Source organism: Thunnus thynnus, chromosome 5 (assembly GCF_963924715.1).
Source record: "Thunnus thynnus chromosome 5, fThuThy2.1, whole genome shotgun sequence".
Taxonomy (NCBI): Eukaryota; Metazoa; Chordata; class Actinopteri; order Scombriformes; family Scombridae; genus Thunnus; species Thunnus thynnus.
This window is the reverse complement of record NC_089521.1, coordinates 22,332,710-22,476,888: the sequence shown is the minus strand read 5'-3', so window position 1 is coordinate 22,476,888 and position 144,179 is coordinate 22,332,710. Positions and strand designations below refer to the sequence as shown.

At 40.4% G+C, this 144,179-nt stretch overlaps 4 protein-coding genes and 1 long non-coding RNA gene across 8 annotated transcripts; 2 read left to right on the top strand and 3 right to left on the bottom strand.

Moving 5' to 3' along the window:
* The first annotated feature begins 12,268 nt into the window (after nt 1-12,268).
* Nucleotides 12,269-17,965, top strand: LOC137183248 (G-protein coupled receptor 22-like). Its single transcript, XM_067590163.1, has 3 exons — nt 12,269-12,722; nt 13,819-14,988; nt 15,983-17,965. Exon 3 carries the CDS (start codon nt 15,987-15,989, stop codon nt 17,301-17,303), a length of 1,317 nt encoding a protein of 438 aa, XP_067446264.1. The 5' UTR covers nt 12,269-12,722; nt 13,819-14,988; nt 15,983-15,986; the 3' UTR covers nt 17,304-17,965.
* LOC137183249 (uncharacterized) lies at nt 17,047-25,683 on the bottom strand. The gene is made up of 5 exons (XR_010928433.1): nt 25,318-25,683; nt 20,051-20,103; nt 19,166-19,260; nt 17,814-17,862; nt 17,047-17,135 (listed from the first exon to the last, which is right to left on the bottom strand). It is a non-coding gene; the product is annotated as an uncharacterized lncRNA (long non-coding RNA).
* A 2,570-nt stretch (nt 25,684-28,253) lies between these two features.
* bcap29 (B cell receptor associated protein 29) lies at nt 28,254-31,459 on the top strand. 2 transcript variants are annotated; one of them, XM_067590161.1, is made up of 9 exons: nt 28,254-28,320; nt 28,518-28,667; nt 29,149-29,255; nt 29,450-29,550; nt 29,661-29,808; nt 29,963-30,098; nt 30,402-30,498; nt 30,649-30,749; nt 30,883-31,459. In XM_067590161.1, exons 3-9 carry the CDS (start codon nt 29,164-29,166, stop codon nt 30,916-30,918), a joined length of 711 nt encoding a protein of 236 aa, XP_067446262.1. In that variant the 5' UTR covers nt 28,254-28,320; nt 28,518-28,667; nt 29,149-29,163; the 3' UTR covers nt 30,919-31,459. The 2 variants fall into 2 exon arrangements, with proteins under 2 accessions (XP_067446262.1, XP_067446261.1); XM_067590160.1 differs by lacking the exon at nt 28,254-28,320 and having other exon boundaries at nt 28,385-28,667.
* Nucleotides 31,460-32,254: 795 nt separating this feature from the next.
* LOC137183244 (solute carrier organic anion transporter family member 1C1-like) lies at nt 32,255-54,704 on the bottom strand. Of its 2 annotated transcripts, XM_067590158.1 has the most exons (15): nt 54,483-54,704; nt 49,678-49,851; nt 45,026-45,167; nt 43,725-43,857; nt 43,369-43,490; nt 42,500-42,646; nt 42,035-42,133; nt 41,319-41,567; nt 39,614-39,778; nt 38,786-38,981; nt 38,352-38,517; nt 34,555-34,739; nt 34,168-34,232; nt 33,711-33,828; nt 32,255-32,772 (listed from the first exon to the last, which is right to left on the bottom strand). In XM_067590158.1, the coding sequence occupies exons 2-15, from the start codon at nt 49,771-49,773 to the stop codon at nt 32,547-32,549; spliced, it is 2,109 nt and encodes a 702-aa protein (XP_067446259.1). In that variant the 5' UTR covers nt 49,774-49,851; nt 54,483-54,704; the 3' UTR covers nt 32,255-32,546. The 2 variants fall into 2 exon arrangements, with proteins under 2 accessions (XP_067446259.1, XP_067446260.1); XM_067590159.1 differs by lacking the exons at nt 49,678-49,851; nt 54,483-54,704 and having other exon boundaries at nt 43,369-43,513; nt 45,026-45,113.
* A 5,859-nt stretch (nt 54,705-60,563) lies between these two features.
* LOC137183243 (cGMP-inhibited 3',5'-cyclic phosphodiesterase 3A-like) lies at nt 60,564-139,724 on the bottom strand. Of its 2 annotated transcripts, none has more exons than XM_067590156.1 (14): nt 138,030-139,724; nt 101,629-101,679; nt 91,982-92,242; nt 89,349-89,506; nt 80,944-81,017; nt 80,158-80,309; nt 79,862-79,999; nt 79,424-79,535; nt 77,818-77,931; nt 76,996-77,195; nt 76,261-76,464; nt 74,902-75,063; nt 66,205-66,463; nt 60,564-65,418 (listed from the first exon to the last, which is right to left on the bottom strand). In XM_067590156.1, the coding sequence occupies exons 1-14, from the start codon at nt 138,954-138,956 to the stop codon at nt 65,105-65,107; spliced, it is 3,126 nt and encodes a 1,041-aa protein (XP_067446257.1). In that variant the 5' UTR covers nt 138,957-139,724; the 3' UTR covers nt 60,564-65,104. The 2 variants fall into 2 exon arrangements, with proteins under 2 accessions (XP_067446257.1, XP_067446258.1); XM_067590157.1 differs by having other exon boundaries at nt 80,158-80,306.
* Between the last annotated feature and the right edge of the window lie 4,455 nt (nt 139,725-144,179).

Below are 144,179 nucleotides of genomic sequence, written 5' to 3'. Positions count from 1 at the left end.
GCTGCCTACACTTAGTGTTTTCTCGTAAATGGAAAATGTGCACCACCTGCTACAGTAGAGCAAGCCAGCAGCCTCTAAGCCAGGCCCAGACACACATCTCCTGGTCTTCTGAGTGTGTAGGCGGACAAACTCCTATGTACTTGGTAACAGCCGGAATGTCTCCCTACATGTGTGTGTGAACTTCAGTGCCTCCTTCTCCAGGCAGCTTCCTCACTATGTATGTCTCAATCGTCTTTTGACAGAGAGGGGAATATATCAGCATCACTTCATCAGAGGTGGAGCGAGAGACCGACAGAGAGGGGGATAGAAAAAATTGGAGATCCAAAACGAGGGCAGAGGAAAGGTATAATGAAGAGATAGTAAAAGAACATCAATGTCACAACGTGGTATCCTTAAACAATTTGAAAACGTTAAAATGAACATCATTATGCAACTGCTACTGTGCTACTGTGGGATTTGGTTGCATAAAAAGTCAAAGGCAGAGGAGGAAAAAGCACAGTTGTTATGTGCTATCTGCTATAAAGACCAGATCTAAAGAAAGAGTGGGAGAGAGTTTTCCACCCTCTTAAAAATGACACCTTGTTGTAATGCAGACAGATGGCCTGATATCATTCATCCTGACCGCATTTTTTTTTCCTGTATTTTCTTCCAAATGCACACCCCACCAACTCTGAGCCTCCATATTACACTGGACTGACAGGGCCCTGTTGCTTGCCATCTGCTTGCAATATTTGGCACCAGAGCATGTATTTCCTGTTTAAGAGCTCTCCTGTTGGGGACACCATTGATTACTCATTCTGACACTCATGTCATACAGACAGCTTATATCTTCATCGCTCTAATCAGTTCAACGTCGTATTCACATCTCTCTCGGTTATATATTCTCAACTCTGGAGTAAATCAGTCTTGACATTTTAAATTGCAAAGAAAAACAATGTTGTTGCTCATTCCTTTCATATGGGAATTCCCCAAAAACTGTTTTATTTCATGCAGAAGTGATTCTCAAGTCTCTGGGTAGTGCAAAAAGAGCATTTGAATCAAGACTGAGAAGTTGTTGGATGTTTGTTTGCTAATGCTTCCCTGTGAATTTCCTACAGAGCCCAGCAGAAATCCAATCTCTACCGATCATCCAGGCAGCAAAAAGAAATTACAGTCAATTTGTCAAGTGGAACCAAAATCTAATCTGTTTGTTTAATGATACGAGGCTCCTTTATACAGGGCCCACTAAACAGCCTGTTTGTAAGTCCCTGTGCCTTCACGGCTTACCACATTCAACATTTAAATACCCCCAAGAACATATCCATCAGTTTCAGTGCTGTCATTAACGCAGTCTTAGTCTATCATAGTTATAGCTTCAGTATATATTATGCCAGGAAAATTGCAGATTATTGAATCAAAGGTGTCCAATATGATTTAGCACTAAGGGTGGGCGATATGACAATATACACTGTGTGATAAATACACATCATAGATTTTTATAGAGTGGTAACAATCCCTTTAATGTTTGGGGTGTTTTTGGCCATTTGGTGGGATTGCAAATGAACACATTAATGTAATGAAATAAAAAATATACAAAAATTACATATATAGCACCATTAGAAGTTTTTATCCATACTGTCGACCCCTAGTTCACATTGTCCCCCTCACAGTTCAATTTCCCAATCACTCTGCTTGGATTTCTGCCTAGATAAAGTTCGATCAATTCACATTCTGCAGAGATGAGTAAGAGCCTGAGAGCATCAGCATCCTCCATGCTGATAGAGAGACTAATTCACAGTGGAGGCAAACATTACTTAATGGAAAATGATCACTAAATAACTAAACGCCACAGTGAGATCTGAATGATACTCTTGGTTTTTCCTACTTCAGAACGAACTAGTGCATGATTTCTTGTGATGTGAGAAGTGTTTGATCACAGGATAAAACTAATCACTAACCCCAGGATGTGCATGTTACAGTGCTGCGTATGAGTCAGCCACTATGTCATCAGCAAGGATGCATTGATTATGTAGAAATAGTTTGGCAATCTACTTCAACATGACTCATACTGATACACACTGATAGCATTGGCGCAACCCACTTCCGTTGAACATACATCTACACATGCTTATAGTCACGCAGATCCCAGCGGTATTACAGTATGTGCCTTTACAGTGAGAAGTGCTGACGGTGGTGACCAGCCCTGTGCTACCTTGACCCTGTGCCAGGCAATCAAGGGAAACAGCCTGGTACGCCCACAGGCAGGGCCGACACCCTACTGCTACCACCCACACAGACTGTCACACTCCTGAGCAACAGTCATCACACTGACGCAAGGGAGACTGGACCAAACTGCACCTGGTGTGTCTGATGCTCTAAAAAAGGCTAAATAATCTACACTAATTTAAGGGCATAAATGGTAAAATAGATTATCTGTCATTCCACACGTCAGGGTTATGTACAATATAGATATAATAGAGAGCTCAATTCACTGCTACTATAGTATACTGAATGAGAAGTTCAGTGCCGCATTTAACTCGTAATGACATATTATTGATCTATTACATTTAACTCAAACTGGAGAAGAAAGATGAAAAGATACTGTCTTCACATTTTATGCCACACATCCACACTCCTCCTGTCATCTAAAATTGGATTAGAAGTGCGGCCGACATCAAGGCTTTGTATTTATATGACTGAAAATTATCAACATCAGCTTCATTCAGTGCACGCTTTGAACAGGAGATGCGCATCCACACTTCCACCACACCTCCAATTGCATGAGTGTTGAGGTTGATAAGTCCTGTGTTGTGTAGATCGGGATGTGTATGCTGACCTGGGTGGAAGGAGGAGCAGAGATGCTATGAAGATCCCCAGCTGACGTGACAGACACAGAGACAAAAGGTGCTGATCTTTGTGCCACAGTAGCTGGAGGCAGGCCTTAATGAAGAGGTAGCAGCTGAGGAAGATAGGCTCATCCCGGCTGTCAAAGCCAAGGCAGCGGCCCATTAGTGGTGGACCGCCGACAGGAGAGGCCTTGCTGACAAGGTGTGACTAGGGACAGGCGCAACACGACAGCTAGCACTGCCTAATTATCGTTAGGTGCTACCGAGGAAAGTGAGAAGGAAGGGGAAAAAGGCGAAGGCATAAGACAGGAGGCGGAAAAAAATGGTCAATTTGAGGGAGGGAAAAACAGCAAAAGGCTTGTGTCATGGCATCTGTGTCTACAAGGTGTAATACTGGAATCCTCCCCTGCAGACATTACATTTCATTTAAAATAGGACAGTTGTCAAGAGCCAAATAAATTGCTGTACAGGGAAGCTGCTCTCATGTGAAAATAAGTGAGCTAGAATCCCCTAGTTGGCTTTTCTCATTTTTGTGAAACAGCAGAGTCTCTTTACAAAGTGTAGATAATACTGTATGTCTTAGTAGGGATAGGATAACATGGATCTCTGTAGTAATTCAAATGTATAATGTATACTCATTTTTGTGTGTTTGTGTATGGGCATGTATGTGAATACATGCGTACGTGTACAAGGAAGAGTAACTCTGTTTATTAGTGGGCCTCCTGTTGGTGTTCACAGGCCCATTAATTTGAGGTTAATCCATCCACCCCCCCAAAGACTACAATTCAAAGGATAGAAGAGAAGAAGAGAGAAAAAAAAACAAGCATTGTTTTGCCTCAGCAACCACAAGGACACAGTGTTCTGACCACAAATCCTTCTTTACATTAGTGTGAGGACTGTTCAGCACATGTGCAGTACATAATGTACTTAATGCACATGCTGTTAGCATCTTCTCCCTCCACTGCAAACTACACACACACACACACACGCATGTTATGTCACTGTCAATGTAGACTAACAGGACCTTTAAGTCACTGCCACATAGCAGCCAACATGTGCTTTCAGAAACAAACACATTACAGAATAAAAACAATACCCAATACCAGAGTAACATATTACAGTCTTTTTCTTAAGTGTGTAGAAAAAAGCATGCTTCAAAGTTAACTCTATTTCCATCTTACTAATAGTGAAGTAACTTAACATGGACAAATTACTTTAAGGAAATGCCAACCAAGGCTCCTTAATGGCATACTACTCTGTGACAATAGCATAAAATGGCAGTAAATGTCATTGTGCTCCATTAAGACGTCTTTTGTCTGTGCCGCTGTGGCCTTCAAAGCCTAATGGTCTTTGTAGTCTTTGGCAGGTCATTTCTTTCGAGAAGGGAATTCCCTCTGTATTAGGTCCCCAGAGGCCACTGGAAACAGGGATAAGGCATTGTATTAGTAGACAGTCACTCCGGAAAGCCAAGGGGGACGACAGGATTAGACTACAGACAGCATGGCAGTCTCAGCTCTTAATTACTAACACAAACTCACCAAGACAGACACAAACACATGTGCACATGGACAGATATACAGCCTCAGGGGCAGAAATGTCCTTTGCACAAAGCATGCATAAAAAAATAATCAATTTTCCTGATACAGAATCAGCTGACCCAGTTACCCTCAAGTTAGTCAATGTAAACAAACTGCTAACTAAAATCCTTAAACTAGCTGCTGAAGGAGAGCGGCTGTTTCTGAAAACGGCACATTTTCCAGTAACAAGAACTCCCAGGGGTAGCAGCATGACCAGATGAAATGAGATGACAAACACTGAGTACTGTGATGGCCGAGTGCCTATTGGGAGGAGCGTAAATGTGTGCATCTGTGTGTGGTTGTCCTCTACGTGCTTTCCCCCAAGATTAAGCCTTCCACTGCACTCGCACCTCCCCGTGGGTGAGTGTGGGGTCCCCAGTGTGTCCCTTGCGTTCCCACGCCTTGGCCGTCGCTCTTTGACATAGCTAATGTAAACAGATGTTTTGCCGTGACAGGAAGTAGCCGACTTCTGAGGGGCTGATGGAAAAGAGGCTGTTCGTCTTCGTGACAGAGAACACTGAGGAGGTCACAGTACAGCAGGAAACAGCAAAGAATCTGTCCCAGGCGAGGGTGTGTGTGTGTGTGGGGGGTTGTTGTTGGGGGGATTGAGGAGACTGCAGGAACAATCCCTAAACCCCATGGTCAGGGTTAAACAGCTGACTCCACCTAGTTCTGCTTTATGGCTCTAACCTTACAAACCCGCAATACCACCAGGACTGTAAATCACTGGCAGAATACAGAGGTTATGTCTTAATTTAAGCAAATGTAAAGATGAGTGATTGAGTAAGAGAGAAGGAGATAACCAGAAAGAAAAAAAAGAGATTACACAATTTTGGCACCTACTAGAATCAACAATTGTGTAATAGCTGTAGGAGTATAACGATGAATGACAGGAAGGATATTAAAGCAAATTGCAAGATATATGTAAAGTGCATTTTATGGGTGTAAATTCAATCAGTCAATAATGCCATTAAAATAAACCCATTAACATTAAAAATATACAGTACTTTTATTTCCAAAGTGCCTGTTTTTATGTTTGAGGTAGATGTATGTCCATCTTTGCTGTTGCATCAACTTGTATTCTTCTGACAAACTGAATGCAAACCTCATTTGGGAATTGTTTTGCACCGTCTATGTTTTTAATTTTTGTTGGCAGGTGAGATTTGTCCATCTTCTACCTGAATGCGTGCTACATGCTGCGCACTGTGATTACGCAAGTTACTAGGACATGAAATGCAACATTTGGTCCAAATCACAAGTGGTCTGTTTATTTGGCCATTGCATGCAGAAAAGTTGCAGTAATTTATCAAAATTGTAAACTCTTGCAAATATTGTGGAGATGTTTTGATTTTGAGTTAATTATTGTGATTGCAATTTCCTGGAGGGACTGACTTAGGGGTGGGATTCAGACCAGGAATTTGACTCCATCCCAGGCCACCCTGTTGATGCAAACCAGCAGACTGCTAATTTTGTAGGATAACCCTATTTGTTGATGTAACATGTATCTTACTAGTTATACATTTAGCCACTATGTTCATCTGGGGGGGAAGTTATCAAGATTACAAAATACAAAACTTTGGGATTCAAATCTCACTCTAAGTTGAAGTCAAAACTTGGCAGCCCTGTTATATTCAAGCATCAAGCATATCAAAAGTATCAAAAAACACACACACATTCACTGAAATTGAACATAAGCTACAACAATGTAAGTAAGTATAATACAAAAGTCCAAAAAGTTTAAGATTACAATGTTCACTCACTGGTGTCCATAAAGCAACAGCACAAAAATAAACACATCTATACACTGAGTCAATGAAACTGCACATCAGCTACATAACTGCAAGTACAATACAAAAGTCCAAAAAACATGCCTCTGTACAAAAGCTTTGACTCACAGCAAATTTTCTTTCACCCTTAAGGGCTGTTGTGTCACACTGTTGTTAGCTACTTAGCTAGCCATGCTGGTCGCGTGTGTGTGTTTGTCAGCCAGTGCTTTTGACTGACCTGAGGGGTATTCCATCAAGCATAGATAAAGGAAAACCTTGGCTTATTTCGATAAGCCTCGCTAATTTAAGTGAGAGTTCTGTTCCATCACCACCCAGCTCAGTAACCATGGCAACTTATACAGCAGAACTAGCCTGCTCCGTGGTGGGCTAAATGTCAAGCTGAGATTAGTTGCGTGTCAAAGAATGTCCCACGGGCGGAAAAAGACTCCCAAAAGACGGTTCCGTCAAGTGTCTTTTCCTGCTTGCATCACTCTTGTCATTTCCATGTTCGGAAACATAGGATGGGAGAACTGTGAGGGACTTTTACAAAAGTACCTATTTCAGTTAATCCCCATTTTATTCATGTTCACCTTTGTTTTGGAGTGAACCCCTTTCATTTAAAAGCTTAGCATTTATAATGTAAGTATATAAAGAAATAAAAGTGTGCCAACATTGTTTTATTTATTTATTCATTCACTAACTCATTTTGTCCAAGCTTTGAAGACAAAAAGAAAATTAAATAAAGTTCAAATCATGAACTTCTGCTGCGTTTAAATTTATACAGTGGTAACCGCTTATAGTGATCATAGTTACAGTGATCAGCTACTTATATGGATCAAAATCTTTGGAACAGAATCATTCCTATACAACATTTATGCTGTTTAAATAATCTGCTGCGCACACCCACTGGAACAGCTGTGCTATATTTTGAAACAGTCAATAAAATTCAGTAAATAGTAAAGCTGTCCATTTCATTACTTTATATTCAGATAGTCTAATACATATTCAAATGTCAGTTAGATGGTATTCTGCATGAGAAATAAGGATAAAAAAATCAGTTATAACAATCATCTGTTTATAGTGATATTTGAGCCGGACAGACGTCATCACTATAAGTGGTTTCCACTGTACTTATATCCTTCTCCAGTTTCTTCATCTCTAACTGCAACCTCTTAATTTTTAACTTTCAATGACACTTGTAAATCAAAGGGACATCCTGTGAAAGAGAAAATGTGTAGCTGATTATGTAGTTGGTAATGGTAAATTGGTTCTCTTAAGTTTCCTACAGCATGATTTTAAACATGCATCTGATATTATCTAGCCTACTGATAATACAGCCACAGTCAGTGATCTGAATGTTCATTTATTAACAAATAAAGATAAAACCATAAATAAGGACATGCGCTGCTCTTCACTTTCCTGATCAGATTGATCCTGCCTATTCAGGGAATTGAACCATCAACTTTCTGGTTATAAACTCACTCTTCCAACCTTTAGGCCATCACTGGCCACCTATATAGGCTCATATAATTTTAATCTGTCAGAAATTTTGTGCCAAGCCATCTCCCTCGCCTTGTTAATTGTGGCAGTATTGCAGTTTTTGGTGAAGACTCCTTTATATTCTTCATATAGTTTCATCAGCAGGTTTGTTCCGCTGCTGAGAGGAATACCACTCTAGTTTTCCCTTCTTTTTCCAACACAGTATCTTCTTTTCGATAACCGACTGTTCTGGGCTGCTTATGTCCTCCTTGCATGCACACACTGCAAGCTGATTCAAGCCTGACTAGAGTTAACGCTGACTAGACACGGCTAAGCTGTGTTAATTAATGTTAATGATGTTAATTCCAGCCAGGCTTTTTCAAGTAAGCGCAGCTTTCTTTAGCTGTATTAATGGAACACCCCTCTGGTCCCTTACTGACAAACATGTCACTTATTTTGCAGCATTTAGCTGCATCTGCAGCGAGGGCCTTTCTCCTTTTTATTCTCTCCCTCTCTCCCTCTGCTCCACCTTTCCTTTTCTTCTGACCGTCCATTTCACTGGGCAACTTGTCTAAAATGTTATTGGTAGAGAAGCAGGTAGACTGTTGCTACGTGCATCACAGAAAGACATGATGATGTCATTTTTGGTCCATGCACCTTCACACCGGGTACACCGCATCAAGACAGTTGCACCTGATGTGTAGATGAGAGGTCTGTCAACTCATTCCTGCTTGCTATATTATCGCTGGTCACGTTGACTGTTCACGGCAAGCCAAACAACCCTCAGGGAAATGTCCTGCTGCTTCCAACAGGGTGTCCGCATGTGAACTGACTAACAATATTATAAAATATATTTTAAAACGAGTGCCAGAATGTAATTTTTCCTGTTGAAAATCACACCTTTAACTTTTTACAAATTCATTACAGGCTGCTGACGACCACAGGCACACACATCAGTCCCTATAAGAATACTATGGCAACTATAGAGACCTGGAAGTCTACATGTTGGATGCCAACCAATCATATCTGTAGCTTACCATCTTTCTTCTTGCATTATTTACATAGGTGATCTAAAAGGACCAATAGCATCATTCCTCTATCGCGTCACTACATTTAAAGTTGTGTGCAAAAGAGCACTCTGTGCTCCTCCACAATTTGTCGGGACATAGTGGTTTGCAAGCCATTGCCAAGCCTGATGTGTATTTTCTTTCTTATATTTCTGACTCCCTACATTTTGCTGTGTCACCTTCTCAGGATTTTTATCACATGATGAGAAGAAAAAATGTAAAAATAATTACACAATTTACTACAGAATACTTTCTCCACACAAACATAAGCACCTTAATTTAAAAATGATTATGGTAAATAATAATTTACCATTTGAGGGCTGTGCAGTAATTTGAGGGCTGTTACCTATTGTGTAACCAAATTAACTTGGTGTTTTAACAGTAGGTGTAAAAAACATATGGTACCCAAAAACCCTTACACAAGTGCAGTAAATGTCATGCACAAATGAAACCACTTCAGCACTAATGGACCTGTACGGGGATGGAAGAGGATACATTAACATTTCCTCTAGGACTGAGATTGCATTTTATCTTTAGCTGCTGCTCGTCAATCTCTAGAGTGTTTAATGTAGGAGGTGGTGAGGATGGTCTTCCTTTTTCTTCTCTCCTTCTTACTTGATCCAGGCACTTTCATCACTTACCAACTGAACATGAATCCAAAAGGGACACTGGGAGTGAGGCCAGAGCCGACTGCCCTGTGGTCAAACCCCAGACAAAAACACCTTACTCGGGCTCCTCCTCATCCTTAATCCTTCACATAAGTAGTAACATTCACAGCGGTGTTCCATGGATAGTTTAAGAAGAGTGTAAATTACCAAATACTGGAAGAAGAAAAATAGATTTCCAACAAAACAGGAGCAGCTCAGGTGATGTCAGTTGTCTTTCCCATTTCCATATTTCGGGCTCAACGGGCCTGCGAAAGGGCAATTTAAAAAGATCAGATGACAGCATACTATGACAACATTTGAAACCAGCCACTCCATTAGCGCTGGGCTAGCTCTGTTCTGGAGCAATCTGGAGCAAATCACAGTGGCACCAAATGGAAGTGCATGATGCCTGCTGCAGGGAGGAGATAAAAGTCTGTGTGCTGCGTCCTCTGGGCCTGCCGGCTTCCATCCCACTATTGCATGATTGCCTGCTGATGTTTGGCATGCAAAGCATGGACTTGAAATGAGACGGCCTCTGACGGCACATCTGCATCTCCTTTATCTGATGAGCCCAGACCAGAGAGGGTCCCTCTTCACAGATGCACCACACACACTGTGCCAAGGAGGGTGTAAACACGCAGTATGTGTGGTATAAGCATGAGAAATGCACACACTTGCGTATCGACAGGCACATACATGCATACAGCATATCTGTGGATGTCTGCAGACATTCAGAGTGAGAGGGGAGAAAAACTGTAGTGAATATCAGACAGAGGAGACTGGGGACAGAGAGAAAAAGCTGGATAAAATATTAATTGGAATGAAATATTAACGTCATTCTTCTATTGAACTCTGAAGTTTTGTGAATGCAGTGTTTTTGCAGCAGCATGTTCACCACTCTTAGGAGGATTCTTAAGAGCCATGAGAAGGCTGTCAAGAGATCGGTCCTGTCTTTTTACACACAATGTCTTCAGGATGTTAGTTATGAAACGTGTAGTGCTTTGTGTTGCATGCAGTGACAGAGAATCTGTTTTGCACTGATGTGCTGTGTAATTTTAGTCTGACAGCCAGAGGCTTGTACATGGATCTCGTGTAAGAAAGCAGGTACTTGACATGGGGTGCATTTACCATAATGCACAATCATGTCCACATGCAAACCTACTGACAGATATGCACACAAACTCACTGACTGTACATACGCATGTACAAAAGTTCTGCACAAACCACACACCAACAACCACAGACAGCCATCCTTTCTGCCCATCTGTCAAACTTCACATCTTTCTTCCAAACACACGCACACACGCACACACACACACACACACACACACACACACAAAATCCCTTTCAACACAGATGCCAAGTTCCACATCTTGTAACGTGAAGATCTAGTGAGAATTAGACTTGATGACAAGCTTAAAGATGTGACACTGTTTGCTCATCTTAATCTTGCAATAAGCAGTGGTCTATGATCAGGGGTATCCGATGCCCTCGATAATACCAGATTGCACTTGAGTTCTTCCTCTTGACCTCCAATTTGTTTTACATTAAAGGGTTGTCTTTGGTATTGAGAAAGAGATGTCATCAAGAAACTCCGACATGCATGGTCCAAATGAAACATTACGTGGGTCATGTGACGTGGAGAAATCACAGTCACCATTTAAAGGTGCAATGATCAATTAGCCTAATTATAAATTAATTTAGTCAAAATGTCAGAAAACAGTGAAACATGTCTGTCAGCCCTTTGATGTCTTGCCATTGCATGTTTTGTCCAACAAACAGACCAAAGACATTTAATTTACAACAATATAAAACTGAGAAATGCAGCAAATTCTAACATTTGAGAAGCTGGAACTAGTGCGTGTTTGGCATTTTTACTTGATAAATGAATTTAATGAATAACTTTATTACCTTGATTACCAAATTTGTTGCTTAATTTTCTGTTGGCTGATTGATCAACTGTTTTGTCATTACACCCTTCTAAACCTCTGATCTCTATTCCGAAGAGCAGCAAGTCAAATTTAAATGTCTTGAAAACAAACTGAAACATCTGCCTGACAGAGTGCAATTATTGAACTGTCACCATCAGAATAACAACACCTGATGTATTTTCTGTGGATTTTAATCATTAGTTTATTAGCTAGCCATGCCAGAGCAACAGATGCCCCCCTCTTCTTTACTGGAGGCTGTCAGGTACCAGGATGCCCTCTGGCAATAATTGCACCTGACAAATGAGCCTTGACAAAAGAATCGAGGGTGGTCAACCTCTTACTGATCTGAGAGAGCAACTTAATTGAAACTATCAATCTGATCCAGTATCCTCTATCTCTTCTTCTCTGACTTTCATTCTTTCCTGCATAATCCATTTCTCCCACTCACAGCTGCAAGAATTTATCTTCTGTCAGTCTCGCTGCCTCTCATGCTCACTTGCACACGCATATTAAGACCTATGCATGTACACAAAATCAATACAAAAAATATTGCTTCTCTCTACAGGCTTTCCATCCTCATCGTTTCCCCTACGGTGCATAAACACATTACTTGTTCATTACATTGTGACAAAGCTAATTAATACATCATGCCAGCATTTTTTATTTTGCCTTCAACACTCTGCCTATCCGACTCTGCAGCATGTTCTGTGTTTAGTGCAGTGGCATCTAGAGTCCCTGTGCAAAAGCGTAGTAGAAGCTTTTTTCCAAATCACTACAGCCCCACACGGGATGTCACAGTTACTGGCAGAGAAGAGAGGATAGAGTCAGAACAATAGGAAATACCTCCCCTAGCTGGAGAGGAAAGGGTTAAGCCTATTACAGAAGACCAATCAGGAATGGGGGAGCACTGCAAACCTCCGCAGTAAGAGAGGAGGGAGGGTTGTGGGGAGTGGGGGGGTGATGAGGGAGTGAGAAAGAGAGAGAAGAGAGGAGAGCAGAGCGGGAGATAGAGAGATACCAAGAGTGTGATGGTTTGCACTCCTATCCAGACAGTTAGGCAGGGAGGGAGCGCAACAGAGAGTTGATGAGATGAGGAGTATTCACACACCAGTCCATATGGATGGATGAGAGGAAAAAAAAGGGGACAAAGGGAGGAAAAGAAGAATCCCACCAACATCCCTGTCAGGACTAATCTCTATGGACATGTTTTTTTTTTCTCTGCGGGACTCAGGAAGGGAAAGAACATCTGTCAGTTGTGTGACCCGTGTATGTTCATCAATATTCATTCCTAATTCTTGGATTACTGCTGGAAGGAGCAGATGATAAACCAGCAGTTGGTATCAGTCGACCTAGATTGTTGCAGAGCTGGAAGCAGAGGGGACAGCGTGGTGTATGGACCAGCTCCGGAGCGTCTGTGTTTACCCTGCATGGTGAGCTTTGCTGTGTTTTGATGGGGCACTCTACTTATTGGTTTGATTTACAGCACTCAGCTGAGCGGCACGTATGTGAAAGCGAAGAAAACTGAACGACAATCATCCCCATTAAACAAAAAAACAAATGCACGGGATTAGAAACCATTATCAATGTCATTTCCTGAGTAACTTCAGTTTATGTTGAAAGACTTTTATTTAGAAAAATACTGCTGTGATTTAAGTGAAACCTACTTGTAATTGATTTAAATACTGTATGCTCAGCCTTAAACTTGTAATTCCAAGTAGATGTTGCTGTAAACATAATACACTTGAACAGCCTCCTTGTGCAGCGATTAAATTAAACAATTATATTATATTCAGAACAGTGAGGCTTTGCCAAACGAGAAATTTGATATGCAAAGTGCACTTATATTCCTACAGAATTTAGTATGCAAGCTCAATCTCTTTTTCATGGAACACAAGCATGGTACTTATTGCTCATATGTGCTGACATTGTGGCTAAAGTATGGCATCCCTCTCTGAAACAACCTTGAAGAATGACCGACATGTTCCTCTGAAGAGATTACATGGATCACGTATACTGACACACGAGGAGGCATCCCTGTCTTTATGACAAGTTCCCCGAGGATCACACTGCGCTAAAGCTCTAAGCAAGTCTGCCCTATCATGAAAATTGTATGACCATTTCATCACCACTGTGGCTGTACAACAGACATAGAATAATTTACAACAGGCATATCCCCGTAATAATTTACACTATACGCAACAAGAATAGCAAAATATAACTACAGTTAATCTTCAATCTGAAAATGGGTGGCTGAGATGTAAAATACCAGTTGCTTTCATGCAGCCCTTTAATAGTGCTACTGTTATGTTAATGCAATAGCAAAGATGTGAAGTGCATCAGGCGATGCACAGGAACATGATAAGACATCAGAGGCTTGTTGCTATGCTAATGAGACTTTCCTTGTCGCCTCTCTACTTAGGAAATGTTTATTTTCACTAACGCATCCCCCACACTTCCCTCTCCTACTCCTCCTACTCTCTCTCCCTATCTCTATTGCCCATTACCCTTTCCTTTCTCTCTCTTCAGGTCACCATGTAAGAAAGATGTGGGATTGAAGAACAGACGGATGATGTAGTATACAGGTCCCGCCGCCTTAAGTCTGATTCTTGTGCAGCATCTTTGTGTAAATCTACATGGCAGGCTCTCTGTCTGATGAACTCACTGCCACTTCCTCATGAGGATGACCTTCTACTGAAATCGCTGTATCAACCCCCCTCCCATGCATGTAAAAATACTGCTGATCACAAATGTCATGGTGATCACACGTTATGGTGATTGGACATACATGCACTGTAATAATCTGCTCGACTCACGCAATCTCCAGTGATTGAGGGTTCAAAATGTCGAGGGGCAAACTGGAGACCTGTGCTCGATTTACAAGTCAATGGCGGCTGGAGCCAGGCATTCAGAGACTGATGAGAAAGGTGGACAGTGAAGGCCTGTTCCATTAGTGCTCCCAGGGGAGGCATGGGCCTGGATGCTGCCCGGACGCACTGACCTCTCCTGGACAGATTCTGGACATTACTATGGTGTGCACTGGGGAATCTATGGCTGACTGACAAACTCTGTCACTTGGAATACAAGCTAATGGATGTAACATTTTTTTTAGATTTACAGATCTAACTACTATCTTCTCACTGGGGACAAAAAAGCAAAAAGCAAGGATTTGGATCATACTATGAGCAGTGCATTCCAGCCTTGTGCAAAGGAAAGAGTCTGTGTTTCTTTTGTTTTCTTGGTTGGCGGTGTCCCTCTTGCCTGGGAATATCATGAGATTATAAACAGGAGGTGGCTCCGACATCTTATCCCTGTTCCACTCATCAGTCAATGCTCCCACCATAACCAAAGTAAACGGACCAGTCTGAAAAAAAGTCTGTAAAGGACATTAGACTATATTCTCTCACCTCCACTGGATGCAGTTGGCTGATTCCCTAGCTTTCTTGCCACCGAGGTCAGGAAGAAAGAGCTGGCAGCCCATAGACAGTCTTTGGTGAGACGGACAGGTGCATTTCTGGCTGTCAGCCTGTCCGGGAGGGACTAGCAGTGAAAGGAAAAGCCTCACAGGGGTGGCTCTGCTGAAGCGGAAACACTTTTCCACTGGCTATGTTTGGATGTGATGCTCGTCTCTGTGGATCTAACATGGACTCTATGGCCTGATTACACAGCCCCGGTACTCAGATAGTGCTGGAGGGAAGGGTAAATATGACTGGAAACCATTTGTTTTTCTCCTTGTCATCTAGAGCCTCATTCAGATTGGATTTATTTCTCTAGGGGAGGTTGAATGATTTTAATATTGCATGTGCTAATCAGTTATTTTAATTCAGTCTGGAGTGCATGTGTATTTAAATCCCCCCCCAATCCAATATTAATTACAGTCCCACCTAATGTCATACCTACTGTTTTTTGGTGCACTCGTTGGATTTTCAATTATTTAGTTCTTAGTTGTTTTTTAAAGTGCATCTGTGAGAATTGGAAGCCCACTGGGGATGAGATAAACATTTCTTTTTCCTGCAGAACTGTATTCTTGTCAATTATGAACCACCTTCTGCAACTTGGCAATGACTAAAATGAAGAAATAAGTTTTGTTACAGTGGACCATAACGAAAAATTTATTACCTGCCTCCCCCCTGGAATACTAATTGTGTCCGAATGGGGCTAAAATCTGCTTTCTTCATAATGACCTTCATGACCTCTGGTCCATATTCATTATGCATAAATGCTAATACATTAAAACTGTGTCAGCTTGAGTGCATTGTTCAGTAAAGGCTCAAAAAGTACATGAAGCAACAGCTAAGCCACTGCAAAGCCAAAACAAACCAAGAATTTAATTTGTTCAAAAGTGCTTATTTTATGTGATGTGCCTCCACTGTGGATGCAACAGTCTGATCAAGGATGGTTACAACAATAGTACAAGCTGATAGGGGCAAGACAGTTACTAGTTAGTCATGCCAAGTACGTAGTGAAACAATCTAATCTGCAGGGCATGGCAGGAAAAGTACCAGCTCCATTAAAGTGTTGGCTCTCAGCATTTCTCATTCAAATCCAAAATGCTTCCTTATCATTTGATATCTTGCAGCAGTCCATCTGACAAGATATTCTCATGTGTGTGTTAATTACATCATTTTAAAGATGCACAAACACAGACCTCTTTTCTTTCCTTTTCATAAATCTCTCTTCTCTCTACATGCAGGATAATGCATATCCTTCCCTGCCTGAAAGAAGAAGCCACCATGAGCAACGTCACGGTCACCGACAACACAGAACCCATCACCCGCACCATGAGTCCTGCAACACCCAGTCCGTATCCCTATCCCATTAGTTTCCAGGTCTCCTTAACTGGCTTTCTCATGCTGGAAATCCTCCTGGGCCTGAGCTCCAACCTCACCGTGCTTGCCCTCTACTGTATGAAGTCAAACCTCATTAGCTCTGTCAGTAACATTGTCACTATGAACCTCCATGTGTTGGATGTGCTGGTCTGTGTGTGCTGTATCCCGCTCACCATTGTGGTGGTACTGCTCTCTCTGGAGGGAGACACTGCCCTCGTCTGCTGCTTTCATGAGGCCTGTGTCTCCTTTGCTAGTGTTGCCACAGCTGCTAATGTGCTCGCCATCACCCTTGATCGCTATGACATCTCAGTCAAACCAGCCAACCGGGTTCTGACCATGGGCCGTGCCCTTGCCCTGCTGGCTGCCATTTGGGTGCTGTCCTTTGTTAGTTTTCTGGTTCCCTTTATTGAGGTGGGCTTCTTTGCCCAGGGCCATGCTGAGCTCAACCAGACAGTAGTGGAGAACGTGGTCCACACTAACCAGTACTACACAGAACTTGGCCTCTATTACCACTTGCTGGCTCAGATTCCCATTTTCTTCTTTACTGCTGTTGTCATGCTCATTACCTACTCGAAGATCCTGCAGGCACTCAATATTCGTATAGGCACACGTTTCCACGCCTCACAGAAGAAGAAGGCCCGCAGAAAAAAGCGTCCATCCATGACAGCCATGACAACGCAGCAAGAGGCCACAGATGGATCCCAGAGCAGCGGCAGCCGAAACCCCACACTGGGCATGCGTACCTCTGTCTCTGTCATCATTGCCTTGCGCAGAGCTGTGAAGCGCCATCGCGAGAGGCGAGAGCGCCAAAAAAGGGTTTTCAGGATGTCTCTCCTGATTGTGTCTACCTTCCTGCTGTGCTGGACGCCCATCACAGTACTCAACACAGTCATCCTCAGTGTGGGCCCAAGTGACCTGATGGTCAAGTTGAGACTGGGCTTTCTGGTCATGGCATATGGGACCACTATCTTTCACCCTCTGCTCTATGCCTTTACTAGGCAGAAGTTCCAGAAAGTCCTGAAAAGCAAGATGAAGAAGAGAGTGGTGTCGATCATTGAGGCAGATCCTACTCCTAATAATGCCATTATCCACAACTCCTGGATCGACCCAAAGAGGAACAAAAAGGTGACATTTGAGGACAAAGACGCCAGACAGAAATGTCTGTCCTCTGAGGATGTGGAGTGATGGAACTCATATCTTTTGGATATAAAGGCAATAAAAGCAGCTAAAACTGACATCAGGTCATGATGAAAAAGGGAAAATGTTAATCCAAAGCAGTTATGTAAATCATATGTGCAATAGAATGTACAAAAACAAGAGGTGGATAATTTATTACTATTTATTGAGAACAAAAGTAGGTTTCATAGATATACCATATACTGTACTGTAGATATTGCATGGCTTTTTGTAATGGTAGCAACATACAGTACATTGTGTACATAATGAATACATGTACAGTATAGGGGAAACAAGGTATATATATATAAATATATAGAAATGAGAAATAGGAATTGTTATGTAAATGTATATTTATAATAAATTTTGTGTTCACTCACCTAACGCAGCAAAAGGTTTCCTATTCCCCCTCCCCCAAGTAAAGTGTTTGTGATTCTGTAACAGCTGTGAGATTACTCCCATTCATCACCATGCCACTTGCTCTGACACCAGACCCTGCATTCCCCAGTGACCACTGACCTTATTGCCTGGAAGCCCTCTGAGGGGAGGCCCGCAGACTGAAATGAGACTGTAGGTATGAGGATGCAACAAAGACAGGTCAAACGTGGAGAGGTAGGAAAGGAAAGGAAGTAGTAAAGTAGTGTAATGTGCTATGTTGCTATAGCTCAGAAGCTATGGAGGTGCTGTTAACAATCACTGCTTTTAGGGTAAAAGAGGAACATTCACATTTCTCATACACAACAGAACACCGTGGTCCTCATCATCTCGTTTGACATGAACCAGATGTAATCAAAACCAAGTCTGTTTCGCTTAACAGTCACTTGAGCCAAATGGAAAATCTACAGTTGCCTTATTTTGGTGTGATGAATTGAGCATGACTTCATGTTAGGATAGGGACTGTGACAGGGAGAGCACATATTGAGCAGAGTAAAAAAAAGCAAAACAAATATTGCTTTAATTCAAAAAGAATAGAATCCTCAGATGATATGTTTTCTGCTGGAAGTTATTTAATGAAACTAAAGGAAAATGTTGAAAATGTTTGTATTATCAAATTGTCTGTTTTTAATAACACTAGTCAAACAATTCTCTCCAAATAAGCAAATCCATAACTGCAATAAAGAACTACTGCAAAGGTCTTAAAGCCTAATAAAAGATTCTATTAAAAATACACAATAACAGATAATGAAGTTCTTCTTCCCCGCCAGTGTGTGTCCTCCTTTGTTTATCAAGGAATAAGACAGTGAAATTGTATTTCCCATGTGGCTGCTGGTGGTAGATTATAATGCAGCCAGCCTTGTATTTTTGGCTTAACATGTCCATGAACGAAGTTTGCCCTAAATAAGTAGGAATAATTTATTCATACAGCTGCAGAAGATTTTCAGTAGTAAGGATCCACGAGAAAAAACTGTCAGTTTGTTACATTCAGTATGCACGCTAATAGCCAATCTAGATTCAGAGTTACAATAGCTATTAGCATATAAAACCATGCTCAGCTAGCCTTGCGGTTCACTTCATTACAATCCCTGGTCAAGGATTACATTCTCTCTGATGTGGATATATACAGTGCACTCACATGCGTGCATGAAATTACACACACAGACTAATGCATGCTGTACTCCACAGCATTTATCTCAGTAATGAGCTTATTATGCCTTTACTGTCTCAGGTACAGTAGAAAATTGAAGAGCCTTTTAGATCCTGAGAGCACAGGGCTGTTGGCTACCAGAACGATTACACAACCTCGATCAGATGCTTCTCTGGCTGTGAGTGTGTGGTTTGTAGTGCAACAGAGGGGGCTGATATGGGAATATTGATGCAGGCAAGGTTCTTTATGACCCTGCTGTAAACAGGCAGTGTGGATGTCATGGTACCTTGAGGGCACGTCTGTGATTGAGAGTGGAGATGGGATCACAGCCAGTGACAGATTAGCCAACAGGGACGGGAAAATGACCTATGAGATGAAACACTGAGCCAGAGGACAAATTTAACACATTAATGAAAGAATCCAAATTTTAGAAGGCAAACTTCAAAAGGTGGGGTATCAATATCTGAATATAGACTTATTTTTGTTAGCACTATAACACAACTACCTGCTCATATTCCATTCCTGGTGAATACATACTATAAATTAGATCTCTGCTCAAATGTTAGGTACTAATCTAAACTTCATCAGTGCTGCTGAAGAAATCATTTAAATTGATTACCTTCTAAAATTACCTCTCAATGACCAATACTATTTACACCAACCAGACTTTGAGGTCACAATTTGTTTTCCATTCTGAGGTCCAGCCCCACTGGCTAAGCCAAAAAGGCTTTTTAAGCACAAGCAATAGAACATGATGCTCTGACTGAATTGCCATTTTGTTAACGTTTTGTTTGAAAGGGGGTATTTCAGTCTCACTTATCACTGAAACCTGAAGCCTCTCACCCCCTTTTACTTGATCCTTCATTGTGGCAAAGAGTAAAAATAAGAATTTCACACCACAGACCTTCAAGTCCTGTTATCAGAAATCAGCAGACAAAAACATAATAAGTTCATGAGTGTCAGTAGTAGGGGACCCGAAACAATGAGTAAATATTGATACATCGACATGTCATCAGAGCAGAACTGTACTGTGACAGAAATAAAGAGGGAATGCTTTGACATGAAGTTAGATGGTAAAAAACATCTTTCCATAGCAAATCGTTCCATGACTAATATGAGAGGCGGTCGTGTGACAGACAGTGATATTAGAGGAGAGAATATTATAGCCTACAGTAGGTGATGTTGCACTGTCAGCTCCAACAGAAGATGATCACGGACACAGACCTGTAGAGAGACACGGAGGCAGCTATCAGAGAGAGAGAGAAGTTTCCTAGCAACTGTAAAAATGTAGAAGTTGCTGCGCCAAAATATGCCAATAAAAATCATAAAATCTAAAGACACTATGATGATTATATGGTGAACAGAATATTAATTTTGCATTAATTTTGTTTTAGTTATATATTTCATTTCAGTTGATTTTGGTATCATATTTAAACTCCCAATTCATTCAGATTAAGATGTTATAATTGTAAATCAAACAAGTGTTTCTCCCCTTGTGAAGAAGGGTGTTGGGGAAGCTGTTCATGATCCCAGAAAATTGATGAATGCCACAAATTGTCTCCACAAATCTGTTCGTATGAGTGGTTCTTGTATGAGGCCCATTTCAATCGTTCCTTATATATCACCTTATACTGTATTTCCACAAGAACCTGAGGGCCAATTTATAAAATAAACTTTTTGGAAATCCTCTGGGGGGGTGTGCTTTCAATGCATGGCGTTGCTCCGGCTTAATAGCTGTTATTTCAGTCAGTTTCATTTATAGCCTCGAAAGCTGCACCGATTTGTATCCATGCTTGTTTCTATATTTGCTTGGATTCTGGCTCTGGCACAATTAGGTGACGTTCTTAACCTTGGTCCCACCTATAAAAAGGTGCTGACTGGCTCAGTAGTTTCTCCAACTGGAGGAAAAGCCTTTCACGACAGCAAATCCAGAACTATGAAAAACTCAGCAATATTTTAAAAGTGGGCAGAGATTCAGAGGCCTGAGCCAGGCCACAACTAACACTGATTCAAGATCAGAGTGGATGCACTTTTATTTATAATAGCATAGTCCTGTCAAATAGGTACAAAATGTGCTCTTGTAAGCTCTTGAAATACTTACACCGCCTAAATCTGTACCAAAATATCTTTCGAAAGCAGAGCTTAAGGGTACATTGTTAAATATTCTGGTGGACATTAGGCGATTATATGTGACCTCAATTTTGTCTCTGTGTCATCTTTATGATGAAATATAATTCAACTTGAAAGCTGCATTACGTAATTTTGACCACCCAAGGCGGAAAAACAGCAATAGAGTCATTCATTACAGGGACTTAAATGTTTCAATATATCAAAAAGCAACGCTTAATGGAACTTAAAACCAACATGACATAAATATGCTCTGTTTAGCATGTAACTGGTAACTTACACCAAAGTTATACAATTTAGACAGTTAGTTTCATGTGTCTTCCTTTTTCTTCTTTATATAACACCAAAAATGTCAGCAAGTGGGAAGATTGTATGGCTACACTGGGCTTATAGTTTAAAATAATAAAAAAACCTTCTGTAAAATGCAGGTCTCCTTCAAGTAAATCAGCAATGTACTGATGGGCAAGCAATGTTTTGAGAAAAGCGTATTGACTGTACTGTATGTAGTTCCACGTTCTGGGACCACTTTCATTGATATTGACATTAACAAACTGCTGCCATGGCTACAAATCTCAAGGTCAGCATTGTTGGTTAGCATATTGGATAAGTTAGCAGACCAGCACTACACCTCTAACCTGAGTTGACCTGCAGAGAAGAAAATAGGTCAATACACCGCCATAGTCAATAGCAGAGGTTCAACGATGCTTCACTGTGAACATTATTAGAATCACTTGACCCTGGTGTGTCCTTATCCTTCTCGCCAATATTCCACATCACGGCAGCTACTTGCTGCGGTCCATGTCACAAGCATTATGTCTTTCCCTTTCTCGCTCAATGGCTGCCTCTCTTAAGCAGCCATCCCCAATTCAGATGCCATCTCTTCAGGGCTCCTCTCTATCCAGCCTCAGACACAGAATAAAAGCCTGGGAAATCACATTACTCTGTCCGTATGGAGCCTCTATTGCATTAGGTCAGCGAACGCTCAACTGTAATTCTGCTATCGTAGAGAAGAAGAAAGTGAATTGAGCACACCAGCCAGTACAGCTTGACAAATTGTTGCTTGTGGTCATTTTCCAAATGTTACTCTCACCAAGCCACATTTGGAGAGATGGAAGGACACTTTATAGAGTTGGAAGATATATGACTCTGATATACAACCCATAATCTTTGTACAAGAAAATCTATGGCTGAGATAGAAAGCAGGAATAAAAGGCAGACAGATACAATGGAGTGTGACCTCTACCTGCTATGACCTTAATGGCATCATTGTGCGGTCTTGGAGGAAATAACACACCAGTCTGCCTTTAAAATCAATGCTGTGTAGATTACAGTTCTCTGTCATTATCAGCCAAGGACAGATGTTTAATGACACATCAAGTGCTCTCCTTTATCATCCACTCTACATCAGAGTAGGGCTGAACAATTTTGAATTATTTTGACTGATTTGTGAAATTAGAGGGAATGATCATTTTTACATCATTATTCTCATTTTCAGTGAAAAATATATTAAAACGATTATGGTGTGATTTTTGCAGGGATCTGTACCAAACAAAGATGTTTTCTTAAGTCTGTAGAATACAATGTGTAGGCTAGGACATCTCTGCAGCATGACAATATTTAATTTAAAATGGTATTTTGACAAACGTTTCTCCTTTAACGAATATTGCACCACCTGCGGTTTGAAAATTGCAGTAGGCCATATTGCAATTTCAATAAATTTTTAATTAATTGTTCAGCTTATATCAAAGTACAAATTAATCCTTGAATCAGCAACTTTACATCCATGCTAATGTACGCAAGTAGCACAGTGTGGTATTATAATTTTAAAAAGAGCATTATCATGGTTTTTATATGAGAAGTAGGCCATACGACAAGCTTACATTGCTTATGTTATCGAGCATGGTCATAAAACGTTTTAGAATTTTACATTTGATGTAAATTGGCATTATACCATGAATCATAATTATCCTTCAGGAAACGTGGCTCAGACAAAGGGAGCAAGTAGTATATTCTTATCTCACTAAACCAAAAAATGTGAAGGACAAAAAGAAGTCAGAAGTGTTGTGCCTACATGGCTGCAAGCCCAGTACCTGCGTATGTGCACCTGCCAGTCAGTGTGTGTTTCGTGTGTGCATATTCCTGCACGTGCAGCTATGCTCATACAGTATATTCACGCTGCCATGTGTCAGTCCAATTGTTTTATCAGGCAGTGACAGAGTGTCAACCACTGTGTGTGAGCGGGGAGACAGCAGAGAGAAGATTGCTGCCCTCCAGCTCTTCTCACAGTGATGACTACTGTCTGGTGAAGCTGCCACTCTTCTCTCCATGTGGAGAGATATGAATGAGACCACCATATCAGAGCTCACTAACACAGCCTGGCAGCTTGAGTCTGACACTGCTGAGTAGTATTGTGCAATAACAACAAAACAGACTATTACATTTTAAATAGAGTCAATTGTCCTCCGAAGCCGTTTTTACATATGAACTTTCCGGAGTTGCCCTTTCACACATGTAGCATGCAGCAGGAGATCTCTCACTTACTGGAAATACTCCGTTTGGTTTAGGCGAGAGGTGCAGGAGGCAGGACTTGACGCAAAAAGTACACTGTGGTTGTAAATCAGAGTTTTTAAGTTTTTCACCAGAAATAAAACTGCTTTTATTTTATGGGAAATCACAGGAAGTCCTCTCTCCCATTAGTGATAGCTTCACAACAGAGCATTCAGGCCTAGCTTAGCTGGCCTGCTGTATTTAAAATATAATGTGTAAACACGTGTAAAATAGCAGCTGTGGATGAGAGGGGAGTAAGTTTATGTTCTGCTTGTTCAACAGCTGTTTGATATATTACTCATACCGTCTCTGTTACTGCCGGATTTTGTTACACTTATGGCAGAGAGCAGTTATAGCCCACTCACTCATAGTGAATTATCTGAAGAGTCCACTGCTGTTTTCACACATGGGCTTAATCTGACATTTTACAGACTTGTACTAAGGAGCTGGCAGGGTAAAGTCCATTTAATGTCCGGTCCGACTGATTCGGACATTTGCGTTCACACATACAGCTCCTCAGGGTAATGTCCAGAAAATTTCAGGGTTGCAGTGCATGTGTGAAAGGGGCTCAAGTGTCCTCATGTCACAGCAGAGTTATTTCGAGTGCCCAGGCTTCTGGAAGTAAACTTCCTAATCATTTCCTCCATTAGGTACCTGGCAGTTGGAGGGCTTACAAGGCTTCGATGGACATAAAACAGACAAAATCTGTTTTCTTTTTTTGACAAAAAGTCAAAAAGGTACATACTGTAGAAATGTAGGGAGAGAACTTAATTACAACAACCAAGGTGAATTTCTGTATGAAACAACCAACCACCTGGCATAAAATTGTTATCCTTTTGGTCCAAGAATAGCAGGTGTCATACTGTGTAAAGACTGTAAAGCCCTTTGAGGCAAATATGTAATTTGTGAGTTTTGTCTTTATAAATAAAACTGACTTGACTTGTGTGCAGTCGTGCACTGCTTGATGTTGAGATTAAGTTCAGGATTACACTTGATATAAATACCTGATAAAACATCCCAGTTTAAATCAGTTTCTGGGTCAATTTTGGAGAAATCCAGTCATTACTGTGTGGCAACATGTTTTGTTTTAAACTGCAAAAACTAAGCATTTTGAATGGCAGTGGTTTTTCTGGAAGCATTTACCAGTCGGAAATTTCATAAAGATGACAAAGTTACTTATGGTCAATACCAAGGAAAGGCAAAGAGAGCAACAACATTTGACCTAATGTTACTGAGTGAATGTTAATTTACATGCACATACACACTGAACAGATATCTTGAAATATAGGCTATTTCTCTAAAAAAAAAATTACATTATTGCAGTGTTAAACAGTCCTCACTTATTTGTATTTATATTTAACTGCAATGTCTACATTCTTCTGTTTTTTGAAGTTATCTTTACTTATCTGTTACTATCTATTTTTGTTTTTATTTCACACTTGCTTTGGCAATGTAAACGTACAGTATGTTTCCCATGCCAATAAAGCCCCTTTGAATAGAATAGAATAAATTTAGAAGACAGAGCAATGTTTTTATTAAAATAAAATCAAAATAACCACGCAGTCAGTTTAAATTATGTATCGCTAGTTAGGAAGTTAGGGTAGCTAGCTGCGTCGATCTTTTAGCCGTTAAACTAACTGTCTTAGCACCTCTCTCACAATTCAGCAAATACTTAATGCCAAAAGATGAACTTTGCGTTTAACACATTCAGATAGCAAGCCTACAAACATTATAGCAGGCCAAACAGCTAGCTACAACACTGACCTGTGAGGATGTGTCCTTAGGGCCCCGTTAGTAGACAGTATTGGTGTTTAATCCCACTTTCTGTTGCTAGGTGACAGTGACATCACAAGTGATAGAGTTCGTCTCTTTAGATCCGGATGTTTTTGAAGTCCATCATCCAGAGTATGGACGGAAGTCACTTTCACCAACCCAGCGCCGCGGTTACGTTTGAATCCATCTTCACACACCTGTGCGGCTGGTAGGCGCCAATATCACCCAACTACAGAGCCACAGCGCCAGCGGCAGTTCTGACCTGCGCTTCTAGACATGGCGCCACCAATAGGCAAGGAGAGGAATTGCAGCAGTAGCAGTTTTACACCTGTATTTGTGCTGCTGACATACAGATGCTGCCTTTTTAATGTTTTTTATAAGTGAGAAAATATATTAAAAAACAGTATTGTGTAATTGCAATTACTTTTGATTTGCTTATGTTAAAGGTGGGTGATTTTTAAATAACTTAGCCAACCGCTTCCCTGCCCTGAAGGTTTAGGGCCTTGGAAGAGAGCTAGAAAATGGGAATGTGGGAATACTCACAAAGCCCCCAACTGAGTGCTACTGACTTGGAGTTAGTCTCAGTGAACAAGACAAGAGGGTCACTTCAATGTGACTGTTTATAGGCCAATCAGGTAATCTCATTGAGATCAAGATCTCTTTTGCAAGAGAGACCTGAGTACAGCAGAGAGAAAGAAAACAATCAATCCACACAGAAAGGTTTACTGATATAACGTCTCATGGAATAGATACGTTTCTATTTTATCAGATGTAACAATCTACACTATAGTGTGGCTCATGTCTCACTTTTAATGTGGATTCCTTTGTAACTATGGACGAGGGAAGCCTGCAGGTTAAAGACGGATGTCAGGAGCTTGACTCTAGTTTGCCCAGCTATATGTAACATGCCACAAGACAAAGTCCTTTTGGCATGTTGAGTTACCTCAAAAAGTTCTGGAAAAGCATCAACTTAGTCGGGGGGGGAGAGGAGGAGTTTTGCTCAGGTATTTTTCAATAGGCTGACTGCCTTGTGCAAGGACAGAGGAGTTGAAGTAATCAGTGAACTGGTGGTCGCCAGGCTGTCGTAGCTAACAAACCTCTTCAATGCTGAATTTATGTCAAGGACGATGCTTACGTACTGACAGCGGTGGTAGTCTTGACCTCCAGCATCCAATGAGGCAATCTGAAGCTCAGTGAAAATTAAATGGAATGAAGGTCAGTACATCCACATGATAAGCACTTCATATCTCACTTATGGTCCAATTTTGACATCCAAGGCCTCACCTACCTGCTCATGTTGCCCCATACGAAGCCCACTCTTGCAACCATTAGTTATCCACATGGGGAGACGCATATGGAGTAAATGGAGCTGATGGTGGAGCTAAACCATGCAGGGCCCACATGGACATGATGAGTGTGTTTCTCACAAATAAGGGTGAGATGGATCATGAAATCTCCGGTGCACTAACTGCATGCTGGTGTTGGTGTGGTACACTGGGCCATTATAGTGAAAAGGCACCTGACCCTGAAGGCAAAGCTCTCAATTTACAGTTCAATTTATATTCCAACTGTCAGCTGGTCATGAGTTTGGGCAGTTACTAAAAGTATGATATCATGGATACAAGCAGCTATTATAAGTTTCCATTGCAGGGTATCTGTGCTACCCCTCAGGGACATGATGAGGGGCTCAGATATACACCCCATGTTACACCCTTAACAATCAAGACAGCCTATATATCCTGACTAGCCTGAAAACACCTATCCCCAGGAGCAGCAGGACCAGGAACAACAAATTATCTGAGATCATCTTGTTGGCCTTCTGCTACCATGACTTGAACATGGATAAGAGAGTGAAATGGTTTATATATACAGCAGTTGGTATACGCTAATAATACATATAATTATCAAGTGGCCAGCATCAGATGTCTGTTATTACATTTTAAAAGTTTGTCCATGGCCAAACATCACTGGATCAACAAAAATAAGGAAAAATTGTATCAAAATAATCTTATAATACATATAAGATAGCATTTATGAAGTCTGCATGCATGATGACCTCCTGTCATCCTGACAAGGATGTATATTGACAGACAATAAATAAAATGAATAGAGCTGTCAGGTTACAACACTCCACCAAGCCCACTATCATCGTAACCTGACCATCTGCTTATTGCAGGCATTTTACTATAATGACTCTCTAGTCTCCTGAGCAGCGACCTCTGAGATGGTGCAGAGAGGAGAGCAATCAAAGCACATTCAGTTCTGCCGAAGTCATTTGCCCGCTCTCAAAAAGCTATCACAGGGTGCAGCTGTAAACATTTTGCTCCTCAACACTCCTGAGACATGCAGTCAAAGAGGATAGCAGTTATCAGTCTCTTTCACAGAGGAAGCTTGTGTGAATACACTTTGCAAGCTGAATATAGCAGAGAGGGCAAAATATACAGAACAGTCCTGGGAGCTGAATTCGGTCTAAAAACTCCATTACTCAAAAGGGAGAGCGTGCTGAAGGCTACGCTCAAGAACTCCCTCAGTCTTTTTTGTTGAAGTGCAGTAACCATGCAATTTATGTGTTTATGAACAAGCCAATAGCTGTTTGTGTTCGTTTTTAAGAAGCACACAAAGACACAAAGAGAGCAATCCTTTCAAGTCTTCTTGCAATGAATGAGCTTTTGGAAAGAGCCTACATCTGCTCTTTCAGTGACAACTATTGATATTCAGCTGGTGTGTAAACTGAACCCATTACCCACTATTGATTGCCTTTATATCTCCCCAGCATATGAGGTATACATGGACTCTTGAATTTACCAAATTAAATACAGAACACCTACTTCCCATGTGCAAACACTATATTGTATTATGAGATAATATCGCCCTCTAGTGGACTTTTGCTTTGCTAGATTTTGTGTATGAAATGGAAATTAGATATACTGAAATTACGTCAGCTTGTCTATTTGAGACGGTCGGTGATAAATAACAAATACTGCATTTTATAATGTAAGTAAAAAAGCTGAGTGTCCCTCCTCTTATTGCTATTTTTGCACCACGGCATGAAACATGAGTGGGGAGGCACACGCACACACACGCACACACACATACATAGTGCACACTTGTGAAAAAGTAGCTTTGACATAGAGACCAAAGGAAGAACATGAAGAATGTAAAACTTTGAAAGAAAGATTTTTTTTCATCAGCTTGAAGGCCATAAAGGGACTGACCGGTGAGACCAGCAGAGTTTTATTTAGGACTGCTCACCAGCAGCTGTCGTGAATGTGTGTGCACGTGAGCTCGAGCACGTTTGCCTGGACTCTTCTGGACTTCTTCTGATCGCACAACATTGTCTGGTAAGTGAACAACTCCATATATTGCTTGGCATAGATCGACTTTTCAATAAAAATAGAACACCAGCCGATGATACTATGCTGAGGAGCGTCTATAGGTAGAAACCTATAAATAGAACAAGGCTATGAATGTCTGCTGCAGATTGCTTGCTGCATGGAGGCCTACAGAATTTGCTTTTGAGTATGTGTGCACAAAAGGTTAATGTAGTATGTATAAAAGAAGCATCAATGTATAGCAATATATACTGTATACAACAGGCAAAGATTCAATCAAAATATGAGTGATTTTGTATTTTCATTGTATTCCACTGCCACTATGATGGGAACTTTTTTTAATAATATGATGTAATTATCTTTATTTTATAAAGAAATATGTTCATTCATGGAAGCATGTGTCACAGAGTAGAACAGTCTGTAATATTTCAGTTTGTGCTTATTAGTCACACTATAAATAGAGATAATTTTAACCTGTTAATCTCCACAGGAAATCACTGTCAGAATGACTCTCCAGTGGACAGCTGTGGCTTTCTTCCTCTATGCAGAGATATTTGTCAACGTCATCTTGTGTATACCTTTCATATCAGCACAGAGGTAGTAGTGCAATTTAACAAACGAACCCAAAACACATAGACAGGCCCTGTGCATAGTCATTGAAATTTCAAGTGTTATTAAAGAAGAGGATTGAAAGATGTTCACACAAATCACCAGCAGTATTATCATCTTTTTCTAAGTAGATCTTTTGTTATTATGACTCAGGCTCTTTTTTTTTTTTACCTTCTTTGTAGATGGCGTTTGGTGTTCAACTGGAGAATATGGAACTGGTTATCTCCATACTGGAACAAATGCTTCTTTACTATGATCATGGTCCTTATTGTTCTTTTCCTCGGTAAGCAATCTGCTGTGAGCAATAATCAGTCTGCTGTAAATGAGACATTTCATAATACTATGTAGACTGTCAGTCATCAGTGATGTTTCTGTCAACCTGCCTACTCTCAGATGCTGTCCGTGAGGTGCAGAAGTACTCAGGTCCTGAGCCCATGCAAGATGCCAAGGTGAACCCAAATCTGTTCGACCACCTCCACATGAAGCTGTTCAGAGCTCAGAGGAACCTCTACATCTCTGGGTTCTCTATCTTCCTCTGGCTGTCAGTGTCAAGTAGAAACGTAGACAGTCAACACATCTTATTCACTTAGGCTATCTTTGTTTTATCATTTACTCTGTGACGTCACTTTGCCTGACCTAACTTTAAGCAGTTTCTTCCTGTTCTTGTCTTTTCCTGTGCTATGAACACATCACAGTATCATGCGTCGAGTTGTCACACTGCTAAACCAAGTTGCTACCACCATGGAGAACAGTGCAGGTCTTCAGGCACAGATGGACAGCGCTGTCAAAGCAGCCAAGCAGCATAAGGAGGACAACCTGATACTAAAACAAGTGAGAAGTAGAGATTTAATCTTAGCCCGATAACAGCTAAAAGTTTATTCTCCCCAACATATACTACATACTGTAACTTTCTGTATTGTATACCAAAAGCATGACATACTGTAACTTTAGTATTTTTAAAGTGTTTGCTGCTCATGTCCATATTTTAAAGTATATAGGATTTGATAAATACTGTATTTGGCACAGAGCATTGCTTCTGTGTATTGTATATATTGTATTTTGTATGTGCTTTGTTGTCTGCTATTAAAATAAACGATTTGAACTCCGCAATTAAAGAAAATCCTTTGTTCTCAGGCTCTCCTAGATGATGAAAAATCCATGTCAACAAAAAACCAGCAACTGAAGCTGGAGGTTGAGAAGCTGGCAGGTCAACTGAAGGCTGCAGAGGAGGGTGAGTAATCATCACTGCCTTTGTACAGGGTGCTCTACAGTTTCTGAAGACTTGCATGCAAATGTTAGCTGTGATACTATGAAAGATGATTGATTATGAATGAAAAAGATGAAGCAATTTATAGATGCAGTATTGTTTGTGTGTGTGTAGCTGTGCACAAGTCTCACGCTGAAGTAGAAGCCATGAAGAGGCAGGCCAAGGGGCTTGCACAGGAGTATGACAGACTACTGAGCGAACACCATCAACTCCAGGTAACACAGAAACACACAAGCACACACAGATGCAGTGTATGTGTGTATAAAAACACAGTCATAAATACTATCTGTTCACTGACCATACTAATACTGGAGTGATTATATTTTTAATCCTTTACTTGCTCCACAGAATCTTCAGAGTGTTGAAGACAAAAAGGATCAGTAACCAACAGGAATATAATTTCAACAGGGTGTGTGCTGTATGCAATTGGCCACCAGAGGCCATATTTGTCTCTTACAACTGTCATTTTCCTCTGAAGTTTGGACTGAGGTGTGTTTTTTTTAATTGATAGGAGTAAACCAACGGTAGGCAACAGGTTTTCAAATAATAAAACATCTTTCTAAACTCTGTATCATGAACATAATATATGTCTTTCTGCATGTTACTCACATAAAAAAATGTTTTCTCATTTTGTCTCAGGGGCTCATGCTTATTGCTACATTTTGCTAACATTTAATAATGATTTATATTTGACAAGTACTAAGGCATCTTATCTTTCTTTAGATTACACACTTTTTATCCAGACAAAAGCAGTTTTATTAATTTTAAAGTCCAATGCTACTTGATAATTTTATTATCTCATAGATGATGTCAATCGTAAAGAAAAGAAATATTCTCACATTGTTTTTTCTTTCTTTTCTGACTGGCATGTATGATATTTATGATAAAGGAATGAGAACGAAAAATAAACAAACAAAACCCTGGATATTGTGTCCTTTCATTGATGTGCTGAGCTAATTGAAAAGGCTGTCACCACATTGACACAACATAGGATTACAAACTATAATATGCTTCATAATAAAGTCACACTGGTGGCTAGATATACTGGATTATATACTGTACAATCAGGTAGACGTGGTAGGGTTTGTAAGGGCCACTTTGTCAATGATAAAATATAATGTATATATATTAAACATTGTTGTATTATTCATACAGCTAACATTTCTGCCTAACAGATATACATGTATATATATATATATATATATATATATATATATATATATATATATATATCTGTGCAGCTTTGATTTTTTATTATAAGGTGATATGGCACATAAATTACTATAGAAGTGTATTATGACTAATAAGCCAATGCTGCAAAACTCAAAATGTATGAAATTCATAGCTAAGATTGAGAGATGAGAGAGAAGTTTAATGATGAAGATATCTTACTGTAGAAATGCTTTGCTACATCTGGACAGTAAGTGATAGTTTCCGCTCTGTATGACATCAGTATAATCTTTCAGAGGGCCCCTGTTCCTATGTTGCCTGTAGCTTTGATCTGACAGTTGGTTTATCTGTTCACACGTTGAAAGACTTATTTTGCCTCATACTCAGTAGTGTAGCCACATTCACAGATCCTACACCAAGTGCAGTGTGAAACCTTCTACAGACCTGTTCTATATATGTATATGTTCTAAATTGAAGGCTTAAATGATGGTGTTTAACCATCTTATTCAGACGACTCTAAAAAAATCTAAATCTGAACATTGATTTTTATCAAGTTTAATCAAAAAAACAAAGACCAACATAGAAAATACCGCACAATTACATTCTTTTTCTACAAAAGTCTTCCATTCATGAAAAACACAAACACATAATTCTATACATTCCAGAAATAGCATGTTTTGTTTAGAAAATGACTCTTATTTCAGATATTGTACGTCTACACAAATCCTGTACAAATATATACTCTGTGTGCTATGAAAAGTGTCCACAGTGTGTGTTCCTCTTAACATCTGAAGTGCTCCACAGAGCCAGAAGAGTCAGTAGTGGAGAGGTTGTGCTGAGGCTCACAAGCGAGTCTCTCTGTTAGGATTGCAGTCCAACGCCAGTATAAACTGCTCACAGTGTATAGAGCTGTTCTCCTCTTTCCTCAGTGACTCCAGATCTGCACTCCCATTGGTCAGGGCAGCTTTCTCCTCCCTCTTAATATGTCTTTTGAGTAGAGGAAAGCCCAAAATACACAAAAAGAAAGAGACTGTCCTCAGGCCCAGTGTCAGGCCCAGGTACACTATCCTGCAAAAAAACAGAAGCAAGCAAAAGTTTTGGGGTAAAAAAAACAAATTGCACAACACACACTTGTTGCTCCACAACTAACTCCACACCATTGGCTCTCAGACGACTCAGACCTCAATATAAAGAAAGAACAAGCTGATTCCCCGCACACTTTCAGCCTCCAGACCAAGAACATTTTGTAGTAGTAGTAAAGTCAGTGCTAAACATTTTCTTGCCCTAAGAACAGGCCAAGGGTTCTGCAAGATTTCTTTCCATTTTATACTTTTTTTTCTGTACATTTTCAATACAATTCACCACATCAAAAAAACTAGGTGACATTTACATTTGCCATATTTTTATAATTTTTTTTCAAACATATCAAAACTATTCTAAGACTGGTGACAACACCTCACAGTAATGCAACATACTTTCAGGAACACAAGTTTTCAAGGTGCACAACAGCCAGAAATACCAACTGTCAGAGGAAGTGATGGAAAATACCTATTATTTGCTGCAACTGACGGTTTAGTCTAACCTTCAGGTCCTTTCATGAGCTGTGTCCTTAAGTGGCGGTCTCTGAATTAGGTTGTAGCTAATACAGCCTTTGCAATGGCATCACCCTTGTGCCAGACTTATTATGTTCTGCCCCAGTAGTTGTGAGTATCTAAGGATAGCAAAGTTGTTTCTCCATTTTTCATCCATTTAACAATTTTGTACAGCCTCAGAGTTCCACTAGTGTGGTTACAGACTTTTGGTCTTACAAACTGAACTCTAGGGTTTAAAAGTTGTTTAATACTAATGAAAATTGCATAGAGTTTCAGAATATAACTCAAAGACCACAACGGAAATAAGCCTTGTTCTTTATTGTGTTTTCCTCAACATTTGTAAATACATGTGACCTGAGATCCTCCCTCTCATTGTGCCAAATAAAAAAACTAAACCTCTATAGATGAAATTACCTGTAAGCTGAGGTGTTATATATTCTGCATGCTCCTCTTCCTCCACACATCTTGTATCCCCATTTGAGGCATGTTGTGTCAATTATAGCTCCAAAGTATATAGGGGCTGGTATCCCAGCTGTTGTACAATGTAAAAAAACAATAGCATAACAATAAATACAGGGTTGCTTCAAGATGAGACATCCATCATTTGAAAAAAGTGGAATTTACATTTGACAAATGACAAAGTATTAAAAAAAAATTATTATAATTATAATGATGTTTACATTTTTAGAAACACTTAATGATGAGCTTCAAGTCACAGTTTGTTTCCATTATGACACAACCACATGCACATCATTCAGGTAACTCTGCTCACTTCAACATATAGTATGCTGAATGTCAGGTCTTAGGAGATATCTGTCTGCATTCAAACTAACAAGACAGTAATGTACAGAATACTAAAGATGGTTCTCACCCAGAGTGCGAGTGGCCAACGTGTGGATTCCAAGAGCAAGGGATTTCAGCTCAGGCTTAATGCACCTGTAGAAACAAGACTGAAGTGTTAAAGCGAGACAGATATTTGCTACATTTGTACTGGAAGACATAACCAACTCTACAAATGGGCATTCCATTGATACAGTACTCTAAAGTACTTAAGTTAAAGATTGAATGCATACTTCTAATTTCTGGTGTTTTAAGTTATTTATGAAACATCTTCACTGATAATATTGTATACTTTGTAAGGAATCATTTTTATGATACTAACATGAATCATGACAAGATTATGTGACACTTCAACAATATGCTGCATGTGAAATGAGTCTAGTGATTTCAGTCTCTTTCAAGGGGGTTGTTGACGGACCTGATGAGCAGCACAAAGCCAGGTGTACCCCCAAGGGAGATGATGAAGGAACTGAGGACAGATAGAGCCAGGAAATATGGAAAGATTTTGTCACAGCTGTCCCTGCGTGGACACTGGCCCAGCGTGGCTGTTAGATTGCCTGGCTGGGCATCAGCCATCGCTACACACCTGCAATTGTCAAACACCTGACAAGAGAGGAATCAGAGGGGTTAGGCTTAAAGAGAGAAAACAATGAGTTTATCAAGATCAAGGTGTAATGCATGTACCAAAGTGTTCATCAAGGTGTAAGATTATGATCAAGATGCTGGCACAGATAGCTGCCTTGGTGTTGCACTTGCTTGTATTTCTTCTGTGTTTGTTTATTGTGCGGTCTCCCTTTCATATAAAATTCACTGGGAGAGAACTGTTGTATATTCAACATTTCACTCCACAAACATTTTCATCAGGCTTTACACACCCAAAAACTTTTCTCAGAGATTTTGGCCGGAGGAGCAGCAGCTCTCTGTGGAGCTTAGAGGACATGCAGGTGAGGGAAGCGCACTGGAGCGCTGGTTAAGCTGCGACAACGGGGGTTCCGAACACCACTCCCGTCATTACATCTGGTGAATGTCCACTCTCTGTTCAATAAAATGGATGAACTGTTTCTCATAAACAGAACGAAGAGGGATTTTTCAGGATCTGCTGCCCTGTGTTTCACTGAAACCTGGCTTAGTGAGTCCATCCCTGACAGCAGTCTACATTGGCTGGGCTTCCAAATCCACCAAGCAGACCGTGTAATGGAGTTAATGGGGAAAACGAGGGGAGGGGGAATCTGCTTCTACATAAATGAAGGTTGGTGTACAGATGTCACAGTGTCAAGGAAAATATGCACTCCTCACCTTGAGACTATTTTCATCAACTGCAAACCGTTTTATTCACTGTGGGAGTTTTCCTCCTTTATTCCGGTTGGTGTTTATATCCCACCTCAGGCCAGTGTTAGTGAGGCCTTACAACATCTGGCTGACCAGATAACCAGCATGAAGCGAAAACATCCAGACTCCCTTCTCATTATCCTTGGGGATTTTAAGTGAGCAAACCTCAGCCATGAACTGCCAAAATACAGACAGAATATTAAGTGTCCCACCAGGGATATAAAACACACTGGACCACTGCTACACAGTATTAAAAGATGCATATCGCTCTGTTCCCCATGCAGCTTTGGGACTCTCTGATCACTGTCTGGTTCATCTTCTCCAAACCTACAGGCAGAAACTAAAAATTCAAAGCCTGTGGTTAAAACTGTGAAGAGACAGACCAACAAGTCAAAACTGGAACTACAGGCCTGCTTTGACTGCACTGATTGGAGTGTTTTTGAGGCTGCATCTACAGACCTGGACGAACTTACTGACATTGTGACATCTTACATCAGCTTTTTTGAGGACATGCGTGTTCCCACCAAAACTTGGTGCCCTGATTCACAGCAAAACTAACTTTGTCAGGCCAAGGAGGAGGCCTATAGGAGTGGGGACAGAAACCTGTACAACCAGACCAGAAACACACTGACAAAAGAGAACAGAGTAGCAAAGAGGAGCTACACTGAAAAGCTGAAAAACAGGTTTTCAGCTAACGATACTGCGTCAGTGTGGAGAGGCCTGCAGGACATCACCAACTACAGGAAACCCTCTCCCCACACTGCAGAGAACCTTCAATTAGCTGACAACCTGAGTGTGTTTTACTGCAGGTTCAATTAGGAGCGTGTCTATGTTCCCTCAGATCTGGACTTCCGCCGATGAGGTAATGTTTCCTCCCCTGTCTGTTTGTTTGCTTTGTTTGTTTGTTTGTTTGTCTGTCTGACTGACCCTTACTCTAACCCTTACCCTAACCCTAACCTTTACCCTTCAGGGGACCCCAACAGTGCATTATGTGCATTATTGAAGGGCTGGCTCTGATGCTGAGGGAACATGGGGCCTAATTAGGATGGGGGAAAAACATTCATTAGGGAACAAGGGCTGAGGGCTGACCCTATTTGATCAAACCACTTTCACATTCCTCACCCGCTCCAACTCAGACATCACAAAACCAACTGCACCCCCTGCTATCATCTCCCCCATCCCCCATGACTCCCCACCAGCACAGACGGTCTGTGAAGAGGATGTATATCAGCTCTCTCAGAGACAGAAGATCAGGAAGGCACCAGGCCCAGACAGCGTGTCACCTTCTTGTCTAAAAGTCTGCACTGACCAGCTGGCTCCCATCTTCACATGGTCCCCAAGAAACCCTCCATCACTGGACTGAATGACTACAGGCCTGTCGCCCTGACATCTGTGGTCATGAAGTCCTTCGAGAGACTGGTGTTGGTGTCACAGGCCCCCTGCTGGACTCTCTGCAGTTTGCCTACTGGGCAAACAGGTCAGTGGATGATGTAGTCAACATGGGATTGCACTACATCCTGCAACACCTTGACTCCCCAGGGATGAACACAAGGGTCCTGTTCATGGACTTCAGCTCGGCATTCAACACCATCATCCCATAAGTCCTCCTCACCAAACTCACCCAGCTCACTTTGCCCACCTCCACCTGTCAGTGGATCACAAACTTCCTGATAGACAGGAAGCAGCAGGTGAGGCTGGGAGAAATCACAGCTGAACACACTCAAAACTGTGGCGATGACAGTGGACTTCAAGAGAAGTCTCCCATCACCCCCCCCCCCCCCCCCTCACCATACTCAACAGCACTGTGTCAGCTGTGGAGTCCTTCAGTTTCGTGGGATCTACAACCTCCCAGGGCCTGAAGTGGGAGTCCAACATCAACATAGTCATCAAAAAGCCCCAGCAGAGGGTGTACTTCCTGCGCCAGCCCAGGAAATACAACTGCACTTCCATCACTGGGACAGGACAGGAACAGACCACAACGGACAGTCAGGTCTGCAGAAGAGATTATCACTGCTGACCTGCCCCCCATCCAGGATCTGTACACCTCCAGAGTTAGGAAATGGGCAGAGAAAATCACAGCACACCCCTTACACCCTGGACATAACCTGTTCTAACTTCTCCCCTCTGGTAGGCGCTACAGGTGACTCTACACCAAAACCACCGGACACACAAACAGTTTCTTCCTCCCAACAGTCACACTTATGAACAGTTAACTCACTGTGGCACTGTGCAAGAACCCTGGACACTATAATATCCACTGTACCTACAAATTATATACATATTTATTTTAGTCCAAAATACAAAATGTGCATTTCACTCACTACTGTATATCAGAACAGGTTGAATATACTGTACATAACCACCTACTATGCAGTAAGTATATAAAGTAACATCATTTTATTTACCATTTCATATATATTTTATCACTCCTTGCACTCTTTACTTCTTTGCACTATTTGTATCCTGTTTACAGTTCACAGAAACAGTTTCACCTGTGATATATTTGTGTATATTTCTGAAGATTGTTGTGTTGTTATTCTGTGTAAGTACAATGAAAGCAACTAAACCGCAGATTCGCAAATTCCTTGTATGTGTAGACATACTTGGCCAATAAAGATGATTCTGATTCTGATTCTGATCAATGATAGATGAGATGCAGCATGGCAGGAAACACTTGTACTATAGGTAAATAATCATGCAAATAAAACCGAGATGTTATGTGCTACTCGGGAGGCATCAGCTAAAACTACTGCATGATTGTAGCAAATTATGACTAAATATTTTGCTCTGTTTATATGGAATAAGATCAGCCAACATTCCTTGTATTTATACTGTGTTCCTGTATATTATTGATCAATGTCATGAGGGCAGTGGTGCATGTCTGACCGTTTTTCTGCCAGAGCCAGTGGAGGAGGTGCATCCAGCCAAGCATGGGGACACGTAGGTGATCCCGTTCTCTCCACATACTGGATCCCACTCCCTCCTTGAGCACAGGCAACCTGAATTACAGTCGGAGAAGAGAGACCGCTCCTGGTAAGATAAGCCTTCCACCCTGCATGTGACAACATGAAGAAAATGCATATATTATTGACAGCTCATATGAAAGATTAATCAAATAAGAAGCCACAACCATTGCTGTGCATGGAATATGAAAATAGTGACACAGAAACACAACACAACACAACATAAAGAGAACCCAAGGAAGTGTGCTAGCTGTAATGATTAAGTGCAAAATTATCATTTATCCAAGCCTAGCCTATTGGTCTAAACGTTACATATTAAACTAGGATGTGAGGGAAATGTACACAGGCGTCACATACCCAGTATATGAAACTGTGATGCCTGCCACCTTGGAGTTCTCACAGCTCATCGCTAAGAAAAAGAGTGACAGGAAGTAGCCCAGCAGAGAGGTCCCAAAGGCAAATTTAGCTGCTCCCATGACGCCTAGCTTGTACTTCTTCATGACAACCCCTCCAGAGAACATCCCAAGGGCCACAGCCGGGATGTTGATCATTCCTAGCCAAACCGCAGAATACAACAGATTCTTACAGGGATGGAGGATCAGGGAATGACTTGAACGAGCAACATCTTTCCCCAAAAGGGATCAAAGTCAGAACACTCATTCATATCAAAGTAGTTTCATTTATTTTTTATGTAAAGTGAACTGAAGTCATGTCGTGAAAGATGAAAATGACTTTTGATGGTTGAGGGGATATGGAGTGCATTTTTCATCATCCAACACCACATTCACTTGTTCGGTTGTGTGGATGAAAAGAACTGTCATTATATTGTCTTCACTTCCATCAGATTGACTTAATAGTAGGTCTCATTAATCTTTGTACATTTTAAATCAATGCCTAACTGTTATTTCACAATGTCCAACGATTATGGTAAACCTGGTTGTCATCCTGAAGCTGCTGCATTTACTTAAGAGGAATGTGGGAGTTGGAGCATTAAAAATTCATCAAAAGCTAGCTCATGAAACACTTATGATGACCATCCAGCTCACATCACTTTGCATCCTTAAATATTTTCCTTTCAGTGAGGCAACACAGGTTTTGAACAAGCTTGTAACTCATCTACAAAGATTAAGTGACCAGACAAAAATCTCCCAAAGCAAACATGAATTATGAAAAAAGTCTGCTTACCCATGAGAAAATTGGCTTTTGATGCTGACTGACCATAGTGTTGCTCAATGTATTTGGGCTTGTAGGTGACCATGCCAATGAGAGAGTTGAACTGAATGATGGTCACACACAAGTAGATAATGTACACAGGATTCCCAAGGAGACTCTTCAATGTGGGCACAAATTCTGTGTGGGGGAAGTACATTATGAATAACACTTAAAAAACAGACTATGCCTTTTTCAACACAGATGGGACCGTATTCACAGAGTATATCATCTTACCACTAGGAGTCCCTCTAACTGTCACTAAAGGTTCCTAACTAACAGTTTATTCTTAAAACCAATTCACAAAGCTGCTGCGAGTAACTTTTAGTAAGGAAATGAGAGACAGTCAGTGGTGTGGCGTGAACTTTCCACTAGGGGAGGCTAGCCCTAGGTAGCTTTGTGTATTTTGGCTGTGAGCATGTGCTGTACAATGTTGTACAATGTACAATGTACATCATGTTTCTTCAATGAACTTACTCACTATCTCCACAGTGATTGGTTGACAGGTGACTGCGTCAGAGAATGTTAGGGAAAAAATTCATCAACACTCAGGGATAGATTAGATAGATAGAATAGGATGGAAAGACAGATATACAGTATAGATAGATTTCATAAATGAAAAAGGGTAAAATATTTACTTCTACTGTAGATTGTATCTGACAAACACTATCTACATGCTGATGCTGTGATGTGTTTTTTCCAGTTGACTGGAAAGATAACTGCATATAGTGCCTGTTTTACCAGGTAATCCAGCAATGGCCATGAAATTATCTTTATTCACTGATTTTTTGTAGTTGATGATAATGTAATGTGCACGTCAAATGTCAAACAAAGTGGGTCCTGAAGAGCATACTCTTGGTTTGATGAATAATTCTAACAGTCGACTGTTATATTATAAGTTCATCAGTGCCAAACTGAATTTTCTGGTGGAGAATTGTGTAAATGGTTATTTCTGGTGGTGTTGTTTTTTAATACTTTGGTTAACTGATTGATTCCTTTAACCACCATTAAAATGTACTTAAGAAATTTCATTATCTGTGATTTTTTCCAAAATCCTGAAGTAAGTGGGCACATTACCTTTTGAGGAGGTCTTAGTGACTTAGGAGTCCCCTGGTCTACCTCTAACTTCTCTCAGACTTAGGTGCTACTTTTAGCGCTATAAGGCATTATGAACTGGTTTTAGACCAAAAGTATAGGAGTCCTAAAGTTAGGACTGATACACCTCTTATTTTTAGGAAGGGTTAGGGTTAGGATTAGGGCTCTCTCTCCTCAGTTAGGATCTACTTTTAAGTAAATACGGCCCCTGAGCATTTTTAATGTTTTTCATAAACTTTTCATAATTTACAGATTATTGTATGTAATGTAATATGGCACAACCTTTCAATAATTGTGTTGCTTGCAGAAAAGGTTCTACATGGATCTGAAGACAATTTATAATCATTAGAAGAAATAAAATTTTGAAAAATTCAGCTTGCAGTTCTAGCAGAAATGTGGGCCAATAAATACATCTAGTTATTTACTGGCCCACTCAACTGCAGTTATTTATCTGGTGATGGCAGTAAAAGAGAAATGTATTACATTACTAAAGATTCCACTGACTACATACGATGCCAACACTCAATATTTATTGCAAGCATTAACATTTTCCCAAAATTACAACTTGATGTGCCTGTAATCATACCTTTGGCCATCTGATGTAAATTAGCCGGCTCCTCAGGTCTGAACTTATGCTCCATGGTCGGGGAATCCTTGATAAATCTGGTCTGCTCTGGAGTGCAGCTGGTATCGTGTTTATCCACTGGCATGGGCAGTGATTTGGGCAGGAACCAGAAAGGAACAGCAGACATCAGGGTGATGGCACCAGCGATGAGGTAGCCCAGCCACCATGCTCCCACCCAGCGGGCATCAGCAGGGGTAATAGTCACAGTCTCTGTGAAGTGATAAGGACCCTATCAGCACAGTCTGTGGATTCATTTAGTTATAGAGCACATTCATTTCAAAGGCAAGGAAAAATTATTTATATAACAATTCATATACCGAGGCAGTTTAAAACTGCATTACATACACTTAAACTTCAGGGCTGTGGTAAATGTTCAAAGGAAACATTTCATAACTTAAGGAAACGTCTCCCAACTTATATTGTTGAACAGAGAGGTTTACAAAACCTTCAAAGCATTTGCTTCCCAGTTAGATTATACTGTATCACCTCTTGGCACGTGTGTTGTGTCTTGTGCAGCTTTAACACTGTCATGTACAACATGTTTCCAAATTTAACTCCTCACAGAGGAATGTGAGTGAATTTGAATGAATGATAAATCTACAGAAACAACCAAACAAGATCAGCATAGTTTATCAGTCAGCTATAGTCATAGATGACAGTTTCCTGAGCTCACTCACCCATGTCCACATAACCAATGTCAACATAGATCTTAGCACACAGCGATCCCAGCAGGTACCCAAAGACAGGACCAATAATTGATATGGTTTGGACACAACCTGTAATATACAACAAAGAAAGACTTTTTTATTATGTACTTATATGTACTTAACAAATTACACAGGTGATCCTAGAAGTAGTGCCATGCCAACAAGAGAATGGTGAATTATTACTCTATTATGTGCAATCACCATCCTTATATGTGTTATTTATAATATTTCACAGTGTATAGTGTACAATATATCATATAATATATTAGGCACAACAGATATTATCTCAATAATAGCACTGTGGTCTCAAAAAACATAAAATACATTATTTCCTGGTTGCCTGAATATGTAATATTTTCATTCAGACATGAATAATTATTAATTGGATGTAAAATTAAGCAACCCACAAACATAGACAGAAATCGGATGTATTACCGATATAGAGGGCGGCGTTTTCAGACTGTGCATAATCATCAATATAGGAGATTCCCAAAGGTTGTACAGGAGTCTCTCCAATCCCACGCAGAACATTTCCCAGAAACACATAGATCCACATAGAAACACTAGACTCTCGCTCACAGCCTACAGTCAAAAATGAAATAAGAAAAATGAGCTGAGAATTTATAATTACAAGACTGACAAAACATCAGATCTACTTTGGCCGATGATGAACTAAATCCTTCCCTCACTGGAATGTCGTATGCCGATGAATGCAATAAATTCTTAGCTTTGATTTGAACCATCATGAGACAGTTGGTTTTGGTGTAACACATCCGGTCAACTATAGCCAACCTGTCCTCACAAGAAAAACGATAGTATTCAGCCCTATAGTTACGTTTACATCATCTAGTGGTCATAGTAATTATGACCTGGGGAAGTGACGCAACTCAGATGACATCAATGAAAGGTGACTTGATAATATGATTTTGCCTTATTAGGAAGTTTTTGTGCCTAGACCTAACCAGACCTTAACCACAGCGTTGTCACACCATAAAACATAATTATTTTTTAACAGTGATTTGTAACGATTTTGGAAAGTGGCATATTACAGTCCTATGGGTCATTCTGGGGTGCATTACTATGGCTGCAAGATGGCGTAGGTCTTTTTATGCTGTCTGAATTTTAGACCTATACTGTTGTTTAATTATGAGGATGTGTTGCAGGTACAGCAGTAAAGTTACTGAGAATGTCTAAATTTGCTGAAACGTCCTCTGTCACATGTGGGTCACAAGATGGAACAAACAATTCAGAGGAGCAGTTTTCTTAATAGATCAGAGTAAGGATTCTTCTACTCCTGGTCTTACCTCTAGAGGGTAGTATAGAGGGTCTGTCACCTGCCCTGGAGGACTCAGGTGAGCTTACTGGACATGGAGAGAGGTTATTGGTTGAATTCACTGAAGATCTAACTGATGTTTCGATCTTATAGCTGCGTACAAAATACCAATGTGACTGTTAAACAAGGGAAGGGAGAAAGCATCAGGTATCGTTAGATACTCACAATGTGAAGCACAAATAACATACATCAAAGACTAAAATTACAAAGTGCAAGAAATACTGTCATTACATTATGTCGACAATGCTTGAAGACTTAGATCAAAGAAACACATGGGTGGATTTTGTGAAATACGACACGTGCATACAGACATGACATTTTGCCTACCGGCCAATGATGAAATGAGGCATGGCGATCAAGAAGGTCCCGAAAGACATCAAGATACATCCAATTGCTATGATCTTGGGTCGGTGAAGCTTGGCACCAAAATAACTCACAAAGGCAATCACCAACAAGTTTCCTACAGGGTTAAGATGATCAGAAGAGGAGATGGAGATGACTTGAAGGCATTAAATATGAGACTTATGTAGAGAAAATCACAATTATAGTATTCTATACAGTTTTTATACATCATCTAAATCAATCTTTTCTGATCAAAATCAGTCATCTAAGAATATATGCTGACATGTATAATCTCTTACAAACCCTGATTCTGATCTGTCTTTGAATGGGAATACACCATGGAAGCAATCGTGAAGTGTGCTGTATTGTACTGAACAGGCTGACAAGCAGTAGAATCATTTTCCTGAAGAGGTATTCATATAGAGGAGACTAGACTTTACATTCAGATAGCTGTACCTGCTGTACATTAAGCAAGGATATACTGGAAAACAGGTCAGCACTTTTTTATAAAATATATTTGTTCCCTTATCATGAGACTGGTCTGTTGGTCTGCTGCATGGCATTGCTTTGGTTCCTTAATTTGAAAATTACACTGACTACAGACTAAGATGGGCTGTGCAGTTTGTTGTAAATTTTTTTATTGTCATTTTATATTTAATCTTTAGGATTTTAAATACTATAAAACACTTTTTTATTTCTAATTTTACTGTAAATCATTCAATTGGTTTTGAAAGCTGTTTGATAAATAAGGCTCTTATCATTTTTAATGTTATTTTAACATTTGTTTTTGCATCTGCATGTCATATAGAGCATCTCATTCACTGCTTACTGGGTTTTCACAGAGAGGGTGGGGCTGTGGTGTCTCTTAACTCCACTGTATATCAATTACAGCATCACCAGTCTTATCAGAGAGCTGTGTAGGTCGTGATCAAAGTCAGTGTGAGTATTCACATTTATTTTTAGTTATATAAGTGCAATATTACATATATTTCATTCAGTGTCCCCAGTCTGTTTTGTAACTATACAAATCATTACAAAATCTCTCTACTCCAAGCCTTCATATGTAGCTTCAAAGGATTTTTCGCTCATTATGAGTCAATTAGGTATGCGACCAGTGACTATTCTGAGCTCAAAGGGGATGTATATAGGCTATAGTGTCAAGCCTGCTGACATGCTGAGGACATATTCTTGGCTTACTTGCATTAGCATCTAAATGCTTCAAAACATGTGCATGAATAGCCAGTAAATAAAGAGACACATGGACAAAAGGGAACCGGGAAACTCACCTATTTCAAAGCTCCCATCTATGATGCCGATCAGATAACTGGGGATGTCAAATCGCCTTTCTAGTTGTGTAATTGTGCTCTTCATGTAGCTGCCAGATAAAGCTTTGGCAAAGTAGGCAAAGGACAAGGCAGCGAGGAACATCTACAGATATACAGAGAGAAAAGACAGAACACTGCATCAAACAAGGTGGCTCCGCAGTGCTTCTCTATTTGTATTTTAAAAGCATATATATATACGCCTGTATTAATATTATTACCATCATTAGTAGTAATACATTTCAGATGCTGTAGTTCAAACATCTCACTATTTGACTTCATTTTTACAACTCAAACTCAACTACAACTCAGTGAACAAAGCAGCCACACTTGGAAGGAAACATGAAAAGTCATAAAATCAAACTCAAGAGGTTTGACTGTAAAGCAAAAAAAAAAAAAAAAAAAAAAAAGCTCAAACAAAACAATAAAGTACACTCATTTATCTGGGCACTAGCTTGTCATTTAGTGCATGTATTTCTCTGAGTGAGTGTATGTATACTGTGCAGATACACTTGTATAAAAGCTAAGCTTGCAATGTGCTGTTAAAGCTTTGGCCAGAGGTTGTATTGAGCTCCCTTCTCCTTTTGCTCAGCCACCTGTGGACACTGACAGTCTGTAACAAAGGAAGGATTAGAGAAGCCAATCCCACTAGGACATAGGCACATCCACTGCACTATGAGCTGACAGACCGACCGACATGCAGTATAATTGGAAACAGGTGAGAGGTAACCATAGCCTGCACTCTTAGGAATGAAAATAGCCTGAGCTCAGAAGAGACACGCGCCATCTATCACCACACAAATGCATATATTCTCATGTTTCAGTATTCAGCTTAAATCTTTCTGATGTCATTTGAAAGCAAGTAAACTAAATTCACATATGATTGGTTTTGACACAATGATATTATTATGATGAATTGTAAAAGGAGGTTGTGCTTCAACAATGGGATTCTCAGTGGAGTGCTAAACCCAAAATCCAGTGAGCATGTTCCAAAAAATATGAAAAGGTAGCACATCCTGATTTCCAAGTCAATTCATCACATTGCATATTTGTGACGTGATGTGAGCCAAATAAACAAGTGAAATGTTAGTATTTTATCCTCCTTGACATGGAAATTTAAGATATTATTATCATATTTGAAAGATACATCCTTAGTAGTGCTCCAAAAAGTGTTCCAAAAAGAAAAAAACAACTCAGGACAATTCACAGCTGAGTTTCCAAACATCCAACAGTGAGTGAGTAAGAACACAATATACAAAATTATTTTCCATATCATAATAAATGATAAACATTATCATTACTATCATTACTCAATCACATAATGTATTTACAATATATATAGCATAGTATGTATATTGCAGTTCTATGGAATTTACTCAATAAAAAATGATCACAGTTTTTGTTTTGGTTTAGAGGACCAAAGAATCAGTACAATACTTGAAAGTGAACAAACTCAAGTGCAAATTCATCAATATTTCTAAAACTGAATATTAAAACCTGAAAATCAATCCTTATATTTATAGATAGACATGATAATGAAAAAGTGCAACACTCTTATCATGGCCAAAAATGGAAAATTTACTTGAAGTGCAAAAGCTTGATGTTTTGGTCTTACAGCCTTCATCAGATATACTAACAATGTTTTTTTTTTTTTGCATTGGTAATATGCACGCTTCTTAGCACTACAGTAATATTACATCTTTACTTTAAAATACACAGCTATTGAAAAAAAAAACATTTCTATTAGTCATTCAGTATTCTCTGGTGATGGAAACAGGGTGAAATAATCAGCTGCAGTAAATAGTTGGTCATGGTGTCATCCGCATAACATTGAAAACTGGCGTTATCTGTTTAGATCACGGCTCCAAGTGTAGGAATAAATTAAAACGTAAATGGTTAAGCATTAAGCCTTGAGACACACTGCATATAATATCTGCTCTATACTGGTGACCCAAAGAAACAGAGAAATCTCTATTCAGAAGTCAGTCCTGAACAACATGAATACTGAAAGCATTGTGCTCATGTCTGATAGAACCAATATGAAGTTGAACAATTCTTGTGTATAAATTAATTACATGTTAAGGTATCAGTGTAGGGCTAAGCTCTCTGTACTGTGTGCCCAACTCAGTGGCAAGTGTAAAGACAATGCCTGACATGTGCATACAGCCTAACAAACCAGGTGAGACATTTCATCCAACAACTGCCAAATTTAATAAGCAATTTTTCTCTCTCTCTCTCTCTCTTTGTGCACCTGTGGTCTCAATTAACACAGGGACGCAGAGTGAGAGATGAGAACAAAGATACAAGCCACGGTGGAGAAAGACTTTGCTACAACCTCTGTCAATCATTGTAAATAAAAGAGAAATCTGTGAGGAACTATGGCAACCACCTGGGTGGTCTGCAGCTGATTAATACATCTCTCAGTGTAAGCACAGACTTCAGTCTCATGTCAAGTGCATAATTACCATTCGTACAGCAGAATATAACTGGATATAATTCTTCAGCAGGAATGCTGAGGCACGATGAGGTTCTCATATGTGTGCCTTAATAATGTTCACTTGGGAATCTTGCAACTTTATTCCAACATCATAGTGTCTACAAATGCCATCATTCAGAGAAACCTTAACCACTTTTTGAACCTTGGAATGAGGAATGTTATTAAACCATTTTAAAATCTTTCCTTGAAACTGACTTTTACCATTGTTTTGTAGCTGTCCATAATCCATCCATCCAGATTTATTGTGTTACCATCGCTAATCTTTCTTTTTTTTAATCTGGCTGCATCTAATTTGTCCTGTGAGGTACTTTGTAACTTTGCCTTCTAAAAAACAAGTTTTGAAAAGTGTTGTATAACTAAAAAACTCCCCAAAAAGGTCTTGTTTTGCAGGCCAGGGGGTGTCCTTAGTTTCATTTTAGCTTTCATGATATGGTTTTGCAACCATTGTAAATAGCGTTTAGGAACTAATAAATACATTAAGGTTTTAACTTATGCTGTAATGGTTTACAGGGTGGCAAATAATCACAAAAGTCTTGTTGTGAGAGAAGTGTCATTCTCTTTTTTCTATAGTAATAACCAAATGTTGTACACTGCCAATAATTCAGATTGTCAAAATACCAAGAAACTTTCCACTTTTTTAAAAACTGGGTGTAATGGTCCATGTGGTTTATGCACTGGAAAAAGAACCAGAAATGTGAGACGCATTTAAACTAGAATCTAAAATAGTATGTATACTTTGTGGTAACAACTATTTGACAGCTACTTGTATTTCACAATATTTGCATGTGTGCCACAATACAGCACATGTACAATATGTGGAACAATCCTAATCTGCACTAAACAAAAATGCAGAGTGCTGCTGTGGATATTATCAACACGTGTGCTAAAGGCAGACAAAAACCCTTTCTCTACATAGGCTGAATGAATGTGATGAATGTTGTATCAAAAGCACCATGCTGAGACCTTCATTGTAGGATTACCACACACAGAAGGAAAACACATGGACAAAAAGGCAGCATGACTGGAATTCCTTATTATTGTTGCTTGCAGCTGCACAAGTATTTCACTAAGCAGCTTTTTAATTATTGTCCAATGTGCTTCTTAATCCAATAAAGAGGTACAGACCCTCCTTTCTGACCTCTTTTACAGCGACTTAATACCCAGTCCAAAGGGCACAAAGAGCTGCTGCACCCAACACCTTGCATGGTCATCAACTCGGCCTTCCAGTAACATGCAGCACGCTCAACACCAACTTTAAGTGGGTGTTGAAACATTCATGGATTTACATCCACATGCACACGTTAAAGTGATTTTATTCGGCTAGTCGTCCATAAAAATAAATGCCTTCTAAATGACCTGGCTGAAGAAATCATAGTGCAGCAGAGTTGACTTGAGCTAGAGCTTTTACATATTCTCCACACACATGAAACACACTTACAAGAGGGTGCATTCAGCAACACATACACTCAGTGCCTCTCTTTCTTACACACGTGATCCCAGTTGTAGGACAGTTATTTGTGTGTCTCCTCTAGGCCAGTCAGATGACTTTGAAAATGAAAGACATGTGGACCCTCTGTCCTTGCAGGCTGAAACACTTCATGCATGTTCTTATGACTGGTGGATAACACTGTCCCTCCTGGGCTGTGCAGTTGTACAGTATTATGACTTTTTTCCCCTCTCTGCAACTTTCAACACTGGATCTTTGTACGGTCAAACAATGTCCTGCAAGTCTGGAGGAACACGTGTAGATAAAGATATTTCCAAGTCTGAAATACTGTATGTAACACTACTCTGAATTTTTGGTACTGAGGGTGATACTGTTCTGAAAGTTGTGGATTTCAGCTTTAAAAGTTGCATGGAATTTAATGTTAGCAGGAAAAATATGAAAACAAAAGTGTCAATGTCCACATTTTTAACTGTGATATTAGCAAAGACATTTACAGTATGCAAAAGCTTTGACTAAATCTGTGCACATAAAAGTTAAACCCAAATTCTTTATTGAAATAAGCCAGTCCACACATGCATCTAAGCACACTAAACGTTGAAGAAGAAACTGTTACACATGTTTCTATCGGGTTTGCCTAAAGTTCAAATAAAGGTCTTGTTGGGGTCACAGTACCTTCAGATTGGGGTGGCAGGAGTTCTTCACTGTTGAGGAGGGAGGGTTGTTGTCAGGAGTCCAGCTGCCTGTGGCTGTGTTGTCCATTTTCTTCATGGGAGCCTCCTACTGTACTTTGCCTGGGCTGTGTCTGTGTCTCTTCAGATGATTTGTTATGGTTGTCTTCACTAACGCCTGTTTGAAAGAATTGAGATTTAGAGATAAAAAGCGATCTGTCAAGCCCATTTTGCTACAACAAATTAGATTTTGTATTGTTATAGGTTTAGTATAACTAAAATAAGGCTGATGACAGAATTTAAAGGAGTACTTTCATGCAATAAGTTGGTTGGATGATAACATTGATATCACATCAGCTCTCCGTATTCACAGTAGATACTGTATGTTTAAGATGTGTATAGTCTAGTTCCACCAAGGTGCCTTCCATCAACTCCAAAGAGTTCCCATTCACATATTGTATCTATGTAGCAGTTAGCTTGAGAAGTGAAGCTATTTTTTGACCAACAACAGCACACAGCATTTCAAAAGTCTTGTTGTTATAAGGAAGTTATGGTTTTACACAATGCCATAACTCTGGACAACACCCAGGTGATTCTTGGCTGTGCTGATGACTAGCATAACTAATGGCATGCAATACAATGGTGTACAAAGGCTTCCTCTCCCCTCATTTGGCAAAAGTTAAAGTTAACTGTCTCCCTTTGCTTTCAGTGTTTGGCAAAACACTTCCTGAACTGTGTAAATTACATTTAACCGAGCTTCACATTAAACTCCTGGTAATACAATTTCCCAAAAATGAATATTCCCTTTAAGTAATATTGATCTGTGCTAATTATTTGAACCACAGCTAGCTTAATCTTCGGAAGGAGACTGGAGAATCTGGTCTTGTTCAGATTCTAGTTGTGGAGCATTAAAAACCTTGGACCAAAGGCTTTGTGACTTTCAAGCTCTGTCTGCAACTCTCTAAATCTGGGATGTTTCAAAAGGCCAAAGAGGATTCTGCACATATGTAGCATGTGAAGCACTAGTGCAATAATAAATACCTATAAAGTACAGTAACAATAAGAGATTTACAGTATGTATGCATATGTGTGTGTGTGTGTGTGTGTGTGTGTGTGTGTGTGTGTGTGTGTGTGTGTGTGTGTTATTGTTGTTCTTAACTGCTTTCTTTGTTTTGTTAACTGTGAGCATGACAATAAAAAATCCTTGAATTACCATAAATAAGTTTCCCTACACAAAAAAACTCTGTAACCCCGATAAGCAGTGGGTGAAGACAATGAATGAAAAACTGAATTAAACAGTCATGATTGACTCACACATCACAAATCTTATCTAATGCAAACAAAGTAAATGGCTGCATTTATATAGCGCTTTATCCAAAATGCTTAACACTTTGCCTCTCCTTCACCCATTCACACACACACACACACACACAGATGCTTATACATACCTCTATCTCATCTTGTATTGACTACTGTAATACACTTTTCTCCTCGCTTAGTATGTCTGCCCTTGATCGTCTGCATGCAATTCAGAATGCTGCCACAACACTACTCACTAGGTCAAGTAGACGGTCTCACATTACCCCTATACTTATATCTCTTCACTGGCTCCCTGTTGCGTATAGGATCCAGTTTAAAATTCTTACTCTTACTTACAGAGCACTGCAAGGTCAGGCTCCTGCATATGTGGCTGATAAACTTCACCCTCCCTCACCAGCTTGCTCTCTTAGGTCAAATAAGCTAAATTTACTGTCTGTCCCACACGCCTGACTTAAGACCCGTGGTGATTGAGCTTTTGAGGCTGTAGAACCTAAACTGTGTAATGCTCTGCCCACACTCGTACGGTCTGCTGATTTTGTGGATTCTTTTAAAAGGCAGCTAAAGACACATCTGTTTAGACAGGCATTTGGGTAATCTGTATGCACCAGGTCTACATTTTCTGTATTTATTGTGTATTTTTATTATGTATTGTGTTTTTTAGTTTTGTACTTTTTAAACATGTAGCTCGGGTAGTCACTTCAACTTCTACGTTTTCTTTCTTGTATGTTGTATAATGCTCTTGTAAAGCACTTTGTGACTTATGTCTGCGAAAAGCGCTTTACTTACTTAGACTGACACACTGATGGCAGTAAGCTACCATGCATGGTGCTGGCCTAACGATCAGGAGCCATTTGGGGTTCAGTGTCTTGCCCAAGGACGGGAGGAGCCTCTTATTTAACCTTACACCCTGTAATTAGTGGTCGACACAAGCTACCTCCTGAGCCAAAGTGATAGTAGTTTTCAAGAGGGACCAAGAAATAGAATGTAAACATAATTTAACGCAAGGTCAAGCAGAACTGCAAAACATCCCCTTTTCTTAAACATTGGTGACATGATTGCAGATGACAATCCCATGATGTGAAAAATGTGCAGTCAGAAAGACAAAATGTATCACGGTTTGAAGAAGCTCCTAGAAGATTAGAGCTTATAGAAAAACTAAACCAAGTTACCAACTACTCCTACTGTCTGCCTGGACTATTCTGGAAATAGAAGAAATACTAGTTTAAATGCACATGCAGTACTTCTGATCATCTGTCATCACCACCAACACCCTGCCGTGGCCACGTGGACCTTTCTCTTTAATTTAGGTCTGGACAAAAACACAAAAGTCCTGTAGGCATCATTTTCTTTCTGAAGAGAGGTATAATTTTATAAAATGTTCTTGTGAACATGATGCTAAGTGCTTTTTAGAAAAGGCAAAGGTTAACTTTGAGAGGTATCATAGTGTATCACAGTGATGAGTGACAGAAAAATGTGTAAAGAAAAACAAATCTAAGTCAGAATTCAATTATGGATACAGTTGCATGATTAGGCTGTAAATTACTGGGTTTCGGGAGAAATCTGTAAACAGCCAGGTTTGTGTTCTGTTGAACAGTGCTTCTTTTGCAGTTACAATGTTTATGCAATGATATTCTCTCCAATTGAGATTTTTAAAAAACTATTTTGCAGAGGGGATCTGAGAAATAATGTGACAGCAAACAGGTTCCAAGAAAAACGTAAACACACTCCAAAATGTAGTGATATGTAAAATACTAATCTTGATTACAACTGTAAGTCATCTCAGGAGAAAATCAGGAAGGCAACGAGTGTCAGCAAGAGCATGTGAGCAAGAGGAAAACACTTCTTTTAATAACCAATAAGTAACTGATATTTGCATTAAGTCTGTTTAGTGTTGGTGACCTATTAATGGTGACATGATGAGAAACAGATAGAGATAGACACAGAGAGCATAGCAGAGCTGTGACACTGTTTAAAATCCAGATTGCTTAATCAGTGACATGACAACTCCCTATGGATCCTTCCTCCCTGCACCAAACCACACTATTGCTTTGAACTCTGCAAGGAAATAAATGTAGCTGTAGCTGACGACATACATACAAAGGATTTCATGCTCTAACCTTTACAAATATTTACAGTTTTTTGGCACAGCAAGACTGTCAAATATACTGACCTACATTTCTGTTATAAGCAAGGGGGAAGTGCTTATTTTCTGTAGTACTGACCTACCAATCAACTCTTAGCCTACCACCTACTGAGGCTGCACGTGGATGGAGGAGGCCATTCATCCCATCTAACCACCATGTAATGATAAGGTGATGACAACAATGGCTTTCCTTTCGTAAAAAAAATCTTTTAAACTGCGTCTCACATGCAAAGACTGTGAGCAAAGTATTTCACGCACAGCAGTCAAAATATTTCATCTGCTTTTTCATTCGAAGCTTGTGTCTGACTGACTGAGGGTTTTGCTCCAAGAGAGGCGGTTAATGGGCCACATTCCCTTATGCACAATTACACTGCCTTCTCTCCAGAATCACTGTGGGATTCAGACAAGACTGCCCATTCATGTCCATACAGCAGGGAGGGAGGAGTTGTCTTAAGGTGAGTGAATCTGTGAGTTATCTGCAAAAATTTTAAGTTATAACTCTTTTGTGAGTCCAAATCCCACTTCATCTCCTCAAATATCCCCTGTTGCATCTGCGTGATTTTAGGCATGGTGTTAAATCTAAATATAATGCATACCTCAATATATATTACTGAAATGCATCTGTCGTTTCTACTAAAACCTGCTGTCTTTTCATATTATAATACATTCATGAGCACGGTTTTAATGACACAGACAGTTTCAGAGTATATTAATAAAATAAAAATGAGTTATTAGCATCTGAAGGCAGTGACCGGCCGCCTCATCAGGATTCTTGACAGTAATTCACAAGTGTTTGACTGTTGTAAAGCTGAATGACCTTTGCACTTATAATCACAGTGGTGCAAATCAGAAAAAAACTGTGAGGGGGTCAAAGACTTTGAAACCCACTGACTGATTTTAAACGAACTGATACTGAACAAACAATACACCAAGAAACAGGAAGTAAACTTGTGCTAAGTTCAAAGAGAATTTTAAGCAATATTCAGTGGACTAGGAATAAAGGTATAGCAACAATCATGTGATCTCTGATGAATTATTGGTGAGACCACATGCACTCAGGTTAATTAATCAATGCATATTGAGTAAAGAGATAAGCTTTCACTGGATTCTGCAAATCCCCTGCTGTTTCCACTGACAGCTGTGTGTGCACTGCACCGTTTAAGTGTTTGCTGATGCAGAGTTGATGCTTCACTGGCACTGGGATATTTTTGGTCTATCACTTTGATTCTGCAATTATCTGAAGTCATATCACTGCCACACGCCCCTGGATATACATAAAATGTCAAGAAATCAATATCCGCATGATTTTTTGTAAGTCTTCTCCAAAACAGAACATGATGACTTACCCAACTCGGAGGTTCAACCTGTTCCCTTAGCGACGGCTCCTCTTACTTCTTCTTCCTTATTTACAAAATAAAAAAAAGAAAAGACGCAAGGAACACTATACCGTTTTGCAGAGCGGCTTCAGTCGCTTAACATGACCCTGTTTCCATCAAGTCACCTCACCATACTGTACACGCTCGTCGGCGGCGGTGAACAGGAGGATGAAACTGTTTTCAGTGGAAACGACAGGGTGGATACTGAGCACTGTGTTCACTGTGAAGCACACGTGATGCGCTAAAGAGAGCTGCGAAAACTCCTTGCCATACCATATTACCACCCTTCTCCCTGCGCTTTAATACGCTGGAGAAAGCGGTGAAATGTGCCAACACCTGCAGTGTGTCGGCAAAATTACACAAAGCCATGATTCAGATTTCCACAGTTATTAACTAAATTGCCAGAAGTACAATAAACCAGCTTTCCCCATCATTTTTGCTTTAACAACACAATGATCAATTATATGATGATATAATGATGATATTCTCCTCTGCTTCCTTCATGTAGAGTTTGCAGCAAAATATGCCAATCATAAGCATATCATACAGATACCTCACATGTAGATGAGGAAACGTGTTTACTGAAGATATTATCATTACTGGGAATATGTGGACCACCTGATGTTTGTGCCCTCACTGTTACAGCCAAAGAGGATTTTAAATGATTCACTCACTCTGAAACTGAATTGAATAGATACACTTAATATAAACATTTTGCATTGTTAACCATGATCAGGTCAGTAATTGTAAATAATGCAGATAAAATGCAGCATTTTCTTCCTCATCCATGGCTCCTCTATGATAGCGAGTCCCATGTTTTACATACACAACTATAATGCCCTAATTTTCAAAGTAATAACAGGATGACTGGAACTGACATAATATGTCCACCTTTATTTGCTTTTTTGCCAAATCCTGACAAAATTTTGGTGGAAAACAGTGGAATTTGAAATGTGTTGGCACTCCTAACCGTTAGTGCCACGTATGACTGAACCAATATATTCCAACTGTAGTCAAGTTCATTAAAATTGATCATGAAGGCACCAAAAAGGCAACCATTAATTGTGAGGATTTACTCAGGTTTCAAAATGGAAGTCAGTTCACTGCCTGCAAACGAATTAAACGATTTACTGAACTTGTCTCGACCCAAATGAAACAGTCCGTTACAGGACAAAGTGTGAGTTCAACTTCAGACTGTTAAGAAGGAATTGTTGTAATGGTTTCCTCAACTAACCCCAAAGTGGCAGTTTTCATAAAGATGAAAGAAAGAAAAAAAACAAGGGAGTGTTTAAGCACCTTCATTGCTTGGCCCGCTAATAAAAATGCATCTTAAGATAAGGTCATAATTCCCCTGTTGAGCCTACTGACACACCAGGTGGTCAGACCTCATTTCTCAAGTTTCTCTGTTGCCATGGGGATAACTGGTCTATATACAGCAGATCCACTTGTTATGAACATGTCCTCTCTCTATGGCTCAAGGAGTAGGTTAACATAACCTATTAAGCACCCAAATGGACATGCGGAATTGGATAAGGTGCTAAAATGCTCTATGTTCACTTTTGTTTCTGATTTTTTTTTTCTTCGATGTTTTGTGCTTAACAACATTTTTTATAATGGTATACAGAAGACGAATTATTACAAGCAGAGTTAAGTAGTTGCTATATGACACTTAAAAGCCCCCATAGCCTAGCTGACATACTGAATCTTGCAGGTCACAAGCTAAATAAATGGTGACATAATGTTGTTGAGTTCTTGATAGGCCGGAGGGTCAAGCAGCAGCTCACTGGTAGTCGATATCCAGCCCCTCTTTTGAGCTTTTTTGCCCAACTCAACCAGACAATTCATATTCTCACAGGGGTTTCTTTCACTGGTCTATTAAAAAAGCTGAAACATGATGCTAGGGGTTGCTATCTATATTTTAAGATAAATGAGAATATGTTTCTGTGCTTTAAGAAAATTCAATTATACATCATTTTAACAGATTCAATAAACATAAATTCATATCATCTCAGTCTAAACTCATGAGAGCTGGAACCACTGAAGTACTGTCAAAACTGTATAGGTGAAATTTGAATTCTTACACAGTGATTAAAGGTGGCCATATATATATATATATATATATATATACACATATATATACACACACACACACACACACATATATATATATGTATATATATGTATATATGTGTGTGTGTGTGTATATATATATATATATATATATATATATATACACACACACATACACACACACACACACACACACACACACACACACACACACACACACATATATATATATATATATAGACATATTCGCAGGAACATATTCTCATTTATCTTAAAATATAGATAGCAACCCCCAGCATCATGTTTCAGCTTTTTTAATAGACCAGTGAAAGAAACCCCTGTGAGAATATGAATTGTCTGGCTGAGATGGGCAAAAAAGCTCAAAAGAGGGGCTGGATATCGACTACCAGTGAGCTGCTGCTTGACCCTCCGGCCTATCAAGAACTCAACAACATTATGTCACCATTTATTTAGCTTGTGACCTGTAAGATTCAGTATGTCAGCTAGGCTATGGGGGCTTTTAAGTGTCATATAGCAACTACTTAACTCTGCTTGTAATAATTTGTCTTTTGTATACCATTTTAAAAAATGTTGTTAAGCACAAAGCATAGAAGAGCCATCTGTACCTGCAAACAGCTCAGTCAAAATATAACTTAAGATTGCAATATCTATATATATTGTTATATAGTAAGTTTTATAGAGAAATTATTTCACAACTGTTTATGAAAACAATAAACAACCAGAGATGTGTGTTTTGGGCAATCCAGCAATTTAGTTAAAAAATCAAGCTACCTCTCTACTGTATATCATGCAAAAACCAAATCTGAAAATCCAATATTTACACCAAATGATCTTTCTTTTTGATTTTAAATGGCCACAATATTCGTAGCCTAGCTGAAAATAAGAGTTATGTTAATGTCATTGACATTAAAAATTTGTTGTCTTTAAATTGAATATTTAAAAGAAAAGGCATGAGGAAGCACAATAAGCAGAAAACATATAGCCTTAATGATCTACACAGGGCTTAGCAGACCTCTAAAGGATGTTGGCGGTGCTTTTATTTTATTTCAAGGCTGCCAAATGTTTTGTTGCGCAAGCATAGTGTGGGCAGTAATGGATACTGCTCTAACCTTACAACAACATAGAAAGAGAGAGCACAAATAAATCTATATGGAGAGAGACTCAAATGTGTGAGATATTAAAATAGACAAGGACATATTGTAATGGTACGAACAGGTCTCCTATTTATAAGTTTGTTTCCCTCAACTGTGAGTGGACATCACTTATACTCTGGACCCTAAACTGAAAGACCTTTCAAATAACAGGAGTGTGTATGATTGTATGTGTTTGTTACAAAGACAACAAGTAATTTGTTGCATTATTTACAAAATCTGGTCTTTTCTAAGATCAATGATGACTTTAAAGTGAAGACCTTCATAGAGAGGAGATACCTATACCTACACTCACTCAATTCATATATATACTTTGTCTACATGTTTTTAATCTTTTTTTGTGCATTCTATGTTTCTTGATGTCTTTGTTTCATGTGGTATTTCTTGTGTTGTACTACTGCTGCACAAACAATTCCTCTGGGGACAATAAAATGGTTGAATCTTGAATCTTCAGTCGTTCTCAATCAATTTCATTGGTTCAGTCATGTGTTTTGACCAGAACATGCCACAGTATTTTGAAATAAGTTTGGAATATGGCCAGAGTTTGGTACAAATAAAGCATATTAATATAAAAACAAAAATTGATTGTAATCTATATTAAGATTTATTGAAAAATATGATGTGATTCTATATTAAATAGTCATGTTCATGTACAGTATGTGTGTCTATAATTCTTACCTTCTGGACAGACATTTTTCTCTGTTTTGGTTTTCCTTTTAGATGGCGAGTTAAGCTGGAGTCAGAGCTCTGCACTACAACTGACTGTCAGACAGTATTGAAGGATGTGCATGTTCTTCTTTCAGCTTCAGTCTGAAGATCGAAAAATTCACTACTGTCTGTTATAAATTCATCCCCACGACTGTGTTTTTTTCTATATGAATATTATGAAGGACATGACCAATTAAGATGCAATCATTATTCATTTGGTACAAAAAATTAAATCGGATTTTATTTCATTTTAAGTAAAATGGCAACATCTTTTATTCATACCCTCTGCTTTAATATGACATTATCAGACTTATGTGCTTATAGAGGGAATTGTGGTTTATCAGTGTTTAACCATTTCAAGCAATTTAACTTGTATGAAAAATGTACAGCATTTGAGAATTAAACTTATATAAATCTTAAATATAATGAGCTATTAACCTGCATTATTTGGGTCTCAATAACTCTCAAAATGTAGGCCTATTTAACACGTCAACAATTTGACATTTATTTATCAAAACTAAGGATTTATTACTTACATGATACTGCAGCCACTTGAGAAAAGGAAACCTGGAAGACCAAGTGGAATGAATATTACAGTGCTCTGCTGTGTTAAAACTGGCATTTAAAGGCACACAAACATCCTGACCAGATGCATAGTCTAGGTTTAAGACTTTCACCAATTGTTAGCACAAAGTCAGTCTTGATCAAGCGTGACAGCCAAATGTAATAAGAACAGTAGTCCGTTAGAAAAATAACTTCGATCAGAAAGCAAATGGGTTTTCTATATGAGAACACTGCATCCACAAGGTCTCAATGAGGAATTGTCTGTAACTTGTTTTCTATAAAGGTTTACTGCTGTTTAGTTGCTCTTCTATGTTTTGTGTATACATAAGTAAACATAAGGTTTAGACTGATGTATGTGCAGACACATGTATTCATTGTCTCTGTATGAACTCTGGTTTCCATGCAGGTTGTGTGACAACATTAATCATGTGGTCTGTAAGTTCTGCTGTCGGTGGTCCTTTGACCAAAATGTTCACTTTTTCTCACATGTTTTCACTGATGGTCACTTTTTACACATGAAAGGAATTGATTCTTTTGCATCCTGGGAACCTCTTCTGTTCTTTGATAGTGTGCGGGCAATCTCTTTATGCAATGGGAAAACCAAATGTAATATGGAAATTTTATCATGCTGCATAATTTTTAGGGATGGCAATATTTGTCTGATGGTCGGTCGGTTGATACAGACATTTTCCCCTGACCTCTCTTCTAGTGCCACAACTCCTCAGTGTCACAATGAGGCTAACATCTGTGGTTTTAAGGGAAATGTCTCAACAACTAGTGGATGGATTCCCATTAAATGTAGATATTTGTAGATGGTTATTAATGTCATGATATGTTGTAGATACGCATGCCTACACTGAGTTGTGTGTGTGTGTGTGTGTGTGTGTAAATAGATATGTATGTAAGTACGCATAGAATATCTCACCTGTCTTTTCTGATTCATTGATGTTGTCTGGCTTCACTGTATTGACCACAAATCAAAAATGTATGTATTTATTTTTATTCTTTTTTTCTTCACTTCCTTCAATAATTACCTATTATTATAATTGTTATCATTATTGTTTATGTATTTACTTTTTCCATTGTGAATCATGTTGTATTTTTGATAATTAGTTATCACTATTGCACATAAAACACTTGAAACATGATTAAAATGGGGCTGCAAACCCAGTATGGATATTATCAATTAACTCAAATAATGTCTCAATAAATAAAAAAAAGAATTGGTACACACATTCATGTTCCCCTAAGGATTGTAATCATTTTGGTGGTCCCTCAACTTTTTATTTCATTATCTTTTCAAAATTCGAATTTGTCCAAAACTTTGTTTTTTGTCCAAACACCTGCAAAACTAATGACATTCACATCAGCCTCAGCAGTACGTTTTTAGTGCTAATTGATAACCATTATACCTGTTTTGCATCATCATGCTAGCATTCAGCTCATAGCACCACTGTGCAGCCTCACAGAGACTCGTTTAAAGCACATCCAGATTATTGACCAAAGGAGGAAAAAACACAGACACAGGGATACCACAGAAATTATAGTCTTGTAATTCAATGTATTCACATTACAACATCCACATGTTTCAGTTTGTGACGACTTCTAATGATCTTCAAATATATTCACTGTATGATACATAATACCAATAGGCACTTCCAGTAAGTCTGGCAATATTGAAGCTACAGTATAGTGTCTAAATTACAAAATGGTAAAAATAAATAATGTATATCTAAAAGAGTTTTTGTAGTTTTAAAATTTCTTTACTGTACAGCATATATGTATATTGTACAAAATGGAGCATCAACCTGCAAAGAAATTATTTTACTTTCACAAATACTGTGTATTTGGACATATTCTTCCTTGTGTAAGTATTAGTACATGTGATAAGTGCAAGGTACTAGTGAGAAGAAAGCAATTAATTATTTAATCATGTGTCAACTATATAAAAATACTCATCTCATGTTTTGTTTACATAATTGTAAAGCTTGTTTGGTTCCCATGATTACAATTATGCTACATGTGTGAATAAGTATGACAATCAAGTAAAACCAATTAAGACATAAAAAATACAAAACTGATATACCGTATCAGCTCAAATGCAAGTATTGAGTAAAACTGAGTAAACTGATGTGACTGGGGGCGAAATGCATACATCGTTCACTCTAAATAATAATGTGATCACCAACAAATTAACACTGTGGACAGATTCCTTTCATCCTTTAAAGATGAGAGATGTCGTGTGATGAATGTTCAGCTCCTGTTGCCAGTGAGGATCTCCAATCCACAGGCTAAGCACTTTGCAGATCAAAGAGGAAGCGCAAGGAGAAATATGCTATAGGACCTTCAGCGAATAACAATTTCATCTGAGTATCTGAGAAGAAATGAAGAATGACTTACTGCGTCACTTCATCCTTCATTTACTTGGGAGTAAAGATATCACCCCCCCTCTTTCAACAGTAAATGCTTACAATGTTCAAAGAGTCACATTAGAGAGGCCTATGGAAGATTTCAAATAGACATAAACACACTCCCTTACTCTCACACACACTGGACACAGCATACAGTATATACATTCACAAAGCAGGATCTATAGAGTTTGAGTTGATGTTATTATGTATTTGTATATCCTGGAGGCTTGAAATGGAAACTAAAAGTTGAATCAATGTTAGAAACAAAACCTTTTTTTTCTTATTCTAGACCTCTTCAGTTAAAATGGATGTATCGCATTGAATAGCTTCCCTATATAACACTAGTGATAGCTCATCAGGTTTTTTCAAAAGCTGAATTAAAAATCTCCACTGTGTCTGTAATGATGATTATAGCTCATTAGGGATGAATTGGCAGGCATGTTGCACATGAGATACAATTGGTGAGCTAATATATGATCACTGGAGGCCAAAGAAAACTGAAGTTATTCTGATTCATTGGCTTCTAACAAATCCGGTCTAATATGAGTTACTCTTTCCAATGCATTTCTAATCAGTGGGTCAACCAATTACCCTCAACTCCTGTGGCCTTGGCTACAGTGGACTGAGTTCCTCCCACTCCCTCCAGCACACACAGTAACAGAGACACGGCAGCAGTAAACAGCCCATTATGGATGTAGTGCGCTATTCACCACAGCCAGGAACATTGTGTGGTAATAGAGTATGTTAATGTAGAATGTGCAAGGATACAAGGACATGATGTTCCTCATCTGTGTATTACTATGAAATCACCAATAACAGGAAAGCTCTATCATATCCTGTCTACATGACATCTGTGCTGCTCAGCTTATTGAAGATCAGTTTAAAGAAATAAGATTATGGAGGAGTCTAAGTTGAGATACCATTGCATAAGAGATTCAGATGTGCATGTAGGTCATGAGAACTTGACAAAGTTAGCAGTGGATAATTCATTACATATTGCCTCACTCTACTCATATATGACAGTAAACAGACCAGCCAGCTCAGCGTAGAGCACCTTTCTCATTCAACTCAAGATCTACTTATGGTCTCTCAAACACTTTGTCTATGTAAATGTGAATAATTAAAGGAAAGTGGGGTATTCATCAGGGACATTTATGCATTCTAAAAGAGCTACTGCACAGTTGGATATGTAATTGCTTTATCCCGTGGCTTTTTCTAGTTGAAAGTGAGGGCCATCATGTGACTTCAAGTCATACACTACACTGAAACATTCTTTTACGTTTTGTTCACCCTCATGCATCAGGTCAGGACCTTTACACTATTATCATGTTATATACAGTAATGTTATTATGTTAAGCGCCGTTTGCTCTCATCACATGAACGAGTCATGTTTTATAAAACAATGCTTTTTTTGTCTGGAAATTCTTGAAACCGGAAAAACCGTCCTTGATTTAAACAGTTAATAGTCTGAGGTTACAAGGGCTAAAAGCTTACATAATCAACTATTTTCTTTAGTTTCACAGTGAGAAATACCAATAAAATGACACCCATGAACCATTGTGTGAATCAAAGTTAGATATTGTTTTATCTAGTTTATAGTTTGTCACACTGTGACATAAAAAAGTGACGGCACACAAATATTTAGGGCCACTTTGGGGCAAATTGATTAAGTATGAGTGACAGCACACTGGGGTACAGGTGATATCAAATGACAAATTTGACATTTGGAAGAGTAAAATGGATAAAATAACACATACTGCATCATGACTGTTGCATTGATCACTACTAAAAAGGTCATTAATACTTAATCTAGAGAGAGCAATCTTTCCTAAATGCGTCAGACAGCTTGTTAACCTCAGAGAATTGTTTAGCTCTTTTCATTGTGAGAATATTTTGAGCTGAGGACAGGTCACCTGACTGGATATGACTGGTTGATGTTGAAAACTTGCCAATATAGCTCACTCTATTATCAACCTTGACTAGATTTCAGACTAGATTTCTTCTTATGTGGAAAACATTTCTAGCAAAGTTCGCCTGAATAATTTCCCAGTGTATCATCACTGTAACAGATGTGATTTATCAGGTTGGACTTTTACTTGCAGAAGAAGGTGCACTGTGAAGTCCCACACGTACTGTCTGCTCTTGACTCTGAAAGAATGAATCTCTCCCTGAGGTGCAGGGGAGGAATTCAGATTCTCTGTGCTGATGTGCAAAGATGTTATAAAAGCAGGAAAGTGGGGGGAGTTGTGGGATAAACTTCAGCTTTGTTCTAAGCCTTTCTTGCACATGATCTAACTTCGCTTTCTATTCCTGCATGTTTTTAACTGGATGATAAAGATATTTACTTTGAATCTCAACAGGGTTTCCTGAGGGTAAATGGTCAGCATCATTTGCAGGTGCTCACATAATGAGGACCAGTAGGTATAGAGTATTATGTAGCATGCGGAGCGCAAATCCATAGTCAGGGAGTCAAAAATGGAAAGAAAGAAAAAAGGGCATTATATTAGATAGTCTTCCTATAGCTATTCTCAAAGAACTGGGTAGAATTTCATTAATTTTGGGGGATTTTCATCTAATAGTTTATGCTGTCTGGTTCTTTATAATGTCTCATCAATGCATGGTAACCTGTTCTGTTGTTTTCTTTCCCTTATATTTTCCAAATACCTCTGTAGTGTTTATACACAGTATGTTGTGTTCATTCCCTTTTTGGTCTCGTATTCAGCACGGATTAATGTGAATCTGTTAATTAAAATAACACTCTATTGCCTCATCAGTGCAGGCCTCTGGACCACAATATTTGGGGTAGTGGTGCCTGATCATGTTTTTACCTCAGGTCTGGAGACCAGAGATGGCACAGATAACAGGAAATCTTGTGAATTCATTCATGTTTTCTGCGGGAGAATTGTGCATGTGAGCGCACTAATTTAAACACACTGACACACACACACACCCACACATACATACATACAGAGTGTAAGGAGCCTTAAGTCTCCTATCTTAAACTTATACGGCTACACATAATGGTATAAAGTAGTTAATTTGGCAACTAATGTAAAACATAAAATTTATAAATATTTGATTGTATACTAAAGCCCATGGGTGAGTAATTAAATTTGGCAGAAGTTAAAAGGAAGAAAGATACGCCAATGTTCCTCATTTGATTGACTCCCTTTATAATCCATATATATATAAAAAAACATATTATGGCCCATGTGAGACCTCAAAAACTCTTGCTAAAATTGAAACACAAGTACAAGTAACTGTGATGTCTATATATAATTGCATTCAGAAAATAATTATGTATAAATTGGCAGCAAATTTCTGCAGTCCTGTGTTACCACATTGGGGTTGAGGTCTGTGTAACCAGTCTTCCTCTTCTCTTGACAGTAGCAAAAGAGTCTGTATCCCAAAGTACATGAATAATCCCGTATTGCAATATGGAAAGCTCCTTTAAATGTTTGGTGAAACCAAATATTCAGATAAAATGTGTAAAGCACAAATTTTCCCACCCTGTTTTTTTCTTTATAGGCACACATTTCCCAAACATCTACAGTGTTGTGTCTAAGTGATGTGCTGGCAAAAACAGGAGTCAGTTGATAGGATAAGAAAAAAGAAATACTTCTTCACGTCCAAGTCCTGACTGACGCCATATTTCCCATGGGTTCTTTCACTGTGGGTCCGCCTCCTCTAGTTCCTCTGTAGGTTTAGAGTCCTCCTGCGGAGACACGGGCCACTCGGGTTCCTCTACTCCCTCCTCTGGATCCTCCCCTTCTACCAGCTCCTCTCTGCTGCCTGGCTCCTCTTCCTCCTCATGAATAGCCAGAATTGGCTCAGCTACATTGTTTAAATGGACAGACTCTGATCCTTGGCCCTGTTTCTGGGCCTCCTCTGCAATCACTTTCTTCCACATCTCATGGTTCTCCAGGAGGTGATGGGTGATCTGGCAAAAGACTTTCCTCCTCTTCTTTGGACCTGCTTTCTCTGGAAGAAAAACAAAACTCAATTGAAAACACTTTGAAGACTGATTTTACACATGAACTGAAAATGAACTTGTTATTGCAGCCAATTATCAATAAAAATAGAAATCCGATGCCTCTAACCGCTAAGCAGTTTAACTGAGGCTGCACTTACATACACTTGAGATGTCTTTTCTTTTATAATTTTGCTTCAAACTAGAAATTGTAAATAGTACCACATTAATAGTGGAATCAAGTTCAAACAAAACTAATCAGCAGTCAGCAATGTTGGTCAGTGGAATCACTTTACATTTCCTGGTGTCATTATTGTCCAATGATACCGTTGGACCATTACTGACTGTCATTAGTTGTGTTATGTACAGAAATTAAGATAATTGTTATAAAGCAATTTTGTTAACTTTGTTAATATCAATTTTGTTTTTATATTTTATTAAACCTGAGGGGTTTAGAGGCTTACTGTAAAAGCTCTTCCCTTTGGCTTTACCATGAGTTGTCCAAAGTATTTATAGTATGTTCTAACTAGAGGCTTTGTAATCTATTTTTAATTTAAAACAATCTGCTAAACCAATATATTTTCCATGATTCAGAGGAGAAACCACTGTTTACTGTTGCTATTAAAACTGAAAATGTCCTGCAGTATATTATATTGTATAATCAAATCCAAATATAGAGAATAAATGGAACTTTCATATATGACCCGGGTACTCTATGCCACATATTTCTGTTCATTTCCAGTTCTTGTGCCACTACTTCAGGTTTATAGCTTTATTTGCTAAGATGCAATGCTTACGTGATGCTTCTGAGCTGGTGGACGTGTCCTCCTCTGCAGTATCCTCCTCGTCCTCCTCCTCATTCTCCGTGATCTCCGGCTCCTCGGCCTCTGGGTTGGGTTCCACCCATCGTCCAGGCATGAGGTAAGCCGAGTCGTACGAGTTGCACAGTGGTCCCACGATGTGTGTGATGAACGATTCCTGGAGTTTAGCCAACTGTGGTGCTGCTCGGTCCATGAAGGGGCTGATAGGAAGACCCATGCTGGACTCCTCATCGCCCTACATAAAGGATGACCCATATACAGTAGCATGATTCACATTTTACCACACTGTTTATTACAAAAGAACTGAGTCATTCAGGCCATTGTGAATATGCAGGATTGTCAGTCCTGTATAAATCAAGCCAATAAGGGATTGTTTTGAGTTGTGATAGGGTAAAATTTTGAATTTTGGTCCAAACTACATCAGAGGGATGAAACCCAAGAAAATTAGTTGTGGCCCCGTCAGTATTCAAAACATTTAGTGCAACAGGTGGAACAAAAAAGAGAAGCTTAGAGTTGGGTACAGGCGAGTGGTTTCCCATTTTAATCCTAGCTAGCTAATCAATGTCTATTTTACACCTCACATGCCAAGTGAATGCAATTCAACTAATATCACTATGGGTCCAGAAGGCCAGAATGAGAAAATTTTAGCACAGATTTTACTGCTGAGCCCAGTGGCCAATGCTCCAAGTCCCAAATAGACACACTTGCACTTCTCTTTCTGGTAACACAGTTGTAGGTGTAATATGCTAGTTAACCATCGACATTCACCACAGCACAGATTCAACATGGCAATATCTAGATTAGGGAACCTATTTTTGAGAACCCAGCGCGTGGCACAGATCACAGTCAAGTGTGCGAAGCAGGCTGCAGGCAATCATGGCCAATCACATTTGCTACTTTCATCCCCTTTAAACACAGAGTTTGAGGAAACTTGTTGCTGTTCGGGATGTGAAAAATTTCAAATATGATTACAGCAGCTAAAATATGCTGCCAAGAGCAGATGAGGACTCTTTTTAAGTTGAATTCACTTCTCTGGACACCCTGATGATCCAGTGATTGCCATGTTTTCCATGCATAATAGTTCACTCGGCATTACAATGATCCATACAATAACCATCAGCAGTTGTAGTAAATACCTCTGCAGTGCCATGAAATGAAAGTATAATTTAAAATGTGGTTTAGTATTTTGCATGTTGATTTTTTTTATATCTGAAGTTTAAATCTGTTTGATTTGACAGTTTTACATGTAAAAATAACTGCTGATAATTTGGGAAGGAAATAGTTGCTAGTTTAATCTTTAATCTGCAACATACACATGATCCTAGTAATGCTTTTTTTTTTTTTAAGTAATACACTTTTGTATTAAAATGTAAACTGAACAATCTCTGTCACATGTTGCTCATCACACGTCTGCTTGTATTGTAGGTAAAAAATTGCAAAACTCCAGCCACACTTTGGCCAGACCTGTTGATCTGCATTAAAAACTGCACAGAATAATTCATCATAACCAATAAGTGTGGTGTGCATATAAACACAGAGGTTTCTGTCGTTATTCTTCAACAGTCTGCTGATTGCACACAGTTTAACAAGCTAGCGTGCTTAATTGTGCCTTGACAACGCGAAACATCATTCCAATTAGAGACTGCAGACGGAACAGATTCCTGCTGCCTTCAAACAGATTTACAGACAGTCACCAGGGTGAAAAAAAGGCCATCCATATAGGATGCTGTGCTTGTGGATGACAGACGCTGGTAATAATTACTCTTTAATCTTCATTGAGTCTCGGGGGGATTTATGCCAGAAAGAACTGTCTGGAAAGTGTAAAGATGAGCAAAACATGAAAAAGGCGGTTTGTGTGATTTCAGAGAGGTTTATATGGGTGTGCCTTCACCGAATAAAGTGACAAAATATTAGAGAAGATAAGTGCAATGAGCTTTTGACATGCTCTGAGCAGGTGAGTGGCGGATGGCGTGAGACACACTCATTCTTGGCAACAAGATTGCGGTGCACTGCTGTATTGGCATCGCCAAAGCCTCTACTGCGCCTCTCCTCCCAATGTGGCACATGGTGAGTCACCAAGATACTAAGCCAGTGTGGTCAAGGAAATAACCTCAGTGCACTGTAGAGAAATCACAGTTCACTGGTGCGCCACTGCGCTTTAGGGCCCTTTCAGATACAATGCGACAACGGCACCACTGTGCTCTGAAACCCATGATTTCCAATGGCTTGTGCTGCACCATGATGGCTTTTCGCTGTATCAAGCAAAGCGCGGGGGGTATGGAAAGCCAAAAGTGTCGTTCTTAAATGCCGGGGAAATTGAGACAAAATGTGATACCTTTTTCTTGCACCCAAAGTTTTGGGTGTTGCATGCTGTGACAAATACTCATGTGGCCAATAGAAGCGAGGCAGCCAGCCAGGCATGGAAGGCTAAATGGAGGAAAAGCTAGTATTGTGTGTGCCTGAATTCCTTGAATTGTACAACATAAGTTTACACTTGTATCAGGACCTCGGGAGGGAAGCCCTATCTTATAAACACATTTCCAACCAAGTAGGCATATCAGATGTTTTAGCAGTCAGGTAGCTTGTAAGTAGGCAAATGTGTAGTTTATATGATAAATATAGCTTAGGTTTGTTATATGGTTTACAAAGTGTTCCCCCTCATTAGCTCTACAGTCCCGCTAGAAGTTTTGAAAACTCTGCCTATTTTGCTCTGTCCTCTGCGACTTCCCCGAACACCTGGTCAGACGCACATACCATCACCAACTCATAGAGCTTTTATTTTATACAACATAGGTATCAATTTAATTTACTGTTCTACAATTTCCTAGGAGGAACTGTGTAATTTTATACAATAGAGGAAATAGAGACAATGTTCTGTAAGATAGTTATTTGAGTGTAGCTAGTTGTGTTGGGTTTATAAGCAACTGTTGATTTCACTCCATTTAATGCAGCTAGCTATATTATATTAAAATGGTTATTCCTTTCCTGCTTCATATCCCTCATATAGTTTGAATGTATTCTTGTCTGTCAACAAACATATTTGTTACACTTTTGCATGTTCAGCGGACCTGCTGTGCACTGACTAAAAGACTAAAATTGTAAGTAATAACTTGAATGTGCAACAAATGAACAGCATCTCCTTTCTCCCTAGAATCACAACCTTTCCAGGAAACTTTCTTTGAATTCACGGTTACATATTGGTTCTCTTCTAAGAAATCTTTAGAAACTGTATCTCAATCTAAAGCAAGATCACCAAAAATGCACAAGCATGTATAAAGGGTAGTGGGAAGGTTGAGGGGCAGCAGCATATATGATATCTATGACGTCTGCATGGATGGGAATAAACAGCAGCTATAGCAAGGTTTTCTGGTTGCCTTGGTAACTGACCCCAAGTGTCATCCCATACACTACACGCTAGAATGCCTCTGTTCCGGCAAAATCAGCAAGCTGCTAATGTAAAGCACAATGAGAGTCATTAGAAGACAGGATCTCAGGTGGATTTGGAATTTGATGGAATTTCTTGACAGGTGAGCTGACATAAATTAGGGGGAAGAACAGGAGTAGGAGCTCTGAGATCCAGCTGTCACCGTGACTACATCCTAAAGAGATGCAGGGAACAGAAGTATCGCAAGGTTAACTTAACAAAATTAATATCTCATGTCTTTGTTACATGTTTAAGCAACAGTGTTATGAATACAGTGTCCAACTTTATATTAACCTAGGTATCGAAATGTCTTCTATAGACTATACGTACAGTATTCTGGAGTAGAACTTATTTATTGTTAGCCCCTGTAAGCCCTGAGATTTATCTTGTATTACAGTACAGATTCACACATCATAATTATTTCAGAATGCTTCTCAGCACTGTGAACAAATCTCATCCTCAAGGCTCTGTCAACATGTTGTCTGGTGCTCGATGACAAAGCGTTTATGTGTGTGTGCGAATGATGTGTGTATGCTTTGTATACATGCCTGAACATGTTTTGTATTGAGGAGTCATATTGCTTTCCTGTTTTTTTTTTTCCAAGGTCGATGGACTCTCAAGGCTGTCAGTGTAATCAGTGGCGTCTGCTCTACCTGAATGACAGTTGCCTGGGCACCCTGCTTGCGTCACCACATCTAGCAGTACTAAAACTATTGTGACTGAAGAGCATTTCTCCTGCAAGGTTCCTCTCATTCTTCATAGCCCTCAGAGTGGCTTGTAACAATCCGGTTGTGTCACCTAGCTGACGTAGCCGAGCACAAAAGGGCCTGAGCATGACATGCTTAACCCAGACGTAATTAGCAGAGATTATAAGCCATTCAGTGCCAAGATGACATACTGTAACAAAGGTCACTTACGTTGCCATTATGTTGAAGGCATGACTCATTTCTGTTTGTTATACTGTAGCAGCACTGTATACAAAATGAGGCCACATTATCTCATTACACTGACAAAAATCCCTACATCTTTAGCCCATTTTTATAGCTAAAAACTACAAGATACCTTTAGTGACTCTACTGTTCTCTTGGCTTATATGTAAACACCATGTACAGTATATAACAAAACTAAGTGCACCCCTAGTCAATATCACTAAAAAATGAAGTAATTACAGATCCTTTCCATTTAATACAAATGTATTTTTAGACAATACCCAAGAAGAATTAAACCATTTCCCTTGAAAAACAGAATGTTTGACTAATTAAACTATAATGAAATGTCCATATTTAAGAACCAACTGCAAAAAACATCAACACACCTTTCAATAGTGAGACTCCATTCTTTTAGTTTTAAATGTTTTGTATTCCCACCTTTATTTTTGATAAAAGATTCGAAGGACGATAGTCTTGCCCAAATCTGTGAAAAGATGTTCTGCCATTCTTCACAGATGTTTCTTTTCAGCTGCTTAGAGGATTTTGTTGCACTGCCTTCCTCTTTAAAATACTCTACAGGTGTTCTGTTGGATTCAGGTCAGAAGAACATACTTGACCAGGTCATGGTTTTCACTTTTTTCTTCTATAAAAACTCTTGTGAGATTTTTGCAGTGTGTTTGGGATCATTGACATGTTGGAAAATTCCTCTCCTGCCAACCTTCTTGAGACTGGGAGTCATCTTTCCATTCAGTATTTGATTATACAAACTTATATTCATAGTGCCATCTATAAATGTCATCTCCCCTACACCATTTGCACTCTTGACGCCCCATAACAGCACACTCCCACCTCCATGTTTCACAGTCGGCACTATGCAGTCAATGTAGTAGTCCTGGCTAGGTCCACGCCAAACATGCTGGACCCCATCTGATCCAAACAAATTTATTTTGGTTTCATCTGACCGAAGAATATGCTGCCAATATTCATCAAGCTTCTTTTCATGTTCTTTGTCAAAGTTTAATCTTGCAGTTTTGTGCAATTTTGTGAGAAATGGTTTTCTTTTTGGATGTCGTCCGTAGAGGTTGATTTCATGCAATGTCCTTTGCACTGTCTGAGCAGTCACTGAAACACCATTTTCCACAGATAATCCTCGTGCAGTCAGAAGCACTTGCCCCTCTGTTTTTAAATGCAAGGTTGCGTAAATACCGAATTATGCGTCCCATCATTTTTCGAGGATGGCCACTACACTTTCTGTTATTGGTAGTGTGGGTCCTCCTGTACCTCCTACCCACTGCTGCAACGGTGTCATGGCTTCTGCTCAGTAGCCTACTGATGATCTTGTACCCTCTTCCCCCTATCTTTATGAAGTCTCATTATCTGATTTCTGACTTGTTCAGACAGTTCCCTACCATGTGGAGCCATGTTGCATTAGACATAACAGAGGCCAAAACTGAGGAAGTTGTGGTGTTCACAGGTTCTTTTATAACCTTGTTCAGGCAATTAGTCTTAATTGAAAGTCACAGGTGTAATCATTTTTGTTTCAGTGGTCACAGGTGTTCTCAATTTTGTTGCATTGAGGTTGTACTTTGAGGCCTGTATTTTCAATTAAGTCTATCTAACCTGTTTGTTTTTAATTACAAATAATATCAAATACCACACACATCACCCAAAAAATACTAAAATTATTGTAAGATGATACAGTTTTGAATCATTTTACATTTTAGTGATATTGCACAGGGACTTTTATATACTATAAAACTACAAAGGAAAAGTTGAATACATAACTGAACAAATACATCTTGCCATGGAATTATAACAGCTCCTCACAGAATAGCAGCGCTCAAAGAAAGCATTACCATTACTATCTCGATATGTTGAAAAATGGGGATTGAATGAAAAATGAATTAAGGAAAGTAAAATCAATAAAGCTTGAAGTCCAAAGTCTCCATGGGGGAAACAATGGAGAAATGATCTCTAGATTTTCTAGATCCATAAAAAAGTCGCCCAAAAGCAGTTAATTGACCACCTGGCAACCAACAAAATATAGGATTTCTATCAATACGGTTTTCATGCCAACTTTAGTCCATAAACAGCCCTGGTCAAAGTTATTAATGACTTAAGGATAAATAGTGACAATGGTAGAGTGTCTATTTTAGTTTTAATTTAGTATTATTATTAGATCTAAGTGTGGCATTTGACACTACCTATCATGATATTTTAATACAAGAGAGGTGGGTTGCCTATCTGGGTCAGCACTGGACTCGTTTTTATCATACCTCACAGGACGTGATTCTAGTGTTTTTCATCTCATGTGATGATCCAGTGTTTTCAGTTTGTACATGTTGCCTCTGCACCAACTCATTAAGAAACACAGTGTGTGTCACCATAATTATGCTGATGACACGCAACTGTATATTACCCTGTCCCCTGATAACCTGAGCCCTAGTGACACATTATCAACACATATTAATGTATCAATGATATTAATAACTGGATGTCTAGCAATTTTTTACAGTTAAATAACGATAAGACGGAAATCCTGGTTATCAGGGCAAAGACAAACAGACAGAAAATCTCCTTTAAATTGTCTCAACTGTCTTTGGAAAGTGTCACACAAGTCAGAAACCTTGGCGTCAACCTGGACACTGACCTCACTTTCCAGAGCCACATTAGCAGCATCATTGAAACCAGATTTTATCATTGTCGAAATATTGCAAAGTTTAGGGGCTTTTTATCCCAGGAGGACGCTGAAAAACTTGTCCATCCTTTTATTTCCAGTTGGCTAGACTACTGTTATGCGCTACTCACAGGAATACCAAAAAGACATCTAGTCCGGGTGCAGCTACTCCAGAATGAAGCTGCTTAAGTTTTAACAAGAAAAAAGAAATACAGTCATACAACACCAGTGCTTCGGTCGCTACATGGCTTCCTATAAATTTTAGAATTGATTTTAAGGTTTTAACAGTCCATTTTTCAGGCCCTACATGGTCTAGCTCCACAATATCTCACTGACATGCTTCTCAGCTATGAACCAGTTAGACCCCTCAGGTCAACCAGAACAGGCCGTCTAGTTATTCCCTGGGTCTCCTCAAAAGTTGGCTAAGCTGATTTTAGCTTTCATGTTCCCAGTCACTGGAACATCTTACCCAATCATGTTAGGTGAGCTCCAACACTATCGTCTTTTAAATCTAAACTTAAAACATTCCTTTTTAGCTGCGCTTTAAGTAATCTAGGTTGCTGGTCTTAATTACTATTTTATTTTATTCTTACTTTTTTAATGGTTTTTAACTCACATGTCTGATTATTTATGTTTGTTTTAAATGTGTTTATGTATCTTTGATGATTTATTCTGTAAATTATCTCCATAGTTCTTGTGGCTGCAACTTCCATGGTAGCTCACGCTCTATGAAGCACATTGTTTTTCCACCTGGAATGAAATGTGCTATATAAATAAAGTTTTGCTTTGTTTTGCTATGTGTGCGTATATACTTGTGTCACCAGTCTGAGTTTTAAATCCTTAGATTGGGAACATGTTTGCGCAGTAACTGCATTCTGGCGGGATCAGATCAGATCAAGGTCAAGGTTTAGCTTTTGGATTTAGGGTCAAGGGAAAGTTAGGTATATGTTAAGGTTAGGATTGGGAAATGCATGCATTACATCAGTGAGGTTTCTCACAAGTATAGTAATACAAACATGGACATTATTTCTTGTACTGTCTGCTTTGAGTTGAGTTTTGTCTATGTTAACTATGTTTAGATCATGTGGTATGTTTACACTGCAGCTGTCAGGCCTTCATATAGTGCCCAAGTTAAAGCTGAAAATTATTCTTTGTTTACTGAACCCAAAATATTTCAGAATGAAATATATCAGAGGTTAGCAGCAGGTTTGGGCAGGATAGAGCAGGTTTGGGGACAAGTTTTTTTTAACATAGGCGAATATTCAGGCCTCTGTTTTCACTTCTTCTTCAGACCATTTGTCAAGAAAACAGATATACATGAATGTTAAATTCTTCTTGCCATAGATTCAGTGATGAGGGGGGTTTGGTGGGGGTTTATAACTTATAAAATAAATAAAAAGTATAAAATTATGACTTCAAACATTACCATAACACTAACACCTTAACATTCTCAACAAAACCTCAACCAAAGCCTCACAAATGTATGATTTAGTATTGCACCGTGTTGGATTGTTGCATATTATATGGTGCAGGTGTTTGTGTTGTTGTCCCCCTCCCCCAGCATGCAAACATGACAGTACACTGATCTTTAGTTTAGTGAATACAAATGAGGGCTTAGTTCCCATCAAAGATGGTTCACACACCTGTTCATAGAACTCGTTGACAATGCCCTCTGTCCACTGGAGATGCAGGTCCTTGCACTTCAGAGGCCCATTGATGTCAGCCAGTTTAATGCACATCTGGCAGACCAGCAACCTGTCGTTCTCGTTGGACCAATCAATACCTGTAGATGGATCGTCACCCACCTACGGGATCAACAAATAGACACGATGACATTTAACATATTCAAACATGTTGGTAGACACAGCATGTGATATTATGTGAATGTGATGCCATTAATCTGCTGTTCAAAGACTGTGTATTCATATTTATGTCTGGAGGGTACTAATCAGGGAGAAGACATACAGTAATTCTTGAATGCAATGTGAATGAGACAGACTTTTTCCTGTGATGAAATATAGAAGTTACAATCACCATGTTTTAAGTTAATGACCTTAACACATGACTATTGTAAGTTATGACCACTTATAGTTTCTGTAAGATAGACCTAGTTATGCAGTTCTCTGGATTGAATAAATGGTACTTGTTCAACTTTTGATTATCAGCTATTTCAAGGGACTTGGCAGCACTCAAACATATGAAGTTAAAGTGTGTGTTAATCCCAGTGCTGTTTGAATGAATTCATTATTTCTAGTTATGCTTAATGAGTTCAGATCTGGAGAGGGAGGACCACTTAGTCTTATAATTCTAACCTAATAACCCAGGAAGCTGAGCAGATCAAGTGCAAAAACGTGGTGGGTACTTCACAGAAAGCTCATTTGCTTCCAGGAAAAGCAGAGCACTGCTGTTACTTTTGCTGCCAAGCCAGCAAGCTCAATGCTAGCCGACAGGTCCTGGCCATTGAGCATCACCACCGTACTAATGCTCACAATGGAAAAACCCAAGACCTTCAAATCCAATGCCAACATTCTGTCTAGACCTAAATGAGTTCTTGAAAAGCTGCAGGGAGCTTTGTATTGTTAAGCTGCACATATTGCAAGTGCTGCAATGTTCTGCACAAACAAACCTATTCCTCGAAAACCACTGGACGTTTCCCTTTCAATTAATCCTATTTTTCAGTATTAAAAGAGCTGTGATACTAATGTGTGAGAAAACACCTCTCCAGAATAAACACACAAACTAAATAATACTAACCATTTCAAACTGTACCAGACAATTCATTATTTAGGCAATGTGGATTTCAAGGACAACAAAATAAAATTATTCAAACATGTACTTTTTGTATCTGATGATAGGTATTCAAAACCAAATGCTGAAGTTTAAGTTAATAAAAAAAATCAAAAAATGTCACAATATTGTCAGATTCTCCAGGCATTTAAGCACTATAAACTCTTTAAATATTTGTGAGATTTGATGCAAAATAAGCATGTTTTTAAAGCTACCTTGGCATTGAACTCAGCTAGGAAATCAAAGTGCTTTTTCAGATCAGTGGCCAGTATGGCCTCAATGACCAGGAAACGGAAACGCTTGAACTCCACATGGTCCAAGTTGACGAGGAAGTTGTACTCTGGCTGCGACATGAAGAGGTTCCAAGCTGAGGCAGCGTGGTGGTTTTCCAGAACTGACCGGTCGTTGTAGAGCACTGCCTGCAGAAACAAGGCCACACAAAGTAGGTGTAAAGATTCAACTGTTGCTAAAGCATGGTACTATAGTACTGAACAAAAATGGGAAAACCACATCATGCTTTCAAAGTATTGTCAAAAAAAATTGGAGCCACTGCACTACATTGGTAACCTCGTAAATAATAATCTTTCAGCTTGTTTCCCAAAATATAGGAGATATTCCAAGACAGAAAAAACGGTATCCATCCAAACAAAACCTTACATTTCCAAACTTATGACCTGTCAATTTCTGACAAGCAAGGAGGAATTACTTTAACTGGTGATTGGTGGCTGATTAAGCTGTCAAAGGCTTTGCCAGTAAAGTTTGGCAGTGAAACAGACAAAGTAAAGCATGCACACAAATTGGAGCAACAGGAGAAAATTTCTAATCAGATGAGTATTTTGCTGATTGCAAAGAAAGACTCTGAGTATGAAGCAGAAAGTCAAGTAAAGCTGTGTCTATGTTTGACTTTAATAAAGTACTGTTCTATACTATAGCCTGAATAGCTTTAGTACCTGTGGGGCACTGGTGGCCACGAGGAAAGCATTGGTCCGCCCAGGGTGGTCATAGTCGTGCATTGCGGCAGCCACATAAAGAGCCATGAGCTCCAGAGCAGGTATGAGGCCTGACAGGCAGCCATAACCATCTTCTGACACAGTATAGGTCTTTGAAACCAGGAAGCCCATATGACTGTGTGTTATTCCACTGTCAGAGTCTAGCCGTAGGGGAAGAGACAAAGGGAAGAGGGTGAAGAACAGGGTGGCACAATTTACACAAACACACATACTGTACTTTCATGTGCATATACTTAAACACACACACATACTCTAGAGCACACACGCACAGAAACACACATTTAAACACTCAAATCCACTTATATGTGGATCAAAGGGATGGCCCTAGTAAGGCATACAAATGAGGTTATGGAAATATGGGTGAGAGGGAGCTCTAATCTGCCTGTAATTTCATGCTGTTCTAGACTTCAAATAGTGTTTGGTACGTAAAAGCAAGTGCCGAAAGCCTGAGTAAGATAAGACAAACTGTGAGTAGGATAAGAACACACACTCCTGCAGGTTTGATACTCTGACATTAATGTAATGGCTCACAGTGAGGCTGCAAGCAGACGGAAAAATCTAAATAAAAAGAAGTCTGGCCTATATGTAGAAAATCTTTGTTAAGCCAAAAATCACTTAATAAAATTCAGAAAAACTGATAATGAAGCTTTTGTGAGCCCTTTTGTTGAACTTGACTTGTCAGTATCAATTTCAAAACACTCTTTTATGGACTGACAGATTCACACACAATACCAACATGTACGCATGTACTAAGGAACACACCTGAGTCACTAGCAGAGCCGTGGTCAGTAATGAGGCTGGGCAGACCAGGCACAGCCTGTGTGGTGAGGTACCAGACTGCATGGAGCACATCTGTGGCGTGGACCCTGTTGTGATCTGGGTCAGGAAATAAAAAACTGTTCAGTGGTTCTAAAATTCTCCACCAGGGTACACTGTTGGGTTGCTTATGTTTCTTGTACGTAAAGGCTGCATACAGTTATATAGATGAGTGACAAATTAAAAGAAAAACCAACATAAAGTGTTTTATTAAGGTGTTGGGCCACCACACGCTGTCAGAACAGCTTCAATCCGTCTCTGAAGTCTACTGGAGGGATGAACGCCATTCTTCCAAAAGATATTTCCTCATTTGGTGTTTTGATGACGGTGGTGGAGAGCACTGTCTAACATATCGGTCCAAAATCTCCCATAAATGTTCAATTGGGTTGAGATCTGGTGACTGTGAAGGTCATAGCATATGATTCACATCATTTTCATGCTCATCAAATCATTCAGTGACCCCTCTTGCCCTGTGGATGGGGGCATTGTCATCCTGGAAGAGACCACTCCCATCAGGATAGAAATGTTTCATCATAGGATAAAGGTGATCACTCAGAACAACTTTGTATTGATTTGCAGTGATCCTTCCCTCTAAGGGGACAAATGGACCCAAACCATGCCAGCAAAATGCCTCCAACAACAATAACAGAGCCACCAGATCCCTCACTGAAGGGTTCAAGATTCAGGGCTGTACCATTCTCTTGATGTACACCACACATGCACTCGCTCACTTGTCGAGAATATGGTGAAAGATGACTCATCTGACCATATCACTTTTTTCCACATCTCTGCAGACCAGTGCCTACGGTTTTTGCACCACTGAACTCTAAAATGTGGATACATCATTGTAACGAGGGGTTTATGCACTGCCACCCTACTATAATATCCCTCTCTATGTGATTGTCGATGGACTGTTCTTGCTGACAGTCTGATCACATCCTACATTGACATTCTCAGTCACCTGAGGGAGAGTTGCTCTCCTGTTTTTCCTTACATATTGCACTAATGCACGAGCATCATGGTCATCAAATGTGCGCTGTTGACCACAATTTCCGTCCCTATTTACTGATGTCTTTTCCATAGATCTAAATGCAGGTGTCACTTTAGTCAATGCTCCTATTGAAACACCAGCCAGCTGAGCAGTCTTTGTGACTGAAGCTCCTGCTGTCCTTGCCCCAACAATGAACCCTCTTTCAAAGTCACTTAGATCCTCTTCTCATGCCATCTTGATACAAAATCAGAAATCAACTGGGCCTGCTCAGCCTTTTTATAAATGCAACAGAGCATGATTGGATGTTAATTGCTTAATTGTACCATGCAGTGCACCTGTGTGGAAACATCTGCATTTCTTATGTTTCTCCACTCATATATTCAGGTTTTTCCTTTAATTTGTCACCCCTCTATTAATTTGTCACCCGTCCATATGTGTGACTAATACAGAAAACACTGTATAACATTTCCCTCTAGTGGCTGATTTTAATGTTACAGTTACACTGCATTTGAACTGAAACAAACTGAGAAAAATAAGAGGGAGTGATATGTTCAAGCTTACATGGTATGTCTCTGTAACCACTCTCAAGGGCATGGAAATAGTTCATAAATTCTTTGACAGGGATCTTGAAGGTCGCAAACAGGCCAGTGTCTTCAAAGAGCCTGTAGGACACCTGAAACCAAAATCTTAATTGTCAGAGTGTTTGTGAACATTGCCTGGTTCAGGAAATTAACACATTACAAGTAAGAGAGACAGGGAACTGCAAACAATAGATATTAAGATTATGGTGTTGTATATAATACAATGTGATTGTATGTTTATCCATTTTTGAAAGGAGAGAAACATAATGTATTTTACAGTTTTTATTACTTTCAAGCATTTTATTGCTGAAATTTTGTCAAAATCCTATGCATGTATGAATGAGCAAACAGTTAATTGTTTTATTGACACTTTGGCTGACCTTTGAGATTAATTATTGGTGCTCTCAGATGTGCTCACCTGACTGAGGATGCGTCCACATTTACCATTGGTCTTCTCCATTAAGCTGAAGATGGGGAAGTTCCAATTGTTTAGTTGACTCATCAAAGGCTCTAAGTCCTCCATTATTAACGGCTCTGGAGCCAGAATTGGTTTGTCCTGCACAGTTCACACATAATGAAAAGTGGTAAGAAAAATAGATACAATGTGCATACAGTATACATGATTGCATGTTTGTTGTGTTGTCTGTATACTGTATCAGAGGCTACTAATGTGACTGAGGGCTATTCGAGGCAGTCATTCTGCCCCATCTTTACCTCAGGAGGTATTAGTTGGTGGAGGATGACATTCTGGGAGGGGTTTTTTCCTTCCTCTGTGTCCTCCTCTGTATGTGCTACATCACTGCTGTCACTGTGGTTGGCTTCGTGGGTGCTGTCGTAGTCTGATGACACAACCACTTGATCCTCTGCTATTAAAAGAAGTAACAAACACACGTCATACTTGGGCCTCCGGGAAAAATACACAGTTCATCTTTTTTTTCCGGTTACCCACTTTCCCTTATACTAGCTTGTAGTAGTTGGTTATTTTTGGCAATTCTCAGAATGGAAGTCCCAGAGATGGTGAGATGCTTCTCTGTCATTGCTGCCACGACCCTTGTGACAGTGGTCTATTTAGTATGTCTGGATTTTCAGCACTGGTTTTCTAACTGATTGGCTGCTGAATGATGGTGCGAAATGATGAATCTGAGGAAAATTTTTACTCTGTGATTATGACGGAATGATTCCAAAATCTGGTGCTTACGGTTAGCTCAAAACTATTTCTGTCTTGGAACTACTTCTTAATATGACACAATGTCATGTTTGAATAGTTCTTAGTGTGGATTTTTCTATGTGATACCATACATGGCTGACTGTTTTAGAAAAGGGAAAATGTTTATTTATGGTAATATGGGGCATATATGCTTATATAAGTTTTTTGAGTATTCAAATGTATTAATGGGCCTTAAAGGGAGGAGAAACACTATGACACAATATGTATGCCCACAAGCACTCTAAATATGCTGCTTAAAGGTAGTGGTGGAAGAAAGAAAAGTGAGAGCATACCTGACCGTGGTATCCTGTCTCCCTTGTCTATAGAGCCCTCTCCATGGCTCAGTCTGATGTATGGTCTCCCACAACTGTAGACAAGAAGGGGTTAACAAGTTAGAGATACTGAGGGGAAAAAGAGGATATGTTTCATTTAACTCAATAGTATATGGCATTCCCTGTTGTAATGCTGCATATATATGTCAGAATCAATCACTCTTAATGATTTTTAAGGAAGGAAAATGTTCGAACTCTAGAGGCATAGAGGATGGTGAAATGTCAAAACGCAAAAAAACAACATGCTATTAGGGTAAATGTTATCCTCTGCTTAGAGATTTACATCCAAATGTGTATTAGAACATCTGCTAATCAAATGCAAAAATACTGTAAGATGAAAATGTAATCACTCCTCTAATAATATCATGTGTTTTTCAGTGTTGAGAAATCTACATAGTCGGTCTTTGTCAGCAGAACAGATTGTCCAGATCCAGAAAGCAACAGAGTTGTACAAGTAAAAAGCACTGCGGGGACAAACAGAATAGTATGTGTGTTTGCTTGTAGAAAACAAAATGTGCAAGTCTTTGCTGTCTGTAGCTGAACCAAAGAATTGGGAATAATGCCATTCACTACATCTGTCTTTGATGTCTAACCGGTCGGCAGAAGTTGTCAAGAAAAAAAACTTAATGGGATTCCTACTGTGCTGTCCCAACATTAAACAGATGTTGTGCAGATGCTTCAAGAAAAATACTCATTAATGAACTTAATGGATGCACACATTAACACAATGCGATGAATATAAACAAAACAACAAATTCGAAAGAGTTGCCAGTACTGGCACTGTTATAAATGACTCATTAGAAACTGACAGACCAGTGTCAGCCACAGGAACAGCTTACTGCTAGCCACAATCTCAGAGACAGATGACAATATTCACATTTACTGACTGGCTTATAAATCAAACATGATCAAATATGATATTTTACGGAAAGAGCCTTGTGCCGGCCTGTACTGGTTAGTTAGCTGTGTGACACCATGGGAAGCCTCCCGATCTGCTCTCAACAGCTTTTCCATGTTTCTGCACTGAGGCCACTGTCAGGCTGTAGGTGGTTCCAATTAAAATACCTCTCCCTAAATGTTGTAAAACCTGCCTTCTCAGAGCAGGAAATGCCTGCCATTAGAGCATGGTGTCACAGGGAGCACAAAGGCCTGTAGTGTGTCTATCTCCTTCTGATAAATTGTTTCTTGAACACTTTTGAGCTGTACCCACCCAGCCTAATGGTCCTGAGGCCCCAACAAAGAGAGTTCTGTTGTGTTTGCATGGCCAGGTCGGACCACTGTGTGTAATGCCTAGCAGGTGTGGAATATAAAATAGTTTGATAGTTTGGCGGGCGAACAGTTGGTACATTATTGTCAGGGGGGTCTGGGCAGGCAGCAGCGCTTGGCTTAAAAGGTTTACTTTTAATGAAAGTTGAAGAACTGGCAGCCACTCTTCCTATTCTGCTAATGCAGCAGAATAACCTCAGCTACTGACATTGAGCCCTCAGTGCAGAATGTAAATAAAAAGGCTGGCCATTTTCACTTGAGGAATCTGTCAGTCAGGTATCATGTGACTCTGCTTTTATCACAAAAACTTCTTAAGTGTAGCTACAGTAGTTTGCACTGTAGTTACAGTAATTTAACTGTCTCAGTGGACCTTACCTACAGTATGAAGACAAAATACACATTCCAGTATGTTTTTGTTTGCTTTTTTCAAGACTAATCATACGTTTTCCTTTTGTTTATTAATCTAAAAAAGTGAAGATTTATGTTGAAACTGAACATTATTTCAGTTTGGAAGAAAAAAAAGCTGCTTTTGTCAAATATGCTATCTCAGTGATAGAGGAAATTAATTTCATTTTGTTTTCTATAGTCCTTTTTCCTGGGAACTATATGCAACTCCTTTTTAGCAAGATAAAAACAGGGATTGATTTTTGTAAATATGGAATATGGAGCAACTAACTTGACCAGTTCCTAGAAAGCCTGGAAGATGAAAAAAAGCTCTTTTTTAGAATAAACTTCAGGCTTGTTGCATTTCCTTTATTTCTTCTATTCTTTGGTGTACAATTTATTTGATTTTTTTCACATACAGTTAGTATACAGTATGTTATTTGAAAATATACAGAAGCACATACAGTATAATGTTGTAGCTGATGTTTTTTTTCTTTTGGTTTTGTATGTGTGTCTCTGGAAGATTTGATAGGACGGTTTGATAGTGTTGTCTTGTAATCCCATGATGGGTGGGTCAAATGTTTGGCATGACAAGGAAATAAAAACAAACTAGCTAATATGCAAAGGTCAAAGGTCAAATTTGGTCTCTAGCTTTACATCAAATTTTCAGATGTTTAAATAGAGCCAAAGTGCTGAACAACAGTCAATTGTGAGTCTGTTACTGGAGTAGAAAATGACTCCTGCTCTCACACACTCTCAAACAAAAGCTCATTGGCATTCTTAAGTATGAACCTTAATTAAGTTAATTATCCTGCAATAGGAAATACTGTATAAATTGCAACATTGTCTGCGCTTTCTGAGAACGGCCTCTCCTCCTCTCACGTTGCTTATCTTAATGTTTCGAAGCATGCAATAAGCTCTGACTGGCCTCTGCCCGCTCCCCTCTCCGCTGCAGTTTACTCCCAGATTTTATACTCAACCACTCACAGCAGGTTGACAGATTACCTTTGGTTCAGAGCCCAAGCGGACAGTGTCCAAGCCACGATAAACACAGCAGCCATTATTTCAGCTTCCAGTAATCTACCTACTCTCAAGCCAGATGACGTGAAGAAGATAACAGCACAGTGGCTGGGGCTGAGGGAAATGGAAGGTATTCAGTCGCCCCTTTTTGCCGTGTCTGTCTGATAAAAAACACGATATTGTAGCTTTGAAGTTTGTGTTATTCCTTCTTAACACTGTACGTCACTGAGAGCTGACATGATGGAAAAGGGGGGGAGAAAAAAAAGAAGCCTAATGTCCTAATTAAGATTGTACAGATTTGATGATGGAGCAGAGAGAAGGCAATTGAAGCCATGTGTTCGCTTTTTCTCCCTCCATGTGTTCTCTCTTTCATTCCCTCTTCCCCAAACATTTCTTGCTCTCACTTTTCTGAGATAACTCATTACATATCAACAATGGTTATTGGTGTTTTGTTTGATCTGTAAATAGATTAATATGTTACTGCTCCCTTGGCCAGGTCTCAATTGGGATAACACTGACAAATACAGGTTATATAAATTACAAAAACACTCCCTTTTACTCCCCAAAAACGTGTAATTGTTGTGTTAAAGCCCACTTGAGAGATGATGTGCTGGCGAGTTGCCTACTGCTGAGAGACCTTTACAAGTTATTGTCAGTAGACATGAACTCCGTTTAAGTGTCTTCTAGTTACACCGAAGCCTTACCAGCTCTCTTTTTCATTTTAGGCATCTGGATTAAAGCCAGATGCCTAAAACAAAATTTAAATGAAGTGTTACTCAGAAGAGAGCCCTCTCAGCTGCAGTAAACTAAAACCAGAGACTCTCTGTACTCTCCAATTGTGTCTGTGTATCCCCTGCCAGAATAAGCAGCTGTGACAGTGTGTCTAAGTGTGTATGTGTGTGTTAATTGTGGGGTTCTGGTGACTGGGGAGAGGCCCAGGTGTTTGTTTATACTCACACCACCATAAGTGGCCATAGCCTGGGCCTGCTGCTGGGCTGGGCTGAGCTTTAAGACCAGGCGACGGGGCCTTTGTGTACAGAAGCGGCTCAGTGTGCTTACATTTACAGAACTTGTTCAAGTATCACACTGTCATTGTGCAAACAGACCCAAACAAGCCACTGACAGACGCAGCCCACACAGTTCTTTGGAGGGCTCAAGACAAAATACATAACAGTGTGCAGGAAATAATTTCAGTGCTGCTAACTCAGTGCAGTAAACAATATAGTTTAGACGTGAAACTTCAAAGTCACCAGTTGTTGACTTTTGCATCAGTTTTGCAGTATATAATGTCAATGTTAACTTTTTATAAATTAGAAGCTACACAATGTCATGATCACGTTGTCTACACATACTGTATATACTGTATGACACAGATTCCTCCCTGACTTTTCTTTTCTTTGCTTCTTGCTTCTACCTCTTATTTAACCGTGAAGTAACAGATTTTAGTAAATATTTAGAAACCCAATTTTACAGGTGAATGGGTGGGTCAGTCCTACAACTTTTTCATTTCATTTGTATGAGTTTGAGTGCAGATGTCACACAAAGTTGTTTTAGAGGCATTTTCATCATGGAACAAACAAAAAACTGATCAGGGAAACACTGGATACAGAGACTGGTACATGTGACTGGAAGGCTGCCTACAGACTGCTGAGTGCTGTTACATTAGGAGGAGGCCGGACTGCACCCTCAGAATCTGCAAGTGAAGTGCTTGCTTAGCGGTCACAAATTTATTCAGTGCAGGCAGTGATATGTGCAAAATGTGCAGGAAAGTTCACACACACACACACACACACACACACACACACACACACAATTTTGAATTCCACTATGCAAAAAATGAGACGTTCACATTCTGCAGTGGACGACACGTTCTTTACACAAACATGTACACAGGATTATGCTCAGCTCAGATGATATATGCACACACAGACAAACGAAGACATTATTTTATGCCTTTAGTTACTGATTCGAACATACGCTACATAGCCAAAAGTGTGAATGTGGAACATCTGAACATGACACACAACATCTCTTTCTAAAACCATGAGCATTAATCTATAACAGCCTCCACTCTTTGAGAAACAGGATTTTGGAGGCTGACTGCAGGGAATTACTGCCATTCAGCCACAAGAGCATTAGTGAGGTTGGGCACTATGCTGGACTATAAGTCAGCATTCAAAGTCATCCCAACTGTGTTTGATGGGGTTGAGGTCAGGGCCTCAGAACTCCACTTGTAAGACTATTTCTTTGTGGACCTCGCTTTGTGTCATGTTGAAACAGGAAATGGCCTTCCCCAAATTGCACAAAGTTGGAGGCAAATTATTATACTCATTAATTATTCTACTATTCTTTAGCCTTATAGTGTACTGGCAGTATATAACATTAATTATCGGTAAAGTTCAAATTTCTACATATTTCATACACATTTTTTTGACAGTAGCTCAGATTTATACATTGTGCAGTTACTGAAGTTCCTCTCGCTCATATGTCACTTGATCCGTCCTGATGGATGCAGCAGCAGACTGATCTGCCCTGTTCAATAAATGTTTAGAAAGAAGCACTTCTATTTTCCAGTAAGGTAAAAAAAAAAAAAACATGGAAATATTACTGCACCTAATATTAGAATCTAAAACCACATGAGTATCAGATAATGGCTCAAACTGTGCAAATACTGTAGGTGTGTGTGCCTACCACTAGCTGGAGGCATTGTCTGGCTGGCTGGTTTTATACTCAACCAGTTTCTTCAGGCAGTTTGGCCTAAACCAGGGGTTTTTAAAGTCTGAGACTGTGGGCCTCCCCTCAGACAAAGCTTGGAAAAGGGAGCCCCCCACAACCCCCCCTCAGTTTACTTGCTTAGTTTCACTCAATTCCTGGATGCCTATGAGATCATGATTATGTTATTTGACCCCATTGACACTCAACAATTGAGCCAAGATAGCCTGATATTGCTGCTTGACATACTTCAGACTACACCAAATACATAAAAAAGGTCTGTCAGAAGGCATTTATTTTTTTCCTAAAGTGGGAAAAACAGTAAAATCCCCCCAAACTACTGTATTTCTGAACTACAGCTATAACTTTAATACATTTATCACACAAATTTAGGCTATTCTATGTGATCTTGTTTTGATAACTAATGTAATATTTTTTCACTTCCCCTGAAACTGTTTGGAGCCCCTCTGGGGAGGCCCACCTCCCACTTTGAAAACCGCTGGCCTAAACCATTAACTTAGAAGACAAGAGCCACATGTGTTCATTTTAACAGTATAATAAATGACAGTGATAACAGTGATAATAAATTAATAGCTTCATGCAAAAAAAAACACTTCACAATGCACAACTAAAGACAGGTTGGCTTATTTCACTGGCAGCAACATGGACGAACCACCCTGAGAGAGACAGCACTTCAAGTAGGCTGTACATGAGTATATGATACAACTATACTCAGGAGAATAAGACAGTACACTTGTCACTTAGTCATCAACATAAACCCTAATTTCCAAATTAATCAAGCTTGGCACCTGCTCTGGAAGTGTCAAATTTCTCCAAAACTATCGACCAAAATAGGCCATGCAGTTGCAGAGTCATGCCTCATTTCACATATACAACACTTAGTTTTAACAATCATGTTTGGGGAGTTTGCAAAGGCAGCAAGTTCATTTTTATCTCAAAGTTCACTGATTGGTCAGGTAAGTAAGTGAGCAAGCTGATTCAACACACAGACTCTAAGCTTGTAGCGAAACCTAAAGCTCATGAGATCTAGCCTGTCTCTAAGAGGCTCAAGGAAATTGACAAGATGTGCTTTCTTAATACCAGTATTAGATAAAGAAAGTAAGAAACAAGATCCATCTATTTTTTACCCCTAGTGCATGTACATACACGTGCACTGAACAACACAAAGGTTATCATCATTTCAAACCAGTATTGTTTGAATCTATGCAGACTGTTTTCAGTGTGACTCTGAGTCAGACATGGCTTTCAGAAGTTCTTCTACGCATACATAATTAAGCTCCAGCAGTTTAGACATCAGACTAATGTTCTGATATAACATTTTAAAATTAAACTAATTCTGAACAACAACTAAACACACATATACACAAACCTACAATGTGTACTAACTGTCCCCCCCCCCCCCGTTTGGCACACCACAGGCATTTTTGTTGCTGCTTTACAGCTAAGAGTCACTCAGAAGCGTCTGCATTTACAGACAAATGCTGGCCTCCATCAGAAGGTTTTTGTGCCCATGACACAAACTCAACAGGGGAGAATCTGAATACAGTAGATCAAATATGAGAGACAAATAAGAGACTCTTTCTTGTTGAGGCATAGTTAATATTTAAAAGACTGTGCTGTCGAGTACTGCTCATGCACCCACTATATAAAAACACTGCATGCACAATAACTCATACTGAAGTACACACACACACACACACACACACACACACACACACACACACACACACACACACACACACACACACACGCACGCATACACAGCTGAACTCTTTCAAACTAAATCTCCATTTTCTTCCCCTTTGAAATTCACAAAAAACATTATTTCCCCTGAGCTGTTCTAAGATAATCCAAACATAACGTCACAGTAATCACACAGTAATTGTGAGGAATGCAATCTCTGCACTGATCACTGTAAATTATGCTGAAATAGTTCACTGTAAATTACGCTGAAATAGTTCACTTAGTAATCATAACTACTGTAATAAATTAAGATCTTATGTTTATTCTAGATTTAATGCATCAATGTGATTTACTAGCAAAATAAAAACAGTAGAAACATGTTTTATTTCCAACAATATGGGATAATTGTGTCGTGACATTTCTACTGATTTACTCCATCTGTATGAGTCCTTTCTGAACACAATGCAACTATCAGGTCACATTTCTCAAGAGCTTCTGCAGAACAAAATCCATTCAAGCACAAACCCCATCACACATATACGTGCTTTCATGCACACAGGCACCCTTGGATGCACACAGATACTTATCAACACTCACACAAACCTGCAACCCTCTCCAACCAACAAAACGTCAGCCCAAAAAAAGCACAAAACCTTTTAAAACAACTTCACATGCCTACTTCTGAACCTCTGAATTCTGAATACTCCTGTGTAGACTGACTCTTGTGCTATCTTCAGCACTAATGTGCTGAGAGTTGATGTGTGTCTTAGTTATTCAGGTTAATGCGTTCGCCTGTGGGGCATATTTCCATTCTGGCTCCCATTGCTCACACATCCCTTTCTGAACTGCTGCACCATTACTATTCACTCACACTGATGCCTCCAGTATAACTACAGCCATACTGCTGGGAATAAACCTCATAACATTAAGAGTATTGTGTCATTCATTCCAGTCCTCCTTAAGCATTAGCACTATGGTCATGTCTACATATAGTACTACGTTGCACAGTAGGACCTAATTAGTATTGAAACATTAAATTTTAAAACAGGGAGTACTATGGGTTTGCTTCAAACATAGTAAACTTTTATCATATAATTCCTTTTGGGGGAAAGAAAAAAAATGAGGCCAGCAACAAATAAAGAAAAATGGGACTGCATTAGCTAAATTTCCAACCTGAGAAAAAGTGAAAGAAAGCCTCTGAGGATAGGAGAAATGTACACTGAGATAGAAAGGAACAAAATAAGATTGAGACATCAGTCAGTCAGCTGTGGCTCGGTTACCTGCATGTGAGTGTTTCATGGTAGGGTTTGATGCTGGCGCTGCGGTCCCTTCGGACGGGCCCGGGCTCGATGGTGGGGAGGCCTGTGGCGGAGGTGGTGGTGGTCCACGTGGAAGAGATCCTCCTCAGAAGGCCAGGGTGGAGACTCCGCCTCAGACGCTGCACACATACACACACAGGAATATAAACACACGCACAGTTAACACTACTGGAAAAACCTTCGTCATTTCTCTTTTAAATAAATGAATACAATCTTCACCCATGACTGACTGCAGGAGTCAAAAAAACATAGCTGTAATTGTGTTTGCATTTAGATAAAAGCTCTAAAAGTACTCCCACCTGTAAGATAAAGTTAATGCTTATTCACTTTGTCTCCAGTCAGATGGATCATCTAGATGAGACATTTGTTTTTCCTGCATCTGCCCAAGATGAAACAAATTATGCAGGTGATATAGTATAACCTAGAATATTTTTCATGATTGGAAGCACTTGAGTTTTTTTCTTTACTGGATCCAAAGAGAGTCCACACTGTGGTCATCACTGAATGGAGGATAGTGGCATAGCAGCTGTGCCAATAATGCTCATTATTTATTATTAGATACAATGTCAGTATTGCATAGCACAGATACATTTCATCATAGGGATTCTGCCTCTGCTTCTTTATCTCTCTGTGAGTCTCCTTTGTCTCATTCTCTCAGTCTTTTTCTTTATCTGTCTTCTCTTTGCTCTTTCTCTGGGATTCCCAGTGGTCTGTGCCCTTGTGACGCCTCCATCTGTTCGGTGCCATGCAGCAGCTTGGCAGCGCAGCACTAAACATGGCAGGCGCTCTCTCTCTCAGTCTTCTGCAGGGTGACCTAGTAAAATCGCCTCAGAATCCTGAATGAGCCCATTCACAGCAAGGCGTCATATACTGAGTACAAGCACACTCTCACACACGCTGTTGGTTTAGGTCAATTTAGGGAATATTTCACTGACTTACATTCATTTACTTTAACTATGCACATAACCAATGAATGGAATAAACAAAATACTATTACAGTTTTAGTGCAATTTTCAGTGCTGAAGTCATTTAAATCTGAGACCACTTATTTTGTCCATGGTTGTTTCAAATCTGTAATCCAAAAAGGCACACACAAACAGACACATTAATGCACACAAAAATGCATATATATATATATATATATATATATATATATATACACACGGTAAAACACCAGAGCTCTCCTCAAAAATCATGTGCACAATAATGGTGTCATTTTCAACAAAATGTATTTGTACAGTGTATTCTGATGTTGAGTAAAAACATGCATTTTAACTCCCTATTTTGAAAGTAGAGTGATAGTGCTACAGTATGATTTTGTGGCACTAAAGTTCTGTTCTTTATTGGAAGCCCTGCAGACATCACCAAAAAGAGAAACACACGACACAGAAACACACACACACACACACACACACACACTCATCACCATCGGCAACAGCATGGCAAAACCAGGCCATCTTCACCAAAAAGAAAAAAGATATACAGCTGATCCCTACTGCTGTCAGTGTTAACTCATTTCTATATCTGAAACTTTACAACTGTTTATGTGTAATAAATGTAGCAGTTTTGGGGGTTTTTTTACATTTATGCACAATTTTGTGTTTTGACTTTCATGTTTTTCATGTGTAAATGTGCCTCTAATGCACTGCAGCGTGGAGAGCATGCCCTGTTTTGGACATAAAATGAGTTTTGGAAAACTGCTTGAAAGGCATCAGTATGCACCGCGACAGACATCAAACTCTTAGCCAGGAGGCAGAAAAGCAAGCACAGGGCTTTCCACCCCTCCACTAACCGCCTTCACTCCTCCTTCTATTCTCCTCTCGGGCAGTTAGAGCCGGGGCACAGCGTCTCTGGAGAGGAGAGTCCTAATGAGTGCAGCCTCACTGGTGCAGTTTTTCTTAGCTACTTTTACAAAGTTCAGACAATGTAAAAATACACCTGTCAGCCTAGTGTTTGGCTTGATAGAATGGCAGCCATCGACCACACACCAGTTTCCAAGACGTCCAGGACAGGTATCTTCTTCAGAAAATAGCCCAGATAAATAACTGCATCCATGATCGTGGTGGTCTTGGAGTTATGTGGACACATACTCGTCCCTCTTTGTAACCTTTTGAGAGATGTATTCACCTTCATGTTGCCTCTCCTCTTCTACTTGACTCATATACACACACTGTCTGGCTCTGCACATCTGTCATGTTGACACAGCTGTGGCTATGAAAGGGAGAACAGTGCTCCGAGCAGTAGACGCGCTCTATTTTTCTTCACTCAACTCTATGAAAATACACTCCTTCATCTGATGCTAAAAGCTCTGAGAGCAGGAAGCACTCATTAGCTGAAACATGGGCTAAAAGATTAACATGTGTGTGGAGCGCTGTGTGGTGTATAAATCATTTGGCCTTAATAAGGTGGACTACATTTCCATCTAAGGATTATTTCAGCTACTTCACAAAAAATTGTTTCGTGTCTGGATCATGACTACTTGTGATGAACAATTGTGAATTTTGATGTTTGGGTGAAATATCCTCACGTTCACCTCTTCTTTCTAGTGCTGTATACATTTCCAGTGATGTGTAAATCATGACACTTTGTTTTACCTTGTGGATAGATGTCTTCTCTCCCTTTTCAGGTCCCTCCTCTGAGTCGGAGCAGGTGTAGGCATCACTGGGGTTAAGCAGGGGAGCAGGGCGTGGCCGGTGCAGCGGCTGGAAGGTAAGCTGGGTGGTTAGCAGGTTGCTGACGGCCCGCAGTGAGGTGCAGGTGTTGGGGGGCAGAGAGGGGTCGGCCAGCAGGTCTGTGATTAGTCCGTGGGCTTCTCCCATCACTGCTATGTCCACCATGACAGTGGTGCCTGATGACTGTGGGGTGACAGGGAGACAGAGAGAGGAGAAATAATCATCATTGCTGCTGTGGCTGATGTGAGTTGATGCTAATTAAGGGCTGGGTCTGAAAGCAGTTGTGTGCCGCTTGTTGGTGGAAGGCGTGAAGAGCAGGTGCATAAACTATGTCAGCAGCTCCCTGGTGAGGACATAATGTGGTTAACGGTGACACTGACATCACTTGTGTTGTTTATCCTACAGAACTGGCAGTCAGAATACACTGAAGTGATAGTTTATGTCTTTGCATGAAGAAAGATATCTGACTCTTTCTCAATGCTGGGAAGTGACTCTCTAATCACTGTATAGTCCACTATATTTACCGTCCCACATTTTATTTGAGGGTCTGAATTCTGAGTGTGTAAATTTATCCACTATATAGGTATAAGCACTATATATAGCTGACAGTGATGATGCAAAAGCCAAAAACTGGACTTATACTTTACACACAGGATTAACAGTAACTCTGCCAACGATACCTACAGTGTAATTTTTGATTTGGTAGCACCACCACAACACTTAACACTGTATCATATGTGTATCACATGTGATCAGGCCATATCGTGCTTTAATTATATTCCCCACAGTAACTGTGTTTACATTGTTTCATGAGCTTTGTGATGCAAGTTTGCCATTTTGGGAAAAACACGTATTTATTTTCATACTGAGGATTAGATGAGAAATTGATTACATTCTCACATCTCTTCAGCAAATATTTAGCTGGAGCCAGCTGCAGCAGTAGTCAGTTTAGCTTAGCATAAAGACTGGAAAAAAGGGGGAAACAGCTAGCCTGTTCAATGGTGACAAAATCTGCCTATCAGCACGTCTAGAGCTCACTAACTAACATGTTATAATTGTAAAAACAACAATTTTTATGTGCTGGGCTTTTTCTTTCAGGCAGCCAGGAAGTAGTCTGGCACATAACCCCCCATTAAACTGCAAATTGTCCTTTTTAAAAGGGAAAATTGTACTTTTAGGAGAGGGAAATATTCTAAAAGGGATCAAGAGGGAAACACTGTACTTTTTTTACATTGTACATTTGCAGATTTAAATGATAAAACATGATGCATTTCTATACAATAAATTACTTAACTACTCAACAATGCATACCATGCAAGCAGCTTCAACATTAAAGAGCAACTTAACAGCAGCTGGAAATCTTGTTTTCTCTGATCTCCAGTGGTTTAACTTCTCACCATACTGCAGTGATGTAGGAGTGTACTCCAGGGTGTGGTCAGTACACAGTGACATCACTTCTGGGTGTGATTACATGTACAACAGAGCACACTTTTGCACACTCAATCATACCCATCTGTGACGCTGAGTGTGGTCCAAGGTGGAACACACACACTCATAAAATCAGTGAGGGCAGTGAAACTTTTTATCAGCTTGGTATTAAGTTGCTCTTAAATGCTGCTTACATCTTAATGCGTTAATGCTATGTGAGCAGTGAGAGTGAACCAAAACAGTAAAGTTGCAGCTGGACAGTTAAACAATGGGCTGAAAATAAATGAAGCAGTCAGGTGATGATTCTCTGTAGGTTCATCATTATGAGTGACACCTCTCACACATTGTCATTTGGTACACTGATATTATAAAAATATTGATTATAGCCGCTTTACAGAAAATTATGTAAATAGTTCTAACACCACTAGTGTTTCTTCTATCATCATAAAATATCATAAGCAGCCACAACTATGGCTGACAAAACAAACACTGATTTGAAAACTACTGCAGTGTGCATGCAAACATAATGTGAGGGACCAACTGTACAGCTGCAAAAATTAACATTTGTCAGGAGCTTTGTCCCATTTTTAATAGAATATGTATTATACTGTGTGAAGACAATGACAGCACACACAGCCATAACCACATCATGTTTCAGGGAAAACCCAACATGGCACAAAATAAAACAAATTATACCCACAAACAATACCCATACACGACAATATGAAAATAAAGAAAACAATAGACAATTGATTTTGGGCTGCTATTATAAGGAGTCATATTCAATCATAATGTCGGACTGAGATTCTGCCAAGCTTTGTGCAGTGTTTTATTGTTGAGGTAGCACACCAAGTTACACACATGCAGGGACACACACACACACACACGTGCACGCATACATACACTCACGCATCAAAGGCTTTATTCTATGCCTTACATGGCTCCTTTTAGCTCCGAGAAAGCAAAACATGGTGAGGTGCAGGGAGTGGTACTTCACAGCAGCATGAGTTGACATACTTACAGCCTTTTAAACATCTGAACAACAACATGTTCAGCACAGCTGTGCATTACTTGATGCTTAATGAATGGGCTCATTAGCAATGTCTCAGCTAGAATCTGAACTTTGACTTCCTCACTCCTGACCCCTCAGACGACCAACAGCCTTCATCTGTTTCTGACCGTCTGTCCTGCAGCTTTGAAGGCACCAGCGTAGTGTGAGCCGGCCTTGTTTTCGCAGAGAAGAGTGAAAAGTTCACAACCCAGTCTTAATTGCTGTGCTGAGAGCCGTTGAACAACCACAACTAAACACAGGTCAGTCTTGGCTGCCAGCAAATTTATCTAATAGTCTCATGAGTTCCCCTTTTCCCCAAAGAATGTTATCAGATTTTTCTCCCCCAATGTCCCATTCACTTTGACACCAGCTGCCAGGCACCCAGAATTATTCTGTTTACACTGGCTATGTGGCAAGAGGTTGACCTGAACAACACGTGTGTGAACACCTTTCATTCGTCTCCACTTGTGGGAACAGTGAAGGTTTCGCATTTTATTTTCCTAGACATATCAGATAGGCCACTGTATTTGTATAATTTTCCTATTGGTCTGCAAAAATACAAAATGTCTGTGTTCACCAGGTGCGTGGATATTCCTCCACATGTGATGATGACACACATTTATTGATAAATCTGAGGCATGTTGGGTCTTGGGACCAAACTAATCTCTTTTTAAGATAAGAAGATATCCTGTGGGAGGGCTGACGGAATATTTCTGGACAGAAGACTATAGTGCTGCTCTCGTCCCTCCTCTCATCTTAATCTTCTCCTCTTCTTTTCCCTCATGTATTTCCTTGCTCTACTTGAATGCTTGCTGCCAGGATAAGATGTAAACACATGTCTCTCAGCTGATTTACAGGCTGATTTAAGAGTTTACTAAAGCAGGGGGTTAAAAGAGAATATGGCTGCTGGAGAACATCTGGCTGGACAAAGACAACAGTGACCCTTAGGGGGTCTCGGCATCTCGACTCACACATGCGTACACACACACACGCACGCACACACACACACATACTCTTACATACTCAAACATACATCTGCAACTTCTACAAACTTTTTCCTTTTTTATTCACACCACAGCTTTTTTGACAAGCTCAAAAGCCAAGTGACAAAATAAGGCATATATAAAAGTACAAATATACGGTGATACTGGCACATAAAAACATATACAAGGTTTCGTGCTAGGCATACTGCACAGAGAAACACACTTTGCAAGGAGGTTAAGCTTTCTGTCACTAAGCTTGACTTACTCCAAAACTGGACGTGAGTAGCCATAAAAGGGGCGGGAATGATGAATGGTTGGATTTGATGTTGCACCGGGAGCCACTTAATGCCCAAAATCTGACATGAAAAATAAGGTGTTGTGAAAAGCTTGAGGTGCATGGGCAGCATTTTAGAGTTTTTGAGCTTTGGGACACAGTGGGGATCTTGCATCCACTGAATTTTTACTATTTTTATCGACCTGGAAACATGGCAACACCTGTCTCATATAGTATACAAGCCATTACCTTGCTGCAATAGAAAGAATGTGCTGTTAAAGTATATAGTTTCTACCTTTAAAAATCTTCTCTTACGAGGAGTTAGAGCTTTGAGCTATCAAAACTAAGCCGACTGCAGGGGAAGATAAAGAATGTAAAGTCCAAACCATCCCTGGCTCCAACTTTTACATATCCCTTAAAAACTGAGTCTTGGCTGGAAGATACCTCCTGATGTTCCTAATCTTCCAACAATTTGCAACCTAAAACTCAAAAATCATGGATGGACATCCTGCAACAGATCAAATTCTCAGTATGTTACATAATATCATAAGGTTATATAAGCATTTCCTGTCAGGTTAGATGATCGGTTTCATTCATCAGCCATGGCCACCTCCGTAGCAGCAGGCTTCACTTTCTGGGAGGATAGATCTCATACAAGCCTCGTAGAGTGACCCCTGTCTGGGAAAAAGCACTGCGAGTATCACAGAAAAGAGCTTTTGGACAGATGTTATGATGGAGCATTTCAAAATTCTCCTCAATATTTCTCTGACAGTACCATGGAGGATATCCTTACCTTGGATACAACAAATTCCATTACGCACGGTGATTAAAATCAATGTATTTCAACATAATTATTTTTTTAAATGGTTCCCTAAGCATACATGTTCTTTTTACTGCCGTCCTGCACCAATATTCATCGTAACACACATTCACATCTGGGAACTGTCAACAACTGTCTGCCACTGGCTCACACTCCTCTCTGTAGAGATTTTTCTGAGAAATACACCCTTCGGAGTTAGTCAGGGATCCAACACCTTGGAGAGTTGTACGGAGGAAATATTAGAATAACTTTACTTTACTTTAAACTATAAAGCAAAAAGAAAAAAGAAAAAGGTTGTCTCTTTGATAATTGAAACAACAGCTTTCTTGGTTCGAAAATGAGTCATCATTTTTCTGTTTTTTAGTAAAATGGGTCAAACTTTATAAGCAACACAGACAAGGCCAGTGGCCGTGAAGACAGCTGGCAGGAGTAGGCCTGCATGTTGGGAAAGTGACAACCCATCATCCAATCAGATTAATACACTAGCAAATGCTGGTCGATATATATATATATATATATGTGTGTGTGTGTGTGTGTGTATGACCTACTGTCATTACCCAACACCACTACAGATGTTTTAAATAAATCAAATAATCATGCAACAATATATGTTGCACTTTAAACTACAGACCGGTGCTCTCAGAGAACAACAGATTACAATGTCAAGGAAGTTAAATATTTTGTGCAAGGGCCTTAATACTTGGGCCATTTACAGTAGGGTAATACATATCCATTTTTAAAACTTAGGTACCTATTTATAACTGTAGTGACCTTGTGCTGTCCAAGAGGTAATTTCTTTTGGAACATGTGGATTCTTTCCTGCACTTTCTTTCCTTGCAGCCATTTGGTATTTTTGTGGCTGGCCAATCTTTTGCATTAAACTAGCAGGAGGGGCACTGCTTTTAAAAGGTAGCAGAGGAACTGATCTGACTGACGCCAACCCTTGACATTCTGACTGATCCTCTTAATCCGACCCCTGCGCAGGCACCTCGGGTCACAAAATGACCTAAATCTGCGTGACTTTTGGCCTCCAGCTTTTGTTGACATGCTACAGTACATTTGATAAAACTGCAAGCATCAATAAACATTTTTTATGACTCACAAAGTCATATACTAAACCGTGCATGAACATTTTGTTATGACATTTTACTATGAATAATAACAGTGATCAATGGTTTTAATTGCCTGTGTGAACACAGCTTGGAACAGTACATCAATAGACATGCCATAGATTTACACCCGCACAACAGTTCATGTAAACCAAGCCGAGGGGCCAGTCAAAAAAAACAAAAAAAACAGCAATCACTCCTGTAGAGTGAAAAGTTGTTTGTTCGCACTCGCTTCTATGAACTCAAGGCCCTGCTCTGTTGTGTCTCCAGATTTAGTTGCTATAGAGTGCACTAATCATGGACCAAATAATATTTACAAATCATTCTTCATGCTGGATATTGTGCCAGATCAGTGGAGTTTGGACAAGAAACCTTTGATTAAGGTGTTCTTTGATGAATAACTTGTCTGACAGTCTTTCATATCATCGCAAACCACACACATGCATAATATAAAGTATTTAAAAAAGACAAACTAAATAATGCTAACAATTATTTTCCAAATGTTGGTGTGCACACATGCAGCCCAATGATGCAAACCTGTAGGAGCTTAAGATATATGCATGCACAAAATGTATGTTTCTCATGTGAAACATAAGAAAAAAAACACCATAGACTGTCGCAACAAGATGGAGCAAAGGGGATATGATTGTTGATGTTCCTGCTGTGTCCGTATGTTTTTGCCAATAACTCTGTAGAAGACAGATGAGGTGCATTTGGTGCAACAAACAAAACGCTGATCCTTCTGTCTAATGATGATTATTAATGGGATACACAGGCAGAGAGGTCACATATTTGTAATTTCTGACATGGCTCCTCTGCTCCTTCATCTAAACAGACAATCCTCTAAGGGTAAAATGGCAGTGATATGTGCGCTTTTTAAAATTGTGCAATGGTGAGAATATAATGTACCCCGGAGGAAGGCTTAAAGCTGCATCCAGAGACTGGACAAATGCCTCAGGGGCCTACTGGAGAAAGAGAGGTATTTGATTCCCTTAGTAAACACATTTCAATAATGTAAGCAATTCTCACTCCTCATAAGGCACACAGATATACACATTGCATGCTTATTTTGCAATTAACCCCACACACAAACCTTCACACTCTGATAAATGTAGGAATGAGCTGAGCAAGAAGCTAGGGAATATATCGAAAAAAAAATACTTAAGTGCGTCCATTATTTTTTCTTAGGTTGATTTCATACACAGAACTCTCAGCATGTTTGAAAAATCATTACCGTGCAGTTTTCTGTTTCAGTGGCAGTGCAGTTAGTGTAATGGCCCTGATTACATCTGTCTAGATGGATTAGCTGAAGAGGAGCCTGGGAGATGGTGATGTTCTCTACTTAGAATAACAGAGCAGTGATACAGTGTGAATCACAGCAGAACGGTAACACAAAACTCCACTGAGACACTCCTCGCTCCCTGCCTCAGCTCCGACAGCCAAAACTACGCCCAGCACTGCACTTCCAGACTTCCCAAACAACCCTCACCCCCACCGCGACCCAACTCCCCTTACCCCCCCCCATCCCTCCCACCTCCCCGCCCTCCCTCCCCGTCAGCTAAGACTGAAGCTGTGCTGAGACAGGTCCTCGGCTGCAGCCAGGATACAATTACATGCTATTACATATTTCATTAAAAAGGGGGTGTGTTGGGGGATGTGGGGGATCAAAACAAAACAAAAAAGAATAACTGCCTCATTAAAGATTTACTGGGAAAGGTCAGGCCAATCGACCCTTGCAGCTATCTCATCTCCAAGGAGAGATGTGTTTTCCTTATAACAATTCCAGGGTGTTTGATTACAGAAAAAGAGCTACCTAAGACTAAAAAGAAGTGGTAGAGAGACACTCACACATATACAGAAGGCAGAAGCAAGAAATGCTGGGATGAAGAATAGAGCAAACAAAAGAGATGCATGAGGTAGAACAGATGGCTTATGGTGGGCGATGAGTGAGCGATGATTTACCACATGTATACAAGTGGTTAAACATATATCCATCATCAGCACTGCAGCGGGCACAGTCCCCAGTTATTTAAAATCTTGCAAACTGAGTAGGCATACTATAAATAAAAACCAAAAATTCATTCTATTCACCCAAAAGTGTTTCACCGTTGCACATCATAAAAAAAAATAGGCGCTTCGTAATTGCTAAATGCTTCTGTATCATTTATGGCAGATCCAATTATTTCCCAGACAGAGGACAATCAGAAAGTGCAGGTACTTAAATGTTTTCATCCCAGGCCTTAAATTCAGTCTTGTCACAGGACTCGATTTAATGAAAATATACTCTACTAGACTGTTATGACGGGATCAGCCGGAAAAAGGGCAGTGACCTTTTTCATCTCACAAACCAGCAGTATAAGAAATGCTGATCACTAGCGCTTAGATTTTTGAGAAATCTTCAACATGACTGCACTGTCATGGCTTGTCTGCCTCACAGACCACTCTTCCAGCCTTTCTGTAATTTAGAATAACAGTCACAAGATCCGGGCCTACAAACACCCTTTTCTCCGATAATCTCCCCGGGTAATGTTCCAAAACCAATGTGTTTTCAAGTCGAATACAAATATTTAAATAGCTCTTTCCATACATAACTTCACTGTCAATTCCTAAGCTAAAACATCCACCACAAGCTTTGGACGGGGAAAAAAAGATGCGGTTTGGAAAATGAGGCTGCTAATGTGTGCATGTTGGCGAATACGACACAGTGGAAATCAATCAAGCGCTCTGGTCACCAGCTAAAGAGGGGAGTGTGTGATTTACACACGCTACGAGGTGACATGGCATAGTGAAGCGCTACCAGCCTCTCTGACCGACAACCTGGTCCAAGAAACCAGAGCCAAGGGAAAATAGCCACGAGATGGAGGGAGGTGCCAACATAAGCCTCGACTTCTCACACGTCTTGTCAGTCTCTGGACTATTACAGGATTCCACTGACGAACACATAGCACCAATCCAAATAAAAAAAGACTGAACTGACCACTGAGTCTAAATGGCAGCTTAAGGGAATGCATCAATCAAAAAATATGTGCTTGCCTACTAACCCCACATAACAAATTGATATGAGCCTTAGACAATATTTCAAAAGGGTAACATGCTATTTGAAAATTTCTGAGCTCTGAGGGCAGTGGGATAATACTGTAAGGCTGATTTTTGGGTACAGATACACCACTATATGAGTCTTAGCATCTATAGGAAATTATAGTGTGTAATTTGATTTCAAGCCATATCCAAAACTGCACAGTTATGATCGCTATTCATGAAAAATCCCCTAATTTTCCCTGCAACCACGACTTTGCGGCATTTATTGCTATCCAAGCATACATTGTCAGCACTGACGCGCCATCTATTCATTTCAGGAGGATATCCTCCTGATAGGAGCACATGCAGTACAGGACACACACATACTGTATATGGCCATGCAAGCGCCAAGGGCATTGTTTGTTCTTCATGTACTCCAGAGTTCTGTCCTGTGGCTCTGAAGCAGCTCAATACATCAATTCCCAAGCACACACACTCACACATTCTCTGGGAAAGGTAATCTCAAAGATGTGGCTGTGTGTGTCTGCCCTCTACAAGCTGTGTCCCCTGTGCGGAGTCCTTCCAGTTTCAATTCCCTGGCCTTTAATGGCTTGTGCAGCGCCTTGCAGCCAAATCACAGACCTGTGTCCTTTAGACTAACAGAGTACAACAAGGACTCTGGTGGGAAGTGACACCTCTGAACATGCTGTTTAACCACGGCTAAAATGAGTGGGTGAAGAGGCCTGTTAGTGGTAAGGTTTTGTGCTATTTGCGTCATTTATAAGGTGTGTGTAGGCGAGTGACGGGGAGCCAGTGTGTTGTCCTTTCAGCTGTTTATCATTATTGTTATTACTAGTGTGTCTCTCTTTCTGTGGGCGATACTAACCTGTGATCCTCGGGAGCCTCTCTTGTGGTCCCAGTCTGAGCGGGAGAGCATCTGTGAGAAAACAGAGACAGAAACATGGTCAAACCACAGCGCTGCACATCCTGTTTCTGTTAGCGTCCTACAACAGAGGCAACACCATAATGGAGATATACTGTGCTGTGTTGTGCTGTAGCGGAAAAGAGGAGGAGCAGGACCAGTGATGCAAAGAGTTGAGGAAGTTTTGGGGGAATGGAAACGCTCATAAATGCAAAAATGGGTTTTGTCTATTTTTTTCACTTTCCATTAAGCGTAGACGTCTAATGCAATTTCACAGTCAGGTTTGGTTTACTTTAGCTCCTATTCACTGCCTAAGGGACTGGTGGAGGCTGAGGATTTTTACGCTGTCTAATTACCAGCCACTGTGTCCTCCCACAGGCCTCGTAAACCCGTTTTCCACTTTCTCGGGAGTCACCGAATGGATCACGGCAGCTCTGTCACTGATTTTTGGCCAACACGTTGCGGGAAGTCAACATTAAACCCCCTGCCTCTGTTAGGGCTCTCTGCCTCAGAACTGAGAAGCCCTGAGAAACCCAGCATGTTGCTGTGACAAATTGCTGCTGCACACACTGAGGCAAGGGGCTCAGTATAAGAGCCAAATTGATAATTCAGGTGTAATTTACTGTGTCAGTGGAGGTCATTGAGTTGTGTCACGCTGTGAGGGAAAACATTAGGAAAACAGTGGGTTTCAGTCGCCAGTGCTGTGAGCCTGTCTGGACAGCAGTGTTGTTTTGTGCAGTATTTTCCCACAGTGCTGCTTAGCTCTAAACAAACACAATAGTGAAGTAATGGTTCCTGTTTGCCATGACATAAAGTTGTTTAATTTGTCATTTTTGGACCATATAAATTACAGGTATATTTGTATATAAAATTGAAGAATGTGACTTACTGTAATGGGTTGGTTTACCTAAATTATCTGATACGTCAGCCTCCACACCAATTAAATGGAGGTTAATGGGATTTTATTTACGTTCCTCACAGCAATGAATTACATTTTTTTTTTTAAATCAGCAACATATCTTAACAGAAACCAAGCTGCACAGACCTTACTGTCAACACTTTTTATAGGATTGTTTCTTTACCGTTTAATGGTGAAAAAATATGTATGTATAGTGTTTATTATATTATCATTTATATATATTATACTGGACAATAAAAGCTTGTTTTACTGCTCTGTTTGCAGAAATTATTGATTTAAAAAAACCTTAAACTGCACCAAATAGAAAAGAATAATAATAACTTTGTCTGTTGTCCAGTGCTGTAACTTCCACTCTTAAATATTTCTCTTTAACATTGAATATTTAAGACCCAGTAAGAAACAATGCTTGGGAAAAAATCATCCAAAGGTATTTTTGCTTTATCCAGAGTGTGTATGTGTGTCATGTAAAATAACCAAAAATGTTCCAACTTATTGGACAAAGTTGAAAAAATATAGGCCTTTATAGGCCTTTAAAGACCTATAAATCAAGTTGGGAGTCATAGCAGGTTTCAGTCCTGTGATTTGAATTTGGCATCCCCTTTGTTTACATTTTGATCACTAATTGTGCCTTTAACTTATTTAGTTGGGCAGAATAGAAAATCTAGTCTGTTGGTTACTTTGTGGGACTATAAACCTCATCCTTTGGTCAAAAATGTGGCAACCCTGACAGAAAGCAAACAAAGTCACCATCACAACAATCACACATAAAGCAACACACACCCATTCATTAAGTGTAACAGCTTTACACAGTTTGACATTTAAGTCAGCTGAGGTTTTGAAAAAAAAACAAAAAAAAAAACAGCATGAGCGGTTTGCCCTTTCACAAGAAACATCTTTCTCTCATCCTCCATTTTCTCGACGGAGCACCACAACGATTGTGAGTCACTTTTAAGCTCCATCAAGCGTGCACTCTCAAGCATTAAAATAACCATACTTGAGGACTGTTGGAAAAGCAAGTCAACAAGCAATCAGCTGTGTAAAAGGCTTGTGTATGAGATGTAAATGACTGTAAATGATAGTATTAGCTTCTTTACCGCTTTGACGACAGGGTATTGCTTTTACAGTATGAGAGCTGGCAGCGGGCTCCACCATGGTCGCGGCTGAGTCCTGCTCCATTAGAAGGTCCTAGTATCAATGAGGCTCTCCAGGCACACACACATAAACAGCCTTTCGGTCTTATGGTCTTATGTAACCCAACCTTTCATCTCTGTGCTCTGAGAGAGACAGACCCAGACTACACAGAAGTCTACATGTGTCCCTTTGATGTGCCAAAACAAAAAACCCACACAAAATCAAAGCTGAGCATAAAATTTGAACAGTGCAGATAGCCTCTTGCACAGAATGACTTTACAGGCCACAGTGGAGTTCATTTCCTCTGAGACTGACTCAAAAATTTGATCAACAAATACATGTGGATGACGTACTACTCACTTACAACAGCGAACAGTTGCTGCAGTGATTTAGGGCCACTATGATCAATTTTTTTTTTTTTCTTTTTACCAGAGGTGGAAAATCAGTAAACAAATTTCAAAGTTTGGTGTCACTGCTTTCATACTTCATATTACAAGTGTTGGAATACATACAAGAAATGAACACAACCGTTATCATGGTGTCAGAGACAAAAAGCAACACTATCAGTCACAAAAATTATACAAAACAGCAGACAATGATCTCACAGAGGTCAAAATTACACATCAGCGAAGACACAAGCTATATACTTCTGGTAAAGCCTGTTAATCCTTTTCAAACAATAATGATGAAAAGCAAGAAATACAATAACAACAAAATGCCTTGTTCGAGCTTTATTAGCTGTGTTTTCTTCAGGATGGAAGAGAACAGTCTAAGATTATACTTAAAACATATGACAGCTCACTGCCAATATTATGTCTGAAGAGGTAAAACCACACATGAATGATTTCTTAGATATCTCCTGGTTTTTCATGGACACCCTCCAGGCAGCATAACACAGCTGAAGCAGTAAAATTTCCAAATGGATTTGTTTTTGTCCTAAAGCTCCAGTGCACCTACTGGGAAAAATAACAACTTTGTAAAAGTTATGCCCTTTGTTTCACCCTCTGCTAGATTCATTATGCTGCCCCATAACTCAGAAAAAGCCAGGTCTAGCAGTGGCTTTCCATCACTTATAGCAATACTGTTGATTTATATGAGACTGAAACCAGTCCTCTGAAGAAAAAATGCGTTGTGTCTTTGAAAATGGAAGTATGTCTTTCAGTCATGGCACTATAGCTACCAGAGTAACATGACACACTCAACAAGGTCTGAGGCATTTTTATGGGACTCTGGCTCCATTGTGAATGCATTCTGGAAATTTATTATACTTACATGATCCAGAATGATACTCTCAAAAAGCAAACAAGAGAAAGCAGTGACAACAGTGTAGTTGAGCTGCATGTTAATAGAAGGTGCAGTTACGTAAAAGGATCTCCACTAAATAAGTTTGGAAACACAGAAAAGTTTCAGTGGACCAAATGAATATCTATCTATTGCTCTTGAGCCTTTATGAGTTTTATTAAAGGTTCCATATACCCAAATTATAAATAACTGAAGTACCAATTAACTGAACTGATTTTAAACTGGATGTTATTAACACTGTTTTTTTTTTTTCTGATATTGATCCTGGAATTGTCTGTCAGTAGGCCAAATTTACATGTGTACTACTATAGACAGACGCTGGAAGTTACAACCATTTTATCTATTTCGACAAGTCCTCTGAATTGAACAACAAAATATGTTCTTTGTAACTGCCTCCCAGAACAACACATGTAAGCATTTTCTGATCTGACGACCCTATCGGCAGGACGACAAAACCTATGCAAACCACTGTTGAAAATATAAATCAGTTTTATGATGTGAAAATGTTATGGTTAAGGTTTGGTTAGGGTTAGGAATAAACATGACTTGATTAGAGTTAGGAAAAGAGGATGGTTGGGGTTAAAATAAGTACCTAATTAAGGTTAGACAGACATTTTAGTTTGGATTAAAATTACTACTTTGTTAAGGTTTGAGGACCTTTTTCATAATATGGTTACAATAATAACCACTTGGTTAAGGTTAGGGAACGATCACGGTCATGGCTAAAAGAAACCAAAGTTGACTGTCGGTAGCAAGCAGGAAAAGTACTTAGCAAAGTACCGTATTTTGTTGACCCCCTTGTTGATCTACCCATCCACCCCAACTTCCTCACTTTGCAGACTTTGTGGCTCTATAATAACTTCACTTGACTTTCTTCTTTGTCATTTGATAAATAATAAATTAAGTTTTTCGGCATTTGCTGTAACGGCTGATGCTGCCTCATCTACTTCCACTAGTTTGCTCGCTTACTAACTAGTTTTCACACACTCTCAATGGAAGCACATGGTGTTAAGGTGTTACAACTCATGTTGGTGGGAGGTGTGTCCTGTGCAGGTAGCTTATTGGTTATTGTGAACACACCAATTTGTAACCCTATTTGTGTGTTCATTTTTCTTCCTCAACACAAATATTTGGATGTTTTTTTACCAAACATTTTTCTCAAATTAAGTCAGCTACCCACAATCTTTCCACTTACCTCTTGGCAATCACAGTGGTGCCCCCGGGGTGCAAGTACCCCTGGTTGGGAATCACTGTTCTAGTGGTAGTTAGCCATGTAGTTTGTTTTGGTTTCTAGTAATTGCAGAGGTTTTGAGATATCCATATCTAAGATTTCAGCCTGTACCCCAATAAAATGGATATGAATGGAATTTTGTTTGTGGTGTGTCAATGTGTCAGCAACGTGTCTTTCCAGGAACAATATCCTGGTTACTGTGGATAACCCACAGACCTCACAGTCAACAGTTTTCTTTGGAACTGCTTGGGACCAAAGAGATCCCTACGAAGTCTGTTTACAGTGAGGTATTTGGATTTTCCAGAGTCACTGTGACATTGTTCCTGGAAAGTGATGTTGCTGTTTAAGTTTCAGTGCTGTGAGCACCAAAAACAAAAATCCATTAATCTCCATAGTACTTGAGTGGAGGCAGAAATGTCAGAGATGGATATCTCAAAACAAATTAAACCAAGATTTTCTGCATGGCTAGATACCATTATTGAGATAATACTCTTTTTTTAGCAAATTGGGTCAGCAGGCCCTTTAAGGGTATCTGAAGCCATGATGTAAAAGAGCTAAATTGGTGATGCTGGCAGTTCAGCTGAAGCTAATATAAGTCTTCAGCAGTCTTCAGCTGAACTTCAGTATATCTTTTTTTTACAGAACAAGGACTGTGGATTTTTTTCCTCATTTCTTACAGTGTGGTCACTTTAAAGGGATCACTTCATGGCCAGTATGGAGAGGAGGGGGGATTACAGTGATGATAAGTCAGTCACGACAAGTCTTTCAGTGTACCTGTATAGGATGTGAGTGCTGTATTAAAATAGATTGAAACAATCAGAGCCCATCTTTCAAGATTTTATTTGGTGCACAGGGAGTCCTGAGTCAGTTTCTGTTGACCTCTCTGTGTCCTGTCTTTGACTCTCTAGCTCTGTTAAAACACATTTATAAACAGAAAGGTACATAATGGGATGGTGACTCATAAGTAGATGATATGAAAATGCCAGCCAGAATATGCCTGCCGCCATCTGTAAATGAGCTGCACTCTCATGACTCAAAATAGTGCCAGCCAAGTAAACTCCCAGCCTTCCTCTCACCCAGAGTGTTAAGAGGGTAGCAGTGTGGATGCCAGTATGCAGCCATGCCCTGTCCACCACCATGGCTCCGAGCCACAGCCCACAGCAAGCTGCCATGCCTCTGAGGTGCTGGGTAAATACCATGGTGTCAAAGCACAAACAAACTACTGGAATATGCTTGTTGTTTGACTTGCTCCCGCCAATATCCAGTTGAGAACCACTTCCCTGTGGGTGTGAAGTGGTGGGAGCTTCAGCAGCAGCACCCATAGTGAAGCTCCACTTGAACACTGATCAATCTGAAGCCTTGCCCCGCTGTCATCAAATTACTCCAGGGTATTTTTTCAAATTTGTCTGGAAAGGGAGCCGGAAACTGCCTCGTCCTAATATAGCTCAGCGCCAGATAACTGCTAGTGTTTCTTAATCATTCATTCATGATCAGATCTTTCTTTCTCTGCCTCCTGCGTCCTATTTTGTCCCTCATTACATGGCTTCACATGAGTGGAGTTGATGTGTGTCTCCTTGGATCTTCAGTAGCTGTGTTAGCTTGTTAGTCCACTGGATTTACTGGGACCCAAATTCAGAGTCCCTTGAGGACACAGTTACAGGAAATGCAGAGTAGAGATCTCCTGGTTGGAGAAAGGAAGGAGAAAAAAGAAAGTGCTGATTTTACAGTATGGTTTGGTTAATTAAGTTGGTGTTGAAGAGCCAGGAGATCAGTCTGCAGGATTTCCAATCAGCTTGACCCAGGGGTTTTATGCACCACCTCTCTGTCCAATTAAACTCACTATGCTCTCACTTACAGTAAGGTCTGCAAAGTCATGAATTCACACATGTGTCTGCTTACGTGAGTGCACACAGACACACTACCGTGCACTTAGACTCACACGCACTGCCTCAAGGTCTCAGAATATTTTCTTACTTATTCCTCCTTTGTTCTTTTATCACTGCTCTCTGTCAAAGATATTCTGACGTCTGCAGTGCTTGACTCAGACATCCCTGTACTCACTTTCACTTCAGCTGACAGAAAGAAAGTAGGTCAGATTCTACTAAGTCTCAGTATATGAAGGCTTCAGAAATGACAGCAGCTTAGCCATGAGGACACCAATCAAAGATCCTTGTACTCACTTTCATGGGTGTTGGAACCACACTAAATTCTATATTGCTCATCAGGGCTTTGAAAATCAAGTGTAATCTTGTTTTGCACCTGCAGGTGGAGGTATTCTCATGATTAGTATCATATACTGTAGCCGTTTTCTCTTGGGATGCTCTGTGACAAACTGTCCCTTTGTCTGATGACAGTTTTGTAAAGAATTATTATAACATATATTTAAAATATTCCCTTCTTGGATAATGGCAGAATTTTGTTTCATCAGCTGGAATAAAATACATATTTTTGAGAAAACTGATACAGTGTAATTCTTAGCATAACTTTTAACATTTCCATTAATTTGTACCTAAGTTTTGCAGGAAGCTTTGATAATTGATCTTTATTTATTTCTTCCTTTAAAGTGTTGACAGATATAGGCCGCTCAGGTACATGAGATTAGCTCGTGTTACGTTCATTATAACTGTCAGCCTTAAAGATTTCTAAATTTAGCATTAGGATGGCAGAAACAGCTGATGCTGGCTATGTATGCTTTCAACATCACTGATATTATAGCAGACTAAACTTTGAATCTTACACTCTCTGTGTGTGATGTCAAGCTCTTACATTTTCATCAAATAAGCCTCATCGTCTTCCTCGGAAATTTTCTACATTAACTGTCCTGAATTCAATCAGGTACACGGCAATAATAATAAGGCAGAGCAAAGGAAAATGGATATTAATAAAAATGCTAAGAATGAATAGGGGTGTGTACAGTGTACAGCAAAACTGTAGGCGTAAAATGTGGAAAGGCTCGGGTCCAGGCAGACACCAATTTCTGTCCCAAACTGTCTGGCTCTTCGTCCAGGTGACTACGAAAACTTCGCCCCACCTCCTCCACTGCCACATCCACCCCGAGCACAGCAGTTGTCCATTGGGAGGACACTTATAAATCCCTCCTCGCCTGCCTGCTGAGAGGAGAGTCATTCCTATTCACGCTGGCTAATGTTTTACAGGTTTTACCGTGGGGGTCAGTCATCGTGGGTCATTTGCGTCATTGCTGGAGGGAAGGGAACTATTGAGGTGGGCTGCCAAAGCGGATGGGCCGTGCGCAGGGAATGAGGAACACACTTGTGTGTATGTGAAGATTACCGCACGCACATCTAAAAGCTGTTTGGCATCTGCACACTCTCACATTCTCCGTCTCATGCGCACACAGCGGCCTGCGAAACACACACACACACACACACACACACATAAAGAACAAAACTACACTTGCACGGGCATTAAAAACGCTCACATGCACAAATATGATCCCATGAAATATTTCGCACAGCAGCCCTGCATGTGCACTCTGGCTTCTATTTACCCCTCCTCTCCTCCTCACACTTTCTTACTCAGACCCTTCTAATTTCTGAAGTGTGACTAATGGGATTTATCGTCTTTACATTTCCTGGGAGAGACTTAGCCTGATCCTAGAAGAAACCAAGTGTATGAGTCTCTACCAGAGATAGATCTGTCAGTCTCCCAAGGGTGAAGGCACAGGCCAAAAGGATGCCATGGCCCAGAGAAAACCTCAATGGGAGTACCCCATATTCTGACCTCAAAAACTATCAAACACGACGGCATGAAATGTGTCACTGACAAAGCGAAAGTCTCTGAATATGGAAGCCTATTTGGATAAAACATTTTTAAAACATCATCCATGTGGTTTCATGACTCCAAAGATGGTCAATGATTTTTCTGTAATATCATTTGCGTACACACTGTCTTTCCTTGCTTATGAGCTGTGGCCGACTCCTTTTCGAGCAGTTAGGTTCCCAGCTCCGCACATTCAGCTGGGTGAAAAAGAGGGGATCTGGCTGGGTAGACCTGGCAGCCCACCTCAAAACAGCATGCCAGAGCCATTAGTGTATAATGGTCCAGTCAGGATTACTGCTGGGGCCTGGAGAGCTGAGAAGGGAACACAGCACTCACTTGTTTGTTTGTTTTACAAGCCTCTGCTCTGTACAGTCTGCAAGGTGCCAGTGGGCTTTGTGTGGTTTAATTCACAGTTGATTCAAATAGTGTATACTGTGTCAACAATAGTGGGGACTCTCTGGCCACAGCACACTTGTTTCAAAGAGTTATGTCAGAATAAATTGGTTATGACACTGCAATTTGTTTAATAAATCTAAGCTAACTGTTTTTCTTCCTCTAAAATACAAAGAAATACAACTTGCGCTGTCACTCATTCTGTGGTCGATAGATTACCCCAAAGGTGACCGCACCTGCTTATTGACTGGCTAATCAGATAAATCAAGAGTACAACAAATTCTCTCTTGGGCTTTTCATGTGTGCTATTGGCCTAGTTTCATGTTCATCAAAAAAGATGGACAGCATTGAGATAAAGAGTGTATTTCCCCATAATCCATCAACTCAGTGATTCAGCCCTTCAGCCTGCTTCAGCCACTTGGGTATTTTCCAGCTGAGCTTTCATTACAAAATGGAAATGGTAATATTGATTTATGTGTCTTCTTAAAGACCTTCTGTAGCATTTATGAATTACATTATGAAAGGCAGGAGGATTAGGAATGTGGGCAGATAAAACGAGATACACGACATTTTTCTCTATTTTGTTGCTCATAGGTCTTATTTAAGCTATGAAAAATGGATATATTTGTGTTATTATAGTGCACAGCGCTCAGTCTCAGACAACAGGGCTGGGTGTTACAATTCCATTGTAAAATGTTTTTATGAAGCCATAAGTCTGACTGGGACAGGAGGCAATATTTCTTTTGGTGGAGGCGATCTAAGTCAAGAAGGGTTTTCAAAGTTAATGAACACTTGAATTACAAAACAATTTGAACCTGACCTTGACAGGAGAACTGAAGCACATACAGTGCACGTTGGAGTAGCGTTAATTGTGGTTTTGGCTGAACAATAAAATTAGGAATTTTACTTTTTGATATTACACAGTTCTAGCTTGAGTATCAAACTTAATCTTTGCTGTAAGATAATTCAGAGAATGCAGAATGAGAATGTGAGAACACAAGAGTTCAGTCAAAGGCAATGTTATGAAAGCAGGATGGGAATTTTTGCATGCATGCTGCCTCCAGTGCATACATTATTTCATCTTTTATTCACAGGCCTGACTCAGCAAGGTCTATGCTCTGTGTTTTGTCTGTGATCATCAGAGAGAGGACCACACACACACACACACACACATCTCCCCCACTATTTCAGCTGCACATAGAACATTTACAATCCCATCAAGATTCCCACAGGACTCTGGTACACAAACAGACAGCGACTGCCCGCTGAAGCATATGCCTTTAAATCACATCCCTACATCCTTTATAAATCACTGATGTAGAAACATAAATGTACACTCAGAACAGCACCTATGTACTGACTGATGTACTGAAAGCGCGCACACGTGTGTGTGTGTGTGTGTGTGTGTGTGTGTATGTGCATGCCAGCCTCTAATAAACAGCATGTGTACTTGTGTGGGGGCATAAATCTCTGCTTCCTCTTTTTGCAGGTGGAAGGACTTACATTACACAGCCTGTTCCCCTAGAAGAGGCTCACGTCAGCCCCATGGGCAGGTTTTCCACCATTAGCTTGTAAAACGCTTGCTTTGTCAGTGAAATTCCCATAGGGCTCTAGTTCCCCCATGTAGAAGGAATGCAGCGGTCTGCGGGGACCATAAAGGTACAGGGGAACAGGAGACGGCCTTCCCTGACACACTCTAGTGGGCTTCTCTTCTCTTTATGAGGCAAAGTACAGAGCCATTAAGAACTGGCCATCATGCTGATAGCCAGCTTGGAAATCTGGATTAAAACAAAGCAAAAGGGGGACATGAAATACAGGGGATGCTGGTTGTCCTCGGGGGAAATAGGCTGCAGGTTCCACGGGTGACAGAAAGCCATCTTCTTTGATCACACCCTCACTGAGGCTCACTAAGGCTTAGCAAGCAATAAACAACATATACTATCTTAAAGCTCTCCGCCCTAAATGATATATGACGTGATAATAACCAAAGATTTTGTAGTAATAATATCTTGTCACTGTATCGTGCAGCAGTTACGCCTTTGGCAAAGGTAAATCATGATCTACGATTTTAGTGGAGTGCTACTGAAAAGTGACAACAGCTCCCTGACTGGACCACCCAGTGTCTTGTTCACAGGGCCACTGCAGAGACACATTTATTTATGACTGTAGATGTGTGTGTTGATACATGCTGTATTTGTGTTTACATATGTGTAAACCAGTAGTGGAAGAAGTATTGAGATCCTACTTGAGTAAAGCAGCAATATCACAATGTTTCAGTCCTACATTCAAAACTTTGCTTAAACCAGCTTTAATATTTTTTGCGCCAGTTGGAAATCAGCACAATAGGCTGTAAACACAAAAGTGAGGTATTGTTAACTTATTATTAGAATTCATATTATCATTTGGAGTCATATTTGTGTCCACCTGATGAATGTAAATCTAATATTCACTCTAATTTTAGCTCTGTTTTGCTCTCCACTGACTCTTGAGGAAAATATGCGGCTCTTTAGCGGCTAAATGTTCCACTATGTTCACCATAGATAGTCGCAAACTGTGTGTGTCTGCTGTTTGGTGCTGGGCAGGTGGTGTAGTGGGTTTATCAGAGCTTTTTTTTTTTCCACTGAAAACAGCTGCTTCTCAAAATGTGGTTGCCTAGCATAGTGAAACTGAATCAGTACTGTGAAACTGGGGCCTGTAAACCCAAAACAACAAGCTGAAAAACGCTAAATTACTCCATAGATATGGGGGAAACTGCAGAGTTGGGTGATTCTCTGGGGTTTCATACTTTAAGCCATACTATGTACTTACTTACTGTGTTACATAAATGTACAAGTACAATTGTACGTACAAGTACAATATTGATATATGCATGTGAGCAGGTGTAAATACATGCTTGTTTTTTTACAGTAAATGCCTGCATAAATCAAGAACTGGTTCTTTTGTGTGTTTATACTATACATACACATGTGTGTATCCATGTAAAGGTTTGCAGTAAACATACAGTATATACTGTATGAGGCTCAGTTTCCATGCCTGCATGTACAGATGTGTAATAATGACCATGTCTGCATGTGTGCACAGGATCTAGAACAGCATCAGGCCAACCACAAGCAAGGAAAACATTGTTAAAAACTTTGTTAGTCTGCTGTTTAAACATGGAAGGAATCCTTATAAAAATACACAAAGCATTTGTTTCTTTTTTCACACTCAACAACACGGAGCAAAACTCTCCTGAAGAAAGTCTTTGCTCCTGGATCCTCTTGATCAGAGCTACTGGTGCCACCCACACACACACTAAGCCAAACGGCTACTTGTGTTTACCTAGCCATGTGACTCAAGCTACGGTACGTACCATGACGTCAGCTTGCATTCCACACATTCATCACGCTCAGTTCTCACTGATACTGTCTCAGATGCTGCGGAACAGTGGGAGCAGAGATCATACATTATACAAGCCAGCAATCATTCACTGGGCCTGTGTTTGCTATATTTATCTTTTCCCGATAAAATAAATAAGCACTACTTTGTGTTTGCCATCTGAGCTCATGAACAGCTATCGCCTGAAATAGTCCTCCTGTTCCACTTAAAACATGAAATCCATAAATAATTGCAAAACTGCTGTCAAGAGATGGATACAGGGAACAAACAACTCACTACATAAATATGCATGAATACTTCCATTTTAAACTACATACAGTATATTTTGTTTTGTGCCTTTGCTTGTTGTGTCGGCAGCTTATTGTTAAATCACTGCATTTCTCTATCTTGTATATCGGAGGATAACAGTGGCAATAAGGAACCCAAAACTATAATGCATGTAAGACAATGCAAAGTATGTGGTTCAATCACTTCAATCTGTACTTTGAGTACAGCATGCTGTTACTGAGTACCTGCAGTAGATTAACTTTTCATTAAACTGATAATCTTGTTCTGGTGAAATACACATTTTTTTGGTTCTTATGGCAGTGTATTGTGATGTAATTTGGTGCGTGTGATGGACTCAACTGTCCTGAATCGTCCAGATTACCAAAGCAAGTAGGACACAAACTTTACCAAGGCTGAAGTGACCCAAAATTGACCAAATAACAATGTTACAGAAAAGAATTTCTTGTTGATGGTCGGTTACCAGCCCAAAATTGCTGTTAGACTACAATATTTACTAGCTATAGCCAAAGATATCGATTGCTTAACGCATATATATACAGGCCTATGAGTGATGTGGATAATTTGATCTAGTGGGAAATGTAAACGCTGCCTGGATTATGTTGACAGGCAACATTTTTTGAATTATGAAGCTCTACATTTCTGTACTGCACCAGAGTCGTAGGGAGGGGGCCAGGGTGGTTGGTGAGCACACACTGGAGACTGGGGTTCGCGTGCGGTTTAGGTTCAGGCAACAGAAGGGCTTTGGTTAAGGTTAGTGAAAGAATGTGGTTTCAATTAAACATTAATAAACATGTCTCGTGTTTGAAGTCACTGTGGACTTGTTCTGTATTAAACAAAGACCATGATATTTAAATGAACGCTGTGAGTGCCTAAACATAACCATACATAAGTTTATTAATGCAATATTTGCCACAAGTGGATATTGCATTGCAAGATCTGATATTTTGGCAGAACACAAATGAAATATGTTGTCAGTGAACATTTTAACATTTTGACAGAATATAGACTGTATATCAATTAGCAACATTTCATTATTATGGTGATAAAAAGAGCAATTCAGCAGAATTAAGTGTCCTCTAAAATGCTCACTGTTGCAAACTAGTTTACTATAAATGTAATTTCTGGTCGACAGAGTTAGAATGTGAAGAATTCTTCAGTCTTCTATGGCACATTGTGTTGGCGTTGCACCATGTGTTCATAAGTGCTGATTTGATTATATCAGTCTGTCCTATCTGTGAACTTGATCATGAGCATGAACACAAGTGTTCATGATGTCACTTTGTGGTTGCTTAGAAAAAAAAGCCATCTTTTTCTTTCTCGTCCAGTTTTCCTTCTTGACAAAATGGTGCCTTCAAACTTCTGCATTCTGTTGCTGAAAACCACAAAAACTCTCAAAACAGACAAAGTTTAAGAAAACACAACTCTAAAAGGGCTTCTAAATTCTTAGCATGTCCCGAACAGTCCACTCTGTAGCACAGCTGAGGAAACAATTTGCTGAGACCTTTGCCTTTTACATTCTGCTCCCCACGCCATGGTCCAAACACATCACAGAACAGCAGGCTCATCTTGCTACCATCTGAAGAGGCGAAGACAACATGATGGAGAGTGTAATGGAACCAGAATGGAGGCTGTGTTTAACCTCACTCAGTCATTGCACTGTCCCATGCTCCATTTGTTATTCTGTTAATTGGCCAATCAGTAATGATGGCAGAGTAATTAATCAAGCAATGACAAGGAGGATGAATCCTGGTTTTAAGATCGTGTTGAGCAGAGGTTCACACCATATACTGTATATGTTCGAAAAAGGGGGTCTATAGCCTGAAGCTAGTGTGACTTCTCATCTGTAATTGCTGTAATTGCACTTTCTGTAGAGCATGTAAAAGCAGAAACAAATAACGTCTGCTGCAACTCTGGATAAATGACGACCATCAGCCAGGATTGTTTTCACAATCCTGGCTCAAAAAATACCCCATTGGAAGGGATAATCCAGTATAATGGGAAGTAGTTCAATTAATTAGGGAGGTAGACTAGAAGAGGGGTATCATAAAACTGAGCCATAAACAGCTACAACAGCACGGCTGATAAGGCAGTACTATTCACTGTGTAAGCCTTGTAAATACAAAATGGCCACCCTGGAGTTAAAAACCATGGAAATTTTGGGAAAATTGTCATTTTTTTCCCATCTCAAAAAATCTGCATGTTTATTATCTGCATGTGTGCATTAATCAAATGGAAAACAGACCCCAAAACAAATTAGTTCCCCCCATATAACCTGATTAGTACTACTGCACCAGTGAACCAAATGGATCTGGTGCAGACAACCTGCAGGGAAAGAAGAAGGGGGGGTTGTGCAAAGACAGCTTACAGATCTGGCTGTCACACTGGCCCTGTTCACACCTGGCATTAACATGCATCTTGGGTGATCCAATCACAAGTGGACAGCTCTGGGTATGTCAGTTCACACCTGGCATTCGAATGCTTCTCCACATGCTCCCTGAATGATCACTTGTGATCAGATCTCAATTCCTTGCTCTATATGCAAATAAACACGTACATCATTTCCATTTGCAAAGACAAAATGTGTTGTTGTTGTTGTAAATGGTGGGAGGCAGCAATGCACTTGGAAATTAAAAGAAGAGGACGTTTGCAAAGCCCTTGACGTGTGGGCAAAATCAAAACTCTTCGACCGCAATGTAAATGTGTGTTTCATGTGAACTCCATCCACAAGAATCCATTTTGCCTCTTGTTGTGGCTTTTTCTTGTTGTTTAGCACTTTAATATGGTGCCGTTGGCGCACAAATGAGTACATACTTCCACTTACACAGAGGACGTCAGTTGAGTAGGCGGTCCTTTGACATGGCCCAGGACACATTCATGTATACAATGCTAAAAGAACGTGGCCATATGAGGCCCAGACCACCTTCGAATGTGGTCTGAGCGATAGGATCTCAATACATCTTGGGTGCAATCACACCTTACTTAGAGCTATCCACTTTTGATCAGATCACCCAAGATGCATTTTAATGCCAGGTGTGAACAGGGCCACTGTAAAACCCCTGAAGGCAAGAATGGAGGAAGAAGCCACAAACAGACCTCACCAAACCTGCATCCACATCCAAAACATTCACTGTCAGTGATTACAACATTACAGAATTGATCACAGCAACAATAATGAACTGTCAAAAGTTGGAAGCCAATAGCTAAATGGCTCCTGTCAGGACGAAGGGAGATTGTTTTAGTGGAGCAGTGCATTTTCCATGTGTCACATTTCATTTCAATTTTTTATACACTGTGATACCAACCGCTAGATTAACACTGATGGGCTGTAACACAGCAGCATTGCTGATGAGACCGATTCACTTAAAGGAATAGTTTGATATTTTGGGATAAACACTCTCATACCACTCTCATATTTGTCCATTAAATATGGAGCTACAGCAAGGAGACTGTTACCTTAGCTTAACGTAAAGAGTGTAAACAGTGGAAAACAGCTAGTCTGGCTCTGTTTTTGCATGAAGTTGTATTTAGATGGCACATCCTCTTTGCAGTGTGTAAATCCATCCAGCCTGGGTCTAACCCTCACCTTGTCTGTGCCCTTGACCGGCTTCGATCTCTTCTCTGAGCTGGCAGTGCCACACTAAACTATAGGCAACCAGGGGACTTGTGTTGGCAGAATGGGCTTCGCGTCTGGCAATAATGCCCTCAACTGTGGCTTGTTGGGTTACGGTTCGATAATGCTCCCAGTTTCTCGGGTCAAAACTCCAGTTACATGCGACAATGCTCTAATGGGTATGGCTCTGTCTATCCTTAGGCCACTGAAACAAGTCAAGGCCAAGCCAGCCAGAAACCCAGCCGTGACTCCAGGCTGAGCTGTAAGGCTGCACTTTTTTATGGCCATCATCTGGTATGGCTGCCTGTCTGGCAAACTGCACAGAATCACACACAACATCACTCGTGAACACCCCTCCCCCACTTTCTGTATCTGCCTCTCTTTCACACACACACACACACAAACACACACACACACACATGCACCTGTGTCAGACGGCCTGTTTTCCACTGAAGTCTAATTGATTGGAAAATGAAGACGGACGCCTGTGCGAGCCGAGCCCTGTTGATTAGCAAGAGACACAGAGTCTATTACAGCTGCCCTGCTCCCGACCCAAACACGTCACCCAGACAACCAGTTAGTCTTCATTGTTAGCCACCAAATCACACTCCTGACTAGATGAGTGACAGAAACGAGCATCCACATGACAGAGAGGCGGCAATGGATCACTGTTGAGTTTTTGGGGAAACAGTAATACTTCTTTCCTTAGCAGTGATACACCACTTTAAATAGGGGAAGGAAATGGGTTGGAAATGGGCAGCGTAATGCTTTCAGCCCCGGCCTCTCTGAGCAATGACAACAGACATAACACAGAGCCATTAACTGCTTCACTGTGTGAGTGTTTGGCTAGCCAGAAAGACCAGCCGCTGCTAGCTAGAGCTCGAGGCTGGCCTCATTATTGACATTTTGATGGTTTTCAGGCTTGGAAAAAGTCAGACTCTGCGGGACTCTGATGGATTTTGGCTATCACGCTTAAAGGCTTTTCAATAATTAGTGTACACAAATACACTGGTTAGTCGAGTGATACAACCAAACTTATCTGGTTTAATGAGAGCCTCATTACAAATGAATTAATACAGTATCTATGAACTCCAGCAGCCATAAAATTAGACAGGTGATTGCTATGTTGGATGCTTCCTCCTGATACACATTTCTCTTTTTCTTTTGAGTTATAAATGTGAACTTGCTTTATTGTCTTTTGGCACTCTGGAGATGGCTGGAGCTGTATTAATCTTACGTAGGCACGGATACACAAGGGAGTATGTTTCCTTTTCATCTGAGACTGTCCTCTCACCAGAGCGAGGAAAGAGAAAGGAAAAGGCAAAACTGTAAAGAGGAAGAGCCTGTAGAAAAAAAAGAGGGGTTGGCCGTTCACTGGAATTCAACAGTGCATGAAAGGCAGGGAGAAAAATGAATACATCTGGCGTGGAAATAGGAGAGGTGGTTTGTCGGGCATTACGGAGTTTGGAGACGAGAAGAAAGGAGAGGGGAAGGGAGAGGACAGAGTAAAATGGGGGCTAATCATGAAAGAGACAGAGCTGGGAGGCAAGAGGCAGAGGATGACTAAAAAAGAGGACAGTGAAGTAAGAGAGGGAGAGGCTCAGAGTAAGACGCAGAGAGATGGTGATGAAATGAAAGAAAAAAAGAAGCAACGGAAGCTAAAAGAGAGCAAAGTCTGGGGCTCTAATCATACATGCACATTGCGAAACTATAGATTAGGGGGAGGTGATTTTAGCTTGAGGAGTAATGTCTCCATCCAGAGCCGGAGCTTTGAGTGCACATAGGACGAGATGTGGGGGAAAGGAAAAAAAATGAACGCACCTCCCCAGAGTGGGGAGCACTGTGTTACCATGGAAACAGCTCTGACGTCAGAGCAGGCATTATGTGATTACTCATAGAGTCTGTTGAGGAGCGGGCCAATAAAACAGGGACCATTACTCACACACACACACACACACACATACACTCTCACACACACACACACACACAAAGCAAAGGCATATGCATACACACATGTATACACACGAAGTACCAACTCATTCTTGCAGCTCTGCCTTAAATAAATAGCAGACCGATGATACACTTTATGAGCATTTTTACAATCCAGACTCTGTAAAATCGTCACAATTTTACAAGGGCTTCTGATTTGGAATGCAAAACGTGCAAATTGAACATTTGCTTGAGTGCTGAGGAATGAGGAAATAACCTGAACACTCCAGCGCTAAAACCTCAACACGAATGTCCCTTCACTGACGGCAGAGCACAAGTACGAGTCTCCATCCCAACAACGAGGAGCGCTCACACTACCTCATCAGCACAACCACAACCAGGATATCACTTGCAGAATCTGCATGTTCTGCATTCCAAACACTCCGACCCGTGTCTGACAAAGTACATCAAACATGCACGGTGACATGTAGGCCTACACTATTGTGCGTCACAACACACATGCACACACGTACGCACACTTCCTCTTGCCATCTCCCACACATTCTCCGCTGGGAGTTAAAACACTGTTAGGGCTGATAAGGATCCAGGCAAACAGTGTGGATAAACAGTCACTCTGGTAATTAAGAACAACGGGCCTATCAGAGAAGAGTATGCCGAGACAAACATGTGATCCAGACTCCATTACTGAGGCCTTGTGCATTCCCACCACAAAGACCATTAGGTGAGTCCAGACAGACGGCAAGAGTCACCAGAACCAACAAAAGCAGAGACTGGCTCCAGTAGTTTAAACTCAACAATTGCACTGACTCACTGACAAAATGAAAACAGAACACATACAGTTTCTTGATAAACAGTCACGTAATACCTTTGTAAGACAAGTAATACGTAACACTGTAACTGCAGTTAATTTCAGACCTTGTGTGAGAGAGGGAGTGGTCTCACTGCTGGAGAATAGTGGAGAATAGGCCTTTTTTTCAAAGGAGACTTTTTGACTTACACAGTAGGAAGCGCAAAAGTGTTACCAATAACATTAACAGTGGCTCTGTTCTATGCAAGCGTCCCACTAAGTCATGACAGCAGTGAGACAGTGAGGAGACAGTGTGCACAATACCAGGACCCTGAAACCAAAGTGGCTGAGTTGAATTCAGCCATCAGTAATTTTCGAATTTACACTTCCATCTCCGACATATGGAAAAGGCCTAATTCAATGTTGAGGAGTGTTCTCTCACAGGCTGCGTCAGATATTACATAGATTTCAAAATGTATTTTGGCATTGAAGCCTTAATTAATGACCATCATGAGTGTGAGTCCTAATTTTCATAAGTGAATTCCCTATAAGTTTGAAAGTGAAACTGTGAAACTGTAAATTGTAAAAAATTATAAGCAAATGTCTTGACAAGAAAATGTTGCTCAGCACAGACATCAGATGTTGCAAACTGATGTCTCATGTTGAAACAATGCTCTTTATTGCTTTTTCTGGAAAAAAAGTATCTGCTGTGAGTGAGACGGATTAGCACTGATCAAAAGACACGCTGTAACTGCAGCTAAGTGATTTCAGCAGCTCAAGTCAGAAGTGAATGTTCATATTTATCTTTCTCTATGTTCGTACAAGATGTTACATGTGTGAGCTTCATCGAGCGTCATTTGCTCTTCCACTCCACTATCTGCATTTTAGACTGTCCTTAATGTGCATGACGCAAGTTCAGTTATTGCATTTGGGACAAGTGCTCCATGTCACTTCTCTGCCACAAATGTGACTGAGCTCTGGCCAAAACCTGATATACTATACTCTGCATCATCACTAATTTAGTTATAATGATACCATATCTGAGTTGATCTGATTAGAGGCTTACAAGCCCAAGTAGCTCTCCCTCCCTCATTGTCTGTCCCTGCAAAGTGTGTGAACGTGTCTTATCTGTGCACCTATTAGCAAGCAACCATGTATACATTCATACATCACAGTGCCAGCTTATGCGCATCGTGTGTGTATGTATGTGCTAAAGCAAGCTGTAGTCCACCTGGCAGGCCAGTAAACTTAATGAGTCTCGTATTCATGCAGCCTCCTGTGCAGCCATATCCGCTGCCTGGAGCTCTGACCAGGTGCTCTGACACAACACATCTTCAAACAACATAAGCAGAATCGTCCCCGAGGGCCGTGCCTCTCGTAATATCACCCTGACTAACAACATACCACCAAGAAGGAACATTTTTCTGTTTAAAATTCACTCCAATAAGATTACCTGACTATGACTAACTTTTAAAAGCCTAGAAGGCTCTCCGAACATGATCTGAAGCAGGATGATTGAGTTACTTTCCTGATGTAATTCATTACTGACGAACTTCTGAAAATTATAATCACATTGCATGTAATCATATTGTTTTATATTGCATTTACAAAAGTAGCATATCAAGTTAAATGGGCAATCTACTCCAGTTTCACACCAGTACAATGATGTAATGTAAGTTACTTCAGTTACAACTAACTAATTAATTAACCTAATTTTACAAACTATTAGTCAGAGTTACTGTATGTCAAGTGTGTGATTATAATCTCTCAGTCAGTGCCTTTTTCCTCTGAATATATTTTGGGAATATCACTTTTTCAAACAAATGATATATATATATATGATATAATGCTGAAATAATGTTCCAATTTCATTACTAATATGATTGATAATGACCTGTTGTGGTTCAACCAAGATTATGATTTACTACCACTTCCCTCAGTGATATTAATGATATTACTACCATGACTAATCACTTTAGTAGCAAACCAAACATCAGCTCATCTAAATACTGTATCAACAGACCTGTTCACCATAGTTTACATGGTCATTTCATATGGGGCTCACCATATGGTTCTAGTAACAGAAAGTCAATAACAGAGAAGAAGAAAATATTAAAGATCAGCCAGAGCCCCTCAAAGTATTTAAGGGTATACTATGCAGGATTTTCCAAAAAAAAAAAAAAAACAATGTATAGACTCATACAAAAATAATCCCTCTCAATCATCACTTATGACACACTAGAAGTGTGTGGCTGTGTATGTATCTACAGAGAACCTGCCCTCTGCCTGCATTTTCTTATTTTCTTTTTACTTTTCTGTGTTCGAGACATTTCTGGGCATCAACCTTTGGGCAGTGGGTGTGTAGCCCCCAGCCAATAACAGCCTGCAGGGTGTGAGGTCGGGACTCGTAGCGTAGCAACCAGGTTACATTGCTGTCTCCGTCTCTCTCCTCTGCTCGGCTCTGCTCTCTGTGTCTGTGTCATGGATGTATAAAGAGCTGCAGGTCTGTGTGTCTGCTTGACCGAGGGCGGGGCTGAGCTACACACACGCAGAGCAGAGAGGCCACAGCGAACAGGATGAAGCTCGACATTCACACATAGTCCGGCAATGTGGCACCTTCCCGCAGGGTTGTGCAGAGGTGTGGGAGTGTTTATTTGTGCTTTAAAATATAACCACCTTGAAACAATCAGAAAATAACATTTTATTTATCTGATTTATGGCTTGATTCTTGCTCGCTCTCTTCATTCACTCTCTAGCTCACTTGACCACTGCTGCTCTCTCTCTCCTCTCTCTCTCTCTCTCTCTTTCTCTCTTTCTGTGTTAACAAACACCAACTGACAAATCCTGCATAGTATACCTTTAAAAATAAGAGCAATGAACAGATAACCTACAGAAACTTAACAGTATAAATGCTATATTAAAAATATGATTTTCACCATGAGTTTTTGCATTATACTTTTTCATTATTCTTTCATTAGTATTAAAGGGAGTCCTGATTAATTCGTATTATTTCTAATAATAAGATTCTTCTCTTCTCTTATAATTTTCGAAAAAAGTGAAAACCAAAATTTATGAGCCATTCATACATTACAATACAATGTTTTTGTATGTGTTTTATCCATTACACATGTAATAGGAATGTCGTTTGGCGCAATGGCATTAAAACAGTGAGAAAGTTCAAAGTAAGATACAAGGGCAGAACAGTGTTGGCCCAGTAGGAAGTATCCTGGCCTGGCCTGGCCTGGTCTGGGTCCATACTTGGTCCAGTCAACTCAGACCTAGAAACACAAATATTCTAATGAATTGCAGCTGCAGAGCCCGAACAGAGGGCCTCCTCCTTTCTTTACTTCCCAAAAACCTTTGCAAAACACTCCTTCACTCTCTGCTCCTCCTCTCCTTACTTTCTGATCCTCTTCTCTCACTGAAGTAAAGGGGATAGACCTGCACTCTAGAGACTCATCTCACCAAGTATTACAGTAAGGTGGACTTTTCCTGCAATAATAACTGTTTTGGTAGTTGTGAAAGATTTCTCGGAGTTGACTCTGCTACGCGTGATCCTCAGACTTCCTCAGAATAAATGTCAAATTTCTCAGGGCTTATGATTTAAGAAATGGCCCAAGAGGAGATAAGTGTAAGAATGTGTGGAGGCTCCAAATGTGTGAGAGTGAGGGCTTATTTACAGCCACAGGGTAGATGACTGCTCCAACCTGCAGCCAGGTCCTGTGGATATGAACGATTTGGCCGACGCAATACTACCAGGGCAGTGGTGAAGGGCACTACAGGACTTTGAAGAGTGTGTGTGTGTGTGTGTGTGTGTGTGTGTATCCACCATGCATCATCTCCCCTAATGTTTTCTCTCAAATGTGACCCCTGGTTCCAGTTCCTTTCCAGCAGCTGACCACCATATGTAAAAGGCCCGCACAGGTCCACTGAATCCCCATCTAATGGGCTGCACAGATGCCACTTTCCTGGAACAAATCCTCCCGTGAGTGTGTGTATGCCTGTTCGTGTGTGTGTGTATGTCCCTGTCTGTCTCCGTGCAAACAGACTCTACCGTTCCACACATTTCCCTCAATATGTTTCACCACTGTCTGGAAACAATGAAAGGTGCTGGGTGAGAAGTGGGGAGGGGAGAGAAAAAGTGGAAGAATGGTGGAAAATGGCACGGTGGGAGAGAGGGAAACACATAGGGGGAAAGTTATGCTGCTGTTTGGACAAGCTTTGTTGAGGGTAAGTAAAAAGGGAAGTACGTAAACTAACAGCAGGTCAGTCGTGAGGGGTGGAGAGAAGAGGAGGAGGAGGAGGAGGAGGAGGAGAGTGAGGGCAGATTATTGACTTAATGGCAGAATTGAGGCTGTCAGGGGCTTCAGAGACACTGTTTGTGTAGTTTGGACCAGGCCTGGTAGAGCGTGCGGCGTGATGATGGAAATCTTACACTCACTCAAAACAAGCCCACTGACCTTTTCATCTACCGGCCCCTGAATCAGTCTTAACATTCTGCCAACGTGGAAATGAATGAGTGCTTATTACATCTGTGGCAACATCACAAGCTCCGGCCCCCTTTGCGCAGGTGTGTGTGTGTGCGCGTGCGTTCATGTACAAGCGTTTTATGAATGTTGTCTGTTTGTATTTCCTTCAACATCCAAGCGTATTCCTGCCCATCAAGCAACAATATCGACACATGTGAAACGAAGCAGGGATGAGCGTGTAATGTTGTCAGGTCTGCGCTCACCTCAGTGTCCCTCAGCAACAGAGTATCCTGGGCGTGACGAGAAACGTAAAGACCTCAGTCACAGTAAATTGAGTTGCTTCTTGAAGGTGACCAATCTTCATTACCACTGACATTTCAGAAATAATGAGCTCATCATAGACAGTGCGAGAAGCTTCTCGCTGGAGGAGCCACCATTTTGTTTTCTGGACTTCGCCTGCATTCCAAACACACAGAAAAAAGGGTCCGACATCTGCCTGAAATAATATAGCCTCTAATTCTTCCCTGGGGAAGAAATAACAAAAGAAGAGGACACGGCTGCCAAAACAGGGCGAGATTCAAAACTAAACATTATCAATGTATCAATAGCACACACAGCCGAGCTTATGATTGAGATCAATAGGCATTGATGTTTCCCTTTTCCATAGATCTGGGGTATTCTGCAGATTTTTCTTAGAAAATGGGAACTCTCTGCCAGCTGCGGCTTGGCAGAGAGCAAAGCAATGTAATTTTTTGAAATGGAGAAATGCTCTGACCCCATTATGGACAGAGAGATGTATATTCAATATAGATGAAATCCAAAAGTATATATCAGAAGTGGTCCACATATAATCGCAAAGACAGTTAACAGGAACAATTCCCTGAGATGAGGTGTTTACATAGTCAAGCCTGTGATGTTCATATGCAAACCACAAGAAATCTCAGATTGCTGGCTGAAGCGTTCAGCTCACTACCTTCTCCAGTTCTCAAAGAATCGCTACAAGCATTGTGAACAAACATACTGTGTCCATGATTTGATTTAATCAACTAGAATTTGTGAAATGCTTGAGTTTTTTTTTCCCTCATTACCACAAATTACGTACAAGATCGACTACACCGCAACTCCTGATGTGTGTATCAGGTTTAGGGGGTGAAATCAGATTAGATGAAACATTATCATCTCCCACAGGGGACTAAGTTCAGAATCGCATGGTGGAACATGAAAAAACAGTAACCTGACAACAAACTTCATAGAAAAGCAGAGGAATAAAGCAGAAAAAAGAGCGTGGTCCTCTCAACTTCTCCTTAAAATCATAATAAAATGAAAGTGACAAAGGAGACAATGGGCAGAGGGCTTTGGGTTGCATTTTACAATGCTCCAGTTGGAATGCATTTCAGACTAGAGCTGTGCGATCCTCCCAATCTCTTAGAACAAGCACTATGATTTTTGTATTTTCAATAAAAGGTGCAAATAGCAGAGAGATAAAGAGAGCCTATTGCACTGTTACACATCTAACTAACTGACAGACCAGAAAGAAAAGCTTTATGTAACGTCTGAAAGTGCCAGAGTGATGGCAGAGAGGAGGAGGAGGAGGATATTGCCTCTGGCTGATAGGCAGGAAGGAGCCAGTAGAGAACTGAATGAGTGGTTCTCTTGGGCCCAACATCACCTCGACTTCCCAACATCCACCTTACATAACAAGAGTAATACAGCTGAAAGACATGCTATAGATGCTGCTTCAGGCTTTATTCTACCCCTCCAGGACCAATTTAGAGAAAATCCACCACATATGACCCGAATGACCCACAAACACCCTCCCCTTTTGTCGTGTTTTACCTCTTCTGCCAGCGAGCGCACAAGCTCGACCACATCAGTTCACGCCTGTGAACAACCACAAACCCGCTCAAGTTCCTGCGCAGTTGATTCTTTTTCTGTGGGTATTTTAATGTAAAAAAAAGGCTGAGTAGAAAGTGTGCATGCAGGGTAGGAGCGCATGTGTGTGGTTCTGTGTGTCTCTGTGTATGTGTGTGTGTGTACGCGCAGGCTCATCTGTGCAACATCTGCTCAACCAGCCCAAGGCTCCTCGCCTCTTGAGAAGTGGGTCACGTTTCCCGATGACGTCAAAAGTCCTTCTGCCTCTCCAGTTTGTGGAGCTTTGCCAAAACCACCACATGCCATTCCTCATCCTTACAATGGAAAAGCTCCCTCCAAAGCCTTGATGAATCACCTGCCAAACCTCTCACAATTCTTAAATCCTGACACTGGAGTGAGTCTGACCATGACAGCGAAACACAACGTGAAGGGTTCATTATCCACGGAGGAAAAAACATGATAAAAAATGTCAACACACATACTAACACCAGCTCAAACGGGAGGCCAATAAGAAAGAGATGAAAGAGAGGTGCCGAATTACAGACAACATTGTAGCACTGTTCTATAAAAGACAGAATTTGCAATGTGGTCTCAGAGGCATCATTGTGATCCAGGATCTGAGGCTGCTAAACTGCCTTGAGCCTAGGGACCTGACTCTAAACTCTTTCCACTGTCAAAAGGAGAGGATAGATCAGAGAGCAAGAAAAAGGCAAAAAGAAGAGAAGAAAAGAGAAGAGAAGAGAAGAGAGGTAAGGTGTCTGCTACAGTAGGTATGGAGATTTCATTTAAGCTGTCCAGCCCCAGAGGAGACGACGCAGGGATCAGCGAGAGTATGAATGGAACAGCAGCTAATGGAAAACATTATGGAGAGAGAGAGAGAGTGTGTGGAGAGAGAAACTTGAGGCAGCCCCAGGCGCCTAACCATTAAAATAAAGGCCCAGCATGCCTATTCCAACCCCAATCACATTGTTGTGAGTCCCATTTTCAATTTTCACCCTCTCTTTACAACATGGGAAGACTTTTCAGATCCACACAGAGCATGAAGGTACGTGTTATCTGTGTGGATGACGAGGGCTTTGGATGGGGATTCATTTGCAGTTTCCTGAGACAATGCCATGCGTCTTATCAATGAGGCTCACATGTTGTCATGGCACGTCTTTTCTCACTTCTTGTTTTCCAGGCAAAGACGTGACCTGAACTAGTGTCCATGGATCAGGGTTGGCTTGTGCTTCATAAAGCAATTAGCTAGTGAGCTTGGCTATCTTGGGCAGGAAGGAGCGCTTGGAACCAACATCCCACTATCTCCACGACACAGGACTTGTCTGACCACACACACACACACACACACACGCACACAGAAAAGCCTGCTGTTCATAGCCATCGATTACGGCCGAGTATAAACGGATGTCACCTACACAAGTACACGTCAGCCCTGACATCGTTTAGTGTCTCCAGGCAGAGCATAGCAGAAACAAATCAATGAGACATTGCCTAGCCTGTCTGCTGGAGCATGTGTGAGTGTTTGCAGGTGGTTAACACAGTATGTAGCATTGGATGGGGTCACCACTTTATTATAGTCCTCATAGACAAAAAGAGAGAGGCCTGAACAGGGATTTGGGAGAGCCAACTGAGGACAAGCCATTGTCCCTTTGTCTCACCAGTTCTCAGAGACTCACACTTTCAAACTGAATAATACAGGGAGTAGTTGAACTCTTGCGAGTGTGGGAATAACTCGAGGCCTTGTCCTCATCATGTACCTAACAAGTGACTGTCAACTTGAGACGACATTCCCTTTAAAAACAAAATCAAATATTTATTGCACTTAGCACATTGAAGTAAAAACAAGTTCCTCTAAACTTTTTCTAGTGTCCCACATTAATAAGTAATAATGTACAAACTTCCACACACTTTCTTCACATTGCAGATACTAGTCTTTTTTTCTTTCTTTTTTTTTTTACAAGGATTGTTGCTAACACATGCTAGATAGCAAACACAAAATGTTTCTAAAACTTTTAAAAAATCAGCTGACTACTTTTCATTTTTCACTCCCCTTGACAAATATTGCTATTTTTATAATCAATAAAAATAACTAATTTCCTTGAGTTGACCATCAGTGGTTTCTGTTTGCAGAGTGGATTCAGAAATGTGACCAAAGTGGTACCAGAACGGCTCCACGCTGTTAAACTGAGCATCATAACCAGCATTTATTTCGGTATTTGTGAGTATATGGTGTGTCCATAAAAGTCTAAGACATATAGACACTTTATACATCATGCAAATTCAGCACAGAACTACAGCTATACATTGTGCTTTTAATGTCTGACTAATTGAAAGTGACTACGAGAAAACAGCCCTCAACCCAAACCCTAAGACTCCAGCCCCTGCATGGGGCGAAATAACCCAACTGACAGACAGCTGTACAGACAGATTTTTTTTTCTCTAACATATTTAGAGAGTAAAACATAGCATTGAGCAGGGAACAGCAGAAGCCTTGTTGGCTGCAGGGACAGACAGGCTCATGGCGAGCCAGTGAGGCAGCGGGCTGGACGGACGGGGAGGGCTCACCAGGCAGAGGTTACAATAACACATTTCCTTGCACCATGCCACTGAGCTAGACAGACATGCAGCCTGCTAGCTGAAACTCATATTTAGGTCCCAAGAATTTCATTTCAAAGTTAGAGCCTGACCAAAGCTATGTCTCTATGATAACTCATTTTATCCAGAGAAGCAAAGCTCATAAGGGGCAAAATATTAAAATATCTAAGACAATTTGCTCTTAAAAGTGTGGTGAAAGAAATAATACAACTGCTTGTACCTTGGAAATAATGTGCAACATTCCTGTGACTTTAATATTTAGGGGAAAATGTCTTTTGCATGTGAATTTAAAAAAAAAAACACATGCAGTAGCCTATCCAGTTGTAGTCATACAAAACCAAGCAGGCGATGAATAATTAACTACAATCATCCATCAGTGAAAACAACCTTCCTTGTCAAACTCCTGAAATAAATAATCAATTAATAGCTGACCATGTTTGGGTTTATTGGACAGCCCCAGTCAGAGGGGTTCAAAATGTTCCTGCTTGTTAAATGAATCATGGCAGCAGCAGCAGCAGCAGCAATGGCAGCGACTGCGGCCTGCGCTGTTTCCAGCAGAGACACAATGGCCAGACTGGACCTGAGGGATTAGCTGCACTTCCTCTCTGAACCCGCACACCAATCAAAGGCCATGAGATCAATTTTTGGGACACCGCTGTCCCAAATGTGCACATGCACACTTTGAGAGGGGAAATTAACAGTTGTTTCTTCCATTTGTTTTTTCACACATTCTACTGACTGCAGCTATTTACGTCTAGGACTACACTCCCCCCCCCTCCCCCCGCCCCCCCCTCTCTGCTTCTACCTCCCTCTCACAAACATGCACACATACACACTTGAGCACACACTCCCCAGGGCGATGTGAGAGTGTCTATTCATTCGGCAGAGGCCAGCTGCACACCTGGTGACAGCCCAGGATGGTGGTGTTGGCTCGGGTCAGGGTGTGTGGGGAGAGGAGGGCCAGGGAGGGGGGGGGGGGTTAGGTGAATGGGCCCACAGGCCTGTCCTTCAGGGCCTGCTCAACCTGCACATTCCAGTTCATTTAGCACCAAGGCAAGCGCAGGAATGTCCCCTCATGTAAAGGATCACTGTCTTAAAGGTGGGCTCCTCGTGTGATTGAAAAGGTCCTTCAGGAGGATAAATAGAGATGAAAGGCGAACGTGTTGCATTCAGTTCCCCAAAGTGATGTGCTGCCATACCGGATGTATACTGGCACCTATTAACCTGTCTGTCCTTTAAGGGGCTAAAACATTTCTTCAGCGTTGCACACACGAATACTTGCTTTACGCATAGAGCTGGGAATCGAACCTCAATCATTTTTGGTAGTGCCCACAAGTGCTGAAAGTTGGCACTGAATGTTTTGATCAGATCAGACACTTCCTGATTTTTTGTGTACACTGTTGTACTGAAGGAACGCAATTTTGTTCTCCTGTACACTGAGTATTGTACATGGAGAGAATGACAATAAATTCCTACCTTTACTTCGAGATAGGCAATAGCCCAGCCAAGAAATTACCAGATATTTAACACACAAACTCCTCCATTCTACGAATGTTTCTCCCATTCACTAGTTGGTCTGTTCCATTAGGGCTCCCAACTGCAATCGTAAACTTCTATGCACTGGAATCACCTGGGTGAGTTTGGGATGTATTTATTTAAGTATACTGTTATCCAGTTTGCTTAGTAGCCTCGTCAAGAGGAAAATGAGAAAGCTGATGCAGGCATTAAGACAAATACTTAGAACAGCAGGAGGAGACCACCTGTGACAGGCTACAGTAGCTCCTCTGGTGCTGCTAACTCCTGGCAGTGCTGTTAGTTAGCTGTTAGCCGACTGGCAGCCATAGGAAGTACCCCAGTGCCCAGCCTTGAAAATGAAACCCCTGCAACCATTTCACAAGCAGCACAACTGTCATTTGGAGCTGGTAGAAGTATAATACTCCTGGCTGGAATATTTTGTGTCTAAAGATGCAACTTTTTGTAGTCATTTCCTGCAGTCCCTGTCTGTGTTGCTTGTTTGCAGAGTTGTGAGATGTGGTTTCTGTGGTAATTCTGCCTGTTTTTCAATTTCAGTTGTCTGAATTTTTCAGAGTTGACTTGGGTCCTATCCAACAATTGTCTCAGAGTGTTTGAACGTTGTCAGTGTTTTTTAAACTTAAAAAAAAAAAAAATCTACAGTAGTGAAGGGGTTTACTAGTAGTAGTATTAGTCAGAACTAGACGGCACATGATATTAATCATTGACACACATCTGCGCTTATCTTTGTATATTCATGTATTTATTACAAATTTCATAGTTCCTCCAATGAATGATTAAGCCCACAACTCGCCCCGCTAAGAAACAAATCTCTGGCGCTGCCTATGCGGCTGCTTGTCTTCTGAAAACAGCTAAGGTTTGAGAAGTTTGGCTTCTTTTCCTTATATGAAAAAAAGGTTCTGTAGAAAACATGTTTATATTTCTCAAAGTGAATTATCAACATTAGGTAATGGTACTAAGATATCAAGTATCATATCAGAAAAAAATTCAAACAATACTCAACCCTTTTCACGCATACACCTATAAGGGCAAGTGCACCCGGTTCTTCACAAACACACAAATACACTCTCCCTGTCTTTTTGCCTCACACACTCATGCACACGCACACACACCCACGTACTGCACGAATACACACGTTTGTGCCAGGAACATTCTGTTCACCTCCATCACTGAAATAGTCGGTCTCTTATGGTAACACAGAAAACTTGAGTGACATAATTGCTTTAGTCTAGAACAGACAGCAGAAGAAAGTACAGCATGTAATCTACCGCTCAACACACACACGCAAAAATCCATAATTCTCTTAAAATTCGGCTATTCTATTGGAATACGAGGCAATGATTAGGATCCTGAGGTGTTAATATGTGTGCTGTGTGTCAGGACTGGAGGCCTGTGCCTGTCTAGCAGTTCCAGCTGCGTTGGGTTGTGTCTGTGGTTTGAGGCCCTCCGTGTTTCTCCGAGCGGATTCAACCTCTCAGCCTGCAGCAGCTGGCAGCCATCAAGCTGCTGGCAACACACATATACACACACACAAACACACACACACACACGCACGCACACACACACACACGCTTACATGCACACACATACTCACACAGACATCCTTCCATAATTTCCATGGTAATCAGTAGGGAGCCAGATCGTGGTCGTGCCAGGGGTTGGGAAGAGAGGGAAGAAGGGTCAACTTAGTCTTGGACCTCTGGTTTAGTTGGCTTAGGTGATCAGAGACACAGGGTAAGATTCAGGATATGAGCTACTCTAAATGAAGGTAATGAAAGAATTGGACACAGATGGGAGAGCCATGTAATGTTGAGTTTAAAGGACAATTCCGGTTTACTACAACCTGGGTCTTACAGCAGGAGGAAACAGCCAGTCAGGCTCTGTCCAAAGGTATATCTCATTATTTAACAAGCTATGGTGTGTTATATTGTGGAAGATTTTCTTAACCTTTTGGACACAGCCAGGCTAGCTGTTTCCTCCTGTTTCCAGTCTTTATGCTAAGCTGGCTCTAGCTTCATATTCAACAGTACATGAGAGTGCTATCAATCTTCTCATCTGACTCTCTGTTAGAAATAAATAACTTAATTTCCTAAAATGTCAGACTTTTTTTTTTAAACAAACCCCCCAAGTAAGCCAACTTTTGGAAGATGAGAAATGATCAAACTGTCCTTTGTAAACATCCATCACAGTTTATAGATCAACCTTTTGGTTCAATTTTGACCCAGCACACTTCCTGTAGTTTCACTGTGCAATTAGGGATTATTATCTAGATTTCAGCCATGCTCACTTAACTTTTTACCTTCACATAAAGTGGTTCAGACAATTTGGCTAAACTGTTGTTTATAACCTGTCTCATTGTCTGTCTGCTTTGTTTCTTGCTGCAGCAGACTTTGTTGTACAAATGTCAGCATGTTTCCAGATCTTAGCAATTTCTCTAGTGAGTACAGTGTTATCACAACTGATCGAAATGATGGCCAAAACTATAAAAACAGGATCCAAGTTGTAATAAACCTGTATTATCCTTTAAACAGCTGGGAGCTGGCCATTGCAGCACTTTGTCCAGAACCTGTCTGTTTGGTGAGACAAAGAAATGTGGGCAAGTAGCCCTTGTTTACATGGCCGCAGACCAAAGCCCTGTGTAATGTGGCTTCACGCTGGGTAGCCAACATGGCAGAGGTAACACATACAAATCTGAAGCACAAGCACGCTAAAAGTTGCTACTCTGCATCGGTCAAATGCAAGACTCTTCCACCATTCAGGGGGGTAGGAGTAAGCCTGCTGTTTTGCCTGGCTACTAAACAAAACCTCGAATGACCTACTTTCATTCCTACCCCAATTCCTCCACCCCTTGCCTCCTCACACACGCACAGCGCAGCTAATACACTGGGACTGAATGGGGATTGAAAGTGTGAAGTGGATTGCCCAATCACAAGACACACAACCCCATGCTGATATCAGCTTCCTTTCCAAATGCAGAGAGAGGCTTTCAATGAGACCGTTTCTAACACAGAGGCCAGTCCAGTCAAAAAGGAAAAAAAAGTGAAACAAAAAAACATAAAACATCATATCCCACGAGGCTATGTGTTTAGAATACAAACAAGCTGTTTGGGATGAGAGTGTGCAGTGGCCCAGTGGTAAATCACTGCCCTACAGGCTATCAACAACCTCCCCCATCCAAAACACAATTCAATTATGGACGGTGCAGCAAAAATAGAGTAACAGGAAACATTTACAACAGCAACAGTAATTGTGTTTGGATCCCATTCCACAGGAAGTCATTATCATAGATTTCAAGAATATCTTTATCATCCAAGTTAAGAAAGAATTTCCTCTTCTGGTTGGGATAATATTTGCGTTGGTGTCAGTGGAAGGACAGAGAGCAGAGCGCAGTAAGAAGGGGAGGTGGGGGGGGGGGGGGAGTTACTGACAGAAAAAGGAGTGGCTTTCAATGCCTCATAAAGATGATCGTCTAAAAATCAGAGGCACCTTGCTAATGTCTCCCCCCCCCCCCCCCCCGCTTAATCAGCTTCTGCTCAAACATTTGATGTACTAGACTGCTTTCCTCTGCCTGCAAGGAGAGAAAGTTCTATGACAGCGCTGATGTCTGCAGCAGGGGAACCTTGGGCTCAAATTTCCTTACACGCTGTGAAAAGCGATCCACACCACAAGTCCACACCTCTTCCTCCAGTTCAATATCCCCAGCTGAAACACAGAAGACTGGCCTGTCATTTTGTATTAACCCAAGAAGAAGAACTATCCCGCAGAGGCCCCCGCTAACCGCTATCAGATCAGCTGATAATGACTTTCTTTTATTACGCCCGTGATGGGAAGGATGACCCTAGCGTTGTGAAATGCACCTACTTAGTGAGCTGATAGATGCTGGCAGCCAATTTGTAATCAAAAGGAGGGAAAATGGCTGTTTATTAAATCTACAGTTGTGCAGATTGAAGCATAGCCTCGGAGCATGGATTTGGCAGAGCGGCGGAGGGCAACATGGCAGCTTTAAGGCTTGTGAGGACGAAGAGACAGAGGGATTCCTCTTTGCTCTATTTATTTTCTGAATAAACTGTTTTTACACAGTGACTATCAATCTGAAGGGCTTTTATATAAGACTCCGAGGTCTGTGGGAGAAGCTTCCTGAGAAAAACAGTGTTAAGTGTCATCCAACTCCACACTATTCTTCAAACACTTCAGTCACATAGCACTAATGCAAACATCATCAGGTCAATAAAGTGCAGATCTACTCCTTGTCATGGCTCTCTTACTACTTTTTAAAACATCATAACTCTATTGAACACAGCAAAAGGGCAGAACTGTTAAAACCTCTTTCAGCCTCTTTAAGTCATCTAACCGAGAGGCTCTACCTGGGAAGTTATGACCACGTCGCTGCTGTGCAGTTAGCCTATATTTTGTTCTTCAGTTAGCTGTCTGGCATCTCTCCTCTTCCCGTCACCATGTGGCGGCTGCATTGTAGCCCCCAAACATGCGTCTGACCCCCCTTAGGGAGGCCAGATCCCTGTGTGAGCAAGGTGATGACTAGTGCGGGTCAGCATGGGCTTGTTTACACATTACAGACCACACAGACAAGACACAGTTAAGACAGCATATGTACACCATGTGTGTCTCAATTACAGACAGGCCACAACTGGTCAACTGCTTAGCACCAGAGGGAATGGTGGATCACTCAGGTTTTGTTACAGAAAATCTAGTGTATTGTTAACTTCATTTCAAAATACTATGAAGACAGCATGAGCACTGCTGTCTATATCTCCTGACAAAAACATGTAATAGAGATCATCTCTCAGCAGAGGGCTCCAGCATGGCCGAGGTGACAGAACAGAGGAGAGTCAGGGATGTTGTAAATGTTTGCATCTTTGCATGATATTGCCTACTTTGTTCATCAAGCAGTTTTATCCTGCTCAGCTTTTATTAGGACATCACTACATGAATAAAATTTTAAAGCAGACCAAAACGGGTTCATAGCCATAGTTGCATCAATGAAAGCTGTTTACGACTAATGTCTTGATTTTAGGACTATTTTTATTGTTCTCTAAGTAACTCCATCTTGAATCCCTTACAGTCATGGGGTCCGAATCCAAACATAATGGTATCCGTCCTCTTTTGTTTTGCACACGGTTAACGTCTTTCAAATATTGCTTCAAGTGAAAGAAAGTTAATTCATCACAGCTCGGTAAGTCTCACAGTAAGGAGAACACCTTTGGATGAAGTGGGAAAAAATAGATTTTCATTTCCTTGAAAAACCTTTCCCCAATTTAAATTATTCTTGCATTAATGCATGAGTAGAGAATATGCATTGTAATTCCAACTTTATTTTTTTATGAAATAATAAAAGCATTTATTGTACAGTACACTAAATGCATAATTTATTTATATATTGTCTATATTAATAAATATAAAAGTAAATTGTTCAGGTATTCTCTCAATAATTTGTCGCACTGCTAGTTAAAACACAGCAGATCGTAATATAATCAGCCTGCACATGCTTGCTTATAGCCATATAGTAAATATCAAATGTAAATTATATAGCCAGCCATTTTCCAGTTCACCACTCAATCTAAAACAAAGATAGATTCCCACTCCATTACCACAGCAGGGCAACTGCTGCATATCAAATTAATAATGACTGGCACTTGAATAAGCTTCAGCTGAGACATCAAACGTAAATCAGAATAAAGTGTACAATCTGTAAAATGTCTAAAAGTCCTTTCATATCCGATTTGTGTATGTGTATGTGTGCATCTATATGTATTTGTGTGTGTGTGTGTGTGACCACAAAGAAAAACAAACAAGCACACTACAACGCTAACTACCCCTGGGAGCTGAGGGCACCTTTCAAGTGGCCGAGCTGACAGTGCACCCTCTCATCTCCCAACCTAACCGCACTCACAGGTCACAACGAGAGCTTTGACCACTCCAAAAAATCTGTTTCCCATTCACATGCTCAGCATGCTCATTGATTTTCCATAAGGAGGGCTGAGGAGCTGATATGAGTCTGCACAGGTATGCATGTGTATCAGTAGCAGAGGAGGTTTGAAAGCTGCTACATTCCTGAGGTTTAAGGACAGAAAGCCCCACTAGGTGGTGAAGGGCAAGTGGCCTTAAAGTCCAGGACAGAAAGATAAAAATGCATTTGTCAGTTTTGTGGCAGTGCCTCAGAGATGATCTTAGGAAAATGTTTGACATAAATAATTAGGGATGAAATGAATCACTGACATCGTATCCTCAGCTTCTCTTTCTCATCAGCACTTGAAAGCACTGCTTCCAAAACAGTACCCCTTCAGCGACAAGATACCAAATTTGGTACTTTATTTTCAAATGGAGAGCTACACTTGAAACAATACAAGTGTACATGAATTAAATGCATCACCTCGACCCAAAAGGTGCAACATTTATATTCAAAATATGGAGAATCTGGATTGTATTGATCATTTTAGAAGAAGATGATGTATCATTTTTATTCCAAAAAAATATATTTGTAATGAGGCATTACAAGACATTATAAGTAAAAAAAAAAAAAAAAAGGTTGTGAATTACTATGACCTGTTTGCCTGCCAATGGCTGCAAGTGTCTCTTCTCTTTATAATATGATGAGATATCAGTCCAAAAATTGATCAGAGCAATAATAAGAACTGATCAAAGATCAGAAGATCAAGAACATCCAAGCAAACTGTAATATCTACACAGCAATGTAAAACACAATCATAATATGTAAATACAGTATTATTATTATTATCCTTATTATGAATAATAATAATAATAATAATAATAATGATAATAATAATAATGATAATGATAATAATAATCTATAATAATAATAATGATAATAATAATAAATGGTTGTCATTGTTATTGTTGTTGTGAGGGTGTTATACTAAAAATATGACATACTTGACTTTTTTAATTCTATAACATTCAATATTAATATCAGCCACAATAATAATAAAATATACCTGAAAATTCTAACCACAGTCAAAAGAGGCCAGCACTCCATATTTTATTGCCACTGAACTGCTCCATCCTGTCATCCCTTCGCCTCAAACACTAAACTCGACAGCGGAAGAGAAAAACAACAAATAGAGAACTTGAATGGGACAGAAACGTCTTACCTGGTCCCTCTGGATGCATGGCAGAGAGGTCCGGCGATGTGACTTACTGTTGGACTGACTGTGTGCCATGTCTGTGGCTATCGCAGAACTGGACCTCCTGCGCCTTTTAAATACAGGGATCTCTTCCCTGGCTCCAATCACGGGGGTGCAGCCCTCCGTGTGTCTCCCTTGGCTGGGAAGGAGCTTGTCAGCATACCTCGCCAGCAGGATGCCCAGCACTCCAACGAGATACGCTACGTACGGTCTCCAAGTTGCCCGTACTTTGTGCAGCGAAAAGAGTGATATAGTCCTGACTATGCTGATGAAAACGATCACAGATATGCCCTGATTCAGCCGTGCTACCATTAGTGCGCCGGTGGCCACGCAGATGAGCACGACCACGGCCGCTGTAGTGAATGAAAACAGCTGCTCATCTGTCCCGTCCAGGAGAGACCACGCCGCCGCCTCGCCCAGGTGGCACAAGGTTAGGAGGGAGAGGGCGGTCTGGATTAGTACCCCACAGCGGATTAAGTACACACCGACCCAAAAGAAGGCACATACAAGGGTGAACAATGGCGAAACCACATTCCAGCAAGTTTGCAACAGCTCCGACGCGCAGCCTGAAACGAAGTGAAGGGGAGACGGTGAATGCGAGAGTCTGTTGTCAGCACTGCTGCTGCTGCTGCTGCTTGCTTCAGCTTTCCAGTCTGCACATTTGATCAACAGAGCGAGAAAAACCGAAAGCGACCCCACACACACTGCACTCCGGAGTCTCTGGGAACTCCATATTTTTGTGAACATTAGCCTCACACACGACTCGTAGTCTCGGTCACGGCACAGTGGGATGACACATGTTTTCACATAACCATTGCGATCCGGTGCGCTGAAGCTTTTTTCATGAGTGCTGCTCTGCGCACTGGTACTGTCAGATTCTGCAGGCATCGCCATCACTCATGGCAGATATGAAGTATGAGGAAGTCTATAATGCATCTATACCAGTGTGGTCATGGGACAGGACAGGAGTTAGTGACAAAACAAACATAATTTACTGTACGCATAGTGAAAAAGTACAGCGAATACGCACAGATGCGTCTCCATTTACGCATGGAGATGTGCTGCCACTGGGCGCATTCTCTTTGTTTTCCCAGGTGCGAGTGAAGGAACTGCTGCCCAAACAGCATGAAAGGAGCCTGAATGACAACGTAATTCAGATGTTATACATATCTAGGGCACTGCTTCTCTGCACACACGCGTCCTGCTTTGCCCTCCTTTGTGGCGCGCCGTCTCTTTGACTTCTGCTGTCATCCTCTTTGCTTTGTGGCTCCACGGCCCGGTCCGTGCAGCAGCAGCAGCAGTCTTTGCATAACATCAGTCCCGTTCTGAGAACATTCAGCGATAAAAGGCGCTCTCTGTGTTCATTGTTTAGCCACTTCCCGGTCTCTCTTGAAATGGTAGAGACTCCCGTTACTTTCCAGGATAAACACTGCTCAGGAATTTAAGCTGATTGAGTGAGTGTCCGTCAGGTTGGAGCTCGGCGTTTTCAGGGGCAAATCCGGAGTGTTTGTCACCAGCTCTCTAACCAGCCCTGAGTCTCAGCTTATTCACACCCCCGATTTCCGACTCAACACTGGGAGCAAGATACTGCAGCAGCAGTGAAACCCCTAAATCCTTCCTCAGCCAGCCCAGCAGGCGTTGTCCTCACAAGATCTGACTTATGTTTAGATTTTTTCTTGAAAAAGGAACTTCTTTTCTTGTAAAAAAGATATATTTATTTATTTATTTTATGTTTTTTTTTTTTTTTTTTTTTTTTAAACTGCAGAAAAACCTGTTTCAGGGGCTGACCTATTTTAGTGGCCTCCTCTCTGAATGGGATAGTGTTTTGAGAAACAAACATTTCAGGCCATATTAGATCTCAGAGAGTGCATTTTGATTTGTGGTTTTGGTGTAATATTTTTGCAAGGTTACCAAGCCAAACTGAGGGCTTTAAACTGCCTTGACATAAATTCATTTTTAATTGAGGAGAAGTGTGAGGATGCTGACGTGAGGAATGGAAGCTCTGTTTTGCAGTTAAATTCCCAGAATAGTCTTGTGGTTGCCCTCCAGCTTGACTCCAAATGTCCCTACTCCACCAGGTCATTGAAATATTCATTTCACTTTAAGTGTCACTGATGATGTTTGCGTCACAGTGGACGCTTTCCATCAATGTTTCAGCACGCAAATCTTCCATGTGCATAGGTACATGTGTTCACAGTTCAGGAGGCACACGTGTGTTCCCCTCAGATGTCCATGTAACGCTCTCATGGGATCACACCCTCTCACATACTGTAAGGTGGATATATGCACCATATGCAAATGCTAAGGAAGCACATGTAATTTCACTCACGTTTGCTGATGCACATACAAAGAAGCTGACATACATAATGTTAAGTCAGACTTTCTGTTTCCTTTTCTCTCTCCCTCTCTCTCTCTCTCTCTCACACACACACACACTTTTATACTGTACAGTTAACCCTGAAGCTTTTCAACATCTGGTCCTCTTACAGCAGCATCTAAATGAAAACAGAGCTTTTTAACCGACAACACTCTGTCATGCCATGCTCTTGTTTCTGCAGCTCCACGCTCTTCATTAATTTATGGAAAATACTGTAGCCGTCAAAACGGAGAAGCAGCGTATTTAGCAGGACTCATGCCTGTGAAGCTGATGTTCCTCAAATCTTTGGCTTTTTCACCCTCAGTCCTCTCTATACCTGTGCTCATTCTCCCAGACCGAGACAGTTCGGCACGACTTTTTCTATCCATCGGTGCAGACAGTCCTGTGTATCACTTGTCAGTTGTGATTAGCGGGGAGCAGGAGAGGAGAAGAAGCGCTAACAGGGAGCGATAGGAGCAGGAGAAGGCCAGGTCCTGTCCATCACCTCTTAGCACATATTCACTGAGTGCCAGACAGCCCTTTCAATGCAGTGTATCACACAGGACAGCTGCCGGCTCCAAGTGTGAGCAGATTTTTGCGACAACATCTGTTTTTTCAGCTTATCAGAGCCTGTTTTTTGACATTTTTTTGGGAGGGGGGAGTTGAAACAATACTGCTTCATCTGACTGGTTTATTTCATGATGACAGAAACAGAAACATTACCTCTTCACAAACTGAAGATAAGAGCAAGACAAAAGAGAAAGGAGATGAAGTTAGCCAGAAAACAGGGATCATTGCGAAATTTCCTTTCGGTTGTCTCTACAAACATGTCCAGAGGCCTTTTTGAATTACCCGTAAGAATTTTAACGACTGGGGAATGCACATGTAACCGTCTTACCCTATTTGGCAATGCCACGGTCCATTGTAAAAGAGGAATCTTTTATGAGGAGCAATTCATCAGACATCTGGTTTGGATGTTGCATGGGGGGCAGTCGTCTGATGTGACCTCGCTCAGACCTACAATGGCCTCTGGGGCTGCGGCTGACAGATCTGATGTATACTCAGGAAGTGTGAAGATCCGAGGGCCTGTTTCCTACAGAGTTGTTTACCATTGAACCACTTCACCCTGCAGCCCCTATGCTCTGCCCGTATCCAGTATGAAAATGAACTGATGACATACCTTACACTTGATTTACACCTCAGGCAAATCTGGATGCAAATAGCTTTCAATGATATTGACTATAATCACGAACAGCTGTCTGTTTGATCACACTCTGGCAGGAATTGAAAGTGAGACACAAACAGGGAGATAGAGTCATCAAATGGTAGATTATCCATACATGATAAACATTATTCTTATACTTTACACATGAAATACAGTACCTCTTAGAGTTTAAAGACTGAGGAACGGAAGAAAAAAGAAGAACGAGCAGCTGAATGAAGTGATGGAAACAAGTTTACATTGTGTTTGGCACTTGTGTGCAGAGAGTGAGATCCATCCTGCGTGTTTACCAGCCCTCATTGGCAACGGTCGGCTCAAGGCCAAGTTTCCACTGAGGTGCTGTGGACACCCTTCTACACACAAACACTCACACACACACACACACAAATGCCACCACCATCATACACACAGATATGCATGTGCACACTCTTCTTGGCACAGTCATTTATCTGCCCATTTGCATGTTCACACAGTTGCACAAGCGCCTGCAGAACAGAGGCCTTACATGCTGATCACCCGAGGAATCAACAAGCTTCCTTTCTCTTTTGAAACATGCATCTCACCTGACGTCGTTAACCAAACTGCAATTAGTCCACGCTATCTTGTATTACACGATCGGAGCAAAAACAGAGCAGGAACCTACAGCGAGAGCCGACTGCATTATGTATGAGTCTGGGTCAATGATTTCAACATCTGCAAAACTGCTCCCATCAATATTCCGATTTGAGTCATGAAGAATCAAATGATTCACAGGCACAAGAGAGCTATAGCATTTAGATGTCTTGATACAAGTTTATAAATCTTACATATACTGACATCAAATGTTTGGGCCAAATATGAAGAGACAAAGCAATACTATTGATACTATAATTCTCCTTCAGTTTAATAAAAAAATATACAAAAATATGCAAAGCACTGGTTGCAAGTCACTGCAGTCAACTATAGACAAGGACATGCTCTGTCTGCCACCTTCCCTCTGTGTTTGTTGATAAATAACACTGCTGACTCTCTAGACATGACTTTAACAGAGTGGTAATAATATATCACAACAAAACAGGTTTCTATTTATGGTACGTGCAAATGCAAACTAACGCAAACACAAACAGGTTCAGCAGATGAATTTTTGAAAGCTGATGCCAATAAAGTTTGTACTGCGACTGCCAATAGCTGTTTTGGTTTTGATATCTAATATCTTAGTTGTTGCTCATATAAATGGCAGAAAAAGTGATACAACCTGCATATTTCCTCTGAAGTTACATTTCAACCCGTGGGCACAATTTAAGTTTCTATCAAAACTCATGCAAATTAAATTCTTTTGGCAGGTCCAGAACGCAGCATAACTCACTCACACTCACACTCTGTTTAACAGAAAATATATTTTGCTGACTTACAATGAAAAATTAATTTGTAGAAAAATTCAGGAGATATTGCTGGTACTTCGTTAATAAAAGGTCAAACTGGCTGCATATCTGTCTAACACAGGAATATACATTTCCTTTTAGACGGAGTCACTCCTCCATCTATCATGTAATCACAATCTGCCTCGAGACTCTGGCATACTCAGGTGAAAGGGTTGTATGTGTCTCCACCATGCACATTCAGACACAACATGTGCACACTAGCAGAGCTCATTTTTTGGAGAAGGATGGGGAAGAATATTGGAATTGAATTAGAAGACGGGTACTTAATTCACTGGTGTGGGTGGGAGCGCTGCGGGCAGAGAAAGAGAGAAAGTTGAAACACTGCCTCAGATGAATAATGCAATTCCAAGGTTTGAGTGGGAAAGGAGCCACACATTTTATTGCATATATATTCAGGAGAGTTAGGAAAGTTGCATGTATGAGTTTTGAATATTTCAGATCAAAGTTTTCAAAGCTGTTCTGCCACCGCAGCGCGCTCAGACCATGTGGCAGTTTGCTGGCGTGGGACGTGGTGCTTGTCTTAGACACTAGATATCTGCTTGAGCCTGGGATTTATGCTAACCCAGGGAAACTGCAGGAACTTGCGTTATATATCTCTGTCTCTCTTGTTCTGCAGAGTACAGATTTACTTCCTAAGCCTTCTCAAATAATGCAAAATAAAACTGTAGATCATGGCTTGACACACCAGGCAGCCCAGTGTAATTGGTCTGTGTTTGTTCAAGACATGCCAGGAAAAACACCGGCCGTCCACCTTGTATGAGAGTTGTCCAGCACACAAAAGTCAGCTTTCATATGGGCATCTGGGGCAGGCGAGAAAGGCCAAGGGAGCTGACTGTTCACTTTTACTTTTCGACGTCAGTTTACATGTTTTCCTAAACATGAGGAATGCTGTTGGGAGCTCAGGCCCAGAAACAGATCCTTGGGCTCTATTCACTTGTCAGGGAAACAGGGGGTCATGGATAAAGTGCTTCACGGCAACTTTCCAGTCAGGAAAAAGGATGAAGGTAATGGACAGCCTTTTCCAAAAGCATAATCACAAACAACAATCAAACAGATTCTTATTGACTAGAGCATACTTCAGCCTTGTTCTGTATGTTCAAATAAGTAAATACCTGGAA

Coding starts and splice junctions, on each gene's coding strand:
- LOC137183248 (XM_067590163.1), top strand. CDS start 15,987: ATGCATATCCTTCCCTGCCTGAAAGAAGAAGCCACCATGAGCAACGTC.
- bcap29 (XM_067590161.1), top strand. CDS start 29,164: ATGACTCTCCAGTGGACAGCTGTGGCTTTCTTCCTCTATGCAGAGATA. Junction 29,551..29,660: donor CCTTATTGTTCTTTTCCTCG/GTAAGCAATCTG, acceptor GCCTACTCTCAG/ATGCTGTCCGTGAGGTGCAG. Junction 30,099..30,401: donor ACAACCTGATACTAAAACAA/GTGAGAAGTAGA, acceptor CTTTGTTCTCAG/GCTCTCCTAGATGATGAAAA.
- LOC137183244 (XM_067590158.1), bottom strand. CDS start 49,773: ATGAAGAAAATGGACAACACAGCCACAGGCAGCTGGACTCCTGACAAC. Junction 43,858..45,025: donor AGATGGGAGCTTTGAAATAG/GTGAGTTTCCCG, acceptor TTAACCCTGTAG/GAAACTTGTTGGTGATTGCC. Junction 34,740..38,351: donor CTGGCTCTGGCAGAAAAACG/GTCAGACATGCA, acceptor CTCTCTTGTCAG/GTGTTTGACAATTGCAGGTG.
- LOC137183243 (XM_067590156.1), bottom strand. CDS start 138,956: ATGGCGATGCCTGCAGAATCTGACAGTACCAGTGCGCAGAGCAGCACT. Junction 92,243..101,628: donor GAGGCTCCCGAGGATCACAG/GTTAGTATCGCC, acceptor GTCACCCCACAG/TCATCAGGCACCACTGTCAT. Junction 89,507..91,981: donor AGAAGACATCTATCCACAAG/GTAAAACAAAGT, acceptor GTATGTGTGCAG/CGTCTGAGGCGGAGTCTCCA.